The sequence below is a fragment of the Oreochromis aureus genome, linkage group 23 (assembly GCF_013358895.1).
Source record: "Oreochromis aureus strain Israel breed Guangdong linkage group 23, ZZ_aureus, whole genome shotgun sequence".
Lineage (NCBI taxonomy): Eukaryota > Metazoa > Chordata > Actinopteri > Cichliformes > Cichlidae > Oreochromis > Oreochromis aureus.
Genome location: NC_052963.1, coordinates 20,933,618 through 21,077,796, shown reverse-complemented (window position 1 = coordinate 21,077,796; position 144,179 = coordinate 20,933,618). Strand labels below are relative to the sequence as shown.

Here is a 144,179-nt window from a genome sequence, read left to right as displayed (position 1 = left end):
ACACTGCAGGTTTTGAACATCGTTGTTGCCCACTGTCTGATTAGCAAAATAATGAATTTAAAGAAGAAATAATCACATCTACAATAAAAAAGAAAACAGCTCATCTCTGACACAAGGATGCAGGATTTCTCTTCTAATGAAATATTTATTAATTTTCTTTTTTTTCGTTTAGCAGTTCGAGCTAAATGATTGCATCAAGCTGCTTTGAAGCCACCGCGGCATTTGACTTGCAAATACCAGCAGGCGTTTTTGTAATTTAAGCCTGCAGCCGCAAACAAGACCATGATATAATCATTGTCTATTTCTGATGATGCACATAGACAAACACCACCGCAGAATTAAGCGACGGTGTGTGCTCCCACCCCCCACCCTCCCCAACGTAATCAAGTTAAGTCAGAGTGGCGCAGCCAGGCCCACGCTAATAGCCAATCGGCCGCTGTCTTGAAAACTTCTCCAAGCCATGTGCCCTTGCTAAAGGAGACAAGACGGACATTCATCTCATCAGCATTGCAATTACTGGGATTAGAGGCATGCATGATTACAAACTATTGTGAAAAATAATTATATTTCATCAGGGTCGACTTCTTGCTTACCAATCCACGCTTGGTTGAGGGGACGACGACGGGCAAGAGAAGACATTATCGCACCGGGACACAAAGCAGAGTTCACATTAGGTTGTGCAGTCAAATAAAGCCTGGTATGTAGTTGTGTGGCATGCCTATAATAAGCCTAAAACACGTCATAAAGTCAGTGGGAACAGCTGTTTAGGTTTTTTTTGAAGAAGACAAGCTTGAGACTGGAGCTTGAATGTAAAGACATCATCTATTCTTATCTTTCCGGCTGTTCTCAAAGATCCTAAATCATCATTTACTGTATGAAGAGTTTTGATGTCGCCTGTGGATAAACACAAGATTCGCAAAGCGTCAAATGGATGAAAAAAATAAATAAAAACAACAACAATGTGCTTTTTTAAAAAAAAAAAAAGTTGGAAAAAAGTTTTCCATTATAGCTCCTCCTAAGAAGGAAAACTTTAACACAAAGGTAGAAACATGTATTGCTCAGAGTTAAATGAAGGAATTGACACCCTGACACTTCTGTTTTTGGCTATATTGGACAACATTAGTAGAGATACAGGCAGGAAGTATGGGCTCATTATTAGGACACAGAGTCCTACAGTTCCACTAAATGTACAATCCAGGGACCAGGGCTTCTCAAAGTTTTCATGAATGAGCGCAAATGAAGGCAACAAAGGATTAAAAAACTTCACTGTTTGTAATCTCTCTGCTTAGAGGATGATGCTTGTATTTCTCAGTAACCGCTGGAGCCTACTTGTCCAAAAAAATGCTTCCTTACTGTTGTTCTGAACGGCAGTTTCTCTAATGGCCACTTGAAGCTGGCTACAAAAGTGGGTCAATCCTCACATACTTCACTGAACAAGTATGGCTAGTCGAAACAAACATATTACATGTTTTAGCCTCTGTGGATAGTTTCATCCTTCCTTTTGGCTAATGGATGTTTTTTTGTAGGGTTGCTGCCATGCTTGGGATCATTATCCTATTACATGACATAATTTGGCCAACATTTAGCTGTTGGACAGATGTCTCACATTTGACTGTAGAATACTTTGGTATACAGAGGAGTTCATGGTCGTTTAGCTTAATGACTGCAAGATGCTCTGAGGCTACAAAACAAGCCCAAATCATGACCCCTCCACCACTGTGCTGACAGCTAGTATGAGGTCTTTTTGTTGATATGGCACATATATGAAGTCTTGTGATTTGTTGAGATGTAACTTTGTAAGCCTAAGCTGCACAGCCAAGTTCTTTTTTTTAGAGATAAGAGGCTTTTCCTGTTAAACTCTCCAAACAGGCCACACTTGTTCAGTCTTTTTTCTAATTTTTCTGTCATGAACATTTCTTGGGTTTTTTGCACTTTCTCCGAGTATTGCATGATCTGACCCTGGGCTTAATTTGCTGGGAGGTCTGTTAGTAGGAATATTGTGGCATTGAGTTAAGACACAGCAGAATTTATGTATCTACAGAGGTGCTCACGTTTGCAGATGAGAAAATAAAGTGTAGTTGCTTAGCAGCACTTGGCTATTGCTTAACTTCTTGATTTCTGTGGAACCAGTGTCGGTGAACTTTCTTTCTTTTTCAACACTACATGTATGATTTATGACTGTGATAAAAACTGTGAATGAATTAAATGTACAGCAGAGGATTCTTGCCAATTACCAGGGACTGCCACTGGCCTGCAGGCCACACTTTGAGAACCGTGGCTTTGGCCCAACTTTCAGTCTTTATGCTAAGTTTGTTGGTTGTTAAAAGTCGCTTCATATTCAGAGAAGTGACATGACAGTGGTATCAATTTTCTCATTTAACTCTTGGAAAGAGCATAATAATGAGCGGGGGGTCAATATTCCCAGTATAGCACAAAATAAAAAAAAATGCTAGTGACAGGCACTTGACCTTTATGTTGAAAGGCCAAATACTAAAATGGCCACACCTCCATGGTGAGTGGGTAGGCAGTGAACCAGTGGAGGAAGCAGAGTGTGTGGGTGATTACTTCCATTTTACAGCCTAACAACACTGTAAAACCCGATGCTGCTGTGGCCAATTATACTATTTGTAATCACCGTTTCTGTGCAGCTCAAGGTACAATCATGACCTCCTGCACAGCAGCAGGTGAAGCATCAAATACAAAGACTGAAAACACACCCAATAGACCTGAAACACATTCCAACATCTAGACAGGACATGCCCTGAATGGCACTCCCTTCCTAAAAAGCAGACGTCTCCCTCTTCTTTTTCTTTTGTTAAGGAGAAGGAGTTCTCATAAAGTATAAACTAACTATTCCATGTAACGTGAAAGAACATCTGTGTGGATGTCCTAGCCATGCACAAAACAAAACTGAAAGCAAACATTTGTTGGACCGAGTTTTCTTCTTACCTGTGTCTTTCTGTACTCGATCAGCTGTGACAGGCCAAACGCCGTGGCAACCGCCCCGCCGCCTACAAGGGCCGTCCGTTTCAGAGCCCTCCTGAATGCCATCGGGCCTGCAGCGAAGGTACAGTGCAGGACAGAGACAGAGAGAGAGCAGAGACGCCCGGGTTAGCAGGCTTTTGACATGCCAGGTGATCATATGAAACAGGCATGCGGGTCTGTGAGGTAGTATGCAAATAAAGGGAAGGTGGGAGGGTCCAAAAACTGCAAGTCAGGATGAAAGAGACAAGTTTATTCGCCATGTGTCATTTAAAGTATCAGAATAAAATTACTGGAAAATATCAATAAGGAAAATACTGTTAGCTAAACCTCCTGGAAAATCATTATGTGTATCCAGCAGAGCAGGATTAACACATTCAGCACGCTTTCATAAGTAACTGCTGCCCAGCAGGGCGTTCAAACTGTGGAGGAAAACCACAAGAGCTGTGAAAACTTCAAGTTTCAGGCGCTCTTCTGAGTCCTGTTAAACATGCAAACACAGACCTGATACTAGGAAGTCATTTAGGTTGATTTTATCTTTGATGACAGCTGTCATGGCTTTTGTGTTTTCTCTGCTGGTTTAGTGGCTCCTTTTGTTTTTGAAAATCATCGCTGTATTTTAGTTGGGTTGCTATTTTCCCTCATCATTTATTTTACCCTCTGTCAACAGTCTCTCTTTATATTCCACTTCATCTTCTTGGTATTGTAATATTTAGTTACCATTTTGTGTGATGTCTTTCTGTTTCCTCAGTTGTGTCCCTGTGGTTGTCTGGCTTTCCCCTTTTTGGAACTTCATTCTGTTTCTGTCGTGTTTCTGCATTTGCTTATTCACGTCAAGTTTGCATGTCGTAGTGTGTCTCAGTGTTAGCTATTTCCTGTTTTATTTTGATAGTCTCGTGTACCTTGTATTGAGTTTTACCTTCTCTATTTTACCTGATTTATTGCAGTTGTGTTCCCTGGTGTTTCCCATCTCCCTAGTTACCTGTTGCAGATTTATTTTCAGTCTTTCTCTGTTCTTTGTCGCATCCTCCCCCACATGGTAGTGTGTTTTCACTGTCCAGCGCTCCCTGACTTTTCCTCCAAGTAAGTTCCCTGTTCAGCATATTTTTGACCCTGTTTTTAATGGACTGCTAGCAATAAAGCTGTAATTTTATCAAGTCCTGTCTCCTGAGCCTTGCATTGGGATCAACTTCTTGCCTTCCACACTGCTGAACCATGGCAATAGCAGCTAAAATCCTGTTTTACTTCAAACAAAGCTAAAGATTATCAGGTGAGATGTGACATGTAGGGTGCACAAGTTCAATTCAATGTGGATCTTAATGCAACGGCTTATTTCTACAAAAATATCAGCATTTTAGCTAGCTCAGATGAGAGAAGACATAAAAACTTCAGGAGAAAAAGATCAGGAGAAGATTTACATTAAATGGCCTTGGGGCAGGCCTCTTCATTAGCCTTACATCATAGCTGTTGCCTGATGAGCTAAATAGGTGATCACTGTTATTTCTAACAAGTATGGATTTTAGTTACTCATATTTATAATATATTTATATGTATATGTGGAACAAAAAGGCTCACTCTCAACCAAGAAAAACCCTTAATGTGAATCTAAATTCCATTTCTACTGGAACATATCAGTAAATCGTTTAGATGTCCACAAACCTTTGGCCACAAAGTGTAATTCTACCGGTCTAAACAGGGACTATACAAGGAACAGTTTCATCATTAACCTACCCATCGATTACTGCCTCACATTACACGGTCATCTGGTGTATAAAAGGGTAGCAAATAGTAAGTGCTGATATTTAACAAAGAAAAAAACAGCAAATCTCGGCAAAGAAGAAGCTGAACTTGGGGAAAGTTTTAGCCTCAAATGCATAACATGCCAAAAAACATAATTGCTTCAGCTCTCTGACAAAGGAAGTATGAAGTCTAACCAGGTTACATGCAGTAAACAACTACAATTAATAACTCGTCTGGTCAGGTTTTACAGGTTACATCAGAGGAAATAATACTTGAATAAAATGCAACTAAAATTGATCCCCAATGAATCTGATGCTGTTGACTCTTTAATATTCTGATAATGTGTCTGTGTCGTAACGAGCACGACGTGACACCAGCTCTGCACGCCGGCCCACGAGCCTCAATTCCCATCAGGTGAGCCCCAGTAAAGTATTTGCATTCCTACTGTAACGTACGCCGAAAAACAGGTTTCCAGGGAGCGCAGTGCACCGCAGCAGATTCTAATGCATTTTAATAAAGCAGATGGCCCAAAGGTCAACAAGCAGTTTGCTGTAATTAATGACCTATTACATGTAGCATACCACTGTGGCAGCCAGACATTAGCCACACAAACGCTGTCTTTTACTATTTTTACTGCCAACTTTTGACCAAATTCTAAACTTTTCCTTTTAAAACAACAACTACAAATTAATAACAGTATGAACTTTTTTCACACCTATAAGTCAGGCTGAAGTTTGCCTTCTTCTGATTTTGTTTGGGTGAATTAAAACATGTTCAAAAGACATCAAAATCAAACAAACAGTCATTTTGCTTGAAATGTCCATCCCCAGTCTGCATTTTATCTTCTAGTTATTACACCACAATGTACCAAATACGCATGGACCCTACAGGAGGACTTTAAGCAGTCTTGGAAAAAAAGGTTTTTGGTCGAAGTAGAGCTTCTGAACCTTCATGTCAACATGAGCCAGCTGATGCGGTGTGGCATCTAAACAGCACCTCCCTTTGAAAGTTTCCAAGCAAGCCTGGATGGAAAGAAGGCAAGGGACAGACCCAGAGAGAGTACATATCTCATCTCGTTGGGGGCACCTCTGGTTCCTTGAGGTGGAAATGGAAAACGTTCCTGGGGAAAAGGACATCAGGAACACCGTGCTCGGTCTGCTGCCACTGTGACACAGCTTTGGATCAATGGAGGAAAAATGATGTGTGGATTCACTCTCTTGTGACCAGATTCCGATTCAAACTTAAAGTATCAGCCGCAAAGATCAGTAAATGCCATCTGACTTGTCGAATGGGGTGAGCTTTTTAACTATTAGCAATTACCCAACAGCCAGTTATCAATTAACAAAGCACAATTTCGCTATGTTAACTTTAACTTGGCTAAATTACACAATCTGTGTGAATAGCTGCATTAAGACTAGGTGAGTCTGACAAATTTAGCTCAGTGTGCAATTTATTGCCTCCAAAAGTCCAGCAGGGGCCGACTTCCCTACTTTCAACAACAAATCTGACAGCCCTGATAGGTCTTCCTTGACCTATGGCCTCAGTAAGCACTATTCTAATATGTTTATGGTCCCAATCACAAGTTTAAATCATTACTTTAAAAGAAAATGACGCTAATTTTGAAAATTAAGGTCCCATTTGTGGTCCACATCATTGGTCCCCATAATGTGGACGCCAACAAAGTGACGATGAAAATAATCAGCCTGAAGTTTCGCAATGAGATCGGTCACTTCATCGTTTCACTTTTTTTCTTTTTCCAAAAAGAAAACAATCTTTTCCAAAAGTGTACGAATGTCATGCTAGGTTTGTGCTGGCTAAGTGTTCAAAGACTAAATACTAGTTTGTCTCTCACAGACAGGAATAAATTATACAAATTAACTAAAAAAAAACCCACACACATGGTATTGCACCAGCTGTGTGGGGAAATCTGGTATTTTAAAACATGAGCACTAGCCCAGACTTTCACAATCAGTGCTTCCTTTAGTGCTGTGATGTCAAACTCATTTTACATCGTGGGTCAGATACAGCCCACTTTGACCTGAAATGGGCTAGACCAGTACAACTAGTTTAACTACTAATTTAACCCTTGAGATATTGTAGTACAAGGGAAGGAAAAGTGCATGATCGATGAATGAAAGAAATCTGTCACCACGACTCTTAATTTGTAAGAAAAAAAAACGTAAGGGCTTAAACTGTAAGAAATAAATGTGTAAATTCAGCCATGGGTACACAATGTATCTTTAATACCCTTTATTAAACGCCTTTAGGCAACTGTTGATGTGATTTGGCCCTATATAAACAAAATCCAATGTAATTGAATCCATTGTAAAAAAAAAAAAGAAAAAAAGAATTTGGTAGATACAAAAAACCCCTTTATCATCATTAAACAATCTATTATGTAGCTATTTACTTTGGTGTAGCATGAATGGCCATGTGGGAGGTGTTTATCAGTTAAGATAAAGCTAAAACCTTTGAAATATAGTTAAAAGGCCAGAATTTACGCCCTCATTCATGCTTTTTAAAGTTCAGGCCGATTCTGGCCCCCGGGCCTCATGTTTGACACCCCTGATTTTGTGAGTGAAGCAGCTAGGACTCTTAAACTCTACGTTATTAACATGGCACACCATATTCATGCCACCACTGGCAGGTAGAAACTTCTTTTTCTTCGTGTAACTGGGGAAAGTCACCAGTTTTCACTTAGAGCAGCCTGCAGGCTCATTATGAGTCAGGAAGAGGAGGAGGGGGGTGATTTTTATGAAGAAACACGTGAAATTTGTGGCTTTTTCTTTTAATTCAAAATGTGCTACTTAGGAGTGTTTGCTTTTAACAGCAGGTGGTGGTATACCGATGCAGGTACGCCGGGCCACAGAGGAAGTCGGTTTGATCTTTAACTGTTGCTCTGCCGTGGATTAAAATGTGAGCGATCAGTGTCGGTGTGGTCTTTGAGGGGGGAAATTACCATCGACCTTCGACTTTACGTTGTAAAAAAAAAAAAAAAAAAAGAAGAAGAAGAAGAAAAAGAAAAGGCGCCATACATTTCAAAGGGTGTGTGGAATATTTAGCCGTTCATGCGGGCTTAAATAGCCTAAATAGACACGTAAATATGGCCCGTGTTTAGCTCCACGAACACGATAAAACTGAAGGGTAGTCTCCCAGCGCTACAGCGGCTAGCGAAGAAAAATTCGCAGATGTTCTGCTTTTTTTTTTCCTTTATTGGGGCCGAAAAAAAAGAAAAACACGGGTTAGCCAATCATTTAGAGCGGCTTTAAAATGTCTGAAAATCACCGGGTGACACAACAAACATTCCCACTTACAGGACTTGGTGCTTCGTGGCTGGATAAAAGTCGCTCGGGGCGATGCAGGGCGGCGACTGGGGGCATCGGTAGCTATCCAAACCGTAGCCTGAGTGAGCGCTTGACAGCTACAACCAGGAAGCCCGGCGGGCACGTCGAGCGACGTCGGGGAGAGCCAATCGGAGGGCGGAGCTCGGCTCAGAGCGTCCAATTGGGTTCGAGCGGAGGCGGGCCACGTAAATTGACGTAAGGTAAAGGCAGGATTGCGCAACTCCGCTCTTTTCTTCATCCTCCTTGGGGATAATAATAACGAGCCAGAGCTGCCGCCAGCTGTCGTTTTCTCTGTTATTTAGGACAGAAGGCGTGCACATATAAGTAAACCAAGCACCCTGCAGATTAAAGCATGTGTAATGGTATTCTTGTGTGTTTAAAAACTACATAAAAAGTGTACTTTTATATACTTTTACACACGTTTATCACTAAATAAGTCCAATTTGAATCAATCCCCCCACTGCAGCCGCACATCTTCTATAAAAACTACATTAAACTAAATTATAAACATAATTTCCAAATTCACTGAGCCGCTTTCTAACCACACACACACACATACTCACACATACACTCACTCACACCACCCCTCTGTGGCCAGTGCGTGCGTAATGGGGTTTGGAGCGCGTAAGCACGTAAACAAAAGCACATTGTCGGTGCCACTGGCAGCCAGTCTGCAAAGCCAAAGAGTGGCTGAAGTGAACAGTCATTTCCATCGCTCTCTCCATACTGCCAGAGAGCATCAGAAGATCCACGAGCAGCAACACAGTAGGGATGGGATTACTCACCAGCGTCCTCCCGCACTGGATCCACATCTAAGGTAGTGGAAATGTTACTCTTTTGAGCTAAATGGGGGGACTGGGCACGGTTCCAAATTATCTGTTGTTTCTGTTTCGTGCCAGGAGAAGTTTGGGGCACAATAGGAGGTTGTGGGAAATCAGTTGTAAGGTAAGTTTGCTTGTTTCCACCTTTTTTAAAATTATTATTATTAAATATATCAACAAAAAAGCATTGACGGTGAATTCCAGCTACATTGCCTCACTAGAGCATCACTTTTTCGCACTTTTAAACACGTCTCATCATCTACGTGTGTTGTTGCAGTGATTATGCCGTGCGTCCAGACCCAGTGCGGCTCGTCTCCTCAAGGAGCCAGCCCAGCCTCCCAGAGCTCCGGCGGAGAGCGCAGCTGCGATTTCCTCACCCCAGAGTTTGTCAAGTTCAGCATGGATCTTACTAACAGTGAAGTGTCGGCTGCAGCCTCGGGCCCCACCTTCGGCCCCCTGGCGGACTCTTATGGCTCCGGGTACGACGTAAAGCCCCCGTGTCTGTTTCAGATGCAGGTCCAGGGGGAGCTGCCGTGCGTCAAGGTGGAGGATGCGCACGGGTGCCCGCGCTATCAGCCGAATCAGCACCCCGCGCACCAGTCAGACGAGCTCCTTTCTTCCCCGAGCCCCGTCTATTACTACCGCTCCCCCTCCCCGCACTCCTCCCTCACGCCCAACTTCCAGCTTCCGTCGGGACACATTTGGGAGGACTCTGGCTCCCTGTACAGCTTTCGGCAGGACTATTTGGCGGCGCACAGGAAAAACGCGCTGTCCAGGTTTTCCCTGCTGTCCCTAAAACACGCGCAACACGACGGCCAGAGTTTGTCCACGTGCCAGGTGAAGTTTGACGGAGCTCTGGCGCACCAGCAGCTGGAAACACCCACCGTTTTGGGCTCCACCGGCCTGGGCAAACAGAGCGGTGTTGGATTTGCTCACCCTCTCCAGCTCGCGCACGGCCACCACTTTATGGAATACCAGACTTCTTCTGCGCCCGGCCGAGGACCGCTGAGCTCAGAGGGGGTGTGCGCGGTGTGCGGGGATAACGCAGCCTGCCAGCACTACGGAGTGCGTACCTGCGAGGGCTGCAAGGGGTTCTTCAAGGTTTGTTTTCAGTGAAGGTTTATTACAAATCTGCAGTTTTAGAGGATGAAGATCTGAAAGTTGTTTTTTATGGATATTTGCTCTTTTTTTAAGCTCAAAAGTCTTCCAACATTTCTGTGAAAATATGGTGAAAAAATAACTACACACCCACGGGAATTATATCCCATAATGCAACTCTAATTCCAAGTAATTGGCTATAATATAAAGCTTCCCCCGGGGAGCTCTGACCGGCCTTCTAAATTGGACATTAGACTCCAGAGGCACGTTTTGTTCTCTTGGTCTCTTGACACGCTCGTTAAACGTCGCAAATGTCCTGTATGAAAATGGCCACCAACGTGCCATGAATCAAAACCTTCCCCTTCGTCTCTCACTGGGAGATTCCCCGGGGCCAGTCTCCAAATTATGAATGACCACGACCCTCTATTTACCCAGACCTGCCTGTCCGACTGCTCAGTGCCTCAGATGGCCCACAGGAGCAGGAGTGCTGCTGTTAATTTTGAAGGGACAATTTAACCCCTTTCTTAGGTTACTTTTAGCTTTCTTATCTTTCTAAAATGGCTCAAAAGTATTTTTTTTTAACAATGAGCCCTCCGAGATGTATTGTCATGACAGTATGTTTATTAAAAAAAAGTCCGCTATTACTATTATTATGTCTCTTCTAGTTGTTTCTTTCATAGGGACCGTTTTTTTTTTGTTCCCTTTTCTCATATTAGATCTTTTAAAAGATCCATATGGTTCCATATTAGAGACTAATCCATCAGCACACCTTTCTAGAGCCCGAAATTGTGCTATAATTTGAAACTTTTACAAGAAAATTTCCAAAGAGCACTGAAAGTTGTTTTAAGTTTTTAAGAAATACACCAACAAGTTAGATTTTTATTAACCAAAGAGTCCTTTAACCATCAGGTGTGTTTGCTGGATCAGGAAGTAGACTGAACTGATGTAAATTCGACCACACCTCAGCCCGAGAGCCATGAACCTATTAAAGTCCAGGATTGCATTTTTCAAAATGTATATAGAGTAATATGCAGATTTTTCTTCTCTCTGTGCAGCGCACAGTGCAAAAAAATGCCAAGTATGTGTGCTTGGCTGCCAAAAGTTGCCCTGTGGACAAACGCAGAAGGAACCGATGCCAATATTGTCGCTTCCAGAAGTGCCTCGCAGTGGGAATGGTCAAAGAAGGTAAACAGATAGACCCGAAAAGCTTCTTAAACCATTATTCTTGGTGCCGTTTAGGAGGTCAGAGCTGAAAAGTGTCGCCCTCTTCATCTTTTGCTCTGCAGTGGTGAGGACAGACAGCCTGAAAGGTCGAAGGGGTCGCTTGCCGTCCAAACCCAGAGCTCTTCCAGATGCCTCCTCACCTGGCAGCACCCTCCTGAGCGCCCTCATCAGGGCGCATGTGGAGTCCAATCCTCCACCTTCTCGCCTGGACTACTCCAAAGTAAGTAGAACTGACACTGTTGATAAAAGACTAAGACATAGTAGAGTTATAATCATTGGTATCGTCCTTCATTCCAATCTGATCCGACCGGTGACCTTTAAATGAAGTTTAAAGAGAATCCAGGAAGTCCCCCAGGAGACGATGCTCAGCATGTCCGCCAGTTTTATGACCTCCTGACCAGATCGATGGAGGTTATTCGGGGTTGGGCGCAGAAGATCCCGGGTTTCACGTCTCTACCTAAACACGACCAAGACCTTCTCTTCTACTCGGCCTTCCTGGAACTTTTTGTTTTACGGTTGTCGTACAGGTAAATAAGCTTTTACACATTTTATATAGAATTTATTTGCCTATTTATTTATTTATTTATTCACCTCTGCCCTCCAGCTTCACACGTTAAGCACAGGCTGTTGTAACATTTCAGATCCAACCCAGAAGAAGGGAAACTGATCTTCTGTGACGGGTCAGTGTGGCACCGGCTCCAGTGTCTGCGGGGCTTTGGGGAATGGATTGACAGCATTGTTGAATTTTCTGCCAATCTGCAGAGGATGAACCTGGACGTCTCCACCTTCTCCTGTATATGCACCCTCGCCCTGGTCACCGGTGAGACGTCCAAGAACATTTTCCGCTTCATGCTATTTACAAAGCTTAAAGACATAACCGATAGTGACCCTGGATTATCCATTTTCATAATATTCAACATGGGAATGTTACCATTTACAATCTTTTTTGTCATTAACACAGGTCCAGTTTAAAAAAAGAAAAATCAAAATAAAGATAAAAGAACAATGCTCTATAATCTACAGTCACATTATTAAATCATGCCGGGATGTGAAGCTTTAATTTACTGCGGATAAACTTTCCTGAATGTGAACCACATGTTTAAGGGATGGCACGTAAGCTGGACTGATTGTTATTGATTTAGTTTCTCTGTCTTATCTCATGACTATTTTCCAGTCAAAGGTACCTGCAACACTGATTGACCGAAGTAATTTCTAAATAATAAAGAAAGATTAGATTTTAATAAGAAAAAATATATCCTCTTGATGAGTCAGTGGTAACATCTGAACATGTGAAATGACAGATAACTGGATAAGACATTAGCAGAAATGTTTTAAATTATAATCAACTAAAACAGTTAAAAATAATAGAAAAAAATAGCTGAAACAATTCCTGTTATCTAAAATCACAATTTTGCATTTTATCTTGCCAAGTTGAGGCTTTAGGGTACTTACCCTGAATGTAATCCTAATCAAAAGCATTTTCTTCTGATCAAGTAAAAATGCGTAAACATAATATGCGAAACTTGGCAAAAGGTGTGCAATTTTACATAATTTGTGATATCATGTAGAACAATAAGTGCAAAAATTAGTGTAAATAGTTTAAATAGTTATCTAAAAGTTCCAAGTAATTAGCCCAAAGTAAAGGGTAATGGCTGGTAATAGTGAAAAAAACAACAAACAACAACAAAACAATAGTTTGTGTGACAACTTGTTGATAAAATTTAGTCATGTAATTATGGTTGAAATAGCAAATTATAATAACTAACTTTCTAGTTAAAAATATCTTAAAAATGATTTTAAAGTAATGGATACATTTCTATTAGCTAAACATGGCTGCGAAAAAGTAAAGACAACAGCTAAAGTTAGCTAAAAGCAAAGAAGTAATATTACATAGAATCTTTTAAGATAACAAAAATGGTAAAAACATTAAAAACTTTTGGGGAATAATTAGTTTAAGGTAATTTAATAGTGTAATTAGTTTTTTTTTTTTAAGTGGTTGAAATAAAGAAAACCAAATTGATAAAAGTAAATTGTTTAAATAGGTTTGTTAGCGACAACTAGAGGCTCAAAAATTTTTTAACTAAATTTATTGGATAAATGGTTGATATAATTAGCTAAACTTATCAGCTAATTAACATTACAAATAGCAATGATTGGAAAAGCATTGACACTTCTACCTAAACAAAAAACTCTTTAGTCTACAATTTATTTGATAATGGTTGAAATGTGGTTCATATAATTAAATTTTTAAAAAAGTTAATATGGGATAAATAATTTTTAGAATGTTATTTAAAAAAAAAGGTTAGCTAAAAGTAATTGGGTTGAAAAACTAGCTAAAGCTAATTTGAAATAGTAAAAGAAAAATAGTTGAAACAGCTAAAAGTTTGAGACAAATGAGTTTGTTAGCTACAAGTTGGGGCCCAATAAGTGGGCTTTAAAATTAATTGAATAAATTATTAATATAATTAGTCAAACCTATTTGGCAAAATCTTAGCTAAAAATAATCACTGGAAAAGGATTGAAAATTAGACCCAAGCAAAACAATCTTAAATATGTGATTTATAAGATAAATTGAATTGAATGATTGAAATTTGGTTGATGAAACTGAATTTTAAAAAGTTCACATTCTTTGTTATTTCAGAACAAAAGCCTTGAGATGAATGTAGCTACTAGAAATCTGATTTACAAGTAGTAATTTTACTAAATGAAATTATTGTAGTGGTTAACTTTGTAAAGTTAGTTAATTTTTTGCTTAATTCTCTGCAGAGCGGCATGGGCTGAAGGAGCCAAAGAAAGTTGAGGAGCTACAGAGCAGCGTGGTCAGGTGCTTGAAGGACGGCGGGACGAGCGTGGATGGAGGCTCAAGCTGTTGGTCCAATCATTTGTCCAGACTTTTGGAAAAGCTGCCGGAACTGCGCACTCTGTGCATCCAGGGCCTGCAGAGGATTTTCTACCTGAAGCTGGAGGATCTGGTGCCACCGCCAGCCATCATAGATAAGTTATTCCTCGACACGTTGCCATTTTAGAGAGAAGCGAGGACACACACGGGGACGTTTTTCTGTGGTTTTCTCGCCGAGGGCACTGTAAGACCTCTTTTGCTTTGTTCCCGATAATAATTGCTGACTATCTGGATGTTGTGCACAAAAAAATAAGAAACAAAAATTTTTTTAAAAACTAATACCGAGCCAGAAGATCACATTGGGATGAGAACAAGTGATATGAGAAGCGGAAGCAATTTAATCCAAGAATTGTGACCACTTTATTTCTAAATATAACGTCACTGAAGCATGCTGATGACTTTGAAAAAGAGGATTAATTTCATTGCAAGACTGAAATAAGCTTTTCCTACGATTATTACTCTGTACAGTGTGATTTAATGAGCCCGTCAGGCCAAAATCATGGACTGCAAGTGACTCAGACGACTTTATTTTACGCTTTCTCCTGCTTCTCATTGTGTACAAAGGCATTTTGATACGAGACAAGGCGTCCCATCATGTTTATTAGTGATTAATAATATTCATTAACCTCTGTTGTCTTCTCAGAGTAAGATGTCATTGTCCACACTTTCATAAATAAAAGACTAAATGAAGTTACACTGGCTGGACTGCTGGGCCTTCTATCATTTATTTGAAACTATGGTTGGACATTTGATCTTTAATCGGAGGAAATTCAAAGTCCCTTTAAAAATATTATATTAGATTTACTAACAATTCTAATTACAATATATAACACTTAATTCAATTTTCTAACACCTACTGATGTAAAAACGCATTCTTAAAGAGATTCAATTATTTTATTTTGCTGTTAAATTTTAATTATGTTTTCAAACTTATATGTAAGTTTGCATTTTTTAAATGTACTTCTTGCATAGACCGAATTTATGTCACGTTGTTTTTATGCAAAGCTCATTCTTTCTGTACGTGTTGGTTCGTATTAATGCAAATTTTTTAATTTGAGAAAAGATACCTAAACCACTATTTTAAAGAAGTCCATCAATCAATTATACAATTTGTCCTTGCTTATTATTTTTTATGCATGCAAAAATGCCATAAAGTACTCACCCGTACTAACACATTATGGGTAGCTGGCTGCATTCGTGTGAAATGCTGCAACACAGTTAATGCAAAATTTGCACGATTCATGCAGGAAACAGTAAATATGGATGCTAACGCCTGCCAGTAAGATGAAAAGAAGCAAAAGTAATATGAGCAGCGTTTCTCCTCTTTAGTTAATTTGTCAGTTTTTTCTGATAAATAATGAGAAAAGCAAACTTTGGAGATCCATTAAAAAATAAGCTATAAGAAACCGTATGTATGCCTGTATATGAATGTAAAGGTCACACTGGCAGTGTTTTTTCAAAGTTGGCAGAGTTTACACAGAATTTTCCGAGGCATGACTGTAGGAGTGTGTAAGTGTGTTTTTGTGTGTGTGTGTGTGTGTGTGTGTGTGTGTGTGTGTGTGTGTTTTCTGGCCATCGGCTGCCTGACATTTCTGCAGCCCTTTGGTTAGATGTGGCATTAAAGAAGTCAGTTTCTGCTGCCGTTAGCAAAGATAAAGGCCCCGAATTCAGCACCTACACCAAGAAAGGCCAAACAGAGGAAATAAATGGAGGCGCCGATGCTGAATATATCCTACGACCTTGTGTCGCTCCTGTCCATATGATTAAAATCTCTTCTAAAACATTACATTCTAAAAGTCTTCAGTGAAAAGCCAAATCCTTTAAACAGCAGCCTAAACATTTTTAGTCATACATATGTAAATATTTCAAGTTATTCCAGCTGATTTGTACTCTGCAGCTGGTGACATGTGTTCTCTTCTATCTGGCTGAAAACATTGATTTCATGACTTGAAAAAAAGGTCTTATAGGATGATGTTCCCAAGGAGGTTTTAATAGGCCTGCAGGTCGATATCTGGGGCCGTTCGGGTGCCCTGGCGTGGCGAGCTGAGATAGAGATAAATCGATAACGGTATCTGAGAAACATCCAATTTATTCTGATGATGATGGTGACTGACAGGTGCAGAAAGGGAGTGCAATACAATAACTGATATTTAACAGCCAAACAGTGCTAGTTCCTATAGCACCTTGAATTAAGGTCACAGACAGGAATGTTTTACAAAAATTAGCCTATAGGAAATCTATTGATCCACAAAGTCATGCTAGGGCATCATCGCATACACAGTATATGTCAGTGCCAAGTCCCTGCAATACTGTAATACACTGTATAACCAAAAGTATGTAGACACCCCCGTCTGGAGCTCAAAGGAAACTTGTGCAGCTGTTACCACTGGATCCCAGCCTCGAAGAAGATGTTGGCTTGAGTTTGAAATCATTTGCTATTCATATTGCTAATAACCAAAGAGCAAAACTACAGAGCGCAAGAAAAAGGGATTAAAAGTTCTTTCATGCACTTTTTACACAAAGATCGAGCAGCAGACAGTGTACCCAGGCTGTAGTTCATTGCAAAAAGACACTTTTAATGTCCCATAACTGATATCAGGTGTAAGAACAACATGTAAAAGCACCTTTCATGTTGCATTTATGGATATTTAGCTCATAAAGGCCTCAAAGGCTCCAAAATTCACTGTGTGTCTGTTAAATTAAATATGAAATATGGTGTACAAAAATAGGAACAAATGTTGAAGTAACTGGTACCCAATGATTTACTAATATAACATTTCCTAGTTGGTTCTTCTTTAATTCATCACTATCACTACAATAGTCCTGGAGTGATTAAGTGAAACAATGTGAACAATGGATCAACTACTTCACATTTTTATGTGCTGTGTTAGCTTTGATGTATCCTCACTTTTAGCTAATGTTGTAGTCCTGTGTTGTATGGTGCATTCCCAGACTAACAAAGGGACCAACACAGGTTTTTGTGTTTTGCGGCATGTTCATGCTTCCTCTGTAGAGATGTGACCTTGGGGTTAGTGGGTTATTCTTTTTCTTTGGCACACTTGTTAAAGTAAGACCAGGAAATAAAGGTGTTCATTTAGTTATCAAAAGCCTTTCCAAAGAAACAGCTGGCAGATGCGCAGATGTTGCTTTAGTACATCAAATAAAGACACAATAATGAACAAAAAAAGCAACAAAAATCCACAGCTTAGTCAAATAATTAATCAGATACAACTTCCAGAAACAGGCAACATCACAGAGGTCAATATGCTGCCCCAAACAAAAGGAAACCACTGACCAAGGTCAGGTCCAGGTCATTCTTTCCACTGATGCAGTCCCAGTGGCCATTCTGAAACCAGCTCCACTAAAAAGAAAAGTGCTAAAGCTGGAACTGCTGACATGAGCAGCTAAAGGAGAGGATGCTCCAGGAAATTCATCGATAATTCACAGATGCAGCTTGCAGATTCTGTCCGCCAGGATTCTCTTCCTACCTTAATTTCCCCAACTATCCTAACAATCGCTTCTCAAACCTGTCAGTCTGCAGCTTCTCAAAAGGCACCAGCAACTGCACCAGCTCTCTGTCACTGGAAATAGGTATTGTTAGTTTAGGGAAGATGGGTTCAAGCAAACTCCCACGCAGAAGGCTGGGCAGGAATTTTGAATGAAATGTACAAACTCAATTCCAAAAAAAAGTTGGTAGGCTGTGTGATGCAATGATTCAAAAAACGTATAAACTCGTATTTTATTTGCAGTAGAACAAAGAAAAAATATTAAATGTTTACACTAAGACAGTTTAATATTTTAATGAAAGGTTTAACTCATATATTCAATGAAGTAAAACAGTAAAAGGCTGGAAAAGTAAGTGCTACCTAAAAAGAACGAACATTTTGCAGACAATCAGGTTCATTGGCAGCAGGTCAGCAACGTGATTGGGTATTAAAAAAACAGCATCTTAAATAAATCAGCAAAAACCCACAAATTCTGGAACAATTTCAGAATAATGTCCTCTATGTATAGACTTTTGAATATCTCATCATCTACAGTCTATAATATCATCAAAAGATTCAGAAAATCTGGAGGAATCTCTGTGCGCAAAGCACAAGGCTGAAAATCAGTACTGGATTGGGATCTTCAGGCCCTCATGCAGCATTGCATCAAAAACAGTCACGTTTCTGTTGTGGACATCAGTGAAAGGGCTCAAAAACACAAAAATAGAACTCAAAAAAACTTCTATTATGCAAAGAAGATGTGTTACAGATTCTTGTCAAAAGAAGAGGGGTTGCTGCACAGTGCGAAACATCTGGTTTGTATCATTCTACAAGTAATCATTCGTTTTATTTTACTCCTTTCTGTTTCCACTTCCCGTTTCCTCCTGCCTTCTGTATGTCGCTGTCTGTCACTTACTTTTTACCAGCATTACCGTGGGACTACACTGGATGGCCTTTAATGTCACGTTCCCATCACTGTTTTGTTCCATCCTTTGCACAGCTTCAAATCCCACTGGGAGCATTTCAGAAACAGAGCCTTTAGTCTGTGTGGGGTCTTTTATTTTGAAAATTCCCTGGATCCCTATGTACTGCTTGTATCTGACTTCCTGCCCTCTTCACCTGCTCTGTGCAGCCTCCTAAAAAATAGACCTGGCACCATGGGGACGCTTATAAAATACACAAGGAAGCATTGTGTTGAGTTGGCGTGATCAGCTTCAGTGGCCACGTCAGAGCCATCGAAGGTTAGTTTTCCCTCATTGTGGTTTTTACTTCCTGCCTTTGTTAATTTCCCCCCGATTTTGTGATTGTCTGGCCCCACTGCCCCCCACCTGTAAGTCCTCTGTGGTCATTTCCTGTGCTTCTCTGACTGTGTTGTTCCTAGCCTTCTTTGTGCTCCTTTTAGATCTTTGTATTATTGCTTCATATTTTCAACCTGCCAGTTTTTGTGCACTGCTTTCTGCTGTTTGTAAGTTCTATTAAATATTTCTTTTCTTGGTGTAACTTTATCTTGATTGATTCATCCAAGCCCAATCCTCTATGACGCCAAGTTGTAGCTATTCCAACCCAAAGTGGAAAACCCACGTCTTTATGGAGCTCACTGTGTCCTCCATCAAGAAGAGCAATTTCACTTGGAAAAAAAAACACTGCAAAGAAATAACTAAAAGCCATGGCATTCATGCCCATGATGAGTAGATGTAAATGTTTGACCATAACTATACTTCCTGTGTATGGATCCACCAATGGGTTGCTTCAAAATGTTTTACCTTAGTATATGGAAACTCCTTTCCCGTATTAGCAGGACACAGTCAGCTCCATAAAGCAGTGGTTTTCCCAGGTTTGGTTGGAACAGTTAATCTGGCCTGCACAGATTTTTCACCCATCATCAATGAAAGAGAGCCACAACTATAATAGTAAACTTTGGGTATGCTTTATAAATGTTAGGAAAATAGGGGAGAACACCAACAGGAATCCTCATAAGCTATGGATTTTATATAAGACAAAGTATGGAGATCCAGAAGGTCAGAGAGTTCAGGCAGCAGTGAGAACAGACCTCTGATTGTCTCTCACTGTCAAACAACTCAACTTCCATCAGAAATGGGCTGTTTTTGGGGCTCGTGAAGCCCCTCGGGCTGGCCATGGTCGCTCAGGAGCGTCAAGTATTTTATCTCAAGTGCACAACTCGTGGGGTTTTTCTGAGGCTCTGACTTTGATCTCTGCATCCATCCAGCTTCAATACAGCTTAACCCTTATCGCTAGCAGCCCAGAGCCCGCCAGCATCAGGACCACCGCAGACAGATTTATAGGCAGGGGCCCCCCCTGTTACTTTAAACATGTAATCCATTGCAGATTATTACAGATTACTGGACAGATGCATCAATAGCTGTCATAATTATAAATGAATACTTTCCATTTGAAGTCGCTACAGCTCCTACAGCATGCATGAACCACTTTTAGAGGTCCCCAGACAAAAACAACAAGCTGGATTGTTTCGGTCTTTTATCAAACATTTTCAATAATCAATAGTCATTTTTCTTTTAAGAATGGATAATCCAGAAATCAATACATATTCGTTAAATGTAAAAATAAGTCACCACACTGATGATTGCATAGTTTGACTGGACTCTAATCTCAACATTTATCATTTATAGCATGAAGCATGTTGTAGACGTGCAGCTTCACCTTCTGGCTGCTTCTGCAGATAAACACAAAGCTGAGTTGGTGTTTTCAGGCCGGAGTTATTTTCTACATACTGTAACTATATCTGGAAATGATGAGGATTAAACTCAACCTCTCTAAAGCATACATTGTATTTGTTCTCTCTTGCCATTTGGCTCTTACAGTGCTTGGAGCGCAGTTTAAAATAAAGTTTGGTTTCATTATGGACTGTATGTCTTAATGGATGCTCGGTAATCAGAAGAAGTAGATTCTGTCAATCTGAACAAACATTTCATCACTAATCCAACTGACTACATGAGTCTCAGCTGACTGCAGGTTTTAAGATCAGGTTTCCCTGATCTTAAAAACAGTGCTATTAAAGAAAGACTGAAACTAGGACCGGGCTCAATTTGATAATTGCTAATATGCAAAATGTCATGACCACTGATCAGTGGCTATGAGTACCATTCACACAGAGTTGGGGAATGCTTGCAATACAGTGCCAAATCACAACAGTTGCCTCAGAGCGCTTTATATTGTATTGTGTATGAGTAAGCACGTAGTGACAGTGAGAAAGACAAGGCCCCTTTTAACAGGAAGAAACCTCTGGCAAAACTAGGCATCGAGTTGGGAGTAATAGGAGGACAAAACACACACTGTCAAAAAGAGATGGAGATTAATAATAAATAATGATTAAAATGTTGTATAAATACAAAGACATGGCACCCTTAGGCCCCCTCCTCAGTTCAGAGATGGTCATTCTCTTTTCACACAAATGGCTTCCTTGACTCCTACCAGGATGTGCACATCCTCATCACTTACCTGTAAATAGACTGGTTCTCATACAGCACTCAAAGCACTTAATGCAACATGCCTCATTCACCCAAGCACTTTTTTCACTTTTTTTTTATCTAACATTCACATAACTTCAGGTCAGTATCTTGCCAAGGATATTTGGCATGCAGACTTGAGCAGCCAGGGGATCAAACCACAAACTTTTGGATTAGTACATGACGTGCTCAAGCCTTAATGTATCCATATGCATTGGCCTATGGTACACATCAGCTTTTCAATACTAACAGTCTAACAAACTCAATGGCTTGGTGGTGTTTCAGGATAGGATATTGGAGCCCTCTTTTACCTACATTGGGTAAAACTGGTGCAACCATGTTTCTGCCTGAAGTAATGGCACTTGTATGTGAAATGTAGACTGAGGACTGGTCCTGATGTGAAGGCTAGGGTCACCCTTTAATGTCTTATGAACTACCTCCACTACTCCAGTAACTGGAATGCAAGTGAGAAAGATTCAACGTCAAACAAGACCATTGTTTTTATCTTCCTCCATAATGTCTCTTACTTCTCCACAAATATCCAAAGTGTTCTGAATGTTGTGCTTGGAAAAGGGCTACCAAATGGTTGAGGACTGAAGCCAAAAACCTGGGAAGATGTTGTCAGTTGGTATATAAAAGATGGCCCATAATGTAACCCAATGGTAGGGCAGTCCTGATGTAAAACCTTGCCTTCTTGGTCCTTAGAGACCAGATGTGACAGGTGAGGGTTTGATCTGACTGAGAAAACAAATGGGTAAACATGCAGAATAAAAACTATCCTGCTTTGTCATCTATTTTACTCTAAATAGGGTTTTTTTACTCTAAATTGTAATAAACAGTTTTTACTGAGGACACACATAAAAACGACTGAGAAAGGCAAACTGAGGCTAAACCCCTGTTCTTATAAGTTCTTACCTTTCTATGTGCATAACATTTAAAATACCCAGCAAACATTTTGAAAATAGTTACAAAATGAAAACTAAGCTAAGCTGATGTCAGAGAAATAATGCTTTCTTCTGGGTGTCACTTGAGCATGTTGGACTTTATAGAAAAGCCAAGGTTATGTAAAATAATGTTTTAAATTATCCTTTGTCTTGAAGTTGGCAGATTTAAAAACATTCAGGAGGACAAATAGCCCATGTTAAATATGAATTAATTTGATTTTAAATTTAATTTGAAATGTATAATTAGCTAATCGCATGGCAGCATTTAAACATGTAGACATGGTCATGACATTCTGCTGGAATTCAATGTGAGCATCAGAAAGAGGGAGAAAGGTGATTTAAGTGACTGTATTTCAGAAACTGCTGATCTCCTGATATTTTCCCACACAACCATCTCCAGAGTTTGCAGAGAATCATCAGACAAAAAAGAGAAAATACTGAGTGAGCAGCCGTTCTCTGGAAGAAAATATCTTCAGAGGAGAACGGCCAGACTGCTTTAAGCTAATAGGAAGGCAACAGCAATTCAATTCTAGTTACCACTCATTGCAACCAATGTATGCAGAAGAGCATCTCAGTCTTCAACAGCAGAAGAAGCAGAAGACCACACCAGGTGCTACTCCTGTTAGCCTAGAAGAGGAACCTTTGAACCAAAACAGAAAACTGGACAACATAAGATTGGTGACCATGTCCATAATAGCAACATGGAGGGCCAGTGAGTGTGTATAACATCTAGACAAAACCAAATGCATGCTGTTTCTAATAAGAAAGAAATACGTTGGCTTTCTTCATAATAAGAGTTTGTCCAATAAGCCAGACTATAACAATGTTGCTCAGTAAACTCTTAAATTTTATCACCAGGGCCTTATTGGCAGCTCCACCAAAGGGAGGTGAGGTTTGCACAAAGCAGATACAAGCTGTGACTCTAATACTAAAGGCCAAATGATTTCATTTCCAAACTAATAGGATATAATTCCATTTATTCAGTCTTACCTTCTGCCTCATTATGAAATTTTGCACAAAGTCCCAGAAGAAACTAAATTCCTGTTTATAAATCAGCTCCGGATTGGAGTTTAAAAGATGATAAATCAGGTTCTTGATGCATCACTTAGGCTCTTCTGTGTGTATTCTGTCCTTTACCTCTGGGCTGAAGTAATCCAGTCGGGTGATTCAAGTGTTCAGTCCTCGTCCTGTTAGCAGACAATGCTAATTTCAGCTGTAAACTGTGAGGAGCTCCCTGAGGGGGTTACCCCTCAGAAATAAAGCACTCTAATCCCTCCCAATTATTACCTGTTGTCTCGGTGACAGGAAGATTTAGAGATAGAGTTGCTGAGTGCGCTCTTCATGATGGCAAAATATTCCAAATCCACTGATTGCTTTGCTAATCAAAGCCTAGATCTGAATCTGACGGGAATATGTGGCTTTAAAACCTTCTGCTGGGACCTGCGGCATGATCACTATTAATGTATATGATAATAATAATAAATGTGGGAGTTCTTCACTTCTTTGAGCCCACTGTGAGCTCCACTTTACTCTGAAATACCAGCGCCCTCTTCCTCCTCTATGCTGGTACTGCAAACTGTTTTCATTAAAGTGGAAAGTAGTTGAATTTCTGATGTACTTTAAGTGTGCAGGACTCGTTTCGTGTCTGGCATGTTCTCAGCAGTAGTTTTGTTTGCACTGCTGTGCTGTGTTAGATTCATTACACGGGAAAACAGATTCAGCTGAAATATAAACACAAAAAAGTTCTATTTTCTGTAAATGAGCTGACTTTAAACAGTTTGTTTCCCTGTTAATGCACACAGTGTAATAATATCTAACGTCTTACTGCTGCATAACTGTTTCCTAAGCTAAAAGGGGTTTTTTTTGTAATTGTTATCATTGATTCCAGCTTGTATCTCTTTTTATACAGGTGTTGCTTCTTCTTATAAATAAAGTGACTTGTCTAAAAGACTTTAACCTGAGATTTGGCGTTCTTGTCACGTTCTAACTCAAGCAGTCATGAGAGGACCGGGTGCAGAAAAAGTGAGAGAGATGTAACAGAAGAGCAATCTGTGGACCTCCGAGGGGGAGGAGGACGAAACACACGACATGAAAAAGATCTCCACTATCGCAAACTCTCGCTCCTTTCCAAAAAAAAAAAATGCTTAGGGGACTGTTTGAAGAAGGGAATGAAGGAGCTATAGGCTCCGGAGGACTTTGAGGATTATAAGAACGTTCACATTCAGAGGCGGCGGCCTGGTGCGATGGGCTCAGGCCTGTGAAAGCCCCTGGATCAGTTCTGCGTTCCTGTGAAGAGTGATGGGCAGCTAAAGTTCACCAAGACTTTGTTCTTCCTCTTACATGCTGACCACGTGCATGCATCCATGACAAAGGCACACTGCTAATGAGAAATGATTTGATGTGAACACCACAAGGGGGGGAAAAAAACTGTGTTTCTCTTTTTGGTTTGGTTTCAGCTCACCCAGAGTGTTGGTGCACACAGAGTCCTGACCCAGGCCTCAGTCTGGGTTTGCATAAAGAAGTCACTGCTTTAATGTTACACGATGGCAGTGTCATTTTCTCACAGTCAGGAATGTAAATCAAGCCAACACTTTGAAATATGACCTGCAACTAGGGGCATAATTCCCCTGTGATTAAATGGGATTACAATGTATTTTATTAGAAATTACAATGTAATTATATTTACTTACAAATGCTTAAAGAGTGTAACAAACCGGTCCTTACAGAAAACAAAGAAATAATTATAATGTAAGTGATTTTAAGTATTGCATAGCTTTTTAAATAATGAGAACGCACCGATTTGCAAATCTAATGAACCCTTTTTTTTTATTTAAAACACAGAAAACATACAAAATGTTTAAACTGAGAAAATTTAAGAAAAATATGAGCTAATCATGAATTTAAAGTAAGTGGTGTTATAAAGAAACAGCTGGAGGAACTTTTGGGAACTAATTAGGTTAATTGGCAGCAGGTCATTAATGTGACTGGGTATAAAAAGCGTCCTCTAAAATCATAGAGAGGCAGAGTTTCTCGGAGGTAATGATGGGCAGAGGTTCACCAATCAGCAAAAAACTGCACCTACAAATTGTGGAACAGTTTCAGAATAATCATCAACGTAAAACTGGGAGAGATTTTGAATATTTCATCATTTACAGTGTATGATATCATCAAAATGCAACCGAAATAACTTTATGTCTTCGCCAAGTGTCACAATGTAAAATCCAAATTTGTTACGGTTTCTCTGAGCATCAGTGACATCAGCACAAAACAGATCAAATTTAACATACAGGAAAAAGCGTTAATGTCCTGCATGTTTTTCCATGTGGATTTCACGAGTGAACGGCAGAGGGCAGCATTGCGCCACTGCTGCCCGGCTGAAGACGAAGAAGGCGCTACCGGCATTATCTCGGTGTTTTTCGGCTGGAGGACCTCTTTGTTGTGTGCTCGCACTAAACCCAGCCGTCGGTGGGAGTGAAGATGTCCTCGGTTGGGTCTTTCAGAGAGCGCCTCAGGCAGCGGATGTCGGCTGTGGGCGATGAGCTGTGCTCGGCGCTGGAGGAAACCACCGTCCGGTACGAGGCGCAGATCGAGCAGCAGCGGAAAATGCTGGATATCATCTGGAAACCCGAAGTAAAGTTATACAGAATAGGTGTGTACGGCTGTGAAAGGTCCTGATTCAACCACACACGGTGTGACTGCGCTGTGTTGATAAGAAGGGGCGAGGACGGTCACAACGAGGGTGTTGGTGAGGAACAGGACAGGGTGGAGATCAAGAGTCTGCTGAGGAGGTCACAACAAAAAGCTATAAAGCTGCAGGCAGAGGCAGTCTGCTTCACCCAGACCCCATTATTAAAAAACCGAGAGGAAAGGGGTGAGTGCAGGGGTGTCAAACATATGGCCCGGGGACCCAGAAGTGGCACGCTAAAGGGTCCAATCCGGCCGGGCTATGCAGTAGTGGGTGGGACCACTACAGCATCGTATTACAATATTGTGTGTGAAAATACAACCCACCAAATACAGCATCCCCTGGATTAACACAGGGTTTATGGTCCAGGATGTGGGAAATCTGCGAATCAGAAACCATGTGTTTATTTTATTATTTTCATCAATTTAAAGCCATAAAAACCCTCCTGACACTCTTAAAAACACTTTTGAGACACTTCTGTGTGTATTCAGCAGGGCGGTGGTGCAGGGCGTTTCGTATATAAGACGCCTTAAATGCATGTAAAAAACACCTTGCTCTATAGGCTGGATCATCAATGTGGTGTTCAGCGGTAAGACGATATTTGTATTGTTATGGTTTTTTTAGGCTAGAAAATGCTTATTTTACCGCAAAAATGGTTAAAATATAAAAATATAAAATTACCTATAGGCCGCAGAAACTCGCGTGAACAATGTAGGGAACTTACGGAAGACAAACAACCCAAAGCATCAATTCTGTTGCACTAGTATCGGCCTGATACCAATACCAGCGTTGCTATCGATACTTGGATTGGGCGGGTTTAGATTGGTTTCTGTACTGACCAATCATGACACGACAGAACTTACTGTAAAAACAGATTTTTTACCGCTGTAGATCGCAGACTGATCGCTTGCACACCGTCCAGAGAGTTACTTTCTATAAGCGCTATATGCTGCTACACATGGAAAATTTAAAAAGGTAATTTTAGGTGGTGAAAAGCAGTAAAATGTTTGTTTCCTCTGAAGGTTTTGTGCCTTTAAAGGTTCTTGTGTTTGGTTGTTTTTGGTAGGTTTTTAATCAGAAACAGCTGCTTTGACTTAATGCTCAAAACATCTTGTTAGCAGGATCAAAGGTCATGCACTCGTCTCATGATTCAGAGCTTATTGTGGGAGATCCGAGAGCAGACTGGGCTTCAGGCGTACTCAGTGATGAGCGGATGTAAGCATGTTACAGCTGAGGGGACCATTATAGAAACTATTCTCACCCTCACAGTTAGTGCAAGCCTCACTTTGGTGTTGTTTCCCACGGTTGTTCACGTCTGTCTTTATAACCTCCCAGTCGGGCTGAAGCCACGAGTTACTGCCATTTTAATGATCTGTCTACACAGAAGCTCAGAGCCACAGATTATACAGAGGGAGATGTTGCAACAGAAAATCTTTGGAAAAAACACCCCAAAATTTAAAAAAGAAATTTCTTTGCCTTCCTCTTTTGGGAATATCTGTGGGGATGTTTGTGACTGGTAACAGGATTGTGCTCAGGGATTTTATGTGCCGATTTCTGCCTTTATAGTTTTTTAAAAACTGCCCACTCCAGGTCACACACGATATTCCTCTTACTCCTGGATATATGGGAACAAAAACCTATCTGTGTTCTAGTCACTGACGATCAAAGTCTTTGTTTCTGGTGGGACGTTTGTCCATCCAGCCATCCATTTTTTGTCACTTATCCAGGCCCAGGTCACAATGCCACAGTCTAAGCTGAAGAGCACAGCTCTAACTCTTCCAAGCCACCTCCTCCAACTCTTCTAGGGAATAGAATATCTCCAGTTTGTTTGAGGTTTGAGCTGGAATCTCCTCCTGATCAGATGCTTGAACCAACCCGACTGTCTCCTTTCAATGTGGATGAGTATCGCTCCTTCCTGAGATGCTTGAACTCCTCCCCGAGACAGCAAGTCCAGCGTCTTCCTCAGACTCGGAGGAAATAATACTAGAAACAGCCCCAGTGCAACCTGCAGGCCAATGTTCAGTGAGGCCAGAACGATGAAGGACACCACCAAACCCCTCCACCTCCCTCGGTTACACCTGAAAACTGTCTGTGAAAGTTATGAACAGAATGCCCAAAACAAATGATTACCACCTGTGCCATCAGACCTCTGCTGTTACTATAATATATTTGTTTTGTGTTGTCCTCTCATCACTCTCGTCACTTTTTGTGTCTGTGTGTGTGTCTACCTCCAGATGACCCACACAATCAAGCTTTTAAGAAGAAGTTGGAGGTTTCCAACCAGGAGCAGAACTCCAGTGTGGACCAGAAGGACTCAGAGGTCATGGATTAAAGCGGACGAGGAGGAAACCTGCACCTGGCATGAGGGACAAGCAGGAGACTAATAACTTTATGGTGACTCCTTAATTATCTACCGGGGGAGTAATCAAAGGGCTGTTTGGTTCTGACTGCGCATTCTTCACACATTTACGTTCCCAGTGAAGCCTTCAGCACATGTCCATATTGACACTAAAAGTTGAGTTTCTTCAGATCACCAGGCAACATGTTTCTCTTCCATTTTTGTTGTTGTCATATGTTGATTTGTTCCCGTTTGGATCCTGATTCACACAATTCCTGGAAAACCTGGTAGGTTACTGAGGGCAAGAACTAAACCAGGTCTCTGTGGGCTGAACATCCCTAACAGTGAACCAGAGCCAAAGACAGCTCTGCCATAGATGAGAGCCAAGACTGGGACTGAAATGAGCATGCTGTTAGCTCAAAGAGCAGCAAAAGTAGAGACGGTACAGAAAAAGTGTGCCACGCATTTGGGGGAAAATGTGTTGATGAAGGTTCAGAGTGAATCCCACTGCTGAGGAGTTGTTTGATAGGGAGCCAGATGTTGGTGATTATTGTTTGTTCAAAGTCAGCAGTGGGCTTTTTTTCTTTGTTGCTGATTTTAAATCTGAAAATTGATTTAAAAACAACTTCATTTAAGTATTCTGTTGCCATTTTCTTTCATTCTAAAATGTTCTGATTGCTCTGTGAAAGAGATGTTAATGCTTTAAAATGGATGTTTGGTTATTTTTTAAAAAGACTCCTCACCTTTTCATCTGCCACTTTATTAGATACACCTTGCTAGTACTGGATTGGACTTCCTTCTGCCTTCAGAACTGCTTTAATTTGTCATGACATAGAGTCAACAAGGTGCTGGAAACATTCCTCAGATTTTTGTTGATATTAACATGATAGCATGTCCAATTTTGGTGAGCCCCTGCAAATTGTAGCCTCATTCTTTGACCTTGGCCGATAGGAGCAGCATCTGGTGTGTTCTTCTGCTGCCGCTAAGATGCTCTTCTGCATACCTCAGTCGTAACAAGTGTTTTTTTGTTTTTTGGCGTTACTGTTGCCTTCCTGGCAGCTTAAAGCAGCCTGAGCATCCTCCTCTGACCTGAGACCATTCTCTATAAACACTACTGGCTATGTGGGAAAATCCCAGTAGATCAGCAGTTTCTGAAATACTCAGACCAACAACCATGCCATGTTCAAACTCACTTAAATCACCTTTCTCTCATATTCTGATGCTCAGTTTGAACTTCAGCAGGTTGTCTCAATCATGTCTACCTAAAATACACTGTGTTGCTGACATGTGATTGGCCAATTAGATATTTGCATTAAGTAGTAGCTGATGTACCTAACAAAGGTGGCCAGTGTAGTGTACATATGTGTTCAAAATAATAGCAGTGTGTTTTAAAACGTGAGTAAAGCTCAAAATCCGTATAATATTTTTTATTTCCATTCATTGGGAACACTGCACATTATATTTTACATCAAAACATGAAGAACAAAGTATCAATATTTCAATTACTTTACAGAAAATGAAGCAAAACATGATATTGGGCTGTTCAAAAAAATAGCAGTGTCTGCATTTTTCTTTACAAACTCAAATATTTACTCAATAAACTGAAAAAAAATTAAGATTTAGCATTCCTGTGAATCACTAAACTAATATTTAGTTGTATAACCACTGTTTTTGAGAACTGCTTCACATCTGTGCTGCATGGAGTCGACCAACTTCTGGCACCTGTAAACAGTTATGCCAGCCCAGGATGATTTGACAACCTTCCACAATTCCTCTGCATTTCTTGGTTTTGCTTCAGAAACAGCATTTCTGATATCACCCCACAAGTTTTCTACTGGATTAAGGTCCGGGGATTGGGCTGGCCACTCCATAACCTTAATTTTGTTGGTCTGGAACCAAGATGCTGCTCGCTTACTGGTGTGTTTGGGGTCTTTGTCTTTTTGAAACACCCATTTCAAGGGCATTTCCTCTTCAGCATAAGGCAGCATGACCTTTTGATATAAGCAAATGGATCCATGATCGCTGGTATGCGATAAATAGGCCCGACACCATAGTAAGAGAAACAGCCCCATATCATGACGTTTGCACCACCATGCTTCATGGTCTTCAGAGTGTACTGTGGCTTGAATTCAGTGTTTGGGGGTCACCTGACAAACTGTCTGCGGCCCTTTTGCCCAAAAAGAACAATCTTACTTTCATCAGTCCAAAAATGTTTCTCCATTTCTCTTTAGGCCAGTTGATATGTTCTTTGGCAAATTGTATCCTCGTTTTTTTTTTACAGTGGGACTTTGGGGGGGCTTCTTGCTGATAGATTAGCCTCACACGAAGGTATTCTAACTGTCATGTTTACTCTGATCTCCCTGGAGCTGATCATTCTGGCTATTGTTCGATCCATTCGAATGGTAGTCTTGGAAAACATTGGAGATCATTTTAGCTGAGCAGCCCATCATATTCTGCACTTCTTTATGTTTTCCCCTCTCCAATCAATGTTTTGATTAAAGCACGCTGTTCTTCTGAACAATGTCTGGCACAACCCATCTTTCTCAGGTTTTCAGAGAGAATTGTATGTACAACATGTGCTGGCTTCATCCTTAAATAAGGTCCACATGATGGCACCTGTTTCTTCACATAATAAATGACCTCACTGATTGAACTCCACACTCCTATCATATTGAACGCGCCCCTTTCACTTAATTCAATTACACAGACTCAGGTGCATTCATATCATGAGTGTGTGGTTGGTTGGTTTCTCTGACTCTACTACACTGACTGATAAATTATTTGCTTTGTAATAATATGATTTGTACCAAAATACTGATTGATCTGGTTGGTCATGTTGGAGTGTTATTATTTTGAACACAACTGTACCTTAAGCTGCAGACATGCAGTTGCGTCATTTGACCTGAAGGGAGCACTGCTGCTCTGTTATTGAAAAGGCATCTATGCAGTATGTCACTGTCAGTAACACTATAAACAGTTTAACCACAGAGGTTCAGCCTTAGCGTTACAACATCTATTCATTATAGCAAGAGGACTGATGGTGAAGCTCTTCTGTGTGATAACATTCATGAGGAAAGAAGCTCAAGTTTCTGTGAGGCTTATACTGAAATCATATTTAACCCCAACAGAAAAGATAAAATAACACATTTGCTAAGTTATGTGACAAAACCTAAAGTTAAAAATGACTGGAACAAAAATAGGGCATTTGTCGTTTGTGAGATATAAGAAATAACACACAAAATTTAAACACAGCATGTTTTCAGATATACAGAAATGAGTCACTGTAATTCTGATAATGTAAGTAAATTGCAAGAACAATTGAAAGGTGCCTTTTTGTTTATTTGAATTGCTTTATATACTTACAGATCATTTCATTTGCATTAAATATTAATCATATTTAATTTATTAAGCTGACTGTCTTAACATAGACCTATTCTGCTCATTTCCACTTTCGTATCTTTAATCTTGGGCTTTACTAGAGCCTCTTTGCATGAATCACAGTTCAAAATAACCTTTATTTCCCTTGTACCTCGTGCAGCCTTTCAGTTCCAACCTCTAAAGTACGTTGTTTCAGAGCCTCTCCCTTAAGGGCACTTTTTTGTTAAATACTGCGTTATATAGTGAATCTCAACAGAATGTCCTAAACATCTTTGTATTCTGTTGAGGAGATATCAGCTGAAATTTAAGTAGGACTGGGCTGTGTAATCCCAGTTTATTTATTTATTTAGTTTAAACACAAGTTGTTAAGTAAGTGAAGTTTTTTTATTTAGAGTGCTGTGCAATAAAATAAAGTTTAGGAATAATCATAATTAAGTATAAGGTTAAATTTAAACACATTAATTAGCTGTTAAAAAAACATAACTAAAAAAAATCAGAATTAAAAAAAAGAAGCATATAACCAGCTGTGAAAAAGATGATTTGTATAAGCTGGTAAACGGGGCATTACAAGTTATCTAGACCCAAAAACCATGTGAACAATTTTCTCCTGCTAGGCTTGCAATTTAGAAATGTTTATCAAATAAAAGAAACAGCAACATTAAATAGGTTTTACATGTGTTTCAAAGCCCAGAGACGAATTAAATATTGCATCAGGATTACAAAAACTGAAGCAGATGAGCAAAAGGAAGCAAGCGTTTAACTGATTCTTTGACGTATTTAAGGAGGAAGTACAGGGGCCTTAGTGTTACTGGAAAGGTCATTGTTAGGGTCACTAATCTGGGATAAACCGGTGGGGTTTAAGACATATACAGCTGAATGTCATTAGCATAGAAATGATAAGAAATGTCAGAATGATGTCTGATGATGGCAGCTGAAAGAAGAATGCAGAAAAAAATAACAGGCCCAGGATTGAGCCTTGAGGAACACCACAGGTTGGAGAAGCAGGGTTATTCAATTCAATTCAATTTTATTTATATAGCGCCAAATCACAACAAAAGTCGCCTCAAGGCGCTTTATATTGTACAATAGATCGCACAATAATAAATACAGAGAAAACCCCAACAATCATATCATATGACCCCCTATGAGCAAGCACTTTGGCGACAGTGGGAAGGAAAAACTCCCTTTTAACAGGAAGAAACCTCTGGCAGAACCAGGCTCAGGGAGGGGCGGCCATCTGCTGCGACCGGTTGGGGTGAAGAAGGAAAACAGGATGAAAGACATGCTGTGGAAGAGAGAGAAATTAATAACAGATATGATTCGATGCAGAGGGTCTATTAACACATAGTGAGTGGCTGGAAAGGAAAAACTCAATGCATCATGGGAATCCCCGGCAGCCTACGTCTATTGCAGCATAACTAAGGGAGGATTCAGGGTCACCTGGTCCAGCCCTAACTATATGCTTTAGCAAAAGGAAAGTTTTAAGCCTAAGCTTGAAAGTAGAGATAGTGTCTGTCTCCCGAATCCAAACTGGAAGCTGGTTCCACAGAAAAGGGGCCTGAAAACTGAAGGCTCTGCCTCCCATTCTACTTTTAAATACTCTAGGAACAACAAGTAGGCCTGCAGAGCGAGGCGAAGTGCTCTAATAGGGTGATATGGTACTACAAGGTCATTAAGATAAGATGGGGCCTGATTATTTAAGACCTTGTATGTGAGGAGCAGGATTTTGAATTCAATTCTGGATTTAACAGGAAGCCAATGAAGGAAGCCAAAACAGGAGAAATCTGCTCTCTCTTTCTAGTCCCTGTCAGTACTCTTGCTGCAGCATTTTGGATTAACTGAAGACTTTTCAGCGAGTTTTTAGGACATCCTGATAATAAAGAATTACAGTAGTCCAGCCTGGAAGTAATAAATGCATGAACTAGTTTTTCAGCATCACTCTGAGACAGGATATTTCTAATTTTAGAGATGTTAGCATAAACGGAAGAAAGCAGTCTTACATATTTGTTTAATATGTGCATTGAAGGACATGTCCTGGTCAAAAATGACTCAAGGTTCCTCACAGTGTTACTGGAGGCCAAGGTAATGCCATCCAGAGTAAGAATCTGGTTAGATACCATATTTCTAAGATTTTCAGGGCCGAGTACAATAACCTCAGTTTTATCTGAATTAAGAAGCAGAAAGTTAGCGGCCATCCAGGTCTTTATGTCTTTAAGACATTCCTGCAGTTTAACTAATTGGTCTGTGTTACCTGGCTTCATGGATAGATAGAGCTGCGTGTCATCTGCATAGCAGTGAAAATTTATGCTATGTCTTCTAATGATGCTGCCTAGGGGAAGCATGTATAATGTAAACAGAATTGGTCCTAGCACTGAACCCTGTGGAACACCATAATTGACCTTAGTGTGTGAAGAGGACTCTCCATTTACTTGAACAAATTGGAGTCTATTAGATAGATATGATACAAACCACTGCAGCGCAGTACCTGTAATACTGTAGGTATTACAGGTACTGTAATGTTCTACAGTACAGTTCTAATCGCTCTAATAGGATATTATGATCAACAGTATCAAATGCAGCACTAAGGTCTAGCAGGACAAGCACAGAGATGAGTCCACTGTCAGAGGCCATAAGAAGATCATTTGTAACCTTCACTAAAGCTGTTTCTGTGCTGTGATGAGCTCTGAAACCTGACTGAAACTCTTCAGATAAGCCATTCCTCTGCAGATGATCTGTTAGCTGTTTGACAACTACTCTTTCAAGGATTTTTGATATAAAAGGAAGGTTGGAAATTGGCCTATAATTAGCTAAGACAGCTGGGTCTAGAGATGGCTTTTTGAGTAAAGGTTTAACTACAGCCAGCTTGAAGGCCTGTGGTACATAGCCGATTATTAGAGATAGGTTGATCATACTTAAGATTGAAGCATTAATTAATGGCAGGACTTCTTTGAGCAGTTTTGTAGGAATGGGGTCTAAAAGACACGTTGATGGTTTGGAGGAATTAATTATTGAAGTTAACTCAGAAAGATCAATTGGAGAAAAAGAGTCTAACTTAACATCGATGGTATTAAAAGTAGCTGTAGATAATATTACATCTGTGGGATGATTATTGGTAATTTTTTCTCTAATGATAAAAATTTTATTTGTGAAGAAGTTCATGAAGTCATTACTAGTTAACGTTAAAGGGATGGTTGGCTCAGTAGAGCTCTGACTTTTGTCAGCCTGGCTACAGTGCTGAAGAGAAACCTGGGGTTGTTCTTATTTTCTTCAATCAGTGACGAATAGTAAGATGTTCTGGCTTTGTGGAGGGGGTTCTTATAAAGCAGCAAACTATTTCTCCAGGCTAAATGATGATCCTCTAAATTTGTGACACGCCATTTCCTCTCCAGCTTACGGGTTATCTGCTTTAGGCTACGTGTTTGAGAATTATACCACGGAGTCAGGGACTTTGGATTTGAGGCCTTAGTTTTCACAGGAGCTACAGTATCCAGAGTCGCATGCGTAGTGAGAAGGTAAAATTATTAACAAGATAATCAACCTCTGTTGGAGTAGCGTTCAGGTAGCTGCTCTGCTCTATGTTGGTACAGGGCATTGAAGATGATAACAGTGGGTGGATTATATTCTTAAACTTAGTTACAGCACTTTCAGAAAGACATCTACTTTGATAAAGTCTACTCTCCACTGCTGTGTAATCAATTATTGTAAATGTAAATGTTATCAGGAAATGATCAGACAGCAGAGGGTTTTCAGGAAACACTGTTAAATGTTCAGTTTCTATGCCATACGTTAAAACAAGATCTAGAGTGTGATTAAAGTGGTGGGTGGGTTCTTTTACATTTTGAGAGAAGCCAATTGAGTCTAATAACAGATTAAATGCGATGTTGAGGCTGTCATTTTAGCATCTACATGGATGTTAAAATCACCCACAATAATTATTTTATCTGAGCTGAGCACTAAATCAGATAAAAGTCTGAGAAATCAGAGAGAAACTCTGTGTAAGGCCCAGGTGGACGATAGATGATAACAAGTAAGACTGGTTTCTGAGTTTTACAGCTGGGGTGGACGAGGCTAAGCATCAGGCTTTCAAATGAATTAAAAGTCTGTCTTGGTCTTTCGTTAATTAATAGGCTGGTGTGAAAAATTACTGCCACACCGCCCCCTCGGCCTGTGCTTGAGATTTCTGGTAGTTAGAATGACTCGGGGTGTTGATTCATTTAAACTAACATAATCATCCTGCTGCAACCAGGTTTCTGTAAGGCAGAGTAAATCGATTTGTTGATCAATTATTAAGTCATGTACTAACAGAGACTTGGAGGAGAGAGACCTAATATTTAATAATCCACATTTCATTGTTTTACTCTTTGGTTCAGATGTGGATACTGTATTGTTCTTTCTTTGTGATTTTTATATGTTTAAGTTGTTTATTGCTGGTTTTAGTTTGTTTTTGTCTGTTTGGGAGCTGACACAGTCTCTATGGAGATGGGTTTTTGGGGGGTATCAGGAGGAGAGAAGCTGCAGAGAGGCGTGTAAGACTGCAACTCTGCTTCCTGGTCCCAACTCTGGATAGTCATATTTTGGGGGTTTAATAAATTGGTCCATATTTCTAGAAATGAGAGCTGCTCCATCCAAAGTGGGATGGATGCCGTCTCTCCTAACAAGACCAGGTTTCCTCCAGAAGGTTTGCCAATTATCTATGAAGCCCACATCGTTTCTGGGACACCACTCAGACAGCCAGCAATTTAAGGAGAACATGCGGCTAAACATGTCACTCCTGGTCTGATTGGGGAGGGACCAGAGAAAACTACAGAGTCCGACATTGTTTTGGCAAAGTTACACACCGATTCAATATTGATTTTAGTGACCTCCGACTGGCGTAACCGGGTGTCATTACTGCCGACGTGAATTATGATCTTACTGTATTTACGTTTACCCTTAGCCAGCAGTTTTAAATTTCCTTCAATGTCGCCTGCTCTGGCCCCTGGAAGACAATTGACTATGGTTGCCGGTGTCTCTACTTCACATGTCTGAGAACAGAATCGCCAATTACCAGAGTTTGACCCCGGCGGGTGTGTCGCCGAGTGGGGAAAAACAGTTGAGACACATGAACAGGTTGGTGGTGTACCTGGGGCTTCAGTTTAAGACTATGCTTCCTCCTCACCGTCACCCAGCCGCCCTCTTTCCCCAGCTGCTTGGGGTCTGCCGGGAAAAAGCTAGCGGGCCCTCGCTATCTTGGCTGCACCAGCTACAGGGGCCTGGCTGGCTACGGGTGAATGAAGGGTGCGGCTTGAGTCTCCAATTCAGTAATCCTGGCCTCCAGAGCTACAAATATGCTACATTTGTTACAGGTGTCATTACTGCTAAAGGAGGCCGAGGAGTAACTAAACATCTGACACAATGAGCAGGAAAGTGCAGGAGGGACAGGTGAAGTAGCCATGGTGCTAACAGAGTCGGCTACTGAGCTAAGCTAAGCTAGCGAAACAGTACAGAGACAGTGAGTGAATACTTTGGCTATAAATTAGGCAGTGAGCACACAGAAAGGGTGATTCAGATGAAGCACGTTAAGATTATACTATGAAAAAGGGATGTATCAAAAGATTTAAATTAAATTGCTAAGCAGAAAAGCTACTCAGAAACACCACAGTGTTTGAGCAGGAACAGGAAGTGATACTATACCGCAGAGCGAGCGAACACCAAGTGACAGCTAGAGGAGAGGAGTTAGAGGAGAATTTGCTAACAGTCTAACACAGAGTCAGAGACACCAGCCAAAGTATTATTTTAAGATTATTAAGTAAAATTTTGTTGTCAAAGGCAGTACTCAGGACTAGCATAGTGAGCACAGAACAATGCCCTGCATCAGAAGTCATTCAGATCATTATAGACCTTTTAAAGAGCACTCTCAGAGGAGTGTGCTCCTAAAAACAGGGTTGATGAGGGTCAGAAATCTTTTATTTACTTAACAAGGATCTGAATAGACTTTTTACAACTTTGTCACAAGATGGTGCAGTGATCCAGCATAACCTTTATTTAACCAGGCATGTGATGAAGAGCAGATTATTATGTAATGGTGCTGGCCCGGGGGAAAAAAGCAAATAAAAAGGAAGTTTAACAACAGTGCACTTCTGAAAAAATTACAACATGACAACGAAATTTAAGAGATGACCATATTAGGAAGAAATCTGCTCTTTATGACATAATACAGAGCCAAGGCTAGAAAAACAACTGTCTGAAACAGCATTTAGAGCTGTTGAGTCATTGGTATTACTTGCACATATTTGAAACTTCAGTTAATGTTTAATGTTTAATATGAGGATCCAGTACTGGAACAGGAGATCTATATTACAGAAAATTAGGTAACACAAATTTATTTTGACATAGTGGGACAAACCTATAATGAGAGTTTTTAAATACATGTTACTTCACACCTGTGGAACTAAAAACAGCTATCCCTATCAGAAGATGACATCATCTGAGTACTTCCTGTGGACTTTTATTATGACAAGGACACAGAGGAAGACTTCTCTTGCCCTTAAAAAAAGAAAGTTTCAGCTGTTGGGTGGCTCCACCTCTCCTCCTCCGCCCCCTTTTCCTCCACCTCCTGTAGTAGCTATAAAAGTGTGCGTGTCACACACTGATGAGACTTCCCTCACAGAGATCTCATTATAGGTGCACTGTGAGAACCTGCAGATTTGAACTACTTCTCTTTCTCCTTGGAAAACAATTAAAACAGCACAATGGTGAGTATCAATCCAGACATTATTTACTGTTATTAGCACAGAACTGCTTCTATTCAGCTGTATATATCCAAAAAAGCAACATAATAGACTTGAATTTTCTTCATAATTTAAGGTTTCCTCTTATATCTTCACACTTTCTTCTGAAACCCGAGCTTCAGTCTACTGTTTCTACTCTACTGGCCCCAGGCTGCTTCTCAAAACACATTTCTTTTTTTGGCGCTGACGCAGGAAATACCTCCTACCTCAGCCACGGAAAACAAATGTATGTTTAAAACATAAAGTCAGTCAGTGGAAACAAGCTACCGGGTAGCTGGCTTCAGCTCCGGCTCAGGGGAAGGTTAACTTTTTCCATATGAGGCCTGGAGGACTGTGTGTCTGTCAGGAGGGGCGTGCTTGTTTGCCCGGCCGGTTGGGAATGCTGATGTGGCTTCCAGCAGGCCGCTTGTGTATTTTGCATTTATATTTGTTCAGCAGCGTGCTCACAAGCTGCAGAAACTCCGGGGTCTTTGGAGTGCACAACATTTCGAGCAAAGTTGCTCGAAATGTTAAAGATAAGGGAAATCAGCAGAAACTGTGCATAAACTTCAGGACTCTGATCTCCCCCTCTGACTTTTGCTCCCTTTGCAGCAGTTAGTGGTGTAACATTTGCAGGTCATTTGGAAAATGCAGGCAGGCAGAAGTGATTGAACGCAAGAAAACGGTTTCTTGTGACACTTCCTACTGAGGAGGGGGAAGTGCAGAGAGCTCAGAGACTCAGTTCCACCTTAAAGAGTGAGCTTTAAGTGAATACTTGGCATCGTCTGGTCTGGACGGCTTCTGGTTTGTCCATCCGGTCCCTTCTTTCACCAAAACACACACGAACAACAACAATCCAAATCACTTTCATCCAAGAAAACCAGGAAACTCAAAATCTTTAATGATTCATAGCCACTTCTGCATTTTTGTTTGAGTGCGCACTCTTGCAGCACAAAGCTCTCTACTGTGTTAGCTATCCAGCATGGAGACCCGGACGTCAAACATGACGTGGTTTCAGTCAGGGGACGAGATACAGGAAGCACAGTTTCACTCTAGACACCCGCCCCTCAGCCCCCATGTTTTCCTGGAAGTGGGTATTTCAAGGCTGCGAGGCATATTGCAACACCAGCAAGCAAACAGGCCGTCACGCCCACCTTCCTCACATTCAGCCAACAAATGTCACAACAGCTCTTGCTGAATTAGCTTCATGTATGTTTGCAGAGAGGCTGGAAGCGTCAGATTGTTTGCAGATTAGCGGGGTAAAAGTGTAGCCGCCGCTCTCTGAGGGTCGTCTGAATGACACTACACTCAAAATAGCTGTCTACCATCGCCATACTTGGCAGCTCCTCTGTCACGGTGACCCCATCCTCCCCTCCTCCGCCGCCCCTGATCACGAGCCTTTTACAAAGGAGGGGGGCGGTGGTGGATGAAGGGTGGATCATAATTCACAAGAAGCCCAAAGCTGAGCTGAAAAATAGATTTAAATTTAAATCTTGGTTTGTGGTGACTAATCCTAACTTTTGGTCTCTTGCATTCAGAAAATTCCTGAAATATCTCTCCGCTGAAATCCCTTTATCTCCTCAAATGTAAAACCTCGAGACTGATTATCAGGCTTAATCGTATCTTATATAACGAACATGCCTTGCGGCATTGTTAGGGTTTCTTTAAATGTGTTTGTAGGCTTAGCCATAGGTTTAAACAGGCATGTTTGGTTTTAAGAATTTGAGATCCGCTTTCCCGCTGAGACACCTTGTAAACATGAAGCTGTTTCTTATCCATCAACACATCAGGGTGTGTTATACCTGAAGTCTTGTCTCAGCAGGTATGAGCAGCACATGACGCATGTGCTCTCGTTTTTTCGTGGACAGATGGTCCTCTGTTGACAGGGAAACTGCTGGGATAATGCAAACACTGTGGAACAAAATCATCTGCAGAGATTAATATGACTCGGGTTAATAATTCATGAACGAGGCTGATTTCATATCCATGTTGCTTTTTGACAGCTTAAACTGGACTGCTGATGTTGCATCCTACTTTCCCTCAGGCCACTTCTGCACGATGAGACCAAACACGTTTTCACTCTCACCCACATCTTTTATAAGCAGCTGAAAAAAATACTTGAGCAGGGAGTGGAAGCACTTTGGACCTTACACACACTCTGACAAGACTGTGTTAATCACCACTGCTTGTTAGTCTAAGGTGGTGATGCCTGAGAGCTCCTATAAATTGTAGATCCAGGCAATTTGAACACATGGAAATCGGATTGTAGAGCAAATCGACTCCACCCAGCTCAACTGTCATATTAAGCAGGTCATGACAGGCTTAAAGGCAGAAATGTTGGCAGTAAGGTATCCAGTTAAAACAATTTAGCATTAAAAAAATATATTTTTATGTGATTTTTGATATACCACCATTCATCATGGGGATGATGCAATATTAATTTTGGGCTTTTAACAATTTTTTTGAAATTTTTTATTTCTAGGATGGAATAACGGTACAGCATACATCTATAATGACTTTAAAAAAACAAGAATTGCGTGCACAAGTTTGAATTTATTTTGGATTTTCTCTAATCCACACAGGCAGGGTCAAACATATACATACTGCCTCAAATATATACATAAACACACTTAAATCTGTTAATAAGTGGTACTGAAGATTCTATGATGTCCTATATGAGGCCTATTAACATCTTGTTAGTGATCATGATTGATTCCAACTGGTAGTTTGCCTTTGCAGCTTTAAAATGATTTATTTAACAGAACTCATTAGACTGATCAATACTCAAAACAATGGGAAAGTCCAAGGAACTCATTGAAGATCCCAGAAGGAGAACTGTAGATTTAACCTAGTTGGGAAGGTCTTTTGGAGTATTTTCTAAACAACTGCCTATTCCAAGATCATCAATTCAAACAACTGTACTTAAGTACGAGTTATTCAGATCTGTCACCACATTGCTGATGTCTGAAAGAAAGAGTAAGTTGTCACCCTCAGATAAGAGGAAATTGGTTAGGATGTTCAGGAACAAATCAGGAACCATCAAGCTCAAACCTGCCGTGAACTAGAAACTGCTGAAACATCAACATCACTGTCCACAGTGAAGATAGTCTTACATGAGATGGTGTCGACCAAGAATGAAGCCCCTTCAAAATTAATGCTTTCAAACTCAATTTAAATTTGCAGCAGCCCACATGGACAAGCCGAAAAGTTTTATGGTCAGACGAGATTGAGCTGTTTGACCACAGTGACAAGAGGTATGTTTGGAGGAGTTCGACACCTGTGAGCTAGATGGTTGAAACTTGACCACAGTTGGGTGATCCAACTTGACAATAATCCCAAACACATCAAAACTAGTTTTGAATGGATAAAGCTAGCTAACATTAAGCTGCTGAAGTGGCCTTCCCAAAGCCCCAACCTCAACCCTGTTGAAAATTTGTGGACTGAGCTTAAAAGCAAGGTCTGTGCCAAGAGACCAACCAATTTAAATAAACTCTACCAAATCTGCCAAGAAGAGCGGTCAGATATAAGCTAGAATTCTGCCAGAAGCTTGTTGATGATGACCAAAAGCGTCTGGTTGAGGTTCAACTTGCTAAGGGAAATTTGACCAAATATTAGTTGGAGTGTTCGTTTTTTATTTGAGTCTGTATCTATACTGTTGACCCTGCATGGATTAGAGAAACCCCAAAATACATTCAAACTTGTGGACCCTGTTCTTATCTCTCTTTTAAAAAAAAAAAAGTGATTAAAGATGTATGCTGTACAATCATTCCACCATGGAAAAGGGGCAGTTTAAATAAAATCATCAAAAGCCCCAAATTACCATGAAATTTATGCCAATGATTAGTGGATGTAAACTTTTGACAACAGCTGTATATTAGAACAAAAAGAAGAAGAATATTAATAACCAAAAAGTCTTTTTTTTTTTTTATTCCTCTACAGCGTGAGTGTATCTCCATCCATGTTGGCCAGGCCGGTGTCCAGATGGGCAACACCTGCTGGGAGCTGTACTGCCTGGAGCACGGCATCCAGCCAGATGGCCACATGCCCAGCGACAAGCCCACCGGAGGCTATGACGACTCCTTCACCACCTTCTTCAGTGAGACCGGCACTGGGAAATACGTCCCCAGAGCCATCTTTGTGGACCTGGAGCCCACTGTTATCGGTGAGGGTTTTACTCTGAGCAGGTTTTTAAGGGTTTAGGGCATTGAAAGGGTGGTGGGAGCTGTTATTTTATTTGTCATTTAGAGTTTAAAGTGATTATCTTTTTCAAGCAGTTTTTAAAAAACCTTAAAGACTCTTTGCACGTTTCTCCTACAGTCTGCAGACATGGGCAAACTGTGAAGTATCAAAAAGCTGTCATACAGTGGTTTAGCATTGCACGCTTTTATAAATAGACTAGATTGCAGACACAATGAACTAAGATAAGCCTCACCCTGAAATTTTACATACTTTCAATGCTCAGCATTTGACCGCAAAGGGACCCGGTTAAAGTCCAGCTGGTGAACATAGCGGAGCATTTAGTAGTCGAAAGGCCAGATATTTTTTTTCTCAGGAGACCAAAAACTGAGCTTAAAAGAGGGAATCTCAACTTCTGTTTATCAAGAGGACGTGAGCTTGGCTCCAAGTAGGGCTGATTCTTATGTAGTGGGCAAATATTTGTTTCTGCTGCCCCCAAGTGGCCAAAAAAAATCATAACGCGTGTGTAAACTGAGCTATAAAAATGTCCAAAGCTATGAAGTTAAAACTAGTTAATCATTTTCTGTTATCGGTAGCAGGTGGTTCCGAGACAATGCTGATGTAGTAACAGTCACTTTTATGAATTTATCTCCTGGCTGAAGTTCATTTCAAATCATTCAAGTAGGCTGGGTTTCTCTGTAGCCCAGCCCACTTGAGTTTAAATCAGCCAGTCAGATCCAGTTTTCTTCTTTCACTCAACATTTTCATCATGGCTTTGCAACTACAGATGGAATTAATACAGACTTAGAGTTGTGTTAAAGTGTGTTAATATTTATTGCATGTTGGCTCCTTTTTATTGTTTATTGACACCCACATTTACAAAAGAGAGCCTTTGTAAATTTTATAAAGTTTCTGTTCTTCCAAACGTCATTAACAGAAACTACAAACTGGACCCAAATTACCTTCAGGGGGACTTTTAATGTTTTGGCATCCATTTTAATAGTGCGGTTTGATTTTTAAGAGCAAATTTTCTCACTCAGCATGAACAGTCAAAGCATCGCTCGCTCTCTCTTGCTCTCCTTCAGATGAGGTCCGTACAGGAACGTACCGCCAGCTCTTCCACCCTGAACAGCTGATCTCCGGGAAGGAGGATGCTGCAAACAACTATGCCCGCGGCCACTACACTGTGGGAAAGGAGCACATCGACTCTGTTCTTGACAGGATCCGCAAACTGGTGAGAGAACAGCAGAAACCTGGAGAGATTTTGAGAGTGGGGCTACTGAAATAAATGGGCTTTGAATGTTGTTTTTGATTCTTAAATTTTAACATGTGCCTTTTTTGGTCAGTCTGACCAGTGCACAGGTCTCCAGGGATTCCTCGTCTTTCACTCCTTTGGTGGAGGAACTGGCTCTGGTTTCACTTCTCTGCTCATGGAGCGTCTCTCTGTAGACTTTGGCAAGAAGTCCAAGCTGGAGTTCGCCATCTACCCAGCTCCTCAGGTGTCCACAGCTGTGGTGGAGCCCTACAACTCCATCCTGACCACCCACACCACCCTGGAGCACTCTGACTGCGCCTTCATGGTGGACAATGAGGCCATCTATGACATCTGCCGAAGGAACCTGGACATCGAGCGCCCATCTTACACCAACTTGAATCGCCTCATCAGCCAGATTGTCTCCTCCATCACCGCCTCCCTGCGCTTTGACGGAGCCTTGAATGTGGACCTGACGGAGTTCCAGACCAACCTGGTGCCCTATCCTCGCATCCACTTCCCTCTGGCCACCTATGCCCCTGTTATCTCAACAGAGAAGGCCTATCACGAGCAGCTCACCGTGGCTGAGATCACCAACTCTTGCTTCGAGCCAGCCAATCAGATGGTGAAGTGTGACCCTCGCCATGGAAAGTACATGGCCTGCTGCCTCCTGTACCGTGGTGACGTGGTGCCCAAAGATGTCAATGTCGCTATTGGCAATATCAAGACAAAGCGATCCATCCAGTTTGTGGACTGGTGTCCTACAGGCTTCAAGGTGGGCATCAACTACCAGCCCCCCACTGTGGTTCCTGGAGGAGACCTGGCCAAGGTGCAGAGAGCCGTGTGCATGCTGAGCAACACCACCGCCATCGCAGAGGCCTGGGCTCGACTCGACCACAAGTTCGATCTGATGTACGCCAAGAGGGCCTTCGTCCACTGGTATGTGGGAGAGGGAATGGAGGAGGGAGAGTTCTCAGAGGCCAGAGAGGACATGGCTGCCCTGGAGAAGGATTATGAGGAGGTTGGCATCGACTCGTTTGAAGAAGATGAAGAGGGGGAGGAGTATTAAAAACAGGAGATGTTTATTAAAAAAGAAGAGCTTTTTTCATGTCATCGTTATCAGTCTCATGCAGAAGCAGTTTAATGACTGTAGACCACTAATAAAGACTGCAGAGCAGCAGTTTTCTGAGCTCAATCCCAGGGTGTTTGGTTTTATTGAAAAATGACTCTCAACTGAGAGAGACGGTGTCTGTATCTTCTTTTTCTAATAAAACTCTTTGCACCTATCAAACTTGTCCTCATCAACACTTTATTAAAACTCTATGATGTAGATCTATAATGAAGGTTTAGAAGCCAAGCACTAAAAAAAAAAAAAAAAAAAAAAACAGGAAAAGGAAGTTATAAAACTATAATGTGTGCCTAATAGTATATGTTCATATACAGATTAATTGTTACAGTACTGGTTTAATAGACCAATAAAAACCATTCTTAGGCAATGTTGAAGCTTTCTGGTCCAACTAAAATGGCTTTTGAACAGGCTGTGCAATAATCTGCACCCTATTACACATGTTTAGGTCACATGACACCCGAAGATGGTATTTAATTTATAGAATAATATGGCATTCTTTAAAAAAGAAAAAGATCAAGTTCAAAGCATAAGTGACGCAAAGATAAAAACAGAGTTTGATAGGAGGTGAAGGAAAGTGCAAACAATGGAAAGATTAAAAAAAATCCCATTCAGATCCATAAACTTTAAACATTACTATTCTATTTTACCAATAGAAATGAATATTTTGTTAATTTCCTGTAACTACATAACTAACCATAAGATAAACACACTAGCATTTTCACTAAACCTTCGAATGGCTGTATTTGGCTTCTGGGTTATAATGTGGGTGATCCACCACTAGATGTCAGTGTGGGGTGACTTTACGCAGAACAGACGTTTGCACAGTACTTTATTTTTAAATGTATGCATTTAATCATGATGGATTAATCAAAACAGCATTTTATATTAGTGAGCTACTATTACCTCAAAGTAACCATTTAACATTTAAAGCAAACTGAAACATGTCTGTTTGTTTTCACAGGTCTAAATTTGCTTATGTGGTTTACACTGTACAGACATGTGACCTCTGCAGTCAGCCCTCTGCAGATTTTGTACTCTAAAACTGTCAAAGTAAGGCTCGATTCCTCATTTCTTGCAGTACAAAGTGTTTTTTCTTTTCGTCTTTATAAATTGTCTGCTGTACCACCAGAGACGAACTTAACTTACATCTTCTGAAGTTTCCGCTGCAGCTTCTCCTCCCTTCCTCAGTGGATGAGGCGCTCTGTAATTGCTTTGATGTAATTAAGGCTCAATTTGAGCGGAGTGTAGGCACAGCGCGGACGGGGGATTTATAAAGGTCACAGAGGGCTGAGAGAGAAAGATAAATGTTCTTTTCTCCTGGATTTCATAAGTCTGCTGCCACAGTCCACCAACTTTTACTGTTACTACTCTTCTCGACGTGGCCACAAGGCTGAAATCACATCTGTCAGGGTTTCAGGCTGCCACACAAACACACCTGCTCAATATGGCAAAAAAAGGAAATTACAAGGTGCTGATATCGATAAATAATCACAGCAGGGTCGGGACAGGCTGCAGCCTGGTCGTGCACAGATGGATAAAGTATTGACGTTTGCTGCTGCGAGTGTCAGATGAGGACAGATTATAGCAAGTTTAAACAGAAGCGAGAACTGCAAGATGATATTTGATAGGTTAGGTTTCAGCAGCTCAAAAAATACTTAAATAAGGACAATCAGGACACTGAAATCAACCTTCTTCAACCTTTTTCTGAGCTGCAAAGGCTGGTGGAAATACGATAGAGTTTACGATGGTGGCCTTCAACACCAGCATACATGCTGTGATGTGAGCAATTTATGGATATTATGGTTTGATGCATGCAGACTGCACAAACATAACTGTGATTTGTTTCCACAAGTCCTTCTCTGATTAACTTGGAGGATACGTCTTTCAAACGAGCTTCCTCTGCCAATGCTCAACTAGATGCTCTCCCTTTTTAACTAAAAACCCCACATTTTTCATGTTTTAATTCCATCTGTTCAGTTTGGTATATTATTGATCAGCACTTCTGAGATGGTCCTCTAAATTTCTGTTAAGGGAAGAATTGGTTATAGGTACAATTGCTAGGCAGAACCAAGTGAAGGAATGTGTCCATGGCCTCAGGACCTCATCTCCGCTTTTTTGCAGACGATGTGATTCTGTTGGCTTGAGTTTGAGGCCATGGTTCTCAGCTGGTGTTGGGTCAGAAGTTGTTTTCCAATGTTTCTATATTTTTTCTATGTGAAATTGTTCCTATTATTATTGTAGCGTCTTTACTATACAACATAAATACAACTGAATTGAACTGGATTAATGCCCTGCTTATATTAATAAATGGCAGTAGATAACAAGAATTACAAAGGTTTTTATATATATATATATATATATATATATATATATATATATATATATGGAAAAAATTACAATATATGTACAGAACTGTTATATTAGTTGCATATTAATTGTTTCTGTTGCCCTGTTGGCCAGATCTCTCTTGAAAAAGACATTTTCAATGTCAATTGCACTTTTACCTGCATAAATAAAGGATACCTAAAAGTCTCTTTGGCAAACACTGATTGCACCTCCTACTTTGTAACAGAATTGTTCTTTTTGGCTCAAAATGACTTGATATCATTCACGAGAAACATGTTTGGCACGTGTTTGACATATTCAAGGCCAACAAGCCATTCAGTATGTTTTAATACCGGATATCACTTTTTGGGCAGAACACTGGAGCAAGGTGGAGTGTCCATTCTGGGTGAGGGACGAGTTGCTGGTTCATCTGGAGAAGTTTAAGTATCTTGGGGTCTTGTTCATGACTGAAAGGAGAGGGGAGCGAGAGACTGATGAATTGGGGTCCATCTACATCCCTACTCTCACCTATGGTCACGATATTGCAGACAGCAGATAGAAGCGGCAGAAAAGAGTTATCTCCTTTAGAGATAGGGTAAAAAGTTCAGACTGCCGCTACTCCTCCAAATTGAAAGGAGTATCTGGGCATCTGACTAGGACCTCTCCTAGATGATGTGTTCCCTACAGGACAGAAACCCAGGGGCAGACCCGGGGCTCGATTATGTCTCTCAGCTTGCCTGGCAACTCCTCGATGTTCCTCTAGGTGAGCTGGAGTACGTGGCTGGAGAAAGGGAAGCCTGGTCCTTCTCTGCTTAGGCTGCAGCCCCCATGACTTGGACCCAGATAAGAAGCAGAATATGGGTGGATGAACTGGTGGTGCAGTGGTAGCTGTGTTACTTTACAGCAAGGTCTCTTTTACTCAGTGACAGATCACCATTTTGGCAGCATTATCAAATATATCAATACAATTGTTTCTTGTTACCAACATTCCTAAATCACACACAGTGTATAAGAGCAGCTCATCATTTTATGTCTTTCTAATCTGTTCAACCTTGTTTTGCCAGTATTAAGTTGACATTTCAAGCTGGATCACTGCATGATGGACTTTTTTTCCTCCCCAGGTTATATTTGTTCACCAACTATGAACCTCTCTTACTGGGCGAGGACCAACAGATTGTAGCAGCAGTCACACTGTGAGATGGTCCTCGTGACACTGTCTAAATTTAAATTTGTCCACAAACTGTGGCCAGAGTCCATTGCAGCAGCCAACTCTGTGATGTCAAACATCTAAAGACAATGCTGTCCATCCTTCAAGTCTGAGAATCAGCTGTCCTGTGTGCACCCAGCTTAAGAAAATGGCTGGATTTCAGGAGGCAGCAGCTGGACAAACAGCTGTTGGAAATAGGTTTAGTGCCACGTCAACAGGCCAATGCCAGCAAGGCCATGTAAATATAAAATGTGCCGAATTTACCTTGCTATGCAACAAAGATATCCAAAGAAAGTAGCACATATGTAAAGCCCAGTCTCATTAGTGCAAACTAACCACATTTTGCATAAGTTATACTCTATATGTGAAGTGCACAGTTGCTTTGTGTCATTTTTATTAAAAAAAATTATTTCAACTTTGGAAAACTTAAAGGCAACTATATTGTTGCTAATTTATTATGTTCACAAAGCTGTTTCACACCCCCATGGCTCATGTCTGAAGTTTTATAAGAGGTGGACTTCTCTAAGTTGTAAAGCCAAATGTGGCACCATTTTCAGTCATAGCAGTGACCGATGGGTGGAGGCTTCACATCAAGTTCCTGACTAATCTTCAGGCCCTGCTACTGAGCTGAGACCTGAAGTGGTCTATGGGGAAATGCTGCTGATTTGTGCACAACAGCCACTAATCATTTCTACCTAGAAAATGCTGACTGTACACTACTTTGCAAATGAAGGGAGGAAATTATTCAGGTACAAAGGCCCAAGAAGTTAATAAAGGAGAGCTTGATTTAACCACACACTGGCGGAAAACTGATGCCTGTGGACAACAAGTCTGCTGTTTTTAGCTGTATCTACATTTAAAATATCAATTCATGCTGAAAGTTAAGACAGCTGTTGTAACTTTAATGCCAAACAGACACTTTACACAGAAAATATGAGAACCTACTTGTAGCTTGAGGAATGTGGGTTAGAGGATGGAGGACAGGAGACGATGAGGCTGGGAAACACTGTGGACATGTTCATGAATGACTCTGAAATGACAGCAGGAGTTATGTGTATGACTTTAAATGTGATAACATAGCTGTACTTTCTGTGTGTGTAGATTATTGAAGACGCTGAGTGTCCCCTGATGCATCTGAAAACAATCTCTGCTCTGGAGGAGAGAGCTATGAACACTATTCTTAACTCAATAATAATATATTTATAGACCTTAGTAAGACATTGGTCTTACTTTAGATACGGTAGTTAGAACAATGAAAGCTTAGTAAAGGAATACCACAAAATGTAAGGTACCGCAGTTAAACATGAATATAAAAATAACCATCTTCTAAGACTTATAAAGGCCTAATTATCAGAGACTGTATATAAAAGATGGCCTTGGCCACAGTGATTTATCAGTGAGGTCCAGCTGTGGGTACTTACTTTAATTCAAGACATTATAAGCATGGAGGAGATCTGACAGAGCAACACTGCTCACTCCTCATTGACTAACTTGTGTTAGCCAATGAGCATGTACTTCCTATTTCCTTCTGAACCAGAACATATCATTTAAATAATTTACCGAGTATCATGTTGTATTCAGTAAGACATTAAACTTGCGAGACTTTAGTTTCACACGTGTAAAGGTCATCTACCAATTGGAAAGTTGGTGGTTTGATCCCAGGATGCTCCAGTCTGCATTTCAAAGTATCTTTGAGCAAGATTTTTTTTTTTAGTACTGGAGCTATGAGCGTCCTTGGTGCTAAAAGCAGTGGTGTGATTGGTCAGATTTGTTTATTCAAATGCAAAAAATCCTAAAAAAGTGAGCTTGATCAGAAAAATTAAATGGCACAAATTCATCCTGCAAAATACACGATCGCTGTGAGAATAGGTGAGTCAGAGATAGAAAGTGCCCAGCAGACTGTTCACAAAGCTGAGGGACCTGGGACTCAACAGCCGTCTGTGTGCATGGGTGTTGGACTTCCTCACCGGCAGAACTCAGGTGGTGAGGGTGGGTGGGTGTGTCTCCGACAGCATCACCATCAACACAGGAGCACCACAGGGGTGTGTCCTCTCGCCACTGCTCTACTCCCTCTACACTTCGGACTGTGTGGCCACCCACGGCTCCAACACCATTGTGAAGTTTGCTGACGACACAGTGGTGTTGGGTGCCATCTCCAACAGCGATGAGGCGGCCTACATGGACGAAGTGAAGAATTTGGCATCATGGTGCCAGGACAACCACCTCCAGCTGAACGTCAGCAAGACCAAGGAGCTGGTGGTGGACTTCAGAAGGAGTCAGCACAGAGACTACAAACCCATTTTCATCAATGGAGCTCCAGTGGAGAGGGTGCAGTCCTTCAAATATCTTGGTGTCCACATCTCCTCAGACCTGACATGGGCTGCCCACATTCAGGTCCAGACCAAGAAGGCTAGGCAGCGCCTGTATCACCTCCGACAACTAAGGAAGTTCAGGGTCTCTCCAAGATCCTCAGGATCTTCTATACAGGCGCTGTGGAGAGTATCCTCACACAGAACATGACAGCGTGGTTCGGGAACAGCTGTGTGAAGGACCAAAAAGCTCTCCAGAGAGTGATCCGTACAGCAAAACGCTGCTGCAGGATTGCTCTCCCCCCACTTCAGGACACCTACACCAGGAGATGCCGGACTAGAGCAACGCAGATACTGAAGGACCCGTCCCATCCTGGCAACAAACTGTTCCAACTTCTACAATCTGGTAGAAGGTTCCGCATCATCCGGGCAAGGACAGAGAGACTCAAGAAGAGCTTTTATCCTCAGGCCATCCGGGCCCTAAACCAACACCCCCCCACACACACACACACACGCCATCTCACATCATCTATAATTGACTGAGACTCTCCTCCAGACACTCAATTCCTTTAACTTCCTTTAACTTTAAATATGTTTATATTGTCCATTCTGTAAAATAGTCAGATGTCTATTCATATTAATGTACAGAATTCACCTGCTGCTGCTTCTACTGCACATTCACCCAATGTATATACTATATATATATTTATAATGTTATCCCTCTACCCCCCCCCCATGTTTTTGCACATGTCGAGGATCGTGTCAGGATACATTTCACTGTGTGTTATACTTGTATAACTATGCATGTGACAAATAAAGAACCTTGAACCTTGAACCTTGAAAGGACTGAGATTGTGAATTAGACATGTTGTAAAATGTGTTTTGAGTCTTTGAGTAGAAGAGCACAATATAAAAACCAGGCCATTCACCAAATTCTCAAATGAGAGCTGGGTTTATTGTTGATAGAAGCTGCACAGGACAGGAAGTCCAGGAATACCATATAGAATCCAGTCAATTTTCAAAATAAAAGACCCCTGAACTCCACTTTTGGAATGCCCCCAAGGTGCTTTGAAGCTCTCACAGAGACACACCAGTGAGGCAGAGGGCGGTTTTCATTTAAGTTGTAGTCACACAGGCTTAGAGACCAGTCTGTAGTCATCTGGCAACCACCATCTGGTCGCTAGGCCAAAATCTGCATTCGCCATCCAGTTGGCTAGGGGTTGCTAGTCTAAAACTGGTAACAAAGAGGATATATGATACTGCACCAAAAAAGCTGATATCCTGGCAACTGTCAGCAACCTGCAGCAGCCTCTTGCAAATATACTACAACCACGATCTTTCCCTAGCGACTGAAGGTTGTTAAGCAGCCTCTACGCCTTGCAGCTGAGATCTTAGGCTTTTATCCAGCCAGGCGCCCCCTGCTGGACATTAGCGAGAATTCAGGCTTAACCTCTTTTTGTGTTGATTTAACTTGTTGAGTTGCATCTATCATATACAGTCCATGCTTATGAGCCCAACTGAGGTCCGAGGTGTTCCTGTGTTTAACAAAGAAACTCTCACAGCTCAAACATGACTTCTTCATCATTCTTTAATATTAAAACAGCAAAAAAATTTACAATAAGCTTCTCATCACTCATCCCACATCCACATTACCCCCCCCTCCCTCCCACCCACCCCAGAACAAAATCCCCCCCCCTCATACGCTCCCCCTCTTTAAACCAGACTCCATGTTACAAAGCACAGATACATATGGCTTTGAGTATGTTGCATCAGCAGCTGCTCGCTCCGCGATGCAAAGCGCTCATCTCTGAATGAATTATGAGAGTGGCCGTATCCTGGGCTACCAAAACAGTTGTCATGGCAACTACCTGCAAGCCAAGCACTGGGGGGATTTTTCACCCCCGACGCACGCCGACTCCTGCAACTGTTTTTATCCTTGCGTGGAAATGAACCTCGCCAAGGATGCTCGTCTCTGTGATTGATGGCACTTGTGAGTGGCCGAGCGGTAATTGTGGGAATCGCTCTCAGAGCCGTAATCACAGCGAGGAGCGCTCTCGGGCGCCGTATTGGCATAACATTTATTATGCTTTTATTGCAGTGTTTTCTGGATAACACTACAACCACAATGTATTTACAAAAGGAAAGAAAAGACTTGAAGCAGCTGGAAACGCACAAATTGAAGTTGGAGAACAACAGAACCAACTACAGTGAAAACTTCTGGCACCTAATCAGTCAAAGGTGACTCTAAATCAAGTTTTGGACCACATACTTAAATATACAAAAACAGAACGGCCTGCAGCTACCTAAAAAAAAGGAAAAAGAAATTACAGCATAAAATATACATTATAAGCCAAATGTCACCATTTAACCTGCAACAGACCTGCTGCAAATACCCATGAGAAAAGTTAAACCAAAGTAGGCTGTGTCCTGAAATGTAGTCCAGGCCAAACTATGAGTAGCTATTAAGCTCCTCCACACCTGCACAACACCAAAAAAAACCGGTGTGAAAAAGTAAATATCTACTCTTAGATGTAATAAATAAATAAATAACTCTCTGTTTCAGTAAGGACAAGGAAACATAGCGTGCTTAAAAAAAGATCTTGTAACTGTCGTACATCTGTTTAGCACTATTGCTGTCTATGAGCTTGATGAGTCAAACTTTGTAAGCTGGCCCCACATAAATAATCCACAGGATAGCATCACAAACACCCGGGGAAATGAGAAGTGCATCAAAAGGAAAAAGAAGGAAACAACATGACCTGAAAACGTCCTTGAAGTCAGGTTTTTAAACATGGCTTTATCTATAAAACTGATGTTTTTCTACTTTTTTATCCTCTCAGCTCTGGAAGATTCTTGACCTCTGGGTCAGGTTGGTATCGTTGGTATCATTATGCTTTAATATTTTGAGAAAGACACAACAGTTGATGCAAGGTGTGAGCTAAGAGTCCCGTCTTTACAAACCATACCAGAAGTAAGTCTGCATCTCAGTGTGTGGCCACTTGGCCTAATGGATAAGGCCTCAGACTTCAGATCAGGAAATTGAGGGTTTGAGTCCTTTTGTGGTTGGTCTTGTGAAAATGAGTTTTCATATCCACCAACACTCCTAATAAAAAGTGTAATGATTCCATGACACCAAAGCACAAACTGGACCATGACAAATCTGTGATGATTGTCCCCAGCACTTGCAGGCTGCCTTTTGACCGACTGCAATCACTCTCAGATTGATTGCCAACAAGTTGCAGTAACTCCTGATACAACTCTGGGACGCTTTGCGATAACAGGCTCGACTCAACTAGTTGTATTGTTATAAATAAAAGCCCCTATGTTACTATCTATGGAGGAATTTCTGTTTCAAATCTGTGATGGTGTGACTGGTGTGAGTTTCTGTGCACGTAGTTGGCAAAAGATCTTTGATCTCATCTGATTTATCAGCCTTTACTGCTGTATTCTCACAAACTCAAACTGTCAACTTGACCCCATTCAATCACAGACTGAAAGCAGATCGACTCCATCTCACTGCCATTTAATCCAATTAATTCAGGTTTATTTATATAGCGCCAAATGACAACGACAGTTGCCTCAAGGCGCCTTAAACTGTAAGAAAACACTTTACAGTTTTATCATTGCCTCAATGCACCGAAGTCAAAGCAATAATTTAAAAGGCAACAAGACTGGACGTCCACTTGTTGCTGTTGTTTTCCCTGGTGTGACTGTAGCATTAGCTGTATTTTAACACATCTACCTCAGTGGGACACTGCCTCAAACAGCTCCTCCTCTACTAATGATCAGGAATAAACTGGAAAAAGGAGTTGGTTTTTGTGCTGGTTGGTGATATTTGAATACATCGGCAGTAAGAAAGCTTAGCTTTCCCTTCCCGTTCCAAAAACATATTCTCTCTGTTTTAGGTTTGCCTCCCATGTCTGACGTCTTAATAACCTGTAAAATGATGCAGGTATGCACAAGTAGATGAAAGGGAGTTCATGAAGGGGAGATTGTCCAAATTTATATCATGGACGGTTTTAAGTTGTTTTGACGGAGGAACTTCTCAATCACACCTTGAACAACAGGTTTCTGAATCAGTCATCAAACTCTAGGCAACAAGGATTCACAGATTTTAAACTAATCTAAACCTTAAAGGTTAAAAAAAAAAGTAATTTCTCAATTATATTTGAACTCCGATTAACAAGTCCAACGTGATCTCACAGTTTTCTCACAGTTTGAAGCTTGAACAGTTATAAACGCTTCTTTCACAGGCTTGTTTGCGCCGCCAGGACAAAAAAAAAAGAAAGGTGATAAATCCAGGGACAGTCACCGACAACCTGTGACAGCAGGTGAAAACTGGAGCTTATTTCTACTGAGGTGACACAGACTAGTCTGATATGTCAATAAGAAGCTTTTCCTGTCTGTCAAACATTGTGCTACAGGTATAAAACACACACACACGCCCAGAAACAGTAGCGAGCCCGTTCCCTCTCACTCGTCGTCTCGTTGGGTGAGTAACGATGACGCATCGAGGAGGCATCCTCTGAAATATCCAATTAGGGAGTGAGTCAGCTGAATCTGGCTGCGTCTTGACAGGAAGTGGCCTTCATCTGGGAAGATCTGGCCCGGAAAGAGGAGAGAATTTAAAACACTCTGTCCGAATGAAACATCTGAACAACCTCTGGAAAATGTCTTGTAGTGAGCTTTATGCTTTATTCTTCACTTTCTTCTCTCAAGGTTCACTTTACCTGAATGTGCTCAAGGTTTTGACCACAATAGAAATGTCTTTCCTTGAGTCTCCTTGCTTTATTGTAACTGGACTGCAGATATCCAACAAATAAATCCTCTGAGTGCTCAGAATTTAACAGCTACACTTCCATCTGCACTGGAGGGCTCTGGGATTTGGGCAAAAGTTGCGAAACAAGTGATGAAGTGGACGAAAAAGTGGATTTATTTGATTGACCGATTTATTTTCACAAACACAAAGACGGTGAAATACGTCAGAATTTCTAAAATAACTTGTCACAACATTTTGAAGGCTGTGAAAAAATCTGTGAAATAAAAGCAGCTGACCTTCTCTTTCAGACTTGAAACTACAAAATTTAGAAATTCTAGGAAAAACTGAGCTTACACCGGTGCTGCTGCGATACCAAGTAAATACAGGACCAGTATAACCAGTACCAATACAGATACTGATAGTTGAGGGGAGGAGCAGTGTGTCATGATTTATGAGGTCTGAACACATTTTAATGACCAGTAAGTTACTTCAGTCATTTCTGCTTTCCACAGTGATGAGTTAACAGACCGAAACACACCTTTCATTAAAGTGTTCCTGCTTTCTTGATGAACAGGAGCAACGCACTGAATTTAGACGAGACAAAGAAACTAGAGCATCAATCCAATCGTGCTAGTATCCAATACCAATACGAGCTTTAGTATCAATACTGTCAACATCTGGATCTATATGCCCACTCCTATCTCACAGCTCACTTTGAAACAAGATATGTGAGAAGCTTTTATCTGTTTATCTGTCTGTGGAAAAACTAGGAGCAAATCTGTGGATCAGAGAAAATCAGGTTCCTCTACTTTCTGGGGAGATACTTAGATTTGAGTCTGGGCTTTTTGTGAGTGATTGCTGGCTACCACCAGATGAAACTGGTTACAAAGAAGTTGCTTCACCAAAACCTCCTTGTGATTGCTTTGGTTGCTGGGAAATTACTGCAGTCGTCTGTAGTTTTTTTTTTGTATGAAAGACACCAACTTGTCAGCAAACACTCACCAACTATTCACTGACTGTTAAACTGAAGAGTGTAACATAAACCGGAAATAGAGAATGTCCCAGTAAAAGTTTGGTTTACCACATCACCAAACTATGTTACAGAAAGTGCAGCTTTTACTCTTCAGTTTGACAACTGCTCAGTGAGTAGCTGGCAAGAATTTGCTAATGTGAAAAACTACAGATGACAGGTGGAAATCTGCCAGCAACCAAAGCAAAGGTGGATTTTTACTGACACTGTAAGACTGTGGAAGAGATGATTTACAGTATTTGCAGCTGTACTTAGGTAAATATGATTGAATTGCTCTCTTGTTAACAGATGATATGCATCACTCTGTTTAAGAAATATGCTAACTCTGCTAGCTTATATGCTATCTTAGCTTAATTCAAACACTGGAAACAGAAGCAAATGTCAATCAAATGGTAGCAATACCCACGTAGCAGCATCTCTAAAGTTTACTCATTAGTTATGTTTTTATTTATACATGTTTTTTTACTATAAGCATAAAAGCAGCACGTTTACAGGTTTGTTCTTTAGAGTATTGTCAAAGAACACATTTTTTGAGTGAAGTTTGGCACAGAGAGGTTTTTAAAACATACCGAGGACAGCAACCCTCCTTTTGGTGTCTCATTTGGTTTAGTGTTTAAGTGAAAAATGGACCAGCTGTGACCATGCTAAGCTGTGATAAGCTAATCAGCAAAACTAAAGCTATTTATTGAAAGAGGGCTCTTCATAAGTACCTTTAAAGTGGGGTAAAGTGAGCTTTATGAAGATATTTTGAAACTTTTAAATATTAAAAAAAATCTTAAAACTCACATATTTACAGTTAAGTTTAGAACTCAAGTACAGGACTGCAAATCTCCGCACGATCTGATATCGTCGTGTTGGTGTTGTTCCCAGATCATCATACTAAATGTTGTTCCAGGATCAACATTGCAAGTGACCAATCAGAATGTTGTGACGTCATACTTTTGCGACTTCGGGAAAAACCGCCGTAAAACAAAAAAATGTAGTTAAGCTGCGAGAAACCGCCTCTGTCCGCCAATCAACGGACCCTGACCCTAATCCTAACCCTAACCCTTTAATAAACGGTAAGCAGAATTGATATTGTCCTTGCAACATTGGAATTTCATAAATGCACGAATGGCTTGGCGCGCAAAAGAATAACGTCACAACAATGTGATTGGTCACTTGCAATGTTGAACCTGGAACAACATTTTCATGATGATCAGGGAACAACACCAACACGACGATATCAGATCATCCGCAAATCTCCTGTGCCACACTGGAGTAAATAAAGACTCTGCATAACAGTGCACTGATACATAATGGAGGATGACCCATTTTAATTAAAAGCCACAGCTGCTGTTTGCAAAGACTCTTTGTAAGAGCCGAGTGTTTACCTGCATAGTGTAGTTGGCTCCGATCTTTATTAAGTGCTTGATGAGCTCGGCCGAGTGCTGGAAGTGAACATTGGCTGCAGAGAGAAAAAAACAGGACATGCAAATAAGTGTCGGAGAGGTTAATTCCACCGCTGGATAAAAGGCGCTGCACTCGCCGAGGTCAAGTTTTAAAGCTCAGCATAGCAGAGAGGCTCGTGAGACTCACGCCTACCTTATGTAGCCCACATTACTACGATGTTACTGTGAAATGAAGTCAAATTACATTCTCTGTTTCTGCTGTTCTGTGAGGAGGATGAAGGAAATGTGCATACCGTCAGCAGTGCCGTGGACCAGGAATAGAGTTCCTCCCAGATTTTTCATGCCGGACAGAACTTTGGAAGCCTGAAGATTGGAAACAAATCAAATTATTTGTCGCATTAACATCAGGTCACAACATTACAAGCATCAGAATGAGATTGAAGTGTCAAAAGTGTCAGAAAAGTTACTCGTGAAGTTTCCACTTGAGGAGGTGGATTGTAAGATGATTAACAGGAAAAAATATATAAGAAACTAATTTTTTCTTGTTGACTGATGCTCTCCCTGTGCAAGCTTGGCTTCATCTCACAATCTGAAGGCATGTTAGGTTAACTGGTGATTCTAGGTGTGGATGTGAGATTTAGATGTTTCTCTGTCCATCTATCTGGGGTCTACCCTACTCCAGATCCCTCGTGACCCTGAATTAGATAAGCAGTAAACAGAAGCTTTAAGCTAAATATTCTGGAAATCACTAGATTATTAAAGCAAGTAACCATCTTCTTGATGAAACATATGAACGTGCCAAACCTGCCATTCCTCTAGTAAGCGCATCCATCTCCATAGAGCCTTTTTAAAATGTTTACCTTTACAGTAATAAAAAGCAAATTTATAGGCCACAAACTGCCCTGTTTCCCCCTGCATGACAACTGCATGATGGGTTATTTGTCTCTCTTTTTTCTTTTAATAACTTCTCAGTTTCATACTTCTTCTTTGAGCTGCTCCTTCTAGGGGTCGCCACTGTGGATCATCTATCTCACGCTATCCCTGGCATCCTCCTCTGTCACACCAGCCCATCCTTCACTATATGAACCTCCTCTGAGGTCTTCCTCTCACTCCGGCGCTCCTGCTTTTCCTTCTCTTTAACTGCCTCTGAACATGCCTTCCCCTCCCCTCTTCAGCCAGCAGTAGCACAGTTTCCACGTCATTCCATGGATCACATTATTGATTATCTGCTTGCTTGATTAGGTGGATATTTTACACTGGAATCCCTTCCCGACACAACCTTCTTCTTTCATTCAGTCTTGGGACTGAAACTAGGAGTACTGGTTTGTAGTTTGGCTTGTAGCCCAAACGTGCGGTAACAGGAAGGTTAAGCCTGCAAGACCTCACCTTGGCTAATCGGAGTCACTAAACTGGACCTTTACACTGCATTTGTGCTGTAGGTGCCTTTTTAATCTAATAGGAGGCTGAGGGGTAGAACTGGCAGCCATCAGTATTTTTCTCCCCCTGAAGGGAGGAAGTATGCAATCAACTCCCCTTGTTTGTCTGTTTGTTAGCAGTCCAGCGTCCACAGTTTTCAGGATAATATGCTCAAATTTTGTGTGATGGTAGATACCAATAATAGCTCAAGCTGATTTAATTTTAGTGAAAATCAGGTCAGGGTCACACCGAATGTGAATATCAGTAAAAACTTTAGATTATCCACAACTTTTTATGTATCATCTTCAAACTTCACAACAATATACTTGGCCTTGGGGGACACAAGTACCTCGGTTGAGTAAAAACATTTGATGTTGATATCACTGTTAGCAGCACAATGACAGCGTAACACATTGACGTTGGCATGTTGTAATAAAAACAAAGTTTCAGTGTAGCCCTTGTCCTTCAGGGTGAGTTGAGCTCTGAGTGCTCGTGTTTCCATCTGAGGTCATTTCTTATATTTATTTAGCCTGGAAAAACTCGACCTTAGGGTTATATCTGTGGTCTGCTTGAATTAAAGTCCCTGAAATAAAGGTGCTAGACTCACATGATGTAACGTGAGTCATTTTAAGTGTGATGACCCCATCTGTTGTCCTTCATGCTGTTTGATTTGCTTTTTTTTGGATTAAGATATTAAAAAACTAAGCAAAAAACATTTTTTAAAATCAAGATGCCAGACTGATAGCGATCGCTCTGGGAGGGGGAAGCTGTAATATTACAGGATCTCTCAGTCTCACTGCCGTCATTCATTTTGTTCCCAGCTGGAATTCAAACCCGCGGCCAGCCATCAACCACGGCATGTTTTCTCACCCGTCTCTGTTTCTGCATCTCGGAGGACTGGGTGAGTGATGATGCCCCGCTGATTATTGTCTGATCAGATCGTGCCACATTTCCTTCTCTGGGTGACTTTTGAAGCAGACCACCCCTCCTGCTGCGAGAGTCACAAAAATAGAGCTCTCTGGCCCAGTTATAGGCAACCCACTTAGGAAGAAAAACACTCTCTGACTGCAACCTTCACTTGGAGGACAGCTGGGTGATTTTGTTTTTTTTAGGCTGGCATTTCTCTGTTCCTAAATGTTTTCTTCTTCTTTACTGGTTGTTCTTTATTTAAAAAAAATGGCAGATGAATAATTTTTGTTGGCTGTCTAACCTCTGCTATACTGTAAAATGTAGAAATGATTGGGAATAAAACAGGTAAATGTGAAACCCACCCAGCCACCTGCATCATCAGCCAGCTGCATTTCCCATTAAAGTGGCTCTAAGTTTGCACTCTCCTTCTTGGTTTCAGAGATTTGAGCTGCATGAAGCAGCCTGTACGGCTGCCAGCTTACCTCCACACCTCAGTTTAAACACAGTAGAGATAAAAAGATAAAGGTGTCAGGTCGCAGGACATTTTATCATCAGCTGCGCTTCTTGTTTAAACACATTGCTGTCTATAAATGGAACAAGCTACAAAAAAACTATTCTCTGATTTCGCTGGAGCGTTTTAAAGGGTCATCTTTGTCTCCCTGCAACAACCCCAGCACACGTTTTTCTTTTTTTGTGTGTATAATGTATCTCAATTTCTGTATATGTTTTTTGTACACAGGTCTGTCTTTTCAAAAAGAGATGTTGATCTCAATAAGACTGCCTGTTTAAATAAAGGATTTAATAATAACAAGAAGCACTCAGAGAGCACAAACCTCCGCCAAGCCGGCTCACTCTCTGGGCAATATTTACTTTTAAGGGAACAGTACTGTATTTTGTATACATTCATTTTGTTTTCTTTGTTATTTTTAAAAGTACTTTAAGCAGTTTGTAGTGCAGTAAAAAAATCAGATAATGGTAGCATGACAGATATTTACTTCACTCTATACACTACAGTATATGCAGCTTATTCTACTTTCTTTAAACATGTAATACATTCTGATGTCCCCTTAAAAAAGGCAGATGTGAAATGTAGATGTGAGGTCAGAGGTCAAACGTGACACGATATCTGATGAGGGACATCCAACTTCCCAGATCCAGTCGCATTTAGCTGAATTTCTTAGCAGTGTTAATTTTATTGACTAACAAATGATAACTAAACAAAAACTGATGGACACTTTGGAGAGACGAGATCCAATCAGAACTTATGAAGTTGTCAGCAAGGCGGGACGAGTTTGGAAGTAATCCAATCAGAAGTAATCAGACGTACACATTTGATCTGCCCTCGGGAAATGACTCAACCACCTCACATGCTCGCAGTTTCTCTCGAAGACACTTGGGAGGAAGAGACGAGCGGACATATGGACACGTTTCACATTTGATGGACAGGAAAATAAGATGCCGTGTGGAGGAACGCTCACGCTACAACAATTAGTTGAATAAAAATAAAAGAGTTTAAATGCTTAAACTATGACTAAAATGAAATGAATCTAAGTCTTCCGTTAATAAAGTAGCAGGTGGGTAAAAGACAGAAGACACTCACTTGGTATCTGCTCTCGTCAGCTGAAGGTGAGCCGAAGTATCTCTCTGAGAAGGCTGAGGCTGAAAGGGAAAAGGGAGAAATCAAAGAGGTTACATGACGTCAGCAACAACCTGAGAACTTTACATAAAACCAAGAAGTGCTGCATGGATCTGCTGGAGGATCTGACAGATCAGTGGCACTGGGATAACTTAGAAGCCACACATTATGTTAAAGGACACATTTGAAGTTTATTATTCAAGCATATTGGCAAAAATGAGAGACGCTTTCTTTGAAGCAGAGGCTTTGCAGCAGCACTTCAGTCTATTAAACTCTAATCACAGCCAGCAGGAAGACCTCAGCTGTACAGGAGTGCTAACGCCCAGCATTCCCTCCCAGAACTGACGAGAACTTTTTCATCTTTAAATTCAATAACCCTGAATTCCCGAAAGCGAACGCAAAGGATAATTAAAGTGACATTACCCCAGCAGTGCACATGAAAAAGATTGTGTGGGATAAAGACGTCGTGTTCTGAGAAATGACTAGCCGGGTTCAGCAGCAGCAGCAGAAGTAATAAATATTTCCGCGTCCCTGGAGTGTTGTATTAAAGAGGATTCAAATTCCCGCTCACCGTACATGCTCCAGTCGGTGACGGGAGCACGAACAGCTGCGCAGCTGATCAGCTTCTCTGTCGACTTCAGCATCATCAGCGCGAGGTAGCCACCGTAGCCCTGCAGGGGAGACATTAGGGGAGCATCACTTGCACCGAGAAAACAGCAGGACGTTTTTATCTTGTTTGCAAAAACAAAACTACATTTTGGGGAATAATGTGTAATTTAATTGGGGTTTTTGAGGTATTATTAGGGTTTTCTGGGTTTAAAAACAGGTAACAAGTAATTTCATTTAAAACAGTTAATACATTATTTATTATTTTAATTAATTATTATTAGATTCAATTATTATTTCATGATGAATTTAATTACCTCAGTACATCAAATGAATTCATTTTGGCACTCACAGCCCTCCATACTCCAGTGCACCTGTTATTTTTTTTGTACCAAAGAGCTGAAATGGATTCACAGTGGTTTCTACTTTTTAAATAGGCAGACTGAAGCTTCACTGACTTGTTGTAATTAATGATGGCAGAGCAAATTTTCACCATGTTTTCTTTGTAAAATCTCATTTCCTCTTTTTTGTGGGATTAATTCACTGGATGAGGAGGAAATAGAAATCAGAGTTTTGACTGGGCAGCCACTACAGTTACTGTACCGATCACACGTGTATTCAGGGTTAGGTCAGGGCGTGAGAGACGAACCTCGCCGAAGACTCCAACACGAGTGCGATCGATGAACGGCCGCTCCGCCAGGTAACTGAAAAACACAGCAGAGGCTATTTTTAACGAGTGGAGAGGAAGTGGGTATCAGAAAGCAAGAGGGGTAATTATAACTTTATATTTCATTTCACACATCACACACTCGGCTGAAGCTCCGGAAGGAAGGTCAAAGGTCAAAGCTGTGAGAGAAGTTTTTGAATACAAATTTATATAGATTTTCCAGAAATATTACTATTTATAAAGAAATACATTTTTCCTTTACATCTCCCAAAGTTTTGAACAAAGATCACTTACACCAGACCTCATCCTCATTCTAATCATCAAATCAAGCGGTGTGGCCTCCAGTATTCCCATAATATGGTCAATAAAAGGTATAACAGTCGTAAAAATGACCATTTAAATGTTTTATTTTCTTTAAGAAACAGTGACAAGCTCTAAAATGTCCATTTCAAACATGTTTGGAGCTCATAAAACAAGCACCTTTATATCCAGAAAACTGGAAACAGAGATTGGATTGATTTTCTTCTGTTCACAAACTAAATTAGTTGCTTCGGGCCAAGGAGTTCTGTTTTCGGTAGCATTTACATGTGTGTTTCATTCTGTCTGTAAACATGAAAGCTCTTAAGGTTTAAATGAATTTTGATAAAACTCTGTAGGTGAGTAGAGTGCACTCATGTTAACAAGCCATTAAAATTAGCCTTACATCCATCAACGTCTTCAAGGTCAACTTACTGGTTGAAAAATGACAAAAAGCCTTAGAACCCAGAAACTATGACTCTCATAAGTTTGGTGTGTTGTCAATACAGAAAGTAACATATAAAGGTTTAAATCTCAAGTCACATTTGACCTCTGACCTCTTCTTCAAGGTCAACAGATTGATCTGAAAGTCAAAGTGCTAATTAATGTTTCTTACTGCCATATCGTGTATTGACAGCATACAGACAAACCGGAGAATTTTAAATATATTATGTTACTTTGGAACGCTGACAAGTTTTTTAAGGTCAAACTTTCTTTGCCTTTGTTTAAAATACTTTTAAAAATAACAAAGAAAATGAAATGAATATATACAAAATACAAAGCAGCATTCAGAGGCTTCTTGTTATAGATCATTTAAGCATTTTGCTTTGCTTTTTAACTGTTTTGAATCCTTTAGTTAGAAACAAACTGTCCTTCGTATGCATCTTTGTTTCCCGCCCAAGAATACCACAGAGTCATCTGCGAAGCTCTGACAAATTCTCTGTCTAACAGAGAAATGGTACTCCAGGGTGGATGAAGGCGTGCAGACCAGTGTTACGTACTTCAGAGCTGCTATGTAGTCCTCCACGTCCGCTGTGCCGAGCCTCTGCTGGGAAAAACTGCCAGAGGACAAAAGACAAAGAGACTACCTGTGAGGTCAGGAAGGACTGAAACAACTTCGGTTACTAAAAAAACCAAAAACTGTTACCTTTGACCTCTGAACCCTGACCCCCTGCCATCAATCCGTGCCACGATGACCTGCTCCAATCCTGCCAGCACAGAGTCCCACTCCAGCCTGAACTCCTCCGTCACCGTCTGGGCGCCTGGAGAGCTGCCGCTGTCAGGAAGGTTGTTTTACTGACATTAATGTACAGACTCTTAGATCCGGACATATTTGTAGTTTATTGTGTGAGAGTGGCGCTTCACTGAAGCATTTTGACCCTTGGCCCTAACCCATTTTCACTCTAATGGTCACCATAATTTACAAAATGAGCATCATACTGTACTGAGAAAGACTTAAAATAAGCCACCGAGGGCATAAACTCATGAGAAAACTGTTAACTGAGGACATAAATGAAGGGAACTGAAGGTTGTTTAGGCTTCTGTATAACCACGTCTTTCTGAAACCATTCCGCATGTAAATAAAACTGCAGGTTGATTTCAGCTATGACATTTACATTTTTCTCAAACATCCATTTTCATCCCCACAAATGTGTCCGACAGCCTGCAGCTACACTGCAGTTTCATTTTTAGCTGTCCTCACAGAGTCTGGCCTTTGAAGCTCACAGTGCTGCGATAAAATAAAAAAATAAAAAAATGCAAATGTAATAAAGTGGAGAAGGCTTACACAATAAGAAGAAGGCCGTAGATGTAGGAGTCAGAGAAGTCAGGAGGATAGATGAGCTTCAGAGGCAGCCCTGTGAGAAGACATGCAGAAATATTAGCTGGAGACGAGGCGAGGATAAAAAAACTGCACGCACAGACACACAAACATGACGACAGGTGCACAGACTCAAACACGCTCGTGTCATTTACCCTCGGAGTGGCTCAATTATCTCATGAAGCTCACACACACAACACAGCTGTTAAGTGCAGATAATTTGTACCAAAGGTTGTGTTAGTGATCTCCGTCCGAATCATCCTTTTAGTCTCCAGCGCTGAGCGCAGGGGGAGGTTGTTCTCCAAGACGAAATACGCTGTGAAGGACAAATCATGTTTATCAGAGTGCAACAAAGCTGTTATTAAGACGAGAAAAACCATTAAAAGGTGCTAAGAGGTACAGGATGCTCGGAGCGGAGCAGATAATTCTCTGAGTGTTTTTCTATCAAGTCTTTATCGACTGCTGGTTACTACTCCACTGTTATTTTTTTATGTAAATATTATTATGGACAGTGGCGGTCCTAGCCTGTATGGCGCCCCGGGCGAACACTCCCTCTGCCCCCCACACACACACACACACACACACATAAAACATATTAAGGATTGTACATTAACATAAAACTGTTGTTGGAACTAATTGATATTAAAATCTGTAACATAATGTATTATTTGGAGTTTAGTCTGTTACTGTTACTATTTTCATCATTTCTTTTTGGAGCAACTGCAACCCACATTATTTCCTTAGGAATTAATAAAGTATTCTGATTCTGATTGTTTCAGGATGACCTGCCATTATCCAATGACACATCTGCTTACCTGTATCTTTTGCTCGTTTTCCTCCTCTTCTTTTCTATTTTTTCTAAACTGAGCACCTGATGGCTTTGAACTTTTCTTATCCATCTTCCATTGGTTTTAATTTTGCACTCCAGTATGAAGACAAATCCCCATATCGAGGATCGCCACAACATAACCTAATAGACCTACACCTTAGTTCACATATTCACTTTGTCTAAGGTGTATTTCTGGGATTTCACACAACCCGGGATTCAAATCATGAATACATAATGGGCTTGGATTTACAACATTATGAACGAAATGTGCTCTATTTGGAAGCAGCCGCCCCCCCCCTTTTTTTTTTGCCGATGCCCGTGATGCCGCCCCCCACCACGATGCCGTCCCGGGCAACCGCCCGTGTCGCCCGTATCAAAAACCGCTACTGAAACAGGTTTTTTTTTTAACATACAAAAACATCACAAAATCTCACGTCAGGATTAGCTGGCACAGTTAAAAGAAGTCAACATTATATGGATTAAGGGGGAAACCTGACTTGACGTTGCTATTCACAAGCTACATCTCAGACTCTACAGGTCTCAGTTAGCATGATAAATGTTGAAGTTCATGACTTCTGGAACAATGTCCTTTGGAAAGAAGAGACCAAAGTTGAAATGTTTGGTCATAAAGCACAAAATCAAACATCTGATACCAACTGTCAGCACAGTGGTGGAGGAGTCATGATTTAGGCTTGCTTTACAGCCACAGCACACCCCGCAGTCCCTGAGTCCATCAGTCTAACGGCTAAAGCTAAAGATTAATTCAAGTTATTGCTGTTAGAGGTGTATTCACAAACTACTGAATCATGGGGCATATTTAGTTTTCTACTCAGTTCAGAGGGGACCGTGGCTTCACTGTTGCAGCTCCTAAAATGTGGAAAAATTTCTCTTCTCTGTCCATTTTTAAATCTCTTGTTAAAACCTGCATCTTCTCCTTTGGTTCATTGCGGTTCTTTGTAAAGTGCTTTACAAATAAAGTTGGTATAGTTTGGTAGTTTTCACTGTTACCTCCTGTGGGTGGAAAAACCCAGCACGTGACTCTGTTCTCACCAAATATTGACCCTGATAGAGGATGACCCCTACCTTCTAACAGCTGTGTTTAGAGATCAGAAGAGTAGATCTGCATGGTGTTTTTACTTATCTCAGTTGAGGGTCTGCAGACCGAGGCCGCTGCATGTAGCATGGATTATGAGCCTGCTTGGGTAAAATGTAAAACTTGCTAATGTTTATCCAACTACAACACAGCTGTTATCATGGCTAGAAAGACTAAACAGTGTCATAAATAGATGCCTCATACAAGAGGTGTTTATTAAAAGGTACACGACACTCATATTCGAGTTCGTGATGAGCAGCTAATTGTGTTGGTGTTTTTCCATCCAAGGTCTAACTTGCAGTTTTATTAACATGCTCACAGTTTCTCATTTGAGCTTTGCCTCTGATGTATGATTGATCAGCTAGAAGAGTTCAGAAAGTTCATTACTGTATGGATTACAGGGCAAAACCTGCACTGTAAGACTGGTTTACTGATGACCATGAACCAAACCAACCAGTAAATATTTTCTGGCTTGGCAACACATCAAAATCCCCTTTGAGGAGAAAAACACCCACCACACCTGCAGTTCTCTCCTAAAACACCACATAAGCCTCAGTATAACATGACCCTGCTTAGAATATGACCACTCACCTTCTAGCTGTTATTTAAGGAAAATATCTTTTTATAGGAAACCCTTTTACACTCATTATTTGAGGAAGTTTCCCAAGATGCTATTACTGCAAAGCAGGGTCTTATCAGAGGGACGCTTCATTAGTTACTCTTCCCAAAGTTTCTTAATACTAAATGTTTTTTGAGCGTGTTTTTCCCTTTTTCAAATCAGTCTGAGTGCAGCTGGTGCAGATTGTGAAACCCCCGTGAGGAAGATTTGCGTTTGTAATACTGGACTATAAAAAACACAGACTTAACTTGACAGCTGTCACTCTTGGCTGTTTGATTTCTCTCTGCTTCATTTATGCAGTAAATGCACTGGGAGACCTTCAGTCGTCATTCATTTACTTTCTATGTGGCTGCAAAACGCACGAGGCTTCAGCAAAGGCTGCTGGGTAAACTGGCTATAAATTCACTGTATAAACAGGCTGAAAGCATTTGCTGATAAGCAACATAAATAATCCATATTGCAGACCAGTCACGGTGGTGTTCTCTGATAAACTATATCTGATCCCCCCACACACATCTTATTTCCAGAAAGGAAAACTTGCATAAGGAAAGTTGGTTGATTGCATATAAAAGATGACTTTGCTCCTTTCCTCTCCATCCTCGAGTGTCTGCCCTGCCTCTGCCTTGTTGTTTACTGTACAACAATATGTATATTATATATGTATAACACCCAGCACGCCCCTACGGGCGGTTTATCCTTCAAGCTCGGGTCCTCTACCAGAGGCCTGGGAGCTTGAGGGTCCTGCGCAGTATCTTAGCTGTTCCCAGGACTGCGCTCTTCTGGACAGAGATCTCCGATGTTGTTCCCGGGATCTGCTGGAGCCACTCGCCTGCTTGGGAGTCACCGCACCTAGTGCTCCGATTACCACGGGGACCACCGTTACCTTCACCCTCCACATCCTCTCGAGCTCTTCTCTGAGCCCTTGGTATTTCTCCAGCTTCTCGTGTTCCTTCTTCCTGATATTGCTGTCATTCGGAACTGCTACATCGATCACTACGGCCGTCTTCTCCTGTTTGTCTACCACCACTATGTCCGGTTGGTTAGCCACCACCATTTTGTCCGTCTGTATCTGGAAGTCCCACAGGATCTTAGCTCGGTCATTCTCCATCACCCTTGGGGGCATCTCCCATTTTGACCTCGGGACTTCCAGGTTATACTCAGCACAGATGTTCCTGTACACTATGCCGGCCACTTGGTTATGGCGTTCCATGTATGCCTTGCCTGCTAGCATCTTGCACCCTGCTGTTATGTGCTGGATTGTCTCAGGGGCATCTTTACACAGCCTGCACCTGGGGTCTTGCCTGGTGTGATAGACCCCAGCCTCTATGGATCTTGTACTCAGAGCTTGTTCTTGTGCTGCCATGATTAGTGCCTCTGTGCTGTCTTTCAGTCCAGCTTTGTCCAGCCACTGGTAGGATTTCTGGATATCAGCCACCTCCTCTATCTGCCGGTGGTACATACCGTGCAGGGGCCTGTCCTTCCATGATGGTTCCTCGCCTTCCTCCTCTTTCTTGGGTTTCTGCTGCCTGAGGTATTCACTGAGCACTCGGTCAGTTGGGGCCATCTTCCCAATGTATTCTTGGATGTTCGTTGTCTCATCCTGGACTGTGGTGCTGACACTCACCAGTCCCCGGCCCCCTTCCTTCCGCTTAGCGTACAGCCTCAGGGTGCTGGACTTGGGGTGAAACCCTCCATGCATGGTAAGGAGCTTTCTTGTCTTTATGTCAGTGGCTTCTATCTCCTCCTTTGGCCAGCCTATTACCCCAGCAGGGTACCTGATCACGGGGAGGGTGTAGGTGTTGATAGCCTGGATCTTGTTCTTACCGTTCAGCTGACTCCTCAGGACTTGCCTGACCCTCTGCAGGTACTTGGTGGTTGCAGCTTTTCTAGCGGCCTCTTCATGGTTCCCATTCGCCTGCGGGATCCCCAGGTACTTGTAACTGTCCTCTATGTCTGCAATGTTGCCTTCTGGTAGTTCAATCCCCTCAGTTTCTACCTTCCCTCTCTTTGTTACCATCCGACTACACTTCTCCAGCCCAAATGACATCCCAATGTCATTGCTGTATGGCCTGGAAGTGTGGATCAGTGAATCGATGTCTCGTTCACTCTTGGCATACAGCTTGATGTCATCCATGTACAGGAGGTGGCTGACAACTGCTCCGTTCCGTAGTCAGTATCCGTAGCCAGTCTTGTTAATGATCTCACTGAGGGGTTCAGGCCTCGCGCAGAACAGCAGTGGGGACAGAGCATCTCCTTGGTAGATCCCGCACTTGATGGTGACTTGTGCTATGGGCTTGGGTTGGCCTCTAGTGTTGTACGCCACATCCCCATTGAGTTCCTGATGAAGGCTCTTAGGGTCCTGTTGATCTTGTACAATTCTAGGCATTCCAGTATCCAGCTGTGGGGCATTGAGTCATAGGCCTTCTTGTAATCAATCCAGGCAGTGCAGAGGTTGGTCAGTCTGGTCTTGCAGTCTCGGCTGACTGTTCTGTCTACCAGTAGCTGGTGTTTTGCGCCTCTGGTATTCTTGCCAATCCCTTTCTGTCCCCGCTCATGTATTGACCCATGTGCCTGTACATCTTAGCCGATATGATGCCTGACAGGAGCTTCCATGTAGTACTGAGGCAGGTTATTGGTCGGTAGTTGGATGGGACCGGTCCCTTCTTGGGGTCCTTGGGGATCAGGACCGTCCAACCTTCGTTAGCCATTCGGTGTCTCTCGTTAACTAGCAGCTGGTTCATTTGTGCTGCCAGACATATATATATATATATACATATATATATATATAGACATATATATCTATATATATATATATCTACATATATATATATATATATATATATATATATATATATATATATATATGAATATAGTCACGCCCCTTTGATTTGTCAGTTTTTTGTTTGCCTTTGGTTTTGCCCTGCTTATTGTTCCCAGGTTTTGGGGGGCTTTAAATGTGGGATTATCTAAAAATTCACCAGCTTCAGCCACTTTGATAAAGTGACTGAAAACACACTGTCCAGATGAGCAGGATCAAATTTCTGGGATGTAAACTTGGATATTTTAGCATGGTGACTTTCAGAGTCCACCTCAAACGGGCATTAGAAGAACTACAGTTTTTGGCACTTCAGCTGTGGATTTATTTTTCAGCCCTGGACTTTAAGTGGGTTTTTGTCTGCCGCCCATAGTCTCCAAGTGCCACAGCAAGTGGCAGTAATACACTCACTGAAGGCTCAATTGTGGAAGCATATGAACTCCAAAATAGGAGGCAACAGTCAGCTTGGTGATATTTTTTAAACAAGCTCTTTTGTTTCGCAAGAGAAAAAAAACAGATGGAATTGTTTTTTGGAGAAAGTTGATCCTCTCACAGCAAGCACCTGGTTTGTTACCCCTGGAAACTTCAGCATTTGGAAGAATTTCTCACAAAAGGAACCCCAGGAAAAATAACTACGTTTGTTACTTCAGCCTGATGTTAACACAACACAATGTGGCTCGAAACGACGAGGCTGCTCCGTAGCATTTTGAGGTGATTTCTCTTAAAAACAGACACATGGAAACTGTTACTGTACTTTAATTCAGCTTTTAATTACTGCTTTTGTGTGATGGAAAATTCTGTAGATCATGTGCATTTGAAGAAGCACAAGCACACGGCAAAGCAAAGGTGTCACTGCCATGATTATAACCTCGACTGTGCATGAAGTTGGTGACCTCTTCTTTCACTATGTTTGTAGAAGCAGTCTGCACGGCTAGCTGCTTGATTTCATCCACCTGTGGCCGTGAAAGTGACTGGAACACCTGAATTCAATGATCTGGATGGCTGAGTGAATACTTTTGGCAATGTAGTGTAGGTGTCCTCACTCTGGCATCCTATCTGTGCGCCACTGACTTACACAGATGGTATCCAAATCCACTCTTTCACAATCTTTAAATGAATTCCCCTCGCAGCCCCGCTGATGATTAGCTCTTCTAAAACGCTAAGCGATGACACCCGCCCGTTTAAAGTATGATACAAAGCACGTTAAACGCCTCCAAAATGCAGAAATTATCAGCGCGGTCTGGCACCAACTCCAGCAGCTGCTCATGTTTCCACACAAATGAGATGATGTCGCCTAATTGCAGAAAACTATTTTCCATTTCAGAGCGGGAGTGAGAAAAAAGCACATCTGCCCGCCCACGCAAACATCGTACAAACACCATCAGGCAGGGTAAAGACTCCACTCACAGTCCATGTCGGCGAGACTGACAAGCAGCACAGCTGGAACTCCGGGACCTGCGATGGGAGACAGAGAGAGAGAGAGAGATGACCGTGTGTTTGTGAATAAAAAGCTCCATGCCGATTCAGCCTGCTTTAGGTTGTGTTTTGACCAATTGTCAGTCATGCAAAAGCAAAAAAGAACAACTTATTCTGAACGTCAGGAGTATTTTTATTTTTATTTCTGCAATTGTTATGCAATTAAAGCAAAAAGAGTAAAACTGGAGATTTCAATCAGCTTTAATTCTCTCAGCCAAGCTCTAAATGCACCTTTCCTTTGCATTTGCCATATTAGAAAGTAAAAGTGAACAATGTTGTCGATAGATGGTGTTGTCTGGCTTTAGATTGAGTGCCTTATTTGTCCGGAGAAATAAACTAGCATGGCTAACATGGAGCCAAAGAAGCCAAAAAACCACCCGGAAACTGAACACGCCTCCAGAGGGAAACAGAGGCAGCAAGAATGAGCAGATTTTATGAGCTAGTGAAGCTTGTTGGCCTGTGATTGACTGTTGTGATAGGCTGCGGCACCACACGTTGCTCCTGAACCAAAGAAAACTCTGGGTATCATGACTGAAAGTGGCTTCATTTCACAAAACGATCAAAAAGAAGAACCAGAATAAGGCTGCTTCCTGTTGCTATAAAAGCAAGCGTGCAGTGTATCGTGAAGAGAAAGTTTGGAAACCACCGGAGGATTAACCGATGTCTGGATCACTGATTCGAAAATGCAAACAGGGCTTTATAGTATTTGAAACAACACATGAGTGAGCCACACAACCTCTGCTCCAGGTACCCAGATTAGTTACACTGTATGACATTTGTTAAAAATTTAAAATAAAAACACGTGTTTTCCATTTACACAGTAAAATCTAATTCAATTATAAGATTTTACATATGGGGACATAATACAAAGTCATGTGTTCTTAGCCAGGTTCTAAAGTTACTTAAATAAAACCTCAGATGAACACGACATAGAATAGAATAGAATAGAATTCAACTTTATTGTCATTGCACATGTCACAGATACAGGGCAACGAAATGCAGTTTGCATCCATCCAGAAGTGCTTTAGTGATATAGATATATTACAATATATATTAGCAATAATATAGATATGCAAGTATATTACAGAAATGGGTCTATTGTGGTATGTTATAATGTACACGGTATGAAGTATGTTGTGAATATTCTATAACTATAGGTATGTACAGGCTGTAGTGAGTACAAGCTATGTACAGGATATGAACAGGATATAAATATGAAAAACTATACAGAGTATGAAATAAATAACTTTACAGAAATATGAGATATACAGTTATACAGAAATGGGAACTATGCAAGTTGTAAACAGTTGTAAGGTTAAAAATTGTTGTATGTACAGAATGATTATTTACACAGAGCTATACAGTAGTGCAGTTAAGTTAAGTGAGGGTGTGGATAATTTCTACAGAGGCTGTCAGATGTCAGGAGGCAGAGTTCAGGAGTCTGACAGCTGTGGGAAGAAGCTGTTCCGGTACCTGGTGGTCTTAGTCCGGAGGCTCCTGTAGCGCCTCCCAGAGGGCAGGAGGGTGAAGAGTCCATGTGATGGGTGACTGGGGTCTCTGATGATTTTCCCAGCCCTTTTCAGACACCGCTTCCTGTAGATGTCTTTTATGGCAGGAAGTGGTGCTCCGGCGATGCGCTGGGCAGTTTTCACGACTCTCTGCAACGCCTTCGGTCCGAGGCAGAGCAGTTCCCGTACCAGACTGTTATACAGTTGGTCAGGATGCTCTCGATGGTGCAGCAATAGAAGTTCACCAGGATGTCTGAGGAAAGGTGGTTCTTCCTCAGAGTCCTCAAGAAGAAGAGGCGCTGGTGAGCCTTCTTGACCAGCTTGGAGCAGTTGGTCGTCCAGGTGAGATCCTCGGAGATGTGGACTCCCAGGAACTTGAAGCTGCTCACACGCTCCACAGCCGTCCCCTTAATGTGGATGGGTGGATGTGGGTCAGCATTCCTCCTGTAGTCCACGATGAGCTCCTTGGTCTTCTCGGTGTTAAGCAGCAGGTTGTTTGTGTCGCACCACTCAGCCAGGCGATCCACCTCCTCCCTGTAGGCGGCCTCATCGTTGTCACTGATGAGGCCAATCACCGTGGTGTCATCTGCAGACTTAATGATGGTGTTGGAACCATCAGCAGGTCTGCAGTCGTGGAAATGAAGAGGAGTAGAGGAAAGGCTCATCACACAGCCTTGTGGTACACGGTGTTCATTGTGATGGTAGATGAGCAGTGGTTATCCAGCCGGACATGTTGGGGGCGGTTGGTCAGGAAGTCCAGTAACCATTTGCAGATGAGGGAACTGATGCCCAGGTCTGTCAGTTTCCTGATGAGTTGTGAGGGGTGGATTGTATTGAACGCTGAACTGAAGTCTATAAACAGCATTCTGGCGTGTAGGTGTTGTTGTTGTCCAGGTGTGAGAGGACAGAGTGCAGTGCGATGGAGACTGCATCCTCTGTGCTCCTGTTCTGGCGGTATGCAAATTGGTGGGGGTCCAGGGTGGGGGAGACAGGATTTGAAGTGTGCTAAGACCAGCTGCTCTAAGCACTTAGTGATGATGGGGTGAGTGCTACTGGGCGGTAGTCATTGAGGCAAGATGGGTTGGAGTTTTTGGGTATCGGGACGATGGAGGTGGATTTGAAGCAGGCCGGTACCACAGCGTGGAGCCAAGGACAGGTTGAATATGTCTGTCAGGACTCCTGCAAGCTCCCAGAACACGCTCTGAGAACACGACCGGGATGCCATCAGGACCTGCAGCCTTGTGGACATTGATCCTGCTCAGCACCGCTCCTACATCGGTGGGGGAGAGAGTCAGAGGTTGGTGGTCTGGCGTCACATCTGCTTTGGTTGTGGGGTTCCCTCGCTCAAAACAAGCGTAAAAGTTGTTGAGCTCGTTGAGGAAGGAGACATCAGAGGATGCGGGGGAGGGTTTGGTGGTCCTGTAGTCTGTGATGGTCTGGAGTCCTTGCCACATGCGTCGGGGGTTGGAGTTGGAGAAGTGTTCTTCTACCTTCTTTTTGTAATGGTGTTTGGCTTTTTGATGCCCTTCTTTAGATTAGCCCTGGCTGTACTGTGGCGTGTGCATCTCCTGACCTAAAGGCGGTGTTGCGGGCCTTCAGGAGGAGACGAACATCCTGGTTCATCCAAGGCTTCTGGTTGGGGTACATAGTGATCCGTTTCTGGGTGGTGACACTGTCTGTGGTTTCGGAGATGTAATCCAGTACAGATGAGGCGTACTGGTCCAGGTCTGTGTGGGTGAACATATTCCAGTCTGTGTTTTAAATCTGTCCTGGAGCACTGCGTCTGTCCCCTCTGGCCACACTTTTTAATTGTCCTCACAGCAGGTTTCACACGTTGGATGAGTGGTGAATACCGAGGTGTGAGGAACAGGGAGAGATGGTCCGATTGTCCAATGTGGGGGAGGGGTGTTGCTTTGTAGGCTCCAGCCAGGTTGGAATAAACATGGTCTAAAGTCTTGTCTCCTCTGGTGTGGCAGGAGACATGTTGGTGGAATCTGGGGAGGACTGTCTTTAAGTTGGTGTGGTTGAAGTCGCCAGCAACAATAAAAGCAGCCTCGGGGTGTTTATTCTGGTGTTTGTTAATGGCTGCAGAAAGTTCTTTCATGGCCAACCTAGCATTAGCATCGGGGGGATATATACTGCAGTGAGTATGATCGAAGTGAGTTCTCTGGGGAGATAATAAGGTCTGCATTTGACCATTAAAAACTCCGCATTAGGTGAGCAGTGACTCTCAGTAGTAGTGGAGTTCATGCACCAAGCATTGTTAATATAAATGCACAAACCTCCACCTCTGGTCTTGCCGGAGTCATCTGCTAGCCTGTCGGCTCGGTGTGTGTGGCGTCCTGCTAACTCGATAGCATTGTCCGGGCAGCTGTTGTTCAACCATGTTTCGGTGAAAAACATGACATTTGAGTCCATAATCCGTCTGTTGTTAGTGATGGAGAGCCGTATCGCATCCATTTTGTTTGCCAGAGAACGGGCATTGGCGAGGAAAATACTGGGTAAAGGCAGCCGGTGTGGTGTTAGCTTTAGCTTAGCCCGTAGCCCTCCGCGCCATGTTACGCTGTATCATTATTTAACAAGAACCAAAATGCTGAACCTAAGCACACCTCAGGATTCAGCAGCCTGTAGAAGCACCTTTAGCAGCATCACTGTGAAGGACACTTGGTCCACTCTTCTTTACAATATTCACTGGCTGGGCCCACGTCCTCATTTTAGGTTTGGTAGCGATTTTAGTAGATAAAGGCGAATGTTTTAATCAAGAAATGAACTGCGGTTTGGGGAAGGCCTCGATGGGGACTGGCAGCGGCTCCAGGGCCTGGCAGTCCCCATGTACTAACGAGAAGTAAAGAAATGAAAGAATTCAAAAAGGGGAGAGGGAGGGTGGGGCATGAAAATGAAAACGAACAGCTTGTAGAACTGGGAGGGTCCATATATAGATAACACCCAGAAGGGGCGTGGTCTCGCTCCTGAAATTCAGATAATTTATCTCCAATTATCCCAGTTCATTGAGGTTCATGGACAGCTCTCTAAGATCCCACCAGAGCATTACAGTCAGGCTGAGGTGAGACGTTTGACTGAATCATTGCAGCACCTTGATGTTTTCTTTACAAGTCATTCTGTTGTAGATCTGCTGCTATGCTTGGGATCATTGTCCTGAGTTCACGGTCGACTCAATAACCGCAAGGTGCCCAGATCATGACCCCTCCACCACCGTGCTGACAGCTGGTATGAGGTCTCCGGTTTTGTGCATCCTGACCAAACATCTCCACTTTGGTCTCATCTGTCCAAAACACATTGTTGCCGAAATATTGTGGTTTGTTGCAGCTTTACAAACCTGCTCTTTTTAGAGAGATGAGGCTTTCTCCTGCTAAACCTTCCAAAGAAGCCATACTTGTTCCATTATTTTCTACTTTGACTGTCATGAATTTTAACATTTAACATGCTAACTGAGGCCTGATAGAAAGCAGAAACATTTTCATTCCTGTGGAAGCAGTGAGGTGATCCATGGTTATTTTACACACCGTTTCTGCATTTTGGCTCAGTTTCTGTTAAATAAATAATGACGCAATAAATCATGTTGTTTCTCATCTGAGGACCAGATGGTTTCTCATTAAGCGCCCATATATAGAGTTTTAAAACTGAAAGAGGACTTCTCTCTTCACACATGACTCTTAATATTTCTCTATTCAAACGTTGTCTTTCATGGCGTAAAGTCTCACTGTGTGTTATAGGGTGAGCCTCTGCCCGTCAGAACTCATAAGCTCAGAAAGAGTGCTCATTAACACTCTTCTGAAAGGACGGCTGTGGTTGATTTGTCATTAAAATGCCAAATCTTGCTCACACAAGACCTCATAATCTGTGTGTGTGATGCTTCTCCGAGCGGGACGTGCATCGACCCTCTCTGACCTTGACAGTGCACGATGGCGTGCTGCGCGTCCGGGCTGACGTCGGCATCGAAGAAGGTGCACCCCTCTCGCAGTCCACAGGTGAGGCATCGCCGTGGAAACGAGCTGAGAGTCGACACACTGTCAGAGGAAAGGGGACAAAATGTTTACCGAGCCTCACACGCACACACACGAGCAGCGGATAATGACAAAGGCTGGAGGAATAAGGCTTTAAGTGTGTGTTTCACCTGTATAGGTGTCTGTGTTCTGCAGCGTCCTTTGTGCTCAGGAAGTATCTGTGTGAAGGAAAGCAGAGCAGCTAAAGTAGGACAAGGTCACACATCCATTATCCATCCGCCTGCACTCGTCTCTGTGTCCGCCCAACCGTAAGCAAAGATCTGTGCTGTCATGAAGCCCGCGGCTCACAAAGCACTTGTTGTTTTCTCACGTTTATCTCGTCTTCCTCAATGAAGCTGAATTATTATTATTAGCAGTGATAATGGGAAAAATTGAATAAGACAGGCAGAAGAGTTTTTATTCGTTTCTTGGTTGGAAAATGAAAAAAGTGGCTTTCATCTAGATAAAAATGAGGCTTTTAGCAGGAGTGTTTTTCCTTTCTCTCATCGTCTACTTTACATCTGAGCCACTGCTTTCTGAGTCCAACGTTATAATTACAGCCTGGCAACGAAAAGCCACACAGTCTGTGTTAAAACATTCATTTTCGTGGCTGTATGAGAAGCGTCTTAACATCTTCCTCTCAAATATCAATCAGTGTTTGCTGAGACAACACGGGTTATGATTTTGTTTGAGTCTTACACAGTCTGGTTGTTTTCGTCGTACGCCACAATTTTTGTCACCTCCCAGTTTCCCGACGTCAAGTTGCGAACTTCGTCCTGGTCGCTACGCAGCTGAAAGACAAACAGTTTGATGGAAACATGCTGAAGTTAAAAAACAAGGTGAAGAAGTGATAAGACTTTGGGTGGAGTCTCTCATCCCGGACTGGTTAGTTAGGAAATGCACTTTTAAATGACTTTGATGAAGTTACTTCATGCTGTCTGAATATTATTATCTTTGTTTCTGGCATTAGACTATTACTTTGACAAAGATAATCATTTTTATTGACAGTGAAGTTTAGAAATTTTGGCTGTTTCTTTGTTTAATGTTCATCCTCTGCCCATATTTAACTGGTGTATGGATTTGGATGTGTGTGCTTGATATTGCTTTGTGCAGCCTATGATTGTACTGCTGTCCTTGTTTGCAAGGACACTCATGAAAAAAGAGAGTTTTAATCTCAAGATTTCTTTTTCCTTATGAAAAGAAGGTTAAATAAAAAAATTAAATCTGGAAGTTGTGTATTCAGGCTCGGCTGTGACTGCTGTTCTTCACCACACTGCCCCTTCCTCCACGGTGCTAAACTGTCTTTCTTGATCTTTGCTGATCTTCGTTTTGATGCAAGAGTAATTCCCGACTTGTTTCTTTCCCACTACTGTGATTAAAAAAATCCAGAAAAATAATCCAATTACATAAAAGTTAAAAAACTGATTTGCATGTCACTGAATAAATAAGTATTTGATCCCCAATCAAAACAAGAGTTAAGTGGTAAGCTGTTTCCCGTAGTTGGTCACCAGGTTTGCACACATCCCAGGAGGGACTGTACAATACAGAAACTCTAAATCCTTTAGGTTTTTTGGCTCAGCTCTATATAGTCTGAAGTCTGGTTAGACTACTCTTTTATCACAGTGTGCTTCTTCTTTAGCCCATCCTTTGGTGCTTTGGTGCTATGTTTTGGGTCAATGTCTTGCTTGAAGAGCCATCCATGACTCATTTTCAGCGTCCTGGCTGAGGGAAGCAGGATCTCATGAAGTCATATTGTACAGTTAGCACGTTTCCACGTCTGCGCCTGACTGTGGGGACAGTGTTCTTTGAGTCTTCAGATTTCAGTCAGTTACAGCGTAGTGTGTCACCAACGGCGTTACCAACTGACTTCAAACACTTATTTAAATCAATAACATGCAGATCAATTTATAACTTTTATATAATGGTGTTTCTGGATTTTTGGTTGATATTCTGTCTCTCTCCAATAAGATTTCCCCCACTGTACTTACCTGACTGCCTACTCCTCACCACACCCTCCCAAGCCACCTGAGGCCCCCCGGCCGGCCCTCTGACTAAACCTCTTAAATTCCTTCCTTCCTGACTACCACTTAAACATTTGATGCCAGCCCGATTCTGTGTCTCCTCTTTCTTGACAATTGCAAATAAACGCTTTATTGTGAGATTCGTTTCTTTTTTAGGTCCAACCCACCTGTATCCCTGACTTTTTCTTTATTAGCAAAGCAGCACAGTGACAGCCGTCCGTATACTACAACCTTCAGCTGTGCCAAATTCTCAACAAGTAAAAAGAAATCAAAACAACTGAAGAACCTGAAGTAAATTAGATCAATTTTTAAGCTTCTGTGTATTAAATGACCAAAATAAAAAAAATGTTTCACATAAAACTGAGCTGATAAAGTTCAGTGACCTGTTTAACCTCTTTCTATGTGTGCGGATGCAGTTTGTTTCATTGCATCTTATACATCATGTGAAATTACACAGTTTTAAGTGCTTCTGTTTTTAACATTAATTCAGAAAAATCCAGATTGTATTTTTATTTTAAAGTGGCCCTACTATGCTCCTTTCCAGGTTTATATTGTGAGACTCTAGCAGGTAATTTTTACATCGTTCAAAGATCTACATAATCATTCTGTGGGCCTTGGTGATGCCCTCACTTTAAGGCCAGCTTTCTTCTGATTTGTAGCCATTATTAAATAAATAAAGTGTCTGAATAGCAGCTGGGTTGAAAAGATGGTCTGGAACTAAGCGATTAGAGGATGACATTATTATCATACACTCACAGCTAGTACATTAGGTACATGTGTTCATTCATCGACACTAATCTAATCACACTGCAGGAACCCAGTGCATTTAGGCATGCAGACATGATCAAGACGACTTAATGAGGTTCAAACTGAACATCAGAATGGAAGAGCGGTGACTTTGAGCATGGCACAGTTGTTGGTCTGAGTATCTCAAAAAGAACAGAGAAAAAGAGAAAATGTTCAGTTCGGTGGGTGAAAATGCTTTGTTGAAGTCAGAGGTCAGATGAGAAGGGCCAGACTCCTTTCAGCTAATAGGAAGGCAGTAACTCAAATAACCACTCATTACAACCAAGGTATGCAGAAGAGCATCTCTACAGCAGCAGAAGACCACATAAGTGCCACTCCTGTCAGCTAAGACCAGGAAACTAAGGCTACAATTCACAAGGGCTCATCAAAATTAGACAACAAAATATTGAAAAAACATTGCCTGGTCTGATGAGTTTATATATCTGCTGCAACATTCAGATGGTAGGGTCAGAATTTGGTCTAAACTACATGAAAGCATGGAGCCATCCTGCCCTATATCAATGATTCAGGCTACAGGTAGTGTAATGGTGTGGGGCTGTACTCAAAGGGCCTCCATATTTACAAGATTTCAATCCAGCAGAGCACCTTTGGGATGTGCAGCTGACAAATCTGCAGCAACTGTCTGATGCTATCAACATGCACCAAACACCTTGTTGAATCTGTGACTTGATGAATTAAAGCAACTCTGAAGGCAAGAAGAGCATACAACCTGACAGCTGCAAGGTGTACCTAATGAAGTGGCCAGTGAGTATATATCCAGAAAATAAGGTGAAGGCATAAATGGTCCACTTTAATTACAAGTAAATTCCAGTTTAATGTGTACATGAAAGGGAATTTTTTTTTGGTTAACCAAAAACAGTTTAATCTTAATTATAACATTTCAATAAAATATTTAATTAAATATAGTTCCGAAAACTTCTGCAACATAAAAGGCTTAAAGGGTTCCAGATGGGATTAAATTTAAATTACTTGTGATTAATTACATAATTTCCTTAGGGATTAATTAAGTATTCTGATTCTGATTAAGTAAAAACTGTGGTTGGGATTAAAATCAAAGCCAAGTAACTGATGAAACAGTCGTCCTACTCTTATCCAGTCCTGGCTACACCACTTGTGTCGAGGATGTGGAGAAAAGAGAAGAGTGTCGTCTGTAAATCACCTTCTTGGTGAACATTGTGATGTGGTGGAAGTCTCCGTGACCTCCCTGCTTCACGGGCAGCGTGAGGAAAAACCTGCTCCTGTCCCTGGAGAACAGCGGATCCTGTCCCTGCAGAGAGAAACTGAAGACTTCAGAGGTCACATCCTTCATGCATGGACGCATCCTGCTGCATGCTGACTCAGCAATACAACACAGTCCAAAAATAAGCTACGCATATTTTTATCGATGGATACGACATTAAAGCAGGCAACTGTGCAGGAGATTTAACCTTCACATGTCTCGCCTACAGTGAAAACTAACCCGTCCCATGAGTTATACCCCTTATCCAAGCACAGGGGATGCTCCTGTATACACAAACCTTGAAAATCTATCTTTATTCATTATTCTTGCAGGCTTTTACGCTATAATGCACTTATTCAAGCATTAAAAAGAATGCCAGTAACACCCCAAAAATAATTTACGCCATTTTCACACATCCACAGGAACCCTTGACTTTTCTAGACATCATATAAATGAGGAGCATGTGAGAACACAGATGTCAAACATGGTCAGCTCGTACTTTAAATGGTCTTTAACCTCCAAGCTCTCTGCTACAATGTCCTTGTGATTGTCAGGTGTGAATGGGCGTCACGTGACCTGCCTCGTGTCCAGAGAGGCCCCCTCCCCTGAACCACACTGATGATTTGCAGTCCTACAAACATGTCTACATGTGTAATAAAGACAGCTCTGGACAAGGTCTGAGTGCAGAAGCCTGTCCGGTTAGTTTTCTATCCTTGAAATCTGGTCCTTTCTAATGCTGGCATGAATGTATGCAAGTTAAAGCTAAGACTTATCACTTCAATGTGGTATTCACAGTTTGAGTCCACATACGGCACACTGTGATAAATGTGTGCATTCAGACTTACCTGTCTGGAAAGCCATGTCTCTGAAGACTCCTCATGTCTCTGCATGAAAGAGCAGAAAATAAAATCCAAGGTTTGAAACAGCTTGAATCATCTGTCCATTAAAGGGCTCTGTAAGGTTAGGTATGGTTATGATTTCTGAATATTCATATAATACTTAAAACTATAATCATTTATGCAACTATTTCTTGTCCTTCACTTGTTTTTTTATTGACACTCGTTAGGATCTAATGCACCAATCTCACCAGAGGGTGGGAGTAATGCGCTTCAATGTCACTTAATAATAATAAAAGAAGAAGAACACGTGACGCCCCAGTGCGGCCACACTGGATGCTACTATACAGAAAGCAGAAACAGTTAAAGGTGACGACAACGGTTATAAAAGTGTGAAATAACTGAAAAATAAAAATTAAGTTTTTAAAACTTCATCTGGTAAAGCTAGCATTAGCATGTCAGTACCTGTCACAGCTACATACTGTTAGGGCCGCAAAAAGGGGCTAGGGGATGAGGGGAGCAACAATAAAAACACGAAGAAAGCGGTTTTTATCAAAACAAAGGACGTCAAACTGAAATAAACACATAAGTACAAACATAAGTTGGTAAACGTGGGCCATACTCTTATAAATACTACATTTACTCTCAAGTTATGTTAAATAAGCCACGTTTCATATCCCCCCCACCAGACATCAAAATCACTTAATATACTTCAGGTAGAAATAACAGTATCATATTATTATATTATTAATAATATTATATTATTACAGTGCTTCACTCATGAACCATTATTGTGATTTTTGGACATGAGATATGCTGAGTATATAACACGTACAACGGTTTATCACCTTTTATTAAACTGCAAATTACATCCTCTAAATTAGATTTAGTCAGTATCTGTTTTATTCTGTAAGATAAAGTGATCTCACTTCAGGTACTGAGACTGTGAAGCACACCAACGTGGTAACTGAAACCTGCCATAAGAGAGTCAGTCTACAATCACTCTGGTATGTTGGCAGTTATATGCAATCTGTTTATGATAATACAGCAACTGATTCATAATTAACAGCATAATTATCAGCAATTAACTCTGATGAATCATTGCACATCACATATCTGTTGCTGTCTACATGGAAAGAAATCATTTGTGCTCAGCAGCCTTCCTGTTCTGTAGGAATATTACCAGAATACAAACTGCTGGCAGCCACCAATGGTGTTACCAACAGTTCAATTACCAATTCAATACAATCAGCAGGCAGCCACTGATCTTCTTGGAGATGTGAGGAGGTTGCGGTCCTATTTTTACTTGTGCGATGAAGCTGTTAGCTTGCAGTCAATCAATCAAGTGTTTTGATTGATTGACTTTTTCCCCACCCCTACCACAGACTGTAACAACGGTTTTGAGAAGCTAAAGGAACTTGTAGGTCTGAAAAGAGTAGTTAGGCTATGCCCATCAGTGCAGTCCACCACTGCCATTAGCCTTAGAAGGCAGGGAAGACCAAGGACTGTTTCTATGACAAACTGGACTTCTCAGTGTCTGATAAACCGGACTTTATGTCACAGAGATTGGTTATTCTTCCAAAGCATCTGCCAAGCTGCCAAACCAAAATCCGCAGAGCATGACAGCTTTTCACCATCCTTAAACCCGTCTGACAACCACTCCATTTTTATCAATCCATCCAGTTTTGGATGTGTGGAGGTGAATGTCGGATACCTATGATTTCAGTTTTAGAACCAAATGACCAGATTTATGACAGTTTCTCCATCTTTGGTCTTGACACAGGAATGCCAGTGTTCTTTTTTGCCACAGAGCACAATGGGAGAAGGCATGCTTAAAGCTACTTTGGTGTATCAGTGGACTCATCGGTCATGTGGTGGCCTGATGAAAAGTCGACACTCAGAGAAGTTCCAGTGTTTTAGGCACACAGTCCTCACCTAGCAGCAGCTCACACTGACTTGCACTGATTGAAGTGTGCACCATTACAAGCACAGCGCCATCTGCCTATAGGTCCTGGCAAAGGCTCACAGGCTTGTAAAGTGGCAGCTTTGATCTTCTTATAGTCAAGACTGCAGCAAAGAGGTTCTGCCACTTTACAATTTACTCTGTATCAGAGTGGACAGTGTAATGTGGTAGCTATCTCATCAAAAGCCTCTGCCTCAGTGTCACAAAAGACTGGGACTCGCTGACTGTACATATCTGACTGTAAATAAAGAAAAGCAGAACAGCTGGCCCTAAGAGAGTAAAATAACAGTACAACTTTAATGAGTTTGATTCTTCTCAACTCACAGCATTGCTTTGGGGTACACTTGAGTAATCTGCTCTGTATGCGGACAATGAAACTCTGAACCAAGTTTCCTTCCTGATGTTTAAATCAAAAGCACTCACCTGAAGACAGACTCCTATTGTTGCGTCACACACAGTCAGCAGAGAAGCGTTCTGGGGCCGACTGAGCCACCGCACGGCGAGGTGAGTATTACTGATCCACTTCACCATGGTGATATAGAAATCCCTGCAGAGAAGATACAGAGAGGAGACTCGAATTACGGTTTTTACACCTTTCTGTGCCAACCCGAGCTTATGTTTGTGTGTCGTCACCTGAGCGCGAGCTGATCGGGAGGCTGCATCTCCTGAGTGTGCGTCGCACCAACCAGGTTGACCACTGACAGCTTGACTGCAGGATTTACGTGACCGGCCTGATGGGACGGAGACAGAAACATCCCCTAAAATCTGCTTTTTAATTTTATGTACATAAAACGAGACCGTGGTGTTGACATCTATACATAAAAGCAGAGAAAAAGTCTGAATAATTCATTTAAAATGAAAAGACCATGCTATAGATCACAGAGAGAATATGTAAGCTAACACCAAATAAATAACTGTTCATGACTTGTTTCCACAAATTCTGAGCTGTAGTCTTCAGGTCAAAGGATCGTTTAAACGGTCAGACATATCATTGGTTGGACAATTGCTGGTATTACATGTCCAGTGAGAAATTAATTCCCAAGACTTTGAGATAAAACAACAATCAACATATCATCTAAAAAACAGGGAGATAATTTGTTTGTATGAATGCTCAGCCAACTTCCGAGTTTAACGCTTGTGGGTTGAGTGCAAAAGTGTCAAAAAGTATTGATGCGTTCAGTATAAATTCAAGATATCACGATGGGAATGACAACATCAATTTCAAAAAAGTTTGGATGCTGTGTCAAACGTGAACAAAAACAGAACGCACTGATAGCAGTACTAAAATAGTACTAAAAACAAACAGCTGGAGGAACTTTTGCCAGCTCATGGGGTTCATTGGCATCACGTCAGGGACATGATTGGGTATAAAAAGAGCATCTTTGAGAGGCAGAGTTTAACCAATCTGCAAAAAAGACCTGCATCTACAAACTGTGGAAAGATTTCAGAATAATGTTCCTCTACATAAATGTAAAGACTTTGAATGTCTCATCATCTACGGTGCATAATATCACTGAAAAATTCAGAAAATCTGGAGAAATCTCTGTGTGCAAGGGCAATGCCCAAAATCAACATGGATGCCTGTGATCTTCGGGCCCTCAGGCAGCACTGCGTTAACAACAGGCATGATTCTGTCATAGAAAAACTGCACTTTAAGGTAATTACTTACAGTAAAATCATTTAAAATGATTCCACCCGAGCCAGATGTGCAGAGCAGCGACTTACTGCTAGTCTGCTAAGCTAAGGTTATTGATCTGGCATTGCCTTTTCCCTCTGGTATATTTAGATTTAGCTGTGTATTAGTTGAAGGACAAAAAACTCTTAAGAACTCAAAATATATTCTTCACATCCACGAAAGGGAGATTTTATATAATTCAGATTTCACAAGAGCTAAACATCTAGCCAACTGCAACTAGCAAATAAAAAGCACACATATAAGATGCTACAGGGGTTTATCCGGGAAGACTAAATACTGCAAACAGCCTTAAAGAAAGCGACTGTCTATTCCTCAGAGCCCAGCCTCACCATTGGATATGGGTACTGTAGGCCTCGGGGGTACGTGCTGCCGGTGAACTGGGGAAGAACCATGCTGGGTACCAGTGTGTCGTTGATGGTGAGGAAGGCCAGTCGTTCTCCATCAGGAGACCACCAGTGAGCCAAATATGAATGTAGAATCTCCTCTGATCAGGAATAAAACACACAAAACATCCGTAAAACAGCTTTATTTTGATTTTTCTCCTCTCATTCTGTATTTAAAGAAACCTGAGGATCTACTTACATACATTAAGACAGATAATTGATAGATCTTATGAACCTGCTGGTTTTCCCCACCTGCACTCTTATTCTTTTATTCTTTCACTTTTGCCTTTTCTAGGTCACTTTACGTTATTTAAAATGTAATCCAAAAACTGGTCAAAAGCACACTATTTGATGGAGTTGTGCTCCTCCGCTGTCAGAACACATCAGCCAAATGGCTGCAATCTGAAGTAAAAGCAAATGAAACGGTGAAAATGCACAGCTTTCAGTAAATCTACAAACGAAGATTATTCTGTAATGTTCCCCATCTCTCTCAGACAGCGTTTGTGCAGCTCTCTGTGCAAACTGCACACACTATCACCACATTACTGAATTTGTTTACACAGAGACTTAATGGATCATAGAGGCTTGTTGTTGATTTTTCATTGCCACTCTGCTGAGTTTGTCTAGTCTGCTCTGCTGCATTTTTAATGCCAAAGACAAATCTTTGAAAAACCGACAATCCACAGTGCACCCTGAAACTGTTTCCTCCACCAACGAGCACACAGCGACTCTCCTGTTTCGCCTTCTGGCATTTAAAAAGAGAATGGCAAAAATTAAAACAACCTGGATTTAAACTTGCTTAGCAATTATTAATGTCACAAAGTTTTTATAACTGACTTTCTGAAGGTCTTAAATTTGCATTTTACTAAGAGAAAGTCAGAGAGTAACAAAAAGAGCAGTGAGCCAAATGCAATTTACAAGCGCACTGCTAATGGGAGCAATGCCACGTTTCATAAATGGCTGTTTCTGTGTCCATGGATGTGCTTTTCTCTCTTTATTAGTGGAATATGTCAAAATGAGTAAAAGGAAAAGATCTCATGCTGAAAAATTGTAGTGCACGTTACAAATCTAGTGAAACCACAGCCACTGTAGCCATACTCCAGCCTCCAGTATAACTGTAATATCCTAAAGGTAAGACACTAGAATGGCTCATTGTTTAGGAATAACATATCAAACATTTAACACTGTAAGATAATGGTATCTGAGCCATTGCAATATGTGTGAATTTTAGTAAATGTTTCACATTTTTATTGCATTGCTTGTTATTTATTTGTTATAATCACAGACTGTATATAAAGTTATTTGTTGTCATTTTTACCAGCGGAGGTTTGCATGCTAACATTACCAGTCCTGTAAAACAACGTCCATCCTGCGATTCAGTGACTTGTAGAACCACTTACAGCAGCCCACAACAGTCAGGTTGAGGTCTGGACTTTGACCGGACCATTGCACCACCTTGATTCTTTTCTTTTTCAGGCACTGTGTTGGAGATTTGCTTTCTGCTTGTGTGCTTGTGGTCATTGTCCTGTTGCATGCTTTATCTGTCAGACAGATGTCCTCACATTGAACTCTAGAATACTTTAGTATACAGAGGAGCTCATGTTGGCTAATGTGTGTATCTATATGTGAAACCACAACTGAGACTGATGTCATGAGGAATTTAGTCATAAGTAAAGTTCACAAGTGACTATAACTCATTTAAATTCAGTGTCTGTGCAAGATTTCATTTCACAGTTATTCACATAAGTCAGAGCTGGCATTTATGGCGCATCAGCCCAAAGTGCAGTTTATATATAAAAGTTGCACTTATGGTCATTAAAGGGCTCATAAAAGATGCAAAGGACTCAACGTTGGGAGTCGATACACTCTGCGGTACACACCTTCGTACAGCCAGTCAGTGAGCCCGTTGAAAATGACTCCCTCCATCCCAGAGGAGGTGATTCTCAGAGAGTTGCTCCTCACGTCTGACTGGTAGTAGATGTTATTCTCAAAGATGTAGATCTGGAGAGGAAGACGAAGTGACAGCAGACACAAACACGCAAATTTAGTTTGTTTTTCCTCTCTGCTGTTTCTCAACCTCGTGTGAAGCTGCTTTTTGCTCATCCACTTGATTTGTTTTTCTTTTTGATTTCCTCTCTGATGAGATCTCTTTTTATATATATTAAAACCCAGTGTGCAGTGTTTGTTCACCATATTTCATCAGTGTTTTAATATTTGCATTTGAAGGTACAAACAGGATCCTGCATCTTCACCAATATCCTGAATCTTCCTGAAGTCATTTCCCGCTGCATTTACTTCATTTCCACTGCTCTCTTGTCAAATGTCATTAGCTGCATGGCAGCTCCTCCGGCTAAACTGCACCCTGACCACGTGTAAGCCTTACATACACCTAATGCAGCTATTGTTTTAATAGCTGTATAAATGTTGCAACACTGACACCAACTTAGGAAAAATGGGCCAAGAGGTGGAGGGTTCATCAGTGTCGTGAGATCGGTTTTGTGAAACATTTTTCCATTTCATTGTGTTTTATTCGACTTCTGTTGTATTTCTTATGTGCATTTTTATATTTCCTGTTTTTTTGTAAGTTGCAGTGCATTTCACCTTTTAGAGCCACCATAGAAACATCTAAAAGAACTTGCAAAGAAAAGATTAAAGTTGCCCTCAACTCATGGTGCTTAAGAATGACACATAAGGACAAATTCTTACATGTCTTTTCAGGCGAAAATGCAAAACTTTAAGAAAAAGAGAATTAATCTGGTCTCTAGCTAAGAACGATTAAATAATCTGGCTGTGTTAACCTTCAGAAGTGAGAATGAGCTCTGTTTCTTCTCTGAGGACTTGTGCTCCAAGTTTGAAGACTAAAAAAAACCCTGAAAGTTTTTATAAAAGATATTTATAAAAAACTCAAATGTTATTCTTTTTATATTGCTTTCCAACTACTGATAAAGGGCACTGCACTACATCAGCAGACATTCAAGGTTGTGCTGAAAGCTGCTGCTTGCTTGTATCTTTACAGTGCTGAATTTATTTCTACAGCACAGCGCTAAAATGAAAACAGGTGGCCCAGAGACTTCCTCACTCTACTAATAAGTCTGAAGAAGCACCCCGAGTGTAACATAATGTAAGAATGTGAAATTAACTACAGACGAAAACAGAGAACGTGTAAACACAACCTATCCTGTGGAGCAGATCCCCCTGGAGCAGCTGGGCAGCGTGAATTTATAAAAAGCCGGCGAGGACAGAAGAAAGGAAATGAGAGAAAGCATCACGCTGTAAAAACAGACACTCTCAGCCTTACCAGCTGCTGTCCTTGTCGTCCCCAGGCTGCGTGCTGGAGCACAGCATTGTGGACCTCGGGAGGATTCAGCTCCCTTACCTCCCTGTTAAACACACACACACAGAAATAAAACAACCTGAATGCCTTCACATGCAGAGAGCAGGCGATGATGAAAAGTCTAAACCGGCTTACCTTGTGTAGATGTTGTACAAGATATAAGATGCGGTGTATGAATATCTGTACATCTGAAATGAGAGAGCAAGCCATCACATAATGCAAACACTGATCCATCACTGATACCAGCCTTGCTGAGCAAAGACAAACCAACTGCAGCGGGAAAACTCTGATATACGTGCTGAAGTCACAGTCGTCTGCAAACATCTCGTTATTCTGCTTCCTGTTTGATTGCAATACTCCAACTAATCTGTTAGTGTTGGCTTTTTTTAGCTGGCTGTTTGTGACATGTGGTTTTGTTTGATACCTTTAATAATTATGCGACTGCTGAATGAGTTCCTAAATCAAATTTGACAGTACATCTGTAGTTTAAACCCTGGAGAACCTGAGCGTTCTGTTATTGTTCTGCTTCTTGCATTGGTATAATAAATCCATCTAGCAGAATATGTGTATGTCTTTGATGGTTTTATCGATGTTTCTGTCACTTCCTGTTTTATTTCAGTAAATTCTGTTCTCTGCTTGTGTTCTTATTTTAGGAGCTCATGGTTGTTCTTGTTTTGAGTATGGTTAATGTTTGAGTCCTTGAGTTCTTTAGTCATTTTGGGGATGTTTGGGGTTTTTTTGTTTTGTATTTTTTATAATTCATGTATTTTGGTTCTGTTTTCTATATTGGCTTTTGTTCTCCTCTTGCTTTACTTGATAGGTTTGTTTATTCCTTTTGTATTCCCATTATGTTTCATTCTAATTTTAAATTGCTAACCCAAAATTTAGAGTTACGGACATCATGTTTTTTGTGTGTTTCTGGTAGAAACAGGTTATAACAGTCTTTTTCAGTGTTAGTTGTTTTGACTTTTCTCTCATTAAGCAGCTTAAAATTCTTCTCTTTGCACTTGGCTCTTTTTCTAATAACACACTTAACAAAACCTAGCTCGCTGGCAAAATATGCAAGTGTAAAACTTAAGGGTTATAATACACTCCGGTCAAAATAAAAGCAGGCTCTTTTTTACGTAGTAACACACATGGCATGTGTTCATGTGGTCATAATGAAAAAAAAAAAAGATCTTGACGTGTGGAATAGGTGTAACACATCTTTATCAAACGATACCAAGGAAACTGGACGAGGTGTGCTTTACAGATTAATCTGCTTTTCACAGATTGAGGCTGACTGACTGACCTTCGCTATGATGCTTAAAATGATGTATGTTTACAAATGCTTCAGTAAAGTCATCTTTATCGACCCAATGATGCTATGAACTGACACGTCATCCATTCTGGCTTAAATATCTTGTGTTATTGCACTATTTGTCTTGTGTTTTGCTTTTTCTTACAAATATTGATCATACTGACATTTTGCTCAGCAAAAGCTGTCTCAATTTATCTTCATCAATCTCTCCTTAAAGCCCAGATTCCCCTCTTGTCCTCGAGCAGGATCTTTTAGAAGCTATTTACAGAACATCTGCATATTCATGAACTACCACTGGCCAGTGGTCTGGCCCCCAGGTTCACTTCAAGTCAATGGGAAACGAATCATGCAAATTTTGGTATACTGTATTTTATCAGAAGCACTGGGGGTACTGCCCCTTACTGTAGGCTTTGTTCAACAATTTTAAGTTAAGAATAATGTTACCCGATTCATCGATTCCACCCACTCATCACATGAATGTGGTGAAATAAACTAGGCAAGTGTGAGAAGTGTAGAACCACCTTTAGCAGCACAAATTTGAAGTAATTGTTTTCTGCCTAATTTTAATCAATCTCTACAATGTTGTGGAGGAATTTTGGTCCATTCATCTTTACAATGTTGCTTCGGTTCAATGAAGTTTGCAAGGTTTCATTTACGCACAGCTCTCTTAAGGATATCAGATCAAAGGATTTCAATCAGGCTGAAGTCTGAAGTTTGACTGGTCACTGCAGCACCTTGAATTTTTTTTTCACCCATTGTTTTTTGCTGCTGTGCTTGGGATCATTGTCCTGTTGCATGACTCAGTTTGGTCCAAGCTTTAGCTGCCTCACATCTGACTCTAGCATATTTTGGTATATGTGTTGTTCAGGGTCGACTCAATGACTGCAAGCTGTCCAGGTCCTGTGGCTGCAAAACAAGCCCAATCAACACCCCACCACCACGTGCTGACAGATGGCATGAGGTATTTGTCCAAAGGACATTGTCATGGAAGTCTTGTGGTTTGTTCAGATGTAGCTTTGCAGACCTAAGCTGTGTTGCCATGTTCTTTTTATAGAGAGGAGGTTTTTTTCAGGCAATCCTCCCAAACAAGCCACACTTGTTCAGTCAAAGGAGTTTGCAAAGAAAAGCGTCTGGACTTCTTTAAGTTGCTTGAAGACGTTTCACCTCTCATCCGAGAAGCTTCTTCAGTTCTAAGGTCAAATGGCCGAGAGTGTTAAGGGTGGCTGTGTGGCAGGCTGGCAAGGAGGAGTGGTGGACCCAAAGTGCAGACTCAGACTCAAGGGATGAACTCAAAATACTCAGCTTTATTTGCTGGCACAGGGAAACAAGCATACAAAGCAAAGCAAACTAAACTAAACTAAACTAAACTAAACTGGGAAACAACATAAACTCACGGGAAACACAGGGAGATCCACACAGCATGGGGGACGACGCGACACTGACTCAAAGAAACACAGGGTTTAAGTACACTGGGAAGTAACGAGGGGAATGAGACACAGAAGGAGGGCACAGCTGGGAGAAATCAGAACTAACGAGACAAGGAAGCAAAGCAGGACACATTCACATAAGACCCGGACCTTCAAAGTAAAACAGGAAGTAACACAGACTGAACTTACAGACACAGACTCACAGGCAAGCACTACAGAGGTAACAGAGGTGGGAACAGGGCAGACACAGACACTGACTGGACACGAGGATATAGCCGACAGGGGAGACAGCAACTAAGGATAACACAGAGACATAAACCATCAGACAGAACTTCAAAGAAACCAAAGACTAGAAATGATAAATATAATAAACTCAAAACCCTGGGTCAACGACCCAGGCATCCTAACAGTGAGTCCCAGATTTAAACCCAGTGGGAGTATCCCCCCAAGGAGGGACAAAGGACCCCCTGGTGATCCTCTAATCACATGCGCCAAGGTGTGAAAGCGGGTGTGGGACCTAATCAGCCAGGGTTTCGGGTGAGCTCATAAAGTCATAAAGTCAGCAAAGAGGCACAGAAAAGAAGATCAGACACCAGCAAGGGAGGATAAGAAAGACAGACGCAACAACGTTGTCATCCCCTATGTAGCCGGTGTATCAGAGAAACTCAGGAGAGTTTTCTCCAAGCACGACATCCCAGTGTACTTCAGACCCAGCAACACACTCAGACACAAACTGGTTCACCCGAAAGACAAAACTCCAAAACACAGACTTAACAACGTGGTGTATGCTGTACAGTGCAGCGAGGAATGCCCAGACCTCTACATTGGAGAGACCAAACAGCCACTTCACAAGCGCATGGCACAACATAGAAGAGCCATCTCCACAGGACAAGACTCAGCAGTCCATCTGCATCTTAAGGATAAAGGTCACTCTTTCGAGGATGCCAATGTTCACATTTTGGACAGAGAGGACAGATGGTTTGAAAGAGGAGTGAAAGAGGCCATCTATGTCCACTGTGAGCGACCATCTTTGAACAGAGGCGGTGGTTTACGACACCAACTGTCTGCCATCTATAATCCAGTTTTGAGTTCCCTCCCCAGATGCCTTTACGCCCACTCACATCCTGGGCCATCTGACCTCAGGAATTCACATGACAAGGTGGGGCCAGGTTTCACAATGAGCTCACCCGAAACCCTGGCTGATTAGGTCCCACACCCGCTTTCACACCTTGGCGCATGTGATTAGAGGATCACCAGGGGGTCCTTTGTGCCTCCTTGGGGGGATACTCCCACTGGGTTTAAATCTGGGACTCTCGGCCATTTGACCTTAGAACTGAAGAAGCTTCTCGGATGAGAGGTGAAACGTCTTCAAGCAACTTAAAGTCCAGACGCTTTTCTTTGCAAACTCCTTTGACTACGATGACCTGGATGACTGAGAACCTTCACAGACATACCCCCACACTTGTTCAGTCTTTTTTAATTGTACTCTCATGAAATTTAACATTTAACATGCTAATTTAGGCCTGTAGAGTCTGATATGTAGTTCTTGGGTTTTGGCAGTTTTTCTGAGTATGCAAAATGCCAAAAGTTCTGCATTTATAGAGGTGCTCATACATGCTGATCATCAACTAATCAAGTCCATTTGATTGGCAGCACCAGGGTGCTATTTACCCGCTTAATTACACTGGAAGCAGTGAGAATGGACTTAAACTATACAGCCAAAAGTATTAGTTTGTTTGTCTTCAAACATGTATGAACTGAGTGATGCCCCATTCTTAATCCATAGGGTTTGATAGGTCAGTCCACCATTTGAAGCTATAACTGCTTCAGCTCTTCTGTGAAGGCTTTCCACAGGTTTAGCAGTGTTGATGGGAATTTTTGACCGTTCTTCTAGAAGCACATTTGTGACATCAGTCCATGTCTTTATGGACCTTGATTTGTGCACTGGTGTGCATGCTGCAAAAAGAAGGGGCCAACCCTAAACTGTTGCCACAAAGTTTGGGGCATGAAATTGTCACAAAAACACACAACAATGCAAATTTGACAACTTGAACAAGGAAAGTACTAAATGTCTTTTCACTCTCTGTTACAACATTTTAGATACCACTTCACATCATGTGGCACATTTATAAATGCCGACTGTAATTAGCAGTGGAGGCTCGGGTTGTTAAACATTTGCTTTTAAACTGTAACACCAGCAGTTCGACTCCTAGTCCAGATCTCTCTCCTGACACTTATCTTTTGTGTTTTTGGCCCTCAAATCCATGGTATCACCTAAAAACTGCTTGCTCTTGAGGTAGGAATTTAAAATTCTCAAATACTGGAAAAATACAGGCGATTAAATCATGTTGTTTGTGCAATTTTGGCACTTTAAAGTTGCATGAAGGATTTAATTCACTGGAAACCACAAACCACACTTTAGGTTTTCTGATTTAATTTCCCCCAAAAGTGCCTTTAAAGTCAGAAGACTCCTCTTACAGCACCATGTATCTGAATATATTAAGTATGCCCACACTATGTAATCCAAGCTTAATATAAATATTGGAATATTAACTAAGGAATAAAATAAACTTGAACTGGAAGAAATTCAACTGAGTGCAACTAAAAACCTCAGGAAGAGGCTTTAATTGTACTTAAGGGGATATCATGTTGCAGTAGATGGTAAACAGGGGTGCGATCAGTGGAGGGTATATTAAAAACGTAAAGCTCATTGAAAATAAAGCTGTTTACATGTTTCTATATAAACAGAAGATGTTCCAAGGTGTGTTTTTTTATGGTAGCAAACACCGATCCATCCTGCTGAGAGGCCCTTAAACTGGTGTTGCAGACCCCAGTGCAGGATGTACAAACATCCACCTCAGAGTTTTTCAGTTGCTGCAGACTTTCTAAAGCCTGGATGCATCGGTTTGCAAACAAATCTAAAAATCAATGGAAAACCTGTGAGGGGAGGAGAGCCTCATGGTGGATGACTGACCGCTAACAAACAGAAAAACACAGAAAATACTGAGAGACAGAGTGAAAATGCACAGGAAGGGCAGAGGCAGCCTCACAGCAAATAAACACACACCTGCTCAGCACAGGTGCTGCTCTTTATATTCACAGAGAAACGGTGGGTACGTGCACCGCGGTAAGTATTTTGTTTTGCAATCAGCTGGTGTATGCTCAGTCCAAAGTGAATGCTTTTAATTTATGTCGCTTCCATTTTTTTATGGGTTTGAAAAGCAGTTTGTCTGAGAACAAAACAGCATGATTAGGAATAAAAACATCAGGTTGCTGCGTGCATGTAAGTGAATGAAAGCAGCCTCAGTATTTCACAGCACAGTGTCAGTACCGTCCTGGCTGGAAATGAAACAAAAGGTTTGTGACAGTGAGGATGAACTCCTGCCGCAGGGTGTGTGCTCACGAGGAAGCAAATAAAAAATGCACCATCTGTTCTGTTTGCTCTTTTTATGTGATGTTCAGGGGATTTTGATTTATCATAGTGGGTTGTGGATGCATTTTAATGTAAAACTCACCCGTTTGACGTCATAGGCAAAGAGCGCATACTTTAGATCTGCAGACAGGGAGTACTTTGCCACCTTGAAAGATACCTGATTGAAAAAAAAGAAATAGATGAAGAGGAGAAGATTTTTTTAATGTTTTTTGCTCAGTCGACATTTATAACAAGCAAGCAAACAATAACAAAAAAAAAAGATAACAGCGCGCTCAAGCACTCAGGAGGCAGGAGTGGACAACTGGTAGGAGTGGGGCAACAAAAACTGATTGAGCACTGGTATTGTTTGGCAATATTGCATCCCGATAAGGTTAGTTACCAAGTGTTAATAGATAAACTTCCTCCTAAATAGATTAAGTTCTGTATTTTTTTAGCTTAAACATAAGTTCCATAGGGCAGATCTATATTTCACCATTTGACCCAACTCTCCACAACTGCCAGGCTGCTGTCCTACTTCCTACCAATGTTGGGACTCTGGTCTTATTGTGATGCTTCACTGAAGTCTACAACGCTTCACCTCTTTCCCATTTTGTCATGTTACAGCTGTATTCCAAAATGGATTCAATTCATTTTGTACCTCAAAATTCCAATCACAATACCCCATAATGACAAGGTTACAAAAGTTAGCTTGAAATTTTTTGCAACTCCCATTCTTCTTTGCACAACCTCCCAAACTCTATCAGCCAAACATGCACAGCCGTTTTCAGACCTCTGCCAACACGATCAGACCAGGTTAAGAAGAGGGAATGAATGGAAGACAGCTGTGTGCAGGATTAGGGAAGCAGCAGAAAGAGCCTCTTGTTGGCTCTGGTATCAAAGGGAGGAGAAGGGCTGGGAGAATTAAGTTGCTGAGTGCTGAGCCACCAACAGGAGGGTGTTGGGTATTATGGTCAAGCGTCAAAACACCCGAAGAAGGTTGGGCACCCTCTGACGACATCAGAGTGACATCAGAGTGTCTCCAGTTGTGGGATCTTTGGATATATCAAGCAAGATGACAATTATTGCAAACCTTCGCCAATCTGCCAAGAGCCGCAGTCAGTCCGAGTTGGCGCGTGATTGTTAGGGGTCAGACTGCCTCTCACCAAACGACCTGTGCAATTATCCTGTGCTAAAAAAGGGTCACACATAGACTGAGAGTCTTGCTTTGTTTAAACACTGGGTGACCAGTTAGTCGCCACAACAACTTCCTGTGTCCAGCAACAAAATAAATTTCAATGCAATCATCGTGTAATTCTGATTTTTCCTAGTTGAGGTAAAATCTGGAGGTTGCTATCATATTTTCACCCCAGTTTTTTCCAGGTTTTGCCCCAAGACAATGACGAAAAAAAAAGAGAAAAGAAAACTAATGCAGCAGGCAGAAGCTAATGTGGCAGATAAAGGTCACAAAACCACACGGGAACCTCAGCAGGTTCTGACATTTCTGGTAGACGAAGTGGTAGACCGACATTTTATAGACAGCATTTCAAAATTGTGCCGAGTCTGAATAATTAGGCATGCTTAACAAAAAAAAAACAAAAAACAAAAAAAAAATTTAAACAGCATGCATCATTTCTAGTGCTAGTTTTTGCCTTATTTGTCGTTTTTGCAATTATTTGCAAAAAATTGAGGTGCACAGCTGACCGATGGAAGCTGTGCAGCCAGACAGGCCAGTGCTCGCTTTCGATGCTGAAGCTGTTTGTCTATGCAGCTATCGAGCATGGGACAACACTATGACTTCTCATCACCGAGTCCACCTCTGTCTTTTGATTTCAGCATGGAGCTACTCATTTAAGCATGTTGATGTAGAAACATGCTTCCCGGTGACAGCGTGGCTGAGAATAAATGGTTTATGATTGTGATGATGGAGCACCAACAGGATTATAATGATGCAATTAGAAAGCAGCCAATTTAGCCCTGCACTGGAATAATTTAAAATTCCTGGAAGTAATACATGTGCAACAACTCATGATGAATGTTCATTTGTGTGCCTCATCAGGTTTTAGAGAATTATCTAAAATTATATTTCACATGTCAAATCCTCTTTTCCAGGTAAGTTGAGGTGAGGATCAACCTTAAAGCTAGAGTTGTCTGCAGTGCAGACAGCCGGGCAACCAGCGTCTTCACCAGGAAGCTATTGTATTTTTATTGTGCAGATAAAGCAGGGATGAGGCTTGTTTCCTGCAGCCTCTGGGACCCAGCAGCCAGACAGTAGAAGAGAAAGCTTTGTGATGAGGACTAGACAGAAGTAAGATCACAAAGCCAGTGTCCAGTTTACTGTGCCAGTTCTGTAATTCTGTTTTCTTTAAGTCCTAAAAGATGATATTTGTATTTTAACATGTGCATGATCAGAGGTTGAGTAATCAAACTTTGTATAGAGGTACATCTTTGACCCCTGAAGGCTTTCATCTACATCTGATATTAAGATGGTATCATTCTGCATAGCAACCACCTACCATTAGGCTAAAATGTGCCATTTATAGTCTTTTAAAAACCATTATATCATTTTAATTTTACAACATTAACATCTAATTTATATCCACAAAACTTGAACATTAGGTCCTTATCTAAATCAGATATTACTAACCCTACCAACATACTAAAATTACCCATTTGTAGCTTTTACACATCTAGAACAGGGGTCCCCAACCCCCGGGCCTCGGACCGGTACCAGTCTGTGAGTCGTTTGGTACCGGGCCGCGAGAGTTGAGGCTCAGGTGTGAAATGTATGGTTTTCAGGGTTTTTATCGGTTTTCAGCGTTATTTTGTTATCGTTTTTATCGTTAACTCGGTTTTCCTGGGTCTTTTCATGTGTGTTATGAATAAATCTTCTTTTTTTCAGTACCGGCACTAGTTTTATTTTGTTGTATTTATCCGTGAAAATATTGTCGGGCATAAACCGGTCCGTGGCGCAAAAAAGGTTGGGGACCGCTGATCTAGAACACCTTCTAAAACCATTATATCATTTCAAATTAATGAAATCATCTCATTTATGTCCACAAAACTTGACTATTAGGCCCTTACCTATATCGAATCTTATAATATAATCATGTCCCCTAGCAACCACCTACCCTTTATTTCCTTTATGCACCAATGACACCTTCTAAAAGTGTCATATCATTTAAAGTTCATGATACTATCTCATTTATATCCTTGGCAATCACCTAACAGTGAAGTAAAATGGCATTTATAGAATATAACAGGTCAGGTGCATGGGCATGTATTGGAATATTTAATAATAATGAGACAGTAACAGCTTGGACTGATATTAAGAGAAACTATGTTTAAATAAAGAAAGTGTAAAAACACTCACAAATATGCTGTTGCTGAGGAGAATGTGTGTGTCATTCAGGACAAAGTCAAACTTGATGACATCTCCGTCTCGGTTCCTGTAGACCACCTGTGAATCTGATAACAGAGAGAAAAGCATGTAAGACATGAAAGAGCCAGGAAAACGTGTTCTTAAAAAAGCAGTACACTCAGAATTAGATACAGACCACAAGATATCACAATAAAGCCCAAGTTCAGTTCATGTGATTGTCTATTATCGTGCTAAAAAAAGTTTAAATTACCATAAAAAATTTAGACTCAATATGTGGAGGGTTCCAGACAAAGTGCAGAACCAAGACAGCAAGAACATGTGGACAAGAAGACAAGTGATGAGGGGTAAGTGGTAACACCACGAAGACCAAACCTCTTCATGTACCATCAACAGATAAAGGAAGAGGCTGACTTCAAGAAGTCCTACCAGTGGCAAGAAAAGGCCAAGTGTTCTGATCATGGCTGCAAACTCATGCCCTGAGCACAGTAAGTGTCACAGAGGCAGCACTGAAGGTGCACGTGTGCAAAGAAGCTCTGGGACAGTCCAGCTCTTCATGACAGTAATTGTGTAATAGTGTACAGGAACATTTGTGCTGGTTAAAAGCTCACAAGTCCCACTGGGACACTCCACTCCAGGGCTCAAGTCCTGTGGGGCCTCAAGTTCCAGACAGATAAGCTGCTGCTGGCCAACCAGCCAGAGAAAGATATGTCAGACACGGGAGAAGAAAAAGGCTGTTTTTATAAATGTGGCTGTCCCAGCTGACGGCATCAGGAAGGAGTATAAGAAGATGTTCAGTGAAAAAGAATAATTTGCTCACCTCTGTCACCTGATCCCAGGTTGAATACTTAGTTCAGACATTTTACAAGTTTAAAAAAGACGTTGAATGAACTTCTAGTCTTGCAGACTTTCTTGGATCATTAGTGCACAGAGGACTAAAATGTACATTTTCCATGTATTCATTACTCTGTAAAGAACCAGCACTTCATTCAAAATGCATTAAAGACAAAGTTTCCCTCAGAAGTTTGCTGGTTGATGATGATTTTGTGCCCTTAAAGTAGACTTCTGTGTTCTGTGGCTGAGATGACCATGGAGTCAAAACAGGACGGCAACCTCTTCGAAACTAGGAAAACAAAAATAGTGGTTGTCTGAGAGTGTGCAACACATTCACCCTCTGAACAGTTGCATACTTCACTTTGTGAGAGGCAACCTGTCTCCAAACAATCGTCATTCAACTCTGACTGCAACGACTGCTTGCAATCCCTCTCAGACGCACCGGTGAAGGTTTGTGAATAACTATCTAACCTATAAACACAGACTGCCAACATGTTGCAATCAGTCTGAGTGCAACTCTGCACTACATATAACTACACATATAACAATCAAGTAAATTTCCCTTGATCAGATTCCATTAATTTTAACATTTTACTTTGGACTTCTGTGACAAAATCGCACAAAAATTACATGTAATTAAATTATTCAAGTCAGCAATTTGGGGCATAATTTTTTTTGAGTGTATGAGATTCTGGTTGACCTTCTGTCTATGTAGACAGTAGCAGATTTGCACATTTCCCCAGTTTATTACAGTTAATAGCTGTAATGCCACAAACAGAACTGCCAATTTTCAAGAATTGCATGTAACTCCCAACTTGACCAACTTAACTTCCCATCTTGAGGCACCAATTATCAAGACAGCAACTGCCTCTGAGTGGTAGCTGACCTGGTCCCTATCTTCTACATCTGGAATAAAATTAAATTTAAAATTTACTTTAATCGTTCATTTGAGTTTTGACAAGTCACAAGTTTAAATGATGATAACCGTGTTTTACTTTTATGGGGAGATGAAGTGAACTGATGACAGCCTGAATTAATAAAGAATAAAAAAAACTCTTACTCAAAGTTTCTTTAGTCTGTTTCAGTCATAATAAAAATGGTGTTAACTGCTGATTTTAATTTCTTGAAAAATCACTCTGCTTCACACGTTAACCACACTGAACCAGAAGCAGCTGTGCCTCCCTCGCCTTCCCTCTTCACAAGCTCCTGAAACTCATTTAGAGTGAATTTGTGGCTGATTGCAGAAGCGGCAATCACTCACTCACTGCTATACGAGCAGAGGCAGCTTTCCGGCTGAATGTGCTCTAATGCAGCGTAAAAAAGCTAATGTGCATTCACATTGTTAGAGAAGACAAACACATGAATAGATGCAACCATTTTTAGCATAAATACGTAATATTGCTGGTTTGATCCAACTGCAAGTGGCTACAATTATCTCTGTTTTTTGAAAAGAAATATGCCAAAGCTGGAAAATGAACACACTGTGCAGCTACATTGGACTCACCTTTAACATACAGACTAGAGGAGCTGGATCATTTTTTTCAACCACTGACTTTCTGATTAGTTGATGATCTGCTTTATTTACTGAGCCCCTGCTGCTCACCTCTTCGTTTTGGTGCTGGAAACTTACTGCTTTTGTTACCTCTTTGTTACTCATAGTGGGCAAAGATGGGCCTGAAAACACTTATGACGAAAAAACACACTTTTAACATGGTCTGATATGTATTGAATTATATATATGTATATACAACTTGCATGGCATGTTTCACCTGATAATGACTAAAAAGTAATTTATAAAGATATTTTAGAGCTTATCATTTAAAAAACTAAATACCAACAGCGCAAGCTAGCAGTCACTGGTCATCACTGACTTTCCCCTTGTCCTTTTAAATTTTAGAGAAAATGGCAGGAGTTCGTATATATTCAAGAAGAAGAGCTTTGAGAACAACCCCTCATTACGACTATTCTCCATGTTGAATTAGAGGCTAGTTTCCTGCGTCACAAAAACCCAGCAGCGATGACGTCAAAGGTCTGCCTAGACTCTAATCTCCAAAAGAAACCATCTTAACAGCCATCCACTTTTTAAACTGCTTATACAATTCAGGACTGCAAGGGGGCTGGAGCCTATCCCAGCTGTCATGGGGCGAGAGGCAGGGTACACTGTGGACAGATAACCTGTCTGTCACAGGGCTAAAACAGAGAGATAAAAACCACTCATGCTCTCAGCCAATTTAGAATCTCCAGTTGACCTAACATGTACATCTTTGGAGTGTGGGAAGAAGCCAGAGGACCCAGAAAATTCCCATGCACACTCGACGTAGACAGGCTCCAGTTGGTGAGTAGATTGGAGCCCAGGACCTTATTGCTGTGAAGTAATCGTGCTCACCACTCCACCACCATATTGGCCAACATCTAAATATGAGGAAGCAAATAAGACTTGGGTGGCAGTTACCAACAGTTGGAGTCCACCCCCAGCTGCCCCAGAAGTTCAAATAAATATAGTACAAGTACAAATACAAATACAAGTACAAATAAAATCTACCTGAACAAAACAAACAGAACCCACTTGTGGTGATGCCCGTAATTTTGCATAAATTTAAACTTTAAAGGGTACACTGTGTAATATCTCACCACTAGATGACAGCAGATTGAAATGTGTATTCAAAAGGTGTATTTTATTAACCCTTCCATTTCAAATTGAAAACTTAAAAGTGTGTGGGAAACACTTTGTAATGCTGATAAGGTGTACTACATGTATGTGTCTGGTTTCTATCCAAATATATAAAGTGTGATATAAAGCGGAAAATGGCGATGTTCATCTCCAGAAACCTACAGACTTTGAATGGATTGATTTTGAGTTTATGAGAATGAATCAGTTCGCTGGAAGATGCAATGAAATACTCATCAGTGTATATTTATGAGTACAATGGGTTTTTTGTTAATATTAAATAACCTAAAAAAATATTTACTGTAACTTCTTGAAGTGAAACATGGAATAAAAATTAATCGCATATATTTAAATAAGGAAATTATCTAACAGAGATCAAAACCTTTTTTGACTGTAAACATGTTTGTTTCTAATGTAAAGTCAGACATTTTAACATAGGAGTCTATGGGGACTGACTCACTTTTCAAGGCACCCTCAAGTGGACACTAGAAGAACTGCAGCTTTTGCATCTATTTTCAACTCTGGAGGTAGCAGCTTATTTTCAACATGATATAGAATAAAAGTTTAATGCTGAGGTGTCCACATACCCATTTTGCCCATCTCTTGAAGCCCCCTTATCCACTGGAAGTCTCTGTGCACCAGTAATAGCGATCGACCTGAACTTTTATAGAGGATGTGCAGTATTGTTTTCACATTATTTATGTTATGTAATCATGTTTTACTCATGTGAGTCTCTACTAAGGATCTAGACTATTGTTTGTCCAAACCTCATTAGCAATCATGTATGACAAGCTGAGCAGCACTCACCCATAAGTGATTGCACACACACACACACACACACACACACACACACACACACACACACACACACACACACACACACACACACACACACACACACACACACACACACACACACACACACACACACATTATCGCTCTGTTGCATAAGCAGCTGGATGTTTTCTTCATCCTGAGCTCAAAAACACATAAATTGTCCATACATTACAATAATATACCACAAATGCAGATAAACAGGTGCACTTTCAAACCGACAGAGCAGGTTTAGTGAGGAGGAGGCCGTATAGATGGTAGATGGTAGTGATGTTAAAATAATGAAGACGTTTAGAAAGTTAACAGTTAGCTGTTCGCTCTGACAAACGCTGCACTGTGGGCTTTTGGTGGTAATTAATTTTTCAGGCCTACAGAGTCGCCTGCCCCATTAGCTGTTTTGTTGAGATTGATGATGAATTTGGAAAATTGCTGCCTGACATGCAGTGTGGTGTAAATCTAATGTCGATCAGGTGCGATGAGAGCCCAGAGACAGCGCAGACGAGCGAGGTCTGGGCTTGAATTTACTGCCGGGCCTCCTGGAGATGTTGTGGGTGTAATTCACACATGATGGAAATTGCTTCCTTGACAACCTCTGACTTATTTCCTTTTCTCTCCTCTTATAACTTTGTTAGGCTTCAATAGCTGCTCGGCCCTAATTTAACACCATGAAGGACACTAATAAAAGCAGTTCAAGACACGGTTGACAAATTGAGTGAAAACAAAGCAAACACTTCAACAATAATAATAACAGAAAAAAAATTAAGCTGTGAGATTGCAGCTTCTTGAGTTCAGTCGCTGCCAAACAAGTTCTGAATATCATTAAAATAATATGTAATCTCAGCCTCATCAGGAAACCAGAGCAAAACAAACACGTCCAAATCTTCTTCCTGATTGCTTAGAGCACGTACCCCCAGAGCAAACACAGGAAGGATGGATGCAAATAACTAATTTCTTTAAGTTCAAACTGCTGAAAAGATACAAAAAACAAGACTACCACACCTAAATCCTCATGTTACATACGCATACTGTCTGCATGCTGATATATGTCTAAATCTAAAGAAGAAGAAGAAACATTTTATCTATCCCTAAAGGGGAGAAATTATTCAAAATGATTCAATAAATAAAACTATAAATATCATACAATAAGCTGGAAAGGGGTGGAGTGACCACTCTGGGTTAATCTATGTTCCTATCCTGCTTTACGACCCCCGGGTAGTGACTGACAGAAAAAGATGACGGATACGAGTGACAGAAATGAGATTCCTCAGAAGACTCTAAGGGCTCTCATCCAGTAGGGGCTCAGAGTAGAGCTAAATGCCTTGTGCAGAAAAGTTTTATGTTCAGACAAGACAAAGATTGAGCTCTCTGGCCAAACTGACAAGAGGTATGTTTGAAAAAGTAAAGATGAGGCTTTAAAACCTAACCTGTACCAGCTGTTAAGCATGCTGGTGGTAGCATCATGCTCTCGGGCTGTGTTGCTGCCAGTGGTACTGGTACACTGCACAAAGTGGATGAAATAATAGAGGAGGACTACCTGCAAATTCTTCAACTTCACAATTGAAACTTGGACACAACAGGAGAATGATACCAAACATATATCAAAACTAGTTTTGAATCGATAAAGCGGGCTTACATTAAGCTTCTGGAATGGCCTTCCCAAAACCCTGAACTCAACCCTGTTGAAAATTTGTGGACTACACTTAAAAGTCTGGAAAACGTAAGATTCTGTCTGTGTCAGGAAACCATCCAGTTGAAATGAACTCTACCAATTGTGCCAAGAAGAGCAGCCAAATATCAGCCAGAATTATGCCCGAAGCTTGTTGATGGCTACCAAAAGTTTCTGGTCGAGGGTCAACGTGCTAAGGGAAATTTAACCAAATATTAGTGTGGCTGTGTGTATATATTTGAGCCTGTGTGGATTACAGAAAATCAAAAAAAAATTCAAAGTTGTGCACCCGCTTCTTGTTATTAAATTGCATGCTGTGCAATCATTCCACTCTGGAAAAAGAGAAGTTCAAAGAAATCATAAAAAAATATCATTTCATTCATGCCAATAATAAGCAGATATAAACTTCTCACCACAACTGTATAATCATGACACCAAAATAACATTTAGATCAAAGTTCTCTCTGAAAGATTTTGGTGATATGGTCATTTTTTTTGTCCAACAGCTGACGACTGCTGGTATATTTGCAACATACAGTAAGCGAATCTTCACTCCCCAAATCCCATTTTCAGTGACGGTACTAATGGAAGAGCCCAACTGGGGGAAAACATTTCTTTTTAAAGTCACAAACTAGGATTATTTTGGTTTTCCAGTACTGGAATACTGGACCTAAAAATACAGATCAGGTGAAGGATGCTTCTGTTTGCAGCCTCTAGATCAGCAGGTAGTGATACCAAAGGCTATAAAAGACCTTAAACATGACTGATGATCTCATTTCAGCACCAATCAGCGACTACTAAAGATGTGTCATTCGCAGTCGCTGACATTCTTTGCACTGCCACTTCCCATTACGCACACTATAAATTATATTGTAACAATGATTTATTTACTAAAATTGGTTCTCAAGTAGGTGTATCATTGAATTAACTTAATAAAATTACAATAATTACCTGAAAAAACAACAGCAGTTAGCCTTACACCAGCTTCTTGCTTGCTTCTACACATACATCGACGTGTGTGTATGTTTGTGTGTGTTAGAGGACTAAACATCCACAGCCCATTATGAAAAGCCACAGGCCATAAGACTAGCCATTAGTATTATCTCTCTGTGGAAGGGAAGGACACAGCAGGAGGTGGATCTGTGTTTCACAGCCAGAGCAGGAGGACTGTCTCTCACCGTCCCCCTCCACCTCTGTCCTTCTGTCTGTCTTTCTTCCTCTCACCTTCTGTCACTCTCAGCAAGTCTCCGGAAAGGTGTTATGGGTGTATTTAGTTGTCTAATTTACCACAAATGCAATAATTTAGCTATCACGTTGCCAGAGTCCCTCCTCTTCAGCTCTGCCATCTATAGCTGCTATTTACATTCTGCTTCTTCTTTGGTTTTTCTTTTTTTTCATTCTCCAAGCCTGGATACAAACACAATCTGTCACTCTGTCACGGAGCCAGTTAAACAACGCAAGCCTTTGAGATTGTCCACATTTAGACTTGAACAGGAGCTCAAGGATGTGGAGGGATGCAATGACACAACACAGCCCTAGACCGCAGATCAAGGTTGTGCTGTAACGCCGCTAGCGGGCCGAGTCTTATGCAACACGGGTGAAAAATGTAATGAGGAGGCAGTGGCGACGTGGCCCGGGGAAAGATTGAAGAGGAGAAGAGTCAGTGAACTCAGGTGGTTAGGGTGATGCAATGTTTGAGAGCTGTGAATTGGCTTTTATTATCCTCAGTAACAGATATTTTTCTCCCACATACACACACTGAGAGTTTGACTCAAGGACACTTTAACACAAATGTCACAATTAGTAACAGACCAGCTGAGCTGCAGCTGCAACAAAAAACCCCTCAAAACACAAAACAACAATCAGCCGGATTTGAACCCTATTGTCTATTTGTCTGTGTCACTTTGACTCCATTCGACAATCTGCTGCCATGCTGATATTTACCAAAAGCATGACTATAAAGCATTTCACTCAAGTCATTTTACCACGCTCTTTATATGGCTTCATGTCATTTGGCCACCACAGTGTGTCACAGATCACAGATATAGAGTCATATGAAAAAGAAAGTTTTCACAGGACTCTACACCGTCGCATGAAAACTCTTTTCGTATCGAGTGTCCATTTGTTGTGTAACTGGGGCAAAAAATAAGGTTCACTCATGCTTTCTTTGAGAAATTTATGAAAACTTACAAGTACAATTTTCAAGTTCACCACTCCACCTTTGCTATTCATCGTCTCTATTTTGTTTTTGTTAAACAAACAATATTACTTTTAATTTTAGAGAAATATGTTCTTGGTTATTTAAAGGTAAAGTAAGTCATTTTTGAAGTATTTAATAGAAAACAAGAATGCTGTACTCATCAGTTTACATTGTTTAATGTGTAATTACATCTTCCAACAAACTGATATGTTCTCGTAAACTTTAATCCATTAAAAACACACAGGAGCAGAGAGAGAGCGAGAGAGCTATGACCATTTAACATTGGTACATGTATATTTTCATCATCTCTTTCTCCTAACCTCATCTTTTCTGAACTGAAGGTCAGGGCTCTAACATTCAAAAACGTGCATACATATGCCATTGTGGAACCAAGGTTTAAAAAACCCACCCTGGATCCAACACTACTTCAACATTTTAGACCTATCTCCAAACTCCCATTTATGTCAAAACTCTTTGAGAAGGCAGTTGCTGTCCACCTTACAGCATACTTGGAGAAACACAACATCTATGACGGTTCCAATCTGGTTTTCGTAAATTGCATTCCACTGAGACAGCACTACTAAAAGTCACTAATGATATTATGATGTCAGCAGACTCCGGAGAATACACAGTCCTAGTCTTGGTAGACCTTATCTCAGCCTTTGATACAGTCAATCATACAATCCTTATAAACAGATTGAGAGACCTGGTTGGGATGTCTGGCTCTGTTCTAGACTGTTTTTCATCTTATAGATCTGAAAGGAGTTTTAGTGTGTCTGCAAACCAGATCATGTCGGAAACTACAGAGTTGCTGTGTGGAGTTCCTCAGGGCTCCGTGCTGGGACCTATTCTGTTTTTAATATACATTCTTCCTTTAAGCCAGATAATACAGCAGTTTCCTGAAGTATCTTATCATCTTTTTGTTGACAATATTCAGCTATACTATTCATTTAAGCCTTCTGAAGTTCATAAGCTCTCCGATCTGATTGACTGTTTAACCAACATTAAACAATGGTTGAACAATAATTGCTTACAGCTAAACCCAGCCAAAACAGAAACTTTGATTATTGCACCAGACAGTGTGCAATAATCTGCACACTGTCTGGTGCACCGCAGGTCCTTGCTGAGGTGAGACGCCAGCCAAGGGAAGACTACAACGGAGGAACTGTACAGGTGTGGAGCAGCATCTCTCACCTGCCTCCAAAAGTATATAAAAACAAAAGAAGAAAGAAAGGAAAAAAAACATCTGGCATCTGGCAGTCGCTGTTTAACCTGATATTAAACAGCGACTGGGTGATTTCGGTTCCTCACAGAAACATAACCTTAGAAACCTGGGTGTTATTTTTGATGAAGCTATTTCTTTGGTGGGAAAAAGCTTTCCTTTATTTCTACGGTGTCTGGACTCAGTGGAGACCTTCAAAAAGCAGCTAAAGATATTTTTAATTCAAAAAGCTTTTAATTAGACGAGGGTTTTTATGATGTATTTATGACTGTATTGTGTTTTCTTGCCTTTCTTGTAAGGCAGTTTGTGACACGTCTGTGAAAGGTGCTATATAAATAAACTTTACTTACTTACTTACTTATTTGTTCCTAACACTAAGACCAAGCCGCTGAAAAAAACAGAACAGCTGGTTATCAACTAACCTTATGTCAAAAAATTATGCTTGAGTGTCCTAAAAGTCAAACTTTCCCTCAGATAAACAGTTTGATTACATTATCACATCATATGAGAGTTATTTCTCTAAGAGTCCAAGCTCAACAAGGTTTCATCCATTTAAAAGACAGTTTCACAAACGTGGCTAACAGCAGCTAACATGAGCTAACAGAGGCTAGGACCAGCTAACAGACATTAACACCAGCTAACACAGGCTAACAGCAATAGAAGCCAAAGACCTTACAGACAGAAAAGTTCTTTCAACAACTCTTCGTACCAGTTTTACAATTAATAAAAGTCAAAACTGTCTTGAGGTTTATTCGTATTTGATTCCTTATGGTGACGATGTCACCCTGCTACACTTTGATGACCTCATCATGAAGATCAGGAAGTAAGGCCATTTAAATTCCTCTTGTACAAGCAAAATATCTGATTCCTAGACGTGTAAAAATATCTGTATTTTTAACATCATGTGTTCATGATGAACAGTGATTACCTTCTGTGACTTTTTCTGGCTTTTTTACAATTACAGTCATTATTATTCCTCAACCATGGTTTGTCACAGGGGTTGTGGATGTTTATGTTGAGTCACTGCAGGCTGTTGAGCTCTAACACAGAGAAGCCATCTGCATTTGAATATGCAGGTCAGCAGGAGTCACTCCAGCTAGCTTATGTGTTTATACAGTGACAGACATATAAAAAAAATAAAATAAATCAGGGACTGAATAAAAAAACAAAAAAACAACCTTTGGCTCTAAAAAGTGATTCACACATGTGAAAATGGTGAAAGTTAGAGACGCTTGAGGCAGTTTGATGTCAATAAATGAACCAGAGGTTTGTCAAACAGAGAGGCAAAAAGTAGTAAAACTAAACAAATTATCATGAAAAGTGAGTAAGTGTTTTTATGAAACGATAACAGACCCCCTCTGCTCACTGACAAATGTTTGGAGTCTGTAATGAAACCTCAGGTGGAGAGATTCTCATTTCCAGCTAATGCACTTCCCACAGTGCTCTGAACTTTTTACCCACGGCTCTCTCAACGCGGTTTTTCTCCCCCAGTGGGAGGAAAGTGTCCATCCTGTGGTTAGCTGAATTTATCTGGAAAATACTTTATTAAATGCTCATCAGCTTACCAACCCACTCTAACCAGCTCTGAAGAGAAGAAGAGAAGTCTGCTTTGGATTTCAAGTTTAGAAAAATGTAATTGTCTTGGTTAGATAAAAACAGGAAAGTTTATTAATTAACCATCATATTTCTCTAGCCTTCAAGAAGACCTATCTGACTCATTTCCATCCCCATCTATTAATTCCTGGGCTCTGCCAGAGTAGCTTTGCATGAATCAAAGTCCAAAATAATCTTTATTTATCTTGCATTGGGCCCTGGTGCCACTTCTCAGTTTGCGTTGTCTCTCAAATAAACAATTGTAGCTTTCTAACCTCCCTTTAAGCCAACGTTCTTGTGATTGGCTGCCTCTTAGAAACAAGTAGTTGGGTGGAGCTAAGGGATATCTGCTCTCAATGACATCATACTCAGCTAAGAGTAGAAAAAATGGACTTTAAAGATGTCTGAGACCTAAGCTTTTGGCTCGCAGCAATTGTACATGTTTACAATTAGAATTGCTGTGAAGATTCAGTAAATACATACATCAGTATTTATATGACAATAAATGAGGAAAAGCATAATAGCGTAATGTTGTTTACAGTATTAGTATTTTATGAATATAAATGAAGGTGGTCTGGTTTGTTTTCTTTAATCACAACCAGCTACAGCAACACATTATATCGACTGCAGGTGGAGCTTGTGCTCATAGAAAAACCTCTAGAAACTCACCTGTATGTTACCTGCTCAGTACAAAACAGCTAGCAGACCCAGTTAGAGCAGGGGCGGATCTAGAAGGGTGGCATGGGGTGGCAAGTGCCACCCTAAAATGATCCCTTGCCACCCCAAGTGCCACCCCAGTTTTGCATATGATAGTGTTGTTTATTAAAATAAGATAGCATTAACAGTTTGAGCGTAGTTACAGTCAGCAATGAATATAAATGCTAAAACTGAATATATTGCATAGTGTCCCCCCCCCCCCCCCCTCCACCATTAACAAATGGTTCAGCCCATAGCAGGACCGGCTTTTTTTCTTGTTTTCAGTAGCAAGCGATGCTTATAATTGTGCCAGAGCACATTTTGAACAACACCATGGGAATTTCGGATTTTACACAGGTGGTTGGATGTTACACTCTGGAAATGGAATGAAGGTGAGTGTTATTAACCCTCTGTGGTCCACGGACACGTTGCACCTCTAAATCACATGACTATTTTAAGCTGGCATAGCAACAAGCTGCAGCCACGCTGAGTCTCTATTTCAGCCCACATTGAAAGTTCGGACTTCAAAGTTTTTAAATTTTAATTACAGGCCAGTGAATCCAGAGTTATGATAATATATATAAACCATGCTTTGTTCTAAATACTGTCGTCACGTTTTTGTGTGTGTGTGTTTTAAGCGTTTTCTAAGGACAGCGCGAAAACAGTAAAGAAAGGAAAAAAAGCCACCTCTTTCCTATCGGTGGAAAAATGTACCATGTCGACCAATTTTTTTTTTAAAAAGTCAACACGTGGGATTTGGTTGTTTAGGAAGAGGGGAGAGTTTTGGGAGTGACGGTAACGGCAGCGAGACAGAGGGAGCGAGTGAAAGAGAGAGAGAGAGAGAGAGAGAGTTTTTAGATGTGGCCGATTTGTGACGTTTAGTGTGTTGTGTTGTCTTGTGTAGTTGTTCTGTTGTGTAGTCGTTTTGTTTTGTGTGTCATTGAGGGCACTAATGAATGTCACAAAGGCACATTGCAGTGTAAACGCTGTATTGAAAACCAGGAGTGATACACCTCCTGCTGTCAGGCTGCAGGTTTATCCCTGTGCTGTTCTCCTCTGTCTTTTGGTGGACAAACTTTTTTTAACTGGAACACATCATTTGTGGGGCATCTTATTGCGAAACCTGATTGTTCTCTCACTTTAGTTTTAGTAATATTTTTAAATGGTTGCATAAAATGAAAAAGAAAAGGCAGGTGTATTGGCTGCATTTTTAGATAAATAGTTGTATATGTTTACAAAATGTACAATTTATATTTGCATTTCAAGTTATAAAAATTGACTCAACATGTCTGTGGTTTTTTTTACAGTAAAAAATACTACTAGGATTTTAAGTTCTTTGTGTGATTTCAGATCAGTAATACTAATGCAGTATGTCAGTGAAAAAAACAACTAAATTCAGTTGAGCTGAAAAGAATGATACCAAACAAGGCAAGGGGAAAAAAATAAAATGAAACAATTTGAGGGTGAAATACAAATGTAAACTCAAAAGGAGTCAAAAATGGCTGTTGTATTTCAGACCTCAGTGGGTTGATCCAACAAATCATGAAAAATTAGGTTTAAATTTTTGTTCATGACAGTGCAGATTTCTGACATTTTGTGTAATTTAAGCATCTAACAATGTGATTGTTTTCTAACAAAAAACAGTGTGAAAGTTAAGTTTTGATTTTGCCACCCCATTTGATTTCTTTGCCACCCTCATGCCACCCTAACTAAATTTCTCTAGATCCGCCCCTGAGTTAGAGGCTGGTGAGCACAGTGGTGGACTAGCTGGTCAGCAGTTACACGTCAACATATTTCCCTCAAAAGCTGGTGGAGACCAGAAATAGATGAAGAAAAGAGTACCCAGGACAAAGCTAAAGCAGCATTTACATTTCCCTACAAAACATATTTAGGAAAACATATTGTGGCTGTGCAAACTCTTTTACCCAATGCAAGTATAAATGTTATTTTTAATTAAATATATCGTGTATTTGTATTTATTTTGAATTAGTTTTTTATTGATTTAGTCTTTTAATCTTTTAATGTAATATTTAACAGTCATATAAGAAGCCATATTAATTAAGAGTAGTTTTAATTAATTTTTCTAATTTAATTTTAATTAGTGGTTGCAGCACGGCGAGCAGTGACTGCAGGGATAAACTTCATGCCACAGCAACCCTGAACTGGTTAAGCGTAAGAGGATGGATGTTTAAATTATTAAACTATTTTTATTTTTTTATTTTTTTTTAAATAAATAAACAAATGAGGAATAAACAGGGGAAATATAAATAATATTTTCTGGAACTAACCTGTGCTTCTAACATTTAATTCTATCTTCAATTAAAATGAAATCTAAATGAAGTCTTTAAATATTCCAGACACCCAGCTTTAAAACGTTTACCTTTAAAGATGATCTTTGTCTCAGTGACAGACAGGAAATCGTGCACCAACTAAAACTGTGTAAAGTTTTCTACATGAGCAGCTGTTCTTGAAACTAAAGAACTGATTTTTTTTCTTTCAAAAGATAAAAATACCAAACAACACCTCTCATCAGGCCTCTCGAACTGTCACACAGACTTCACCTCTGTGCTGTTTGCACAGTTTTATTCCCCTGCACTACATCACATGTCGCTTTCCTCACACATCGTCCACACCTCCTCCATCCTGAGCTACATCATCTTCACCTCACTCTGCAGGGGCCACAACTCATGACCTTGGTTCACAATTAAAATGAAACTATGATTCTCTGCATCAAAGCCAGATATTGGCAGCAATACTTTTGTTTTTCTTTCCAAAAATAAAGGCACATAAAAAGTTAGTGCTATTGTAGCTAGGATTGCTCCATTATCCCATTATATAAAACTGATTAAAAATCCATCATGGCGGATGTTTGGAGAGATTTCTACAGCTGCTGGAAAAATATGTTTATTTCAAAACCACGTGTACCTAAATAATGCATGCAAATGTTTCATTTTTATTTCTTAACATATGAAAGTTAGTTGTTGCAGTGGAAATCGATGGTCACAAAGGGCTATGAATCCAGTGAAAGGAGATCTAGATGAAAATAATTTAAAGTGTTGGTAAACAAATATGAGGAGGCAGCTAACAAAACAACAAGGCTTCAGTATTAGCTTATGGAGTACTATGTGTTCTTGGACTAAGACTACATCAAAACTAACAAGATGTAACCTCCAGGTCTGAAATATGAAACCAATGGCCATTCTTCCTGACAGCCAACGTAAAGTGACTCTTCCTCCTCAGGTTATAAGGAAGTCAATAAGAAAATGACTCTACTTTCCACTTTACTGATGAGTTTACCGTCCAACTAATCTAGAGTAAAACACATGATAAATCAGGATAAATCAACAGATAAAAAGTCGGCGGCACAGTAGTTAGCATGCACAGAGGACTGAGTCCCTTTGAAATGGCTGGGATCAGGACGGGATCAGGTCTGCGACCACTTCTAGTTACTGTAGGTGCCATCTTTAAAGCGACTTTGGTGCCTCAGATTGGTGGTAAAACACCACAACTGATCAGCCCCTGTCAGTTTGTGATTAAATGGCATGAAGTTGGCAACTACATGCAGTCTTTTGTGATAATATGGTGATAAACAGCGATAAATTGGCAAAAATCACAAATCTGGTTCCATCTGCATACAAAAAAATTCACATCAATTGTTTACATTCAGTCCTGGAAGAAACTCAAAGATCTGAAACTGTGACATAGTTGCTGCAGGACAGAAGCTTGACTGCAACCTTACTTTGATGTAGGATTAAAAGCAGAATACCAGTGGAGTCCTCTTTCGCAAAGAGACGAGACGTAGATGAGTTGCGCTTATCAGCACGGACTGACTCGGATTGACTGCAACATGTTGACGTTTGCCTACGCTTACAAATTAAACAGCAATTGTTTGCAAACGTTTACCAGTCTGAGTGATTACAGTCAGTCCAAATGAGACCATGATTGTTCGGAGACAGGTTGCCTCCCCTCAGACAATTTAGAGTGATCACCCAGAGGTTGAGGATGTCACATGCTGCATGCTCAACCTCTAGGCAACCAGTTAAGTACTTGCAATCAGTTGCGAAAAAGGAAATAAATTAATGTGAACACTATTTTTTTTTGGTCTTTCTCTCAAGTTGTCATTCAACAGGCTGTCATCCTGTTTTCACTCTTGTCAGACTGAGCCACGAGTAAACTGTGTTTCTCTGTCTATAACATACATCAGGTGTTATTCTCTCCTGATGTTATCCATCCATCCATCAGACAAGGAGGGGAAGTTAATTGTCACCTTTCTTGGTCAGTAGGAGCTACAGAATTCAATTTCAGTTTTTATATACAGAAAAAAATGGCCAGAGCATGAAAAAAGCACAATCTAGTAAATGTACTATTGTTACTTAATTACAGCTAGAAGTAACTCTGATTTACCTTTGCTACTTTTGCTTGTTAGGGACAAATATTTAGGGCTTCCAGACTGGTCCAATAACACATCAGGAAGTGAGATTTCACATTTGATGACCTTCCCACGAGAAGGTCGTGGGAACAGCTTCCCAAGAACAGCTTGGCCAGCTGTTTTTTGTTTTGATTGTCAGCTAATACAGACTGCTTTAGCTAAAAGCTTGTGATGTTTGTGTCTTTGTTAGGATGTTTAATAAATGCTTTTTATTTAAATAAACTTCTTGTGTAGACGCCGTCCTTCTCACCTATTTTGAAGCAGATTGTAAAATCAGGAAGTTGGTTGTTATGTTTATTTGCCACTCACTAGCCAACATTATTGTTACAATTTCACAGTGGCTAAATACTAGTGACCACTAACTTTACCTGACATGTACCTTCATGTCCATTGTTTGGAGACAAAAGTTTGGTCACTTTTGTCTCCAAACAAAAAAACAAACAAACAAACAAAAAAAACCATGATGGACGAAGTGTCAAATGAGTGGCAGCATATTAAGTCCATCTTTTATATACAGTCCATCTTTTATATACAATGTAAGTTTTACCTTTCCTTCTCTTTCTGTAAAAGGAGACTTAAACGCTGCTACTCTGTGCAGGATTAAAACCTCAGACTTGAAATACTCAGCAGCACACAGGTTTGTTTGTGTGAGGATTTTTGTGGGGTTTTTTTTTTTTTTTTTTTTCATGTAAACACTTACCGCTAATCCACTTGGCCTCGGGGTCGTGAATGCTGAACTCTGGTTTGTAAAGATCTGCCACAGTCAGCCTGGACTTGCTGCTGCCGGGAAGTTCAACTTGAAAACAAATAAATGGGTGAACTCCAGGTTACAGTTAGAGATTCATCCAATGAAGAGCTGCAGATTGTAAGTGTCTTGTAAAGCATATTCATGTACTTCTGAAAAACGCATATTTGCATGGTTTAGAAAGCTAGACACATCATTTGTGCTCCTGTCTCTCTCCACAGGCTGACATACCGGGTGTGAGGACGACCACAGACATGGTGATGAGCGAGCAGACCACCACGATCACCAGCAAAGAGATGGCAATGCCCTTCCAGTTCCTCTGCGGAGGGCTGACGTCCACATACTCCTGCAAACACAGAAAGTCAGAAACAAACACTAATCATCAGAAACTGTGCCTCCACATGTGAGTCACTGGAACACTGCGAGAATTCATCTGCAGTCCTAACAGCCTCTACGCTCGCTGTGCGATTTTGCTCTCATTCAGTCAGAAGTGATGCTGTGTAATGTGGTCCAGCTTGCACTTCATCCCAGAGGTGTTGCATGGGGCTGAGTTTGAATTTATGTGTAACTTCTTCCAGACCAAACTAGGAAAACGTTTTTTTTTTTTTTTTTTACATGGCGCTGACAATAAAATATCATCCCAGTACTGACCTATAAAGAAATGGGCTCTGCAAGACCTGTGAAGGTGTCTTATGACATCTGGCACCAGCTGGCAGCTCACTGTGAGTTGGAGGTGCTGTGGACCAGTTAGGGGTTTGCCCTGAAGCTCCCCAACATGTCCTTTTTCAATAAAAATATAATAATAACAATAATAATAATAATAATAATAATAATACAAATTAGCTTCCCACAAGCCTCAACCACACACACAACTCTTCACTTAATACAGTTACTTTTGATCGTTCTGTATATTGGGATACTTTGTATAAAAATGGCTGTAAATCCTAAACAGTTAATTCAAAAGTGTTGTTAAACCACTTAAATTAAAGCTGAAGGTTTCCACGTCAGTCACATCTTGATTGTTTTAAACTCTGCTGTGTTGGTGTACAGAAGGAAAACTGTACCTTTCTCCAGCAAAATAAAATTTGATGCTTCATTTTAATTAAATTTTATTTATATAGCAACACATTAAAACAACAGTTACCTAAAGGCGCTTTATATCATAAGGTAAAGACTCTACAATAATACAGAGAAAACAGAGAAACCCCACCAATCAGACGACCCCCTATCAGCAAGCACTTTGGTGACAGTGGGAAGGAAAAACTCCCTTTTAACAGGAAGAAACCTCCTGCAGAGCCAGGCTCAGGGAGGGGTGGCCATCTGCCACGACTGGTGGGGGGTGAGGGAAGGAAGACAGGACAAAGAAACCTTGGCCATTTTACTCTAACTAAATGATGGACAGACTCCTGCATTAAAGGAAAATTGTGGCTCTGTTTTAATCTGTGGTCTCTTTCAAAATGAGAGAGGAAATGAAGGCTCACTGAATTTGATGCTGTGGCCTTCACACTGAACATCTACAGGATGTTTGGGACTGAGATGTTTGAGCGTGCTCCAACCACCATCATAAAAAGATCAAACATAGCAGAGAGAGACTGCATAGGCTTAAAAATCATGTATGAACTGAGCCCCTGGGTCCAGATTACTGTGTGATACTTGCTGTAGAGCATTAAGAATACATCTCCGGGTTTCAATTACATTTTAATTTAATATGAATTTGTGAAGTTAACACAAAATTTCCAGAGCACTGAAGCTGATTTAATGGCTAACTCCTTGTTTTGCCACCTTTGAGCTTGGTACTAGCAGCCAGTTTTCAGATTCTTTTCTTTTTTTCGAAGTTTTTTGAAAGTGAAGTTTAGCCCCCTGAGCATTTCCCACTTTTTGATTTTAACCAGGAAAAAATATATAAGTTCAGTCAGTAAGAGCTCCACAACTGTGAGGCCTTAATGAACAGCCTCAGGCTCTATGGATCTGAGACACCTGGGAGAACTTGGAAATACAATAAGTTTCCTTGTCTTCATCACGGGGCCAGAGTGAGATTTGTAAAAATCCACTGAGCACTCATGGTTCTGAAAAATTCATCACCTGCAACTCCACCAAATCTATCAAAGCTTCGTCCTTTATACAGCTGCACTGTGACTAACACCAGTGTGACGCGTGATGCAGGGCACCTCTGATATCCTGTAGTGGAGACTTGGAAATGAAAATCATTTGCACATTCACTGATTCTGTGACTTTTGTGACTTTTGTGTTTGAGACCTTCTGTAATGTACGATTTGCAGACGGCGGCAAAAAGACAAGATGCAGAGCTGAAGATGAAAAGTGATAAGGAAGGACAGAATCAGAAATGAGTATATAGAGGGCAGAGGAAGGATAGTGGATATATTGGGAAAAGGATCCTTAAGATGGAGCTGCCGGGCAGAGGAGTTTGATGGCTCTAGTGAAGCAGGACATGCAGAGGTTTTGTGGCAGAGGTGAGATAAGGTGAGATGGAGCCAGATGATCTGCTGTAGCGACCTCTAAGGGGAGAGGTCAATTTAAGAACTTCCAGCTAGGTAACTGAACTTTTTATAAATGAGAAAAATCATGGAAGACGAACTTTGATATTCTTTTTTTATCAAAGAGATTTGGTTGATTATTCCTTTGTTGTAACAATACTACCAGTCTTTTTATACAGTTGGAAAGCCTGTTTCTTTCCCCTTAAGTTGTGCCACATTTGTAAGGAAAATGTAATGTGGGCTAAACCATGAAAAACTTGCCAAAACTTCTTTGCCAATGCAAAACAATTGTATAAAGCACAGAATCAGTTTCTTCCATGAAGAGCTGTCAAAGGACATCAGGGACAAGACTGTAGACCCCCATAAGCCTGGAGTGGGCTACAAGGCCATCAGCAAGAAGGTGAAGTGGTGTGGATCAGCCCAAAACTACATGGGAGGAGCTCGTTAATGGTCTGAAGGCAGTTGAATCCACAGGACCCAAGAACAGCGCTGGTAACAAACTACGCAGTAATCGACTAAAATCTTGCAGTACCATAAGGTCCCCCTGCTCGCCCACAACCACACCAGCAAAGAGTACTCGCGCATGCTGCCCATTCTGTGACCTACCTTCACGCGACCAATAGAAACGAGGCCTACAGCTGGGCTAAGCTCAACCACACAATGAACGAGGAACTTTATGACACAAGTTTACGTGCATATGGACCTCCAGAGCCCTTGAGTAAATCATTCCATTCAACACATTGGCTACAGAGGCCACAGCAAATCTGTGGAGAGGTTAGGTTACACACTGTTATCCTGTTATGTTTAACACTTCCCTAATAATGCAGAACCAGATACAGTCAGTTCAAGTGTGATAATGAACACCTGTTGGTGCACACACAATGCTGAGAGGTACCTGCTCTTCATCAGCTCCATTGTTTTCCTCATGACAGGGCACACAAACAAAAAGTCACATAGTACAGTGAGTTACTGAGGACAGGTGATCATATTTTTATTTTTATACATATTTTACATGTAACCGTTGGTCAAGAAAGGCTTAAACTACTGGCTAAAGGGAAACTGAAACATGCAATAAGCAGAAGAGATGCAAAATGTGCCAAACGGAGACAAAAACTACTGCAATAAGAAACATAAAGATACAGAGAATAGCTACAAAAACAAAAATGTCAAAAAACTAAAATGAGATATAAAACACAGGCAAAGATGCAACAAAAACAAAACTGTGCCACACAATCACACGACGAGATTTAAAACTAAATAGGGAAAAAAAACATGCAGAGTGATATAAAATCAGGTAAAATATCAGCAGGCTACAGAGTCAGAGACACAAAGCAATCAGAAATCATATCTGCATGTACTTATGAACCACTGTTTCATAAACTGTGTCCTGTACAACAGAGTCTGAACCTGTGCCAAACATGTTTGCTTTGCCAGGGGGAGCTCCTCTTGTTAGTCTTATTCTTTTAATGTGATTGTTATTGCTTTATTTATTATCATTATTCACATAAATGTACGTATTGTGTAACAAAGAAAGAAGTAGAGCAATAATGAGGAAAAAAGAGGATAAGCGCATCGGCTCACCGGCTCCTGCTACTCTAACACCTGAAGAAAGATACACGAGTAAATACACAAGCTTGTGTGTATGGATGAGAAGCTTCCAGCATACTGGAAATGAATAGCTTATAAAAACTAATATAACTTGGATAATTGGTATCCAGCTGTTTTAATACTGATTTGTGTGTGAATCCCTTCTTTGCAAAATGAAATGACTGAATAAAAAAGAAAGAAAAATGCAGGCCAGCCAGCACACAACATGGATCAGTCTGTAAAATGATGATGTGGGAAGAACAGTCCCTTTATTTCCTCCTATTGTTTGGAGTGCATTTAGAAAACATTAGAAGGAATTCACTATTTTTAATGGAAGCGAGATATAAAAATAGAGCAGACTCGCCGGCATTCATCTCCAGCATCTATCAGTCAGGATTGAATTTTGACTTTTACGGTCATATAACACTCCCGTCGTCTAGACAGAGCGCTGATTATCATCCGAGCTAAAGTGGAAAATCTGATCTGAGCTTTCACACGTTGTGCTCTTAGGCTGAAAGTTTGCTTAAGGATTCCAAGACATCCAATGAACTGTAGCTTCTCAAGAAGCTTACATCATTCCTCACTCCAGCCTCCAATGATGAAAGTTGAACCCGCAGCCAAGACGTTGACAAGTGAGAGAAAAGATGAGAAAGAAATGATGCAAGCAGGGTTTTTAGTTTAACCTCGCACGGGGCCGGGAGACGGCTGCGGACGAGCACTCGGATGTTTCCAGCAGCGACACTGCAGGGGACTGTAATAGGAAGCTGTCACATGCCGACTAAGTGGCCTTTCTTCTGAGCTTGAGAGGGCGAAGCATAAAGGGAAGACAGCGTGAAGCCTTGTTCGTACATCAAACACATCAAACTGCATGTTTTCCAGCAGTCTGTCTGCCCTCTGTAGAGCCGGAGAGACGAGCTAAAAACTCGTGTTTCTTTTGACTTGTTAAGTATCCTGACAATCTTCATTTGGTCAGCTGTTTGGTCTCTAATTATCACCAATCTACAGACAAGTAGAAGATGGAAAACATGTTTAAATTGGGAAGCTTAAAAGGACTCTTGCTGTGAGTTTTAAAGTATCTGACCTGAAACCTGAAGGAGTTTCGTAGGTGGGCATCAAAGATCACCAATTCTCTAATGTTTACTGTCATGCTAGACTGTTTAAACATTGAACAGGTATTCCACTTTAAAATCTGGGAGGCACAGGTTGAAGTCTCTTAAACGTTCAAAGTGGACTGAAATTTCTCATCAGGAATTTCTCAAAAATAAAAGTAAAATGTAATAAATTCAATTCGATTTGATTTATATTGTGCCAAATGACAACAGCTGTCTGGAGGTGCTTTATTTTGTAATGTAAAGACCCTACAATAATACACAAAACAGACAAACCAGACTAACCTCCCATGACCCAGTTTGGTCTGTAGCAGTCAGACAGATGTCCTCAGATTTTACTAGAATACTTCAGTATAGAAAAGCTGACCAGGTCCTGGGTCTACAAAACAACCCAAAATGCTTAGTTTGGTTTTGTGCATTATGGTCAAACATCTTCACTTTGGTCTTGTCTGTTCAAAGCACATTGTTCTAGAAGTCTAGTGGGGGGGTTTTTTCAGATGTAACTTTGCAAACCTAAGCTGTGCTGCCCTGGCCTTTTCTGAAAACCCTTTCAAATAAGACATACGGGGAGTGCAGGATTATTAGGCAAGTTGTATTTTTGAGGAATAATTTTATTATTGAACAACAACCATGTTCTCAATGAACCCAAAAAACTCATTAATATCAAAGCTGAATGTTTTTGGAAGTAGTTTTTAGTTTGTTTTTAGTTTTAGCTATTTTAGGGGGATATCTGTGTGTGCAGGTGACTATTACTGTGCATAATTATTAGACAACTTAACAAAAAACAAATATATACCCATTTCAATTATTTATTTTTACCAGTGAAACCAATATAACATCTCCACATTCACAAATATACATTTCTGACATTCAAAAACAAAACAAAAACAAATCAGCGACCAATATAGCCACCTTTCTTTGCAAGGACACTCAAAAGCCTGCCATCCATGGATTCTGTCAGTGTTTTGATCTGTTCACCATCAACATTGCGTGCAGCAACAACCACAGCCTCCCAGACACTGTTCAGAGAGGTGTACCGTTTTCCCTCCTTGTAAATCTCACATTTGATGATGGACCACAGGTTCTCAATGGGGTTCAGATCAGGTGAACAAGGAGGCCATGTCATTAGTTTTTCTTCTTTTATACCCTTTCTTGCCAGCCACGCTGTGGAGTACTTGGACGCGTGTGATGGAGCATTGTCCTGCATGAAAATCATGTTTTTCTTGAAGGATGCAGACTTCTTCCTGTACCACTGCTTGAAGAAGGTGTCTTCCAGAAACTGGCAGTAGGACTGGGAGTTGAGCTTGACTCCATCCTCAACCCGAAAAGGCCCCACAAGCTCATCTTTGATGATACCAGCCCAAACCAGTACTCCACCTCCACCTTGCTGGTGTCTGAGTCGGACAGGAGCTCTCTGCCCTTTACCAATCCAGCCACGGGCCCATCCATCTGGCCCATCAAGACTCACTCTCATTTCATCAGTCCATAAAACCTTAGAAAAATCAGTCTTGAGATATTTCTTGGCCCAGTCTTGACGTTTCAGCTTGTGTGTCTTGTTCAGTGGTGGTCGTCTTTCAGCCTTTCTTACCTTGGCCATGTCTCTGAGTATTGCACACCTTGTGCTTTTGGGCACTCCAGTGATGTTGCAGCTCTGAAATATGGCCAAACTGGTGGCAAGTGGCATCTTGGCAGCTGCACGCTTGACTTTTCTCAGTTCATGGGCAGTTATTTTGCGCCTTGGTTTTTCCACACGCTTCTTGCGACCCTGTTGACTATTTTGAATGAAACGCTTGATTGTTCGATGATCACGCTTCAGAAGCTTTGCAATTTTAAGACTGCTGCATCCCTCTGCAAGATATCGCACTATTTTTGACTTTTCTGAGCCTGTCAAGTCCTTCTTTTGACCCATTTTGCCAAAGGAAAGGAAGTTGCCTAATAATTATGCACACCTGATATAGGGTGTTGATGTCATTAGACCACACCCTTCTCATTACAGAGATGCACATCACCTAATATGCTTAATTGGTAGTAGGCTTTCGAGCCTATACAGCTTGGAGTAAGACAACATGCATGAAGAGGATGATGTGGACAAAATACTCATTTGCCTAATAATTCTGCACTCCCTGTACATGTTCAGTGCTGTGCTGTCATGAATATTAACATTTAACAAGCTAACTGATGCCTGTAGAGTCTGAGAAGTAGCTCTTGGATTTTGCAGTTTCTCTGAGCATTGTGTGCTCTGAGCTTGGGGTAAATTTGCTGGCATTGTGTTAACACACACCTGAAAGCTTCAGACCCGCAAACCGCTAAATGTTCTGTTTTCATAGAGGTTGTCACACTTACTGATAAACAGTTAATCGAGTTTATTCATTCATATGGAAAAAGTAACATGGTAGTTCGTTTTTCACATGGTTGCATAGAGCCTGTGAAAGCATCACTCAGCATCAATGAAAAAATTTAGGTAAGTGGGATTTATATGTCTGTATTAAATCTAGAGCAAATATTTTAATGCTGAAAGCCTGATGTGCACCACCATAAAAGCGCAACTACATGTCATCACAATTCAGTACCATTATTTCCTCTTCCTCCTCTTTTCTCATCATTTTTCACATCAACTTGAAGAGAATGGACTGCTCAATAAGCACAACTCCAACGGCAACTAGTATGTTAGTAAACTGCGTTGTATATTGTTGGGTTCCGGAATAAGTTGTAAGTCCAGAGTTGGAATTTTCATCCCCAGTGTGCCCTCAACTCGAATTTTAGAAAGTCAAAGTAGCCCCACCAACCCCAAGTTAACAATCCACGATGGCGACAGTGAACAAAAACAGCAATAAAACAGAAAAACGTTGAATCTATCCCGCCACTGCTGTGTATTTGTGACTTGCTAAACAAACCATACACAGGTTCTATTCATGAATATGCTGCAGAAGTTTTTTACCATTAAAAATACAAGTATTAGGCTGCATTGCTAGTGATGCATGAATGGCTCTGCCCTGCTAAGAAGCTCAACAAATCTTGTTTTTCATTGCTTTTTTGACTTTCCTGCTGGAACAGACTAACTCAGGGCTGACATCACTGTAGACTTCCAACATTTAACATAACTGGAACGCAACATAAATACTGGCAACCGAGTTGGCTACTTCTGCAGGGTACACAATAGGCTCTACACAGATTTTGCACAGCCTTAAGGCCTTTTCACATGGGATGTAGCACACGAATTGCTGCGCTCTGAACCGCTCTCATTTCTATTGCTTGCACTGCGCAATAGCGGTTCCCCGCAGTGCTTTGCACAGTCGAAGTTGAGTTCAACCCAGTTGAACTTTGACCGCTGTGCACTGTGATGTACCTTCGCGCGACCAATAGAAACCTAGAGCCACGCTAAGTTCAACCACGTGATGAACGAAAAGATTCTGTGTGTATCAGAGTTCAGTGAACTTTCTGACACAAGTTTACGTGCATATATAGGGACCTCCAGAGTCTTAAAGTCATTCCTTTCAACGGCTCTGGGGACCTCAGAAGGAAAGCAGTGTTGTGGAAACGACACACTCCTTAAAGCTTTCTTCTTTATGAATGAGAGATGCATGTTTTAAAATAACAGGGAGCAGGCGTGTGTAGTACAAGTACAGCGGGTGGAACAAAGTGACGTACAAGCAGAGCGCAACGGCCAGCTTAACACAAATTTCGGGCCATTTGCACTAGCTAGCAGTCAACACAGCACATGTCGCCTCCTATGTGAAAGAGCGTTTAGACTGTAGTCAGTCTTACCAATGATACTATGCTCAGCACATCTGATGCCCAAAGTCTAATTTGTTTGGATTAGTGTAATCATTGCATGCTGTGTCTGGTAACAGCTGAGGAACCCTGTTCTGCTTTAAGAGGTGGGACCAGGTTCAGCTCAAACTGGCACATCATGCATGTAGTATGATTGCTATCAGTGCCCGAGCACAGCAATCCTCCATAAAAGTAGCTGCTAAGTAAACAACAAATCTGTAACGCATGTGAGAGAACAGAGTGCCACAAAAAGCATAAAATCATGGACCTTGTATTTTGTTGTAAGGCTTCAAAAGAGCCTGTGTACAAGGAAGGAACCAAGCGTGAGAGAGAGGCCAAGATGCTGAGATGTGTACTCAAGCCCAATCATTGAGCACAGTGTGAGTGCAGGACAGCATGGGAGAGTTGGACATCAAAGATCATCAATTCAGAATCTGATCAAAAGTTAAATATACAGGATTTTACCCAAATGTTACCCTGTTTACATGGTTATTCATTCAGCAGGTGCACCACTGGAATCTTTAGATATTTATATTTGTTGGATTAACTCTCATTATTGCAGATTATTAAAAACAGAAATGCAAAAAAAGATGGCTTTTACCTCAAGAATTGCTGAAGATGCCAACTGGAGTGAAACGCATACTGTTAAATCGACAACCTGATTCAGAATTCTTACCTCTTGCACATTTCATATCCTGCAGGTTTTTCATGTTGCTACAGAAAGGCAAAATCGGTGTTGTAGTGCAACCTCGCTCTCTCTGGGCTATTTCATTATAGCAGTAGCAGTTTCGTGCTGTGTGCTGCATGTCAAAACCTCAGTTGACTCTCCCAACTGAGTCCAACACTGGCTTAAGTTTCCAATTTACAGTCTTGACCATTTGGAAGTTGTACACTAAGTATACTTTACTAGTTTGTCAAATCCTATTCTCGTCTGGCGACTTACTGAATTCTAAATTCTTACAAGTGCCTCTGATCAATAGAGCCCAGGGCTGTTCATTTTGGACTCACAGCTGTGGACGTGTTACTGACTGAATTTGGGAAGGTTTTTTTTTTCCAGGTGGAAATTTCAGAAAATAGCAGAGGGCTTAAGGGATTAAGGCAAAGGCCTTAACAATCGACCAAAAACACCTTTATAACCCTGCCTCTGCCAGCTTGAGCCCACACATCAACAGAACCATTACAACCTCCGACTTTGCCACCTAACAACTCACACACACACAGAAAGAAAATATGGATACCTGTGTAGATTTACAACATATTAAAATCATGCATGTTTTTGCTATTCAAAACACAAGCTGTCAAATAACAAAAGCAAGAAACTATTTGACTATTATGGCTGAAACTAATTATGGTTATGTAAGTCCAGAAAACTTGCTAAATCCCCAAATGATATTGAGCAACTTGACCAAATGACACAAAACCGAAGAATGCCAAGTAAGCTGACATGTGTAGTTCTTATATTACAATACCAGCTGGACAGTATCATGGTTGTACTGCATATTAGGCTTCCACTGTGCCACTCTGCTGAAAACCACCCCAGATGGGACTTGAACCCACAATCCCTGGCTTAGGAGGCCAGTGCCTTATCCATTAGGCAACTGGGGCTGCACAAAGGGACCCCAAACATGCTGCATAATGTTCAGTATACAGCTGATCCATTGTGACCTGCAACAGAATGGAGAAAATGTCTATTCGGCTCCTCAGCTTCGCTCCGAGCTCCACTTTGTTTGGATGTTGTTTCCGTTGTTTGTGGAGATTCATGAAACCACACAAGGACCAAAGAGTAACTAAGATCTGGATCACTGGCTCTAGTTACATTAAGTCTTTAAAGAGTCTTGCTGAATTTCTGTTATGAAGACTTAAGACAGCTCTGAAGATAAAAGGGGTCCCAATCCTTTACTAGCAAGGCGTAACTAATAAAATGTCTGGTGAGTGTAGATTCAGTCTGAAAGGTAACAAATGTAACCAATGTATTTTCTCAGTATACACCCAGTTTTGTAGTTTTAGACAATTTTTGTATAAATATAAAAAAAATACAGCCACAAACCTTTCTAGATATGACCGCCCACACATACACATGAGAGCACAACTACACAACTAACTGTGTGATGCTATTGTCTCAATATGGACCAAAATCTCAGAGGAATGTTTCCAGCACCTTGTTGAATCCACTGTTCTGAAGGCAAATAGGGGGTCCAACCCAGTACTAGCAAGTTATACCTAATAACGTGGCTGGTAAGTGTATATAGAAAGTCTTAAATCTATTGTCAGCAGCTGCCAGTCAAACACACAGCTGATTAAGACTGAAAAAAGGCTGTGATATTAATCGAGTGACGTAGAAAGGGTTTGATTTTTTTGCAGTGTGAAGCTAAACTGACCTAAGACTTGTAAAAACTGTTTGTGCCCCAATGAGAAAGCACTAGCGGCGCTTTCATTCTGGTAGGATACAGATTCGCCAGTTTAAGTAAACTGTTTTTAAACCTTTTTTTTTTTTTAGATATTTTGAGATCTTCTGTGATGAACAACACTTTCATATTCTGTTCATATCGCTGCACGCTGCTGCGGGATGCCGACTTTAGTGTTATTGAAGGATTATTATGACTAACCTACCTTGAATAAATCTGTGTGACGCTTAGTATAAAAGGCACAGATGTGTCCAGAACAATCTATATCACATCCACTGCTGTGAGAGGTGAAACCGTTTAATTACCGAAGCAGGAAAACCTCAGACACGCTCAGCAGTGGGTAGAGCTTCCTTTGCACACCACTGGGCCATCGACTCCTCTCTGAGTTTGGTTCAACATCTCGGAGCTAATTCACTGTACACTCAGAGTGTGAGTGTGCTTCAGCAAACACAGTTCACTGCAACAGTCTGCTGATCAAACTCCCTTCAGTGGGAAGTAAGGCAGGCGAGCAAATCAAAGCATGTGTGTCGGTGTTTGTGTGCTGAGGATACACTGAAGAGAGTTAAAGGGACAGATGCACAGACGCACAGACACACGTCGACAAACCGAACCTGCTGAAAGCCAAGGCGATGGCTTTCCACACGAAGGCTTTCAATGGGTCACGCTGAGACTGAACACGAATTCAAGGCTAAAATTTCCAGCCTCTCAGATCGACCTCGGACATAAAAAGGCAAGGACACGTTTTATGCCACAAAATAAAAACCCAAGACATTATTACCAGGAGTATTATCCAGTCACTTTTAGCAAACAGACACCAAAAACAGACAAAAAAATGCAAAGACAAAGGCCAAGACTGAAAAAACAATAAGGAGGGATTATTTCCAAGTAAATTAAGTATCTGTAAAGACTTAAATGTTTTTGTACAGTTACTTTTTCCTGTTGTGTGCTAGTTTTTTGTAGAGCAGGTGCTTAGTGATTTAATCAATAAACCAAATCAATCCAAGCCATTTCAACTGATTTGACATTTGAGTCTTTCTTCAAGCTAAAAATGCCCAAAATGTTCTCAAATTGATCATTTTCGGCTCATCCATCTCTTGCATGGTAGTAAATGTTTTCAGACATATGGTTTCCCGGTGTTTTAAAGACAAAAGAATCAGTTCTTATGCATAAAACTCTTAGCTGCACTCTTTTTGCATGTTTATTTCTCTTGCAAAACAGACCTCGAACTCACAGAGAATAAATAAAAATCAACTTTTAGACCCAAAATAAAATCAAGATTATTGTTTGGTGGGGAAGAAAGAATGCAGAGCGTCCATGAAACACATCCAAAAACAAATGCAAAATTTATTAAATGAGATAAAAACGCAACAACAAATGACTCCAAAGATAGCAAACAACAGATAAAAGATAAGACAACAAAGATAATATCTCTGCGAGCCAATAACACAAAATAAGGTGTAAAACAACCACAAAGATATTCACAATTACCAAAATGTGATGCAAAATGACCAAATGAAACGTGACCACAGAAATACAAAATGAGAAACAGTTTTACCACAAATATGTGCAAAACTACCATAAGTAGGTCAGAAATGAGTGAAATGGGGCATAAACAAGTGCAAATACAAAATTTGGTACACGAATGTAAACAACGATGACCAGATATGCAAAATTACCACAAAGAGGCTCGGGATATCAGATTCAGATGTTTTAGGAGAGATGAGATGCTGTAGGTGGCCTTTACTTTGAAAAGACTTCAGTTCTACAGCATTATGGCCCACCCTACACCGCACCTGATTGGGCCGCATTTAGGCGTTAGGCCGATGACTCATGAGAAATGATAACTGGTTGGTTTAGACAGGAGGAGTGAATCAGAGGCACAGCAGGACAGGAGCCATCGAGTAAGTAACTTCCTCCCTCGTGCTGTTTTCATTTTAAATGAAGCCATAATTCTCTGCTTTTATTATTTCATCTTACATGTTTCTACAGACATAATCACAGACATAGACTCATAGCCTAAAAGCAAAAACATTATCTTGCCCACACTAATTTTCTAAACCCTGGTTACATCCATGTGCAAAACCACCACAACAGTGTGAGACAGACTGACCGAATGAGGCACAAAGCTCCTCAAAGATCCAAAACAACCGAAAAACAAGCAAAAAATGCGCAAAATTTGATTCCAAGTGACACAAAAAACACTGAAAATGAGCAAAAGAAAGACAAAAAACCCACAAAGATACTAAAACAGGAGCTACAATGAAAATCAAACACAAAGAGACATCAAATTAGACACAAGGCTTCATAAATGCCAAACTACCACAAAGACATGACAGAAATGAGAATAAAGATGAACAAAAAGCAAAATAAAATGACCCGATGAAGACACTAAATGAGACACACAACATTTAAACTACAAAACACCACAATCTACCACAATGATGAAAAACAAGCAAACGGACACAGGATTTAGACACAACTAGCACACAGAGAGTCAAAATGTGACACATATACTGAGTAAATTAAGAAATAATAAGATGAGCAGGAAGAGATACAAAAATGCAAAAACGAGACACAAAGGATTTAAAATAAACAGTAAGAGCACAGGCAGAAACTCCCCCAAAAAGATGAGAAACAAAAATCGAAAAAGATGACAATGAAGAAATAAAGAACAAGACACACAACATTTAAACAAAAAAAACCTGCCGGATCTACCACAACAAGACTGGAAATAATGAAAAAACTAGATGCAAAAACTGAGACACAAAACCACCAAAATGAGACACAAAGGGAATCAAACACAAGAAGTAAGAAAGAAGATGAACAGGAAGACATTTAAAATAAGAAACAGTAAGAGCACAAAAAGACTCAAAGCAACAACAACAAAAAAGACACAAAATCACCAAAACATGAAAAAGATGACAATGAAGAGACACAAACACTGAGAATGAACACAAATGAACAGAAATGGGAATATTTTATTCTGCTGTACATGTTTGTATACCACTTATATACTTATTAATAGTCAATATATACTGTATATGTAGCAACTAGTTATCCATTCCTAATCTATTCCAACATCTTTGCACCACTCAACCATAAATATGCTGTACGTGTTGTTATTGTCTGTGTCATGTGATGAAAACACAACAATTATGCGCAACTGAGCAGATTAACACGCGAAAGAATCTAAAAAAATAAAACAAGACAATTTGATCAGAAAGACGCAAAAACAAACCCGAGGAAACTTAAAGAACTGCGAAGCCAAAGCATCTACAAAAACAGGACTCAAAGTCACCAGAGTATCGCCACAAACGGAGCTCCTGGCCTGTTTTTCCCCACAAACACGTTCTGGATTATTCACATGATCGTGGACAACCTGTTGGAGTTACACCGCGGACACTGCATTCCTGTCAGCCGGCTCTGATGGCTCGCTGTGCCGCTGCAGCCCTGCCTGAGCTCCGCGGCATCAGGCTGAAGTTGGAAAAGTGTGGAATTACTGAGAGGAAGGAGGGAAAGGAAAGCTTCTTGAAGGGAAAGGAAAACTTCTACATATTTGATTTTTCCCAGTAAAAATAAAAATAATAATTTCATTAAAATTTGATTTCAAATAAAGCGTGGGGTCCCTGTCCACTCTAGCTATCGCGCTGTCCGCACGCGCCTGGACGTTATCTTCTTTTAGCCGGAAATTAAAAAAAAATTAAAAGTAAAAATAAAGATGTCTGTCTGTGTCGCTGTGTGGTTTTAGCGAGTACTCCCACCTCATCCTGCTGAGACTCTTTGGGTTTCTTCTTGCTGGCGGCCGTCATCGTCTCGGAGTCTCGGTCTGTCTCTGCCCGGTAATAACATCACAAACCTGCCGCGCGACGATTTTAGCTGAGCGAGCCACAAAGCTGCTAACAATCAACGCGAGGTTCCGGCAACAGCTTCAAAATAAAAGTCGATCCGCAGGAAACACTTTTTTCGTCAATAACTGTCGCTACTTTTTGTGTTAAATTCATTTTTTATTCTTCTTCTTAATTTTGCTTGTTTAATTCATTTTTGCTTTACATGCTAAAAGCTAAATTAATAATAGTTATTAAACAACAGCAATTATTGAAACTATTAATTCGTGTATATTAATAGTTTAAAAACACGATAAATATTAAAATGATTTTTAAAAAGCTGAAACTCGCACTGGAACTAATAAAAACTAAACAGAGCCTAACATAAATAAACTTAAGATGAATAAATAGAAAGGCAACTAAAACAAACAAATCTATGCTCTAAAATGACAGAAACTAAAGTGAACTGAAGATAAATAATAATAATAATAATAATGATAATAATAATAACAATAATAATAATAATAATTACTTATGTCACATAAAGACCTTTGTAACTGAAGAGTGTAACTGCTATTCATAAGATGGACTAAGCCGAAATTTATATTACTCTGACTCTAAATTGTTGCATTTTGTTTAATGTTTTTTGGGGCATATACCAGTGTGGAAATAAGAATATGTGGAGAGATACTGAGTGTAGAGAATAAATCCAAAACTCAGTTTGAAGTGTTTTCAGATTCAGTGCATGGTGATAAAGTTTTTTTTCTTCCAAAAACATTTAATAAATATTAACATAATAATGCAAATATCAAGTGTCAGTTTAAGCAGAGCTGTCCATGGTGCTGAAATCCACAATAGCTGAGACTTTAGTTTAAAATAGGCAGCGGCAAGCTTTAACTGCAAACATTTTTCCTGTCACTGCTCATTAGAAACAAAGATAACTTTATTATTTGTAATATTTATTTTATTTGTATTTTTCTGTTAGGCCTTCAGTCAGGACACCACATTTACAAGAAAGCTCAATTTTATTATTTTTTTACTGTAAACACAAAAAGATGATGTTTGCTTTTACCAGCTCACGCTTATTCATATTCAACTACATTAACTACTTTATTTGAACTCAAGGTTTTGTTAATAACAAAAATTAAAAAGTAATCAGATTACTGCAAAGGTGTGCAAACCAACAACACACACCTACAGGATTATCATAAAAGGGAAGTCATACTGTAGCCTGTAGTAACAGGTAAATGTGAATGAAAAAGATTTTTTTTTTCAAGACAACCAATCACATCACACATATAGACATCCTGGAAAGTCTACCCTGCTACATAAGCTCTCAGCACAAAGTTTACATCTCAAGGTTGAGGGAGGAAAATTGCTTATTTTTTTTAATGCATGCGATTCATGAGAGTAGCAGAATACTATACACTGTGGGCAAAGGGAACATCTGTGTGGCTGTACTTTACTGCAAGCTCTTGTCATGATATGCTGTGTGGACCCAAATGTAAGACACAGAAACAGACCTTAACTCCAAACTCTCAACTTTTTTACTGGAAAAAAAACAAACAAAGACAGGAATGGAGTCAAAGATGCAGAAAAAACATACCCAACACAGGAACCACGGACTAGAAACAAAGGTAAGCTCAAAAGACTAGGATATAATATTAATATTAAGATTAAAAGAACTAATAGCCTGGGACTTGATCATAAATCATGAACCAAAAGAACTCACAACTCTTCAAGAAAACTTAAAAATCTGCAAGCTATTACCTCAACCCCTCTAACCAACAACTGAGTGAACAGTTAGGCATAGAGCCTCGTGTATTCATGAGAGTCCAACCCCATGAAGTCCAGAAAGTGTTAGTTAATGTGTATCTAGAAGTTTTGTGTTATAATCATCCTCCTTCACTAACACACATAATATGGGCGACAACTTCCTTGGAACAGAGAACCCCTTTCCCCCCAAATAAACCTGTATATTATGTTGAACATTAACCTGAAGTCACGTTGTAAGTCAAGGTAACCACAGCCCATCAGTTTCGCTATGAAATGATCCCCTCTAAGCTCTCCACAGGAGTTTATCTCTCACTCAGTCTGGCTGCACATTTAAACCTGATAACTGCAGCCATACTTATAGTAATATTCCCATAGAGGCTTACAGTGTAGCACTTTGTGGTATTTTTACCTGCAATGATGTCATGCCACTATTCCTACAGTATCACTTCAGGGACTAAGAGGTCTTCTGCAATAGCTAGTGTTTCAGCATCCCTCGGAAATACGTTATGGGATTATAGCTCAGCGTGTCATCGGAGAACAAATCGGACCAACGCTTCATCTGAAATCCCCTCAGACGAGAGCAAGACGAGACAATCGAGGAGATCAGTAGCCAGCTGGCCCTTCACCACTGCCAAATGTCTGAATGCAAACAGATAGGTGTCAGAGAGAAAGCCCTGAAGACACAACCCACACTCACTCGTGCACTCTGTGCCCCCCCATCCCATCTACAGAGTAATGAGTACAGCTAGAGGGGGAAATGGAAAAAAAATGAAGATGGAGGAGCTGACGATGAGAGGCAAACCAGCCTGAAGGTGTCTCTCTGCCCTAATGTGTGTGTGTGTGTGTGTGTGTGTGTGTGTGTGTGTGTGTGTGTGTGTGTGTGTGTGTGTGTGTGTGTGTGTGTGTGTGTGTGTGTGTGTGTGTGTGTCTGTGTCTGTGTGTGTGTACGTCTAAGGACAGGAAGAAGACACAGATCAGTTTCCGACTTCCATATGTGGGGGTTAAAAAGCCTTAGATCAGGAGGCCTGGCCAGTCAGTCTTCCATGCATTTAATAAGTGCTTTCAAGGCTCCTCTAACTATGTTTTTATTAAACAGTTTCACTAAAGACAAAATAATATGGAGCTAACATGGAACCATGAATACCATCATACACTAACCAAAGCAGTTTTGCAGAAAACTCGCCTTTAATCTCTAATAAGCACCTTTAACTCTGTGACAGCGTTACAGCTCAAAAACTCGCTGACCACAAAAATCCAGCTTCAGTCACCTGCATTTTCAAACAGTCAAAGAGTCTAGAAATGTTGCTTTTGTGTGCAGTCCAATGGTTTGAAAAGTCAGATCATATCAAAGATTCAGGGAGCCTTGATTGTCATTCACCGTGAAGAAAACATGGGAGAACAAGATCCAGTTACTTAGGTCTCAGTGCTAATAATGATTAAAATAAGTAATGACCTAATTAAAATAACAATAAATGTAATATATAAAAAAATAAATAACATAATCACTATTCTTTGTCCTGTTGGAACTGACTGTGGCGGCCCACAAGCTGCCACAGTCTCTCTCTCTTCGAGAGAGAGAGAGAGAGAGAAGCTGAGAAGATCTGTTGCAGAGAGAAAGACAAACACTGAACTGGGAAATTAACCAAAGCTGCTTTAGTTGATTCCTTGAGTAAAATAAGAGCTGGGGGGAAAATGAGCAGGAAAAAGCTTTAGCCACCGTTAACGGAAATAAGAGCAGAGCTTAAAATAGGTCTGCACGTGTAATATAAAGGCCCAGAAGCTTTAATATGAAGCCAAATGGCCGAATGACAAAGCAGTTTTACCCTCCCTGTATGCAGCGTGATGATTGATTTGCTCGTCATGAGATATTTCGGCTGGATTTCCGCTCTGATTCACCAGTTCGCTCCTCTTTATTTGGAAGTGTGCGACAACATCAAATGTGTCAGCTGATGGATGCAGATTCAGACACATCGGGGTCAGTTTGTAGTCAGCTTTTTGATAACCTCTATGGCAACACAAGTTCTCACAAAAAATGAAAAATTTTTGGAAAATGCAATTCTTTTAAAGCTTGATCTTTCATTTAAGTCATCAAAAATAATGTATCAGCATTGCAAAGTTGAATTTTTTAAAATCTTTTTGTCCTGTTATAACTTTAACTCTAATTTTGAAAGCATTTCAGGTTTTATTAATGGACAGCTTTTGTACCAGAAGTCTTTTTAACAGGATTTGCCCCCAAAGCCAAGCAGATGTGAGAAATTCACTTATAGCAGGAGCCAAACCTTCATTTGTTGATTTGCATTTTGATAAAAGCTGCCATGGATATGGTAAGCATGCTCGTTGTTTTCAGTACATAACTCCATCTTTTCTCCGTCCTCATCCTTTCAGCTGCCTTCCACAGCCTAATGCATCTTTGAATAGAGACGCTCTTCAGAGTTCAGCTTCAAGGGCTACAGTAAAGTGAGTAACAATGATCAGACGTGCAGCAACACATGTGTGTGTGTGTTTGTGTGTGTGTGTGTGTGAATGAGCTTGATGTAATGAGCAGCGCTCGGATGAAAATGCAAAGAAAAAAGGCACGAGGTCACGAGCAGGGAGCGAGGGAGGAGGGCAGCGGGCTGAAAAGGAGGAAGAAAAAAGAGAGAGCAAGGATGAAGAAGATGGAAGCTGTGGAGGACAGAAGACATGGTGGGTGGTGAGAGATGAAAGAAAAATGGCAGGGATGATCCTCAAAGCCTCGACTGGACTCTCTTGCCTCCTCTATTAAATATTTAAGAGGCGGGATCAGAGACCACATGGAAATGATCTCGCTCTATCCCTCCCTCTCTGACCTCTGCTGGCGTTTGGGAAGTTCTCTGATGTCCCTGAGGCAGAAATCCTCTCCACAGTGCACAGGAAGCTGGTTGGTGCTTCGGTGCCTCTATATGATGCATACGTGCATCATGTGGATGCGTGTGCTTCTGCACAGTGCTCCTGTGTGCTGTGCACTGTGAACAGTTTTAACTGTCTTCAACAGTGTGAATTTATTATCATGTCTATCCTTGATTTTTGAGTGAGCCTCGCGGCCTCCTCTTTCTCGCCTTTCTTCACCTTCTAACACCAATTTTACTTCGACTGGGCATTAACTCATAATCCAAACCTTTAAAGTGTTGGGATTAACACCCAAAAGCCTGTTAACTTTGCGTTAATGGGTCACGAACCAAAGCAGTTCGGATTCCCTTCAAGGTTTCGCTCCAGCCATCTAATCAGGGACTGGTTTACACCTGGGACTCCAGGTGTAATTAACCTGCTGCCAGGATGGAAACCTGCAGGGCTCCGAGTTTAATGTTTGGTGTTTTGATAAGGAAGTGGGATGTTTAAAGCCAGGTTCCTGATAAGAGCAGGTTTAAAGTTTTGAAAGACTGAGGAGAAGTGCTTCTCTGGCTCTCTGTGGCATGCACAAGATGGTGGTTACTAAAAGACAGAAAATATCACTCTCGCCTCAAGTTATTATTCATTCAGAAAACTCAATTATTTAATTATAATGTATTCTTGTCCTTCCCAAGCAGCAGCCTCCAGGGCTGAAAGATAAAACTAATACAGAAGTACCAAAAACTGTAGTCTGACTGTTATCTCCTGTTAGCCACTGTTAATCGGTGTTAGCTGTTGTTAGCTGCTGTTAGTTAGCATTAGTAAGCTATTATTTAAGTTGATCTGTTATTATTGTGCTCTAACACTTAGTGAATGACCTCTACTGTGAGAGTGATTTCTGAGCAATCTTTGAGCAGAAATACAACTAAACCCCTGAAACACTGCAAACCCAGCAGCTGACTCTAAAAATTAAGTTTGCTGGGTCTAACAACCACCCTCGCATGTCAGGATATCCCTTCTCCCTGTGACGCTCCATGTTAATATTGTTTCAGTTCTTCCCTGTGTCATTTAAATACTCGACCATGTTATGTAGGAATATATGGGTCTTGTGTTCTAAACATAAGAGTTAGGACAAATTTTGCACTGCGCTCACAGGTGTGAGCCATCCACCTTTATCAGTTATGCACTGATAACTGCAGTGCCAAAGTACTGCTAACAATCCAAGATGGCAAAACCTTTTTGACCAATACAAAGCCAACTGGGCTTCTCAGCCACTGGGTTTTAAGGAGGCAGGAGCTAAAACTGAGCAGAACATATTGTATCTTTTTTCCACATGAAAGCAACCAAACCTATTCTAGTATGTCCCACAAATCAAATGACAAGCCTGCAAATAAGCATAACATGGACATTTTTGTCTCAAATCAAAGTTCAAGATTTATAATTTTAATTACAATTCTTTATGCTTCTTTATGCTTTATGCTCATTTATGTCAGGGAAAAAAACACTCGTAGTCCTCCCCAGGGAAGCTGTAAATGATTTTAATTTACAGGTTGGGATTCTTGGTTTTGACGCAGATCTTAAAAACCGAGGTTTAATGCTGTAAAACTTGAACATGCCCAGGCACAAAGGCAATACACTGTGAGTGTGAGTGGAGTGCTGCTGGCAGATGAAAGCCATGTACCTGAAAAACATATTAGTCATGCCCATGATGATGCACATGGATATTTTAATCTACACACAGGGATTTCATAAGAACGCCACACCTCTTTGCTGCATAAATGAGAGAGTAAAGTTTATAGAATAAATAACCTCAAATTTGTCGGTTTACTCAGCAGCTATGAAAAGCTTACATGACTAAGAGTTACGTAAACGGGCCCACAGAAATGTATTTGCATAATTTTACATTTATCTTAGTGACAGTTTGCCCTTAAGCGCACTGCAGCATTTAATCTAACACAGAACTGTTTGAAATGAAGTGTATTTAAATGATGAGTGTGTAACATTACCACTGTGATTACTCAAAATATTTCAAACGGATAGTAAAATAAAGAGACACAGATATGTGACAAACCAAAGACAAGTGCAAAACATAACAAATGTAGGTCAAGATTTCCTGAGCGACCCATTAACCAGTCCAAGGATCTGCTGGGCTTCAGCCAAGCAGCTGAGGATTTATGGCATAAATCCTCTGAAGAGACTCTTGAATCTTGACTGTAGATGTCTTTGTTACCAGCCATCAACAAAAGTGTTTGATTTGATTTTAGTAATTAAACAATACAATCTGCATAGAATGACCAAGGAATTACTCCTGTAACAACTCAGTTAAGTATGCAGTTATGGTCAGGACAACCTGCTGAAGTTCAAACCGAGCATTGCATTGGCAGAAGAAAGGTGATTACTTGACTTTGAATGCAGCCTGGTTGTAGAGGACAGGCTACAGCAGCAGGAGACCACAACTGGTGCCACTCCTGTCAGCTAAGAACAGCAAAATGAAGCTAAAACTCACACAAGCTTACAGTAGAAGATTGGAAAAAGGTTGGTCTGATGAGTTTGTATATCTGCTGCAACATTCAGATAGTAGGGTGTCAGAAGAAAATTATGTTTTGATCAGTTACATGAAATGTATTCTTTTTATAATTAAGCACATGTCTATGTGACTTTTCACCTAGTAACTTGTGTGATAAACCTATGCAGCTACTAACCGCTTCCTGTCTTCAGAGAACATTTAGATATAGAGAAGTGAAACCTCAGCTCTGAGTTCTGAGAATAACTCTGTTATCTTTGTACACACACACACAGAAGTATAAATAAAAAACGCAGATAGAGATGAGACGCAGATCCTGTGTTTCATGGCTGCCCTCGCGAGCGAAAGAACTGCAGTGTTTGTGTGTTTTCTAAACTCAGGAGTCTTGGCTAAAGAAAAGAACGGCAGGGTGATTTAAAGAAATCCCCTGTCATAGGGTAATAATTTGGTGTTGAGGCCTGTGTGGAATTACAGGGATTATTTTACATAACCATCATCTTATCATTGCAGTAATTATTATTTCATCAAAGTGTTTATTGAAGCTGCTGGCATTATGTTATAATTTATATTATAGGGGTTATCATAATCAAATATTAACATGTTTATTACAGGTGCAGTTATAACTACTTTAAAATGATTGAGTTAAATATATGTATCATAACTCATAGGCTGAGTACATGGTTACAGTAAAATAGTAGCTGAGCAAAGGCCTGAATGTATTCAGCTTCTTGTGGTATTTGAGTTTGCTTAGTTACAGGTGACGTAAGGATGTCCAGTCCATGGTGACCTCAAAGGCCTTAGGTCATCACCATATTCGGAAGAGTATGCCACAAGGAGGAACCTCTATGTTGCATTTAATTCTTAAAATACATGAATGTTCTGTACATGCAAATTATGTGCTTGTAAACGCAAGAAGGGGCGTTACAATACCCTGATGTTATAAAAGCAATCTAGAGTGTATTTTGGGCAGAGATGTACAACTGTTTGGCAGTTTGCACCTCTCCACGCTGCGTGCATTCATTAAAATCAATTGTTTGAACGACCTTTTCTGGACTATCATTGTTTTACTCTCATCCTCAATTTCGAACCCGTAACATTTGGTGCATTGGCCGAGGGTTGAGGGAGAAAAGTTGGAGGTTGAGACTGAGAGGGTCCAAGGTGCTCAAACAGGCAGACACGAGTCAGTGGTCGAAGTGAGTGGACATAAGCCGGCTTATTCAAAGGTAAGGCACTACCTGTTGAATTATTTCCAAACAGTGCTGAATTGGTTCTGACAAAATTGAAAGTCTACTCACTGAAAATTACTGGTAAAGGTCTGTTTTGATTTTGGTGAAAATCTCATGAGAAGTTGAAGTTGAAGTAATGATAAGTTATAAGTAAAAGTGAGTTAGAGTCTCACTAAAGGTACCGGGTTAAAGTCCCAAAGGAATAAGAATAAAGAGGATTTAGAATAAAGAGGATTTAGAATAAAGAGAATTTAGAATAATAGGTAATTGGTGAAGTTTGTGACATTAAAGTCTCAATTGAATATAAAGCCGGGCTTGGACACCGATATGGTGGGTTTGTGATTTTGGGGTGTCTTCAAAATAATTAAATTGTATAGAACGAGACTCTGGGAGTCTAACAAGTGCATTTGTCGGAAGGTGACGCTTCCAATTTGTCGGTGACGATCGACAGCTGCCTCGGGAGGATAGTTCACTTGGCAAGTGTGGAGAACTACGACACTCCAAAATAGCCACTGACTGGGTCAGTTTACCGTCCGGGACGGTGGTTTGCACTTTTTGGTCAGTAGAAACCGGGTTTCGGGCGTGTAACTTTAACTTAAAACTTGGGGAAGCCTGGGATGTGAAATGTCCCCAAAACAGAGCTTTTTCGGCAGGGGTTGAGTTGGTTGACGCTTTTAAATTGTGTAGGGTCTTAGATATGTGACCACGGCCCGGGCCGAGACTGGTTAAATTGATGACAAAAACTCAGGGAGTTTATCGGTCGGACCGTTAATTTAAAAATTGTCTAAATTGTGTAGGTTTTGAAATGAGAGGCCTAAAATCTGTGCAGTTGTAATCATAGGACGCCTGTGTAAATAGATTAAGAGACTTGTCTGAGTCTGAGAGTCAGGCTGGTATTATTTTTAGATTGTGTGTGTGTGTGAGAATGCAAATAAGGCAGCTGAGAGGTCCATAGAGTATGAGGAAGTTAATAGGGACTGCTAGACATTGCTGATGCATGTACTTAAGACGCTGGTTTTGTTTATTACAATATGTAAGTAAAGTTTTATTTCTTGCCATGACTGTATGACTTTTTGAGGGGTTTTGAGATAGGATACATAAACTGTTGATACTTAAGACCGTTATCTGGGTTCTAAGAACTGAAATTGAATTTGAGATAATTTAATTAAAAAGATGTCTGTGTTTATGTGTGTTTTGGGGTGTCAAGTAAGATGTTTTAGGATTTTTAGATGGGTTTTGTTTCAGTTTGAGATGATATATACAGTTACATTTTCTGTGTGTGTGTTGTTGAGTGACAACATGCGCAGTTTAAATTGGGCGCTGTTCCTTCCTCTTTTAGTTTCAAAACACAAAGGCTGTTAGATTAAAAATTACTGTGAGTAACGGTTTGACTTTTGACTAGGGAAATAATATGCTTACTTTTGGGTCTATGAAGATGAGAGGTTGAGTTTATTTTTCTGTTTAAAAACACATAAGTATATGCACTTAGTACACCCACTCAAGAAATGATTGTGTGATTGATGCTACAAAACTGACCTAAAGAATGGTGATGTGTGTGAGAAGTCTTAGTTGTCCTGATGTGTGAAAGAGCGCTATTAAAATGTGTGTGAGTGAAATGAAGGCATATGGTTTTTTAGTAGAATTACTGATTATTTGTAGATTGTGAAATTAAAAGGAAGTCTCTGCAGAAGCTGTAGAAACAGGAAACCGTGTGTGTGTGTGTGGGACAGGAAATGCATGCCCATAAAAGGAACTGAGTGTGTACAGAAAGAACACAGAGAGATAGATGAGTTAACTCTAGGCACATGAAGCAAATGAAGCCTTTAAGGAAAAATGCATATATTACTAATTATATGGTTTAGTGTGTCAATACAGGTGGGCGTCTTTCAACTTTGCAACTTTGAGTTCAGCAGCAGAAAAGTAGATTAAAAGAATTGGGAGAAAATAAGCCAGTCTTTGGCTCGAAATTGTGCAGCTTGAGCTCTTACTTTGTCCTTGACCCGAGAAGAAACGCAAAGGACAGTCAATCGCCTGATGAAGACCGATAGAACATCGTGGACGTGAAGAAGTAACGGAAGCTAAAAGACAGTGCAGGCGAAAGCAGTAACACTGACAACGACGGATGAGTCCAGCAGCATGGAAGAAAGCACGTGATGCAACATGCATGCTGGTGAAGAACAGCGTGATATGTCTGCTTGAAGGCACTGACTGTCATATTTGCCAAGCTTGGAGCAATCTTGGAAGAAAAGATAGAAAAGATGAATGGAGAAGAAAACAGAGCAAATGAAAATAAGACTGAAGGAAGAGGAAATACTGAAAGATCAAAACAGAGGAGAAACAGACTGTGTTTGCTGGGGCTCTGAAGCCCGAACAGGACACTGTGAATGAAAAAGGACCAGTGAGAGATGAAGCTGGACGAGTTTGACTGCGAGAAGATAGGAGATGATTGGATTGAAATTGAACCCTGAACTCGGGATAGTTTAGGGATGTCCACCATATCACAACAAAGAGGTAAACAATACAAAGGTAAAGATAATCAAAATAACTGACAATTATATTAATGAATAGAAAACACACATATACCAATTGTTACATGTGAGATTATTTTTGAAACGAATCAGAAGTGAGATAGTTTGAATCTAGAGCTCAGTGAAAAGATGCATAAATTAAATATGAATACATGAAAATGCAATGAATATATAAGGATGCAATGAAGAAAACAGCTTACACTGCATTTACATGACCACATAACGCAAGGAAGAACACGCTTACATACATGGCATAATTGGTATTTTTGACTAGAAAAGAGAAGTGGGTCGTTTAGGCGTCCGTGATAATAATGAAAATGTTTTAGTTTGTTATTTTAGGGGCAGCAGACCTGGACCAATTCTCCAGATCCAGGAGTCGGATGAAACTACAGGTTAACATGAATGGATATGTTAAGGCAAGTTTCTGGTTGAATTGTTTACAGTGTCCAGGAACCTGACAGCAAGCCCTAACTGGTGGGGAAGACCAGCAGGGCTGTGATTTAAGGTGGGGAAGTAAAATTTGGGTTAGTGATTGGGGACGGAGAAAACTGACTCTTTAACTGGAGAATGGGAAAGTGTCTGTGAGACTGTGAAGCCATATATGCAAAATAGCACACACAAACATACGCAATGAAGATCGGCTTGCTACTTGTATGAGTGATAGAATGGTGTGAATGTTGAATAAACTGATTAAACTAGTTTAAAAGGGTGACTTAGCAGTGCTTTTGCACTGAGTGATCAAAACAAGTGATTAGTATAGAAAGAAAATGAAAATAATTGAATAGTGGCATGAGGTTTAAAAAGGTATTTCTTTTGCCAAGTTAAATTGTTGAGATATGGCTGAGTATGGAAAAGTTTGAGAGCTCGTGTGAATGTGGACAGAGGACCTTGCTGTGTGGGTGTGATTGAGGCCTTAAAGGAGGGGTAGATTGTTCAGAGGTGCAAATTTGATTAAGAGGTTTATAAATTAGTGTGGACACATTGTTATAAGGTGTTAGGCTGAATCTGAGTATGGTAAAGTGCTTAATGGGGTTATGGTTGTGTACGAAACGGTGTAGCTTTTGGCGAGGTTTTCGTGTGTTGAACGGGTGAAATTTAAGATTGTTTCAGATTTTTGAGGCTGTTGTTTTATTTCCAGAGAGGGTGGTTGATTAAGACATGGATATCTCTGAGAGGGGCCCCAAAATTTTTGTAGTAGTAAGTGCACTCAGGAAAAAAACCTGTCAGGTGATTTTGTTTGGTACTTTGATGAGCTAATAATCAGCTCTCTTTTTCATTTTGTTCTAAGCAGGCCTGGAAGAGAGCGAACGGACGGCGTTGACAAAATTACCAAGTACGAAAATCAGGTGGGCATTACAGAATTATAATTGATTACAATCAGAGACTGATTGGCGGCAAGTCTCTGTCTAAAAAATGGATTGATCGATTCAATCCAGTCAAAAGTATAGAGAACTATTTTCCTAAAAAGGAAAACGAAATAAAACAAATGATTGAGCTCATTTTGCTGATGTGGAGCATCTGATGACGTGCGCAGAAGGCTGCAGATCAGCAAAAAATATCATGTGTGAATGCATGGGAGTGAATGTGAGTGATGGGACCAGGAGGGGAAATAAATAAAGGTTGACAAACAGGACAAGTGGGAGACTTAAATCTGGGGATGCTGATTTTGGGATATTGATGTGTGCGTTGAGAAAATTATTTATTGGGGTTGGATTATGTTATTACATTATAGGATGCTAAATGCTAAAGGGAAACATTGATGTAACTTAAGTTACCATGAACGGAGGGGACACATGATTAATAACTGTTCTGTGTAAGTTTATTTTGGGTTATAACACAGGTTGGATCATCAGTGGAGAAAGTGAGTATAAAGGTGATGTTCTGGTTAACACACAGGCTTTTGTTTATAGGACGTTTCAAGGATGCAGGCTGTGGATGGAGCCAAGAAAAGATTTGACATGATGATTAATTTGATTTCATTCC

General features: G+C 40.8%; 4 protein-coding genes and 1 non-coding gene across 5 annotated transcripts in view; 2 read left to right on the top strand and 3 right to left on the bottom strand.

Moving 5' to 3' along the window:
* Positions 1-8,198, bottom strand: part of gpd2 (glycerol-3-phosphate dehydrogenase 2 (mitochondrial)) — a 39,662-nt gene extending 31,464 nt beyond the window's left edge. The window contains exons 1-2 of the mRNA XM_039607027.1: positions 8,037-8,198; positions 2,950-3,056 (exon numbers count right to left, since the gene is read on the bottom strand). Of these exons, the coding sequence (XP_039462961.1) occupies positions 2,950-3,051 (102 nt within the window). The 5' untranslated portion in view covers positions 3,052-3,056; positions 8,037-8,198. The remainder of the gene's footprint in view (positions 1-2,949; positions 3,057-8,036) is intronic.
* LOC116310266 (nuclear receptor subfamily 4 group A member 2-like) lies at positions 8,199-14,871 on the top strand. The gene is made up of 9 exons (XM_031727027.2): positions 8,199-8,266; positions 8,800-8,883; positions 8,966-9,011; positions 9,165-9,988; positions 11,041-11,170; positions 11,272-11,429; positions 11,537-11,736; positions 11,851-12,029; positions 13,976-14,871. The coding sequence occupies exons 4-9, from the start codon at positions 9,170-9,172 to the stop codon at positions 14,233-14,235; spliced, it is 1,746 nt and encodes a 581-aa protein (XP_031582887.1). The 5' UTR covers positions 8,199-8,266; positions 8,800-8,883; positions 8,966-9,011; positions 9,165-9,169; the 3' UTR covers positions 14,236-14,871.
* Positions 14,872-38,012: 23,141 nt separating this feature from the next.
* Positions 38,013-44,891, top strand: LOC116310264 (tubulin alpha-1C chain-like). The gene is made up of 4 exons (XM_031727024.2): positions 38,013-38,157; positions 42,112-42,334; positions 43,434-43,582; positions 43,695-44,891. The coding sequence occupies exons 1-4, from the start codon at positions 38,155-38,157 to the stop codon at positions 44,667-44,669; spliced, it is 1,350 nt and encodes a 449-aa protein (XP_031582884.1). The 5' UTR covers positions 38,013-38,154; the 3' UTR covers positions 44,670-44,891.
* A 7,388-nt stretch (positions 44,892-52,279) lies between these two features.
* On the bottom strand, positions 52,280-131,365 carry LOC116310261 (inactive dipeptidyl peptidase 10-like). Its single transcript, XM_039607356.1, has 27 exons — positions 131,233-131,365; positions 116,336-116,450; positions 116,060-116,155; positions 99,213-99,307; positions 95,946-96,020; positions 89,839-89,891; positions 89,668-89,749; positions 88,250-88,370; positions 86,316-86,470; positions 84,924-85,021; positions 84,714-84,837; positions 82,337-82,375; positions 81,432-81,539; positions 78,144-78,235; positions 77,576-77,623; positions 77,350-77,468; positions 71,864-71,911; positions 65,327-65,416; positions 65,068-65,137; positions 64,429-64,557; positions 64,283-64,339; positions 62,967-63,021; positions 62,283-62,382; positions 61,676-61,734; positions 58,044-58,113; positions 57,733-57,806; positions 52,280-55,172 (listed from the first exon to the last, which is right to left on the bottom strand). The coding sequence occupies exons 1-27, from the start codon at positions 131,278-131,280 to the stop codon at positions 55,044-55,046; spliced, it is 2,349 nt and encodes a 782-aa protein (XP_039463290.1). The 5' UTR covers positions 131,281-131,365; the 3' UTR covers positions 52,280-55,043.
* trnar-ccu lies at positions 126,599-126,671 on the bottom strand. The gene has a single exon. It is a non-coding gene; the product is annotated as a tRNA-Arg (tRNA).
* Positions 131,366-144,179: the final 12,814 nt, after the last annotated feature.

Excerpts from the sequence above, each read along its gene's own strand:
- LOC116310266 (XM_031727027.2), top strand. The coding sequence starts at position 9,170 with ATGCCGTGCGTCCAGACCCAGTGCGGCTCGTCTCCTCAAGGAGCCAGC. Across the intron at positions 11,430-11,536 it reads CTCGCCTGGACTACTCCAAA|TTTAAAGAGAATCCAGGAAG; the intron begins GTAAGTAGAACT and ends CTTTAAATGAAG. Across the intron at positions 11,737-11,850 it reads GTTTTACGGTTGTCGTACAG|ATCCAACCCAGAAGAAGGGA; the intron begins GTAAATAAGCTT and ends GTAACATTTCAG.
- LOC116310264 (XM_031727024.2), top strand. Across the intron at positions 42,335-43,433 it reads CCTGGAGCCCACTGTTATCG|ATGAGGTCCGTACAGGAACG; the intron begins GTGAGGGTTTTA and ends GCTCTCCTTCAG. Across the intron at positions 43,583-43,694 it reads TTGACAGGATCCGCAAACTG|TCTGACCAGTGCACAGGTCT; the intron begins GTGAGAGAACAG and ends TTTTTTGGTCAG.
- LOC116310261 (XM_039607356.1), bottom strand. The coding sequence starts at position 131,280 with ATGACGGCCGCCAGCAAGAAGAAACCCAAAGAGTCTCAGCAGGATGAG. Across the intron at positions 65,417-71,863 it reads CAGTCTCGCCGACATGGACT|CGTATTTCGTCTTGGAGAAC; the intron begins GTGAGTGGAGTC and ends TGTCCTTCACAG. Across the intron at positions 58,114-61,675 it reads CTGACGAGAGCAGATACCAA|GCTTCCAAAGTTCTGTCCGG; the intron begins GTGAGTGTCTTC and ends TCCAATCTTCAG.